This window comes from Helianthus annuus, chromosome 7, assembly GCF_002127325.2.
Source record: "Helianthus annuus cultivar XRQ/B chromosome 7, HanXRQr2.0-SUNRISE, whole genome shotgun sequence".
NCBI classification, from domain to species: Eukaryota; Viridiplantae; Streptophyta; class Magnoliopsida; order Asterales; family Asteraceae; genus Helianthus; species Helianthus annuus.
In genome coordinates, this window is record NC_035439.2 from 148201916 (window position 1) to 148346094 (window position 144179).

At 35.1% G+C, this 144179-nt stretch overlaps 7 protein-coding genes and 1 pseudogene across 10 annotated transcripts; 3 read left to right on the forward strand and 5 right to left on the reverse strand.

Annotated features, from left to right (window-relative positions):
- Positions 1–31440: 31440 nt before the first annotated feature.
- LOC110869266 (protein DETOXIFICATION 49) lies at positions 31441–33431 on the forward strand. Its single transcript, XM_022118557.2, has one exon. The coding sequence runs from the start codon at positions 31560–31562 to the stop codon at positions 33198–33200; it is 1641 nt and encodes a 546-aa protein (XP_021974249.1). The 5' UTR covers positions 31441–31559; the 3' UTR covers positions 33201–33431.
- Positions 33432–60074: 26643 nt separating this feature from the next.
- LOC110869267 (BAG family molecular chaperone regulator 2) lies at positions 60075–62147 on the reverse strand. Its single transcript, XM_022118558.2, has 3 exons — positions 61639–62147; positions 61273–61529; positions 60075–60662 (listed from the first exon to the last, which is right to left on the reverse strand). Exons 1-3 carry the CDS (start codon positions 61832–61834, stop codon positions 60198–60200), a joined length of 918 nt encoding a protein of 305 aa, XP_021974250.1. The 5' UTR covers positions 61835–62147; the 3' UTR covers positions 60075–60197.
- Positions 62148–67638: 5491 nt separating this feature from the next.
- On the reverse strand, positions 67639–69442 carry LOC110867511. Its single transcript, XM_035975097.1, has 4 exons — positions 68691–69442; positions 68510–68612; positions 67912–68308; positions 67639–67707 (listed from the first exon to the last, which is right to left on the reverse strand). Exons 1-4 carry the CDS (start codon positions 69139–69141, stop codon positions 67639–67641), a joined length of 1020 nt encoding a protein of 339 aa, XP_035830990.1. The 5' UTR covers positions 69142–69442.
- Positions 69443–69979: 537 nt separating this feature from the next.
- LOC110869268 (protein COFACTOR ASSEMBLY OF COMPLEX C SUBUNIT B CCB2, chloroplastic) lies at positions 69980–75038 on the reverse strand. Of its 4 annotated transcripts, none has more exons than XR_004863073.1 (7): positions 74697–75038; positions 74330–74401; positions 74109–74252; positions 73869–74028; positions 72440–72631; positions 71264–71324; positions 69980–70225 (listed from the first exon to the last, which is right to left on the reverse strand). XR_004863073.1 is itself a non-coding variant. In XM_022118559.2 (6 exons), exons 1-5 carry the CDS (start codon positions 75006–75008, stop codon positions 72441–72443), a joined length of 879 nt encoding a protein of 292 aa, XP_021974251.1. In that variant the 5' UTR covers positions 75009–75038; the 3' UTR covers positions 71114–71324; position 72440. The 4 variants fall into 4 exon arrangements, 2 of the variants coding, with proteins under 2 accessions (XP_021974251.1, XP_021974252.1); XR_004863072.1 differs by having other exon boundaries at positions 71192–71324; XM_022118559.2 differs by lacking the exon at positions 69980–70225 and having other exon boundaries at positions 71114–71324.
- Positions 75039–76388: 1350 nt separating this feature from the next.
- LOC110869269 (F-box protein PP2-A11) lies at positions 76389–79230 on the reverse strand. Its single transcript, XM_022118561.2, has 3 exons — positions 78903–79230; positions 78691–78806; positions 76389–76907 (listed from the first exon to the last, which is right to left on the reverse strand). The coding sequence occupies exons 1-3, from the start codon at positions 79209–79211 to the stop codon at positions 76505–76507; spliced, it is 828 nt and encodes a 275-aa protein (XP_021974253.1). The 5' UTR covers positions 79212–79230; the 3' UTR covers positions 76389–76504.
- An 11539-nt stretch (positions 79231–90769) lies between these two features.
- Positions 90770–94145, forward strand: LOC110869270 (probable methyltransferase PMT15). Its single transcript, XM_022118562.2, has 6 exons — positions 90770–91475; positions 92367–92577; positions 92662–92959; positions 93092–93484; positions 93579–93656; positions 93747–94145. Exons 1-6 carry the CDS (start codon positions 90774–90776, stop codon positions 93976–93978), a joined length of 1914 nt encoding a protein of 637 aa, XP_021974254.1. The 5' UTR covers positions 90770–90773; the 3' UTR covers positions 93979–94145.
- A 35284-nt stretch (positions 94146–129429) lies between these two features.
- On the reverse strand, positions 129430–130156 carry LOC110867253 (annotated as a pseudogene).
- Positions 130157–134409: 4253 nt separating this feature from the next.
- LOC110867254 (CEN-like protein 1) lies at positions 134410–135861 on the forward strand. Its single transcript, XM_022116378.2, has 4 exons — positions 134410–134628; positions 135082–135143; positions 135215–135255; positions 135368–135861. The coding sequence occupies exons 1-4, from the start codon at positions 134443–134445 to the stop codon at positions 135583–135585; spliced, it is 507 nt and encodes a 168-aa protein (XP_021972070.2). The 5' UTR covers positions 134410–134442; the 3' UTR covers positions 135586–135861.
- The last annotated feature ends 8318 nt before the right edge of the window (positions 135862–144179 follow it).

Genomic DNA, 144179 nt, shown 5'->3' on the forward strand with positions numbered 1-144179 from the left:
TAACGTATACTCACTCGTGAGATTATCTTCTTGTGAGATTATATTTGTGGTGTGTCGATTAATCTTGTCCGGCTTGTATTGTATAATCACCGGCCCTAAATGTTGGACAACCATGTAAATCGGATACAAGATTTTTATTAATAAAATTGTCCCAAGTATAAAGATTAATTTTGCCTCTGTGCATTTTAAATCAATGTGTCAAGATATTTTGTGCCGTTTGCACTCGAATCACTTTTCAAACTCTTTTTCCAAAATGAGTCAGTTAATTGTATTTACCAGTGTAAACTGACGTATTTTCCAAAAGGTTAAGTGACAGGTACTATGCGTAATTGGCTGGGAGCTCGGGGCGTCACTAGAGAATCTTGCAAGTCCTAGAGGCCTAAAGTCTATTGAACAGTTTTCTTTTATTGATCCGCCTGTGGATCCTTTACCTTCCGTTGTAATACTTTGACATTACTTATATTCGGAATGTAATATATTTATCCTTTGCTTCCGCTGTGCATTTATATATATTGTGTTGTTTGTCTATGATGATGCCAACTACGTCACTATACTCCCCACCGGGCCCACCGGTGACACGTGGAAAATTGGGGTGTGACATTTTGGTCCGAAAAAAAGACGGTTCTTGGCGGTTTTGTGTCGACTATCAAGCCTTAAACGCCATCACTATTCGCGACCGGTTTCCCATCCCGACTGTGGATGAATTATTGGATGAATTACACGGGTCTATCGTATTCTCCAAAATTGATTTGCGTGCCGGATATCACCAAATTCGGGTGGCACCTCACGACATTCCTAAGACGGCGTTTCGAACCATCGATGGTCACTATGAGTTTTTGGTGATGCCGTTCGGCTTGACCAATGCACCGTCGACATTCCAAGCGGCAATGAACGGATTATTTCGTTCTGTTTTGCGACGCTTCGTCTTAGTTTTTTTTTGACGACATTCTAGTCTACAGTAAGTCGTGGGATTTACACTACCAACATTTGAGGTTTGTTTTCCAAACACTTCTTGACAATCAGTACCGAGCCAAGGCTACCAAATGTATTTTTGGTACACATGAAATACCATTCTTGGGTCATCGCATTTCACCAAACGGCGTGTCGCCGGACCCGAAAAAAATCACAAGTATTCAGTCATGGCCGACACCCGAATCAATCACAGCCCTACGCGCTTTTTTGGGTCTCACCGGCTATTATCGCCGGTTTGTTAAAAACTATGCCCATTTAGCCGCTCCTCTGACGGACCTTTTGAAACAACACAAGTTCGAATGGTCTCCGTCTGCTACCACTGCCTTCGAAAATCTCAAACAACAAATGGCCTCATTAATCACTTTATCCCTACCCGATTTTTCTGCGCCATTTGATATCACCACAGATGCATCCGGCGTGGCGATTGGCGCCGTCCTCTCACAACGAGACCGGCCAATCTCATTTTTTAGCAAGAAACTGTGTACACGACTACAAGCCCAATCAACCTACCTCCGAGAATTATACGCCATCACCGAAGCAATAAAAAAATGGCGTCAGTACTTATTGGGCCGCAAATTTCGTGTATTCACCGATCATCACAGTTTGAAGCATATTCTCACGCAAACGATTCAAACCCCAGAACAACAGAAGTGGGTTACTAAACTGATGGGGTACGATTTCGAGCTTCACTTTAAACCCGGAAAAGAGAATCGAGTGGCCGACGCCCTTAGTCGGGTTGACCCGGCGGTATCATTGGCTATTACAGGTCCTACGACTACATGGCTCACTGAATTAAAGGCCTATTACACTTCGGATCCACAAGGCAGTCGCCTATTTAATCGCATTCTCAAGGAACCGGGTTCATTACCTCACCACACTATCCAACATGGTTTGGTTTTCCTTAAAGGTAAACTACTTATTCCTGAGGTCACTTCTATCCGCACCATGCTTTTACAGGAGTTTCATGCATCGACACTTGGGGGTCACTCCGGAATAGCGGCCACCATCAAACGTTTGTCCCCTAATTTTGCTTGGTCAAAACTAAAACAAGAGGTCACCAATTTTATTCGCCTATGCTCACAGTGTCAGGCCACCAAGTACCCTACCCATAAGCCATATGGATTGCTTCAACCATTGCCAATTCCATCTCACACTTGGGAAGACATTTCTATGGATTTTATTACTCACCTTCCATCTTCCAATGGCAAAACGGCAATTTGGGTCATCGTCGACCGATTAAGTAAGTTTGCACATTTTATTCCGCTATCTACGAATTTTTCTGCAGCTTCACTTGCTACTATTTTTCTCCGGGATATTTACCGTCTTCATGGTTTGCCAAAAACCATCTTATCCGACCGGGACCCCATCTTTTTGAGCCGTTTTTGGAAGCAACTTTTCCAACAATTGGGCACCAAACTAGTTCATTCAAGTGCATACCACCCACAAACGGATGGTCAAACCGAAGTGGTGAACCGATGTTTAGAGGCGTATTTACGGGCATTTGTTCATAATGAACCAAAGTCATGGCACCGGTACGTTTATCTTGCTGAATTCCGGTATAACACTTCCTTCCATTCAGCCATTAAGATGACTCCGTACAAGGCACTATATGGGCGAGATGTCAATGTAATTCATGAGTATACTTTGGGCTCCTCAACAACAGCTTCCATCGAGGCAACTTTACTGGAACATCAGCGACTCTTCTCATCACTCAAAGATTCCTTGGAACAGGCACAAAGAAAAATGTCAGCTCATGCCAACAAGCACCGCTGCGACAAAGTCTTTGAAGAAGGAGAAATGGTTTATCTCAAACTACAGAAGTATAGGCAATCATCGGTTCAAAGTCGTCCGAATCACAAACTTTGCAAGCGTTTCTACGGGCCGTATCGGGTGTTGGAACGAATAGGAAAGGTGGCTTATCGTTTAGACCTTCCGGCGCATTCAAAGGTTCATCCGGTTTTCCACGTCTCTCTGCTCAAAAAAAGTTACGCTCAGGAACCCTCCAACGAACTACCGTATGAACAACATGATGCAACTACCGAACCGATTTTGTTTCCGGAAGCAATTTTGAACACTCGTTTAAATCAACAAGGCGAGGAGGAATTCCTAATCCAATGGCAAGGAACGGATATTACTGAAGCGACATGGGAATCACAGAAAACTTTCTGCAGCAAATATCCAACTTTCAGCATGGACCTCGAGGACGAGGTCGTTTTCCAGGGGGAGAGTATTGATACAGGCCCAAGGCCAGACAAACTTGCAAGTCCACAAGAAGAGACTGGCCCACTGCCAGGTAGTCCACGGCCCAAAAGAATGATACGCAAGCCCAGCAAATTTGAGGAGTAACAAATTGTTTTCTTGTTCCTGAATTAATGCATGCATACTAGGTCAAATAAAAGTGGTCCCACTAAACCACTACTGCATATTTCCATGTTTCCCATTTCCCTGCATTTTAGTAGCTGCACGTTTCCATTTTGCAAGTGTTTGTTTTCATTGTTCATGTATTTAAGTTTGGAAGTTGAATGAAAAAATCGTCAGAAAATTGTTCCAAAGTTTGTTCTTTCCTTATCTTAATTTTCTTGGAGATTTACCCACTCTAAGGGTTAACAGTAGCTATCAAGATTTTTAGATGTTTTTTAATCCATTAAACACTATTCATTAATAATTATTATCATAAACTAGAAGTTTGACTTACGCGTGTTGCGGCGCAAGCTAGGAAGGAAGAAACATTGCAGACATGCATTCGATCAGATTCTTCTAAGGTTTGTAATTCAATACCCCCATTGAAAACTTCAAGTTATCCCTAATAAGTAGTATTTGAATCGATAATTAAGACAATGGTTAAGACGTTTTACTTCTTGTCAATGATGGATTCTGAGCATCTCCAAGCAATATTTTTGTAGCATCATCTAGCGAAAGCTTATCAGACTATAATAGAATTAATCTATTAAGCATACCTTCTTGAAAAAAAAAAACACTTTATTACATAAAGTTTCAGAAATATACAAGTAACGGAAAATTCACCCACTAAATCGGTTAAAAGCCGTTTAAAAAGTCGGTTCCGTCTTAAAAATCCTTAACCGGCACCTATGGTTAAAAAAAACCATATGTGTACCGGTTATTTTGTGCACCTCTAGCTATATGTGTGTGTATATATTAAGCTTATGTATATTTGTGTGTGGTCACATTCAAGTTGAAAAACATGTTCTGAGTCCACTTCATGCATGTATGTTATTATTGTACTAGGTCCTTTGTGTCAATTTAATTTTGCATGTCCAATCTGTCTTTCATATAGAATTTATATAGCGAGTGTCGTATGTAACAAAACGAACCGAAACCGACCAAATCCGCACTGGAAATCGTGGAGAAATCCCACTGGTTAAACATACATAACCAAACCATGGTTTCGGTTTCGATCATGTGAAACAAACTACTCATCATAGTCCCTTTTCATTATTATACACAAGTGAAGTATATGTATATTTGTGTGAGCAGCCCAATTTAACCGGCCCACTATTCTTAATCTTCTTCTCGGTCCATGCAATTCAACCCAAGTCCACATGTTAAAGCCTACAAGTTAAACAAAAAATGATTATGTGAATACCACTAAATAATACATGAATAAGACTTTAATTGAAGGTCATAAACTAATTAGATCACATAAAAGTAGTTAATTGCCATGTTCCACTAGCTTTTGTTTTGTCTAATTTTCAAGAGAAATTAATTTGAGAACTCCAACTTTAGTTCCTTCATTTGATATTATATTCACCAACTTAGAATTATTTTGTTCATTCTATCAATTGGTTTCTCACTTATTCATTGACCATTAATCTTAAAGTGACCTTTTTTTTATTAATTTCTTTTTAGTAACTATTTTGATCATTCTACCAATTGATTTCTCACTTGCTCATTGGCCATTAATCTTAAAGTGACCATAAACACAATAAACTTATGGCTTTATGCCATTTTATTTATAACCCCTAAAATATAAAAACAAATACAAGTAATACACGTTTAAAAAAATATAATAAACAAACAAAAAACAAAACAAAACATGTCTTGAAGCACGTCTAGGCCATAATCTAGTGCGTTCACACCAAGTTTAAAAAATGTATATTGACTTGTTTTTGGCCGATTTTTACCAATTCCAACAACATGCATGTCATAATCTTTTTAGGTTTTATAATTAAACTTAATTATCAGGTTTTTATTGTTTTAAACATCATTTGAATTTTTATCTAATTTTTTGAAAAAATAGACATTGGAAGTGATTAGACCAAATTACCCTCACATTACACCATGCTTGCTATGAGCCCATCTCTACCAATATCATTAGTGGACACAGGGCGGCCATCTGCCATTAAAAAGCTAGTGAAATTTTTAGGCAAAAATCCCGATAGTCTCCCTTAAAAGTTTGATTAAGCCTCCCCTATTAATAAAATTTGGGTCCACCACTGACCGAAATGTCTTAAAAGAAGACTTAGAATGATGTTTTTGATACTATCCAATACTTAAATCAGTTCCTAAAAGTTTTAAACAACTCAAATACATCCAATATATATTTGCCGGGTGAAAGCTCATTTATCTGAAAAAAAAAAACCAATACGGTTAGAATTCGAACACTCATGATTAATTACCTGCCAGCGGCGATCGTGTATGAGATATACAACTTTAAGTTACATATTTGGCACATATAGGCTCCTCAAGACCTCAACTTGTTTCTTTCCAACTGTTACACTCAACTTCTCAAAATTCATTTTTTGTTAAGTTATCAAATACCACATGCAAGGTTTGAATGAGTTTAGATTCTTATTTTGTTAAGTTATCAGAATTCATTTCCATGGGTTTTTTCTTTGCAATATATGTTTCATATATCATTTTCATTCAGGTTTGAATGAGTTTAGATTCTTATTTGGGTTTGAATAGATTTAGTCAACTATGAGGATGGGTGATGGTAGCCTAGGGTGGCCTATATATAGATATTAGAAAACAGTTTCAAATTACCAAATATACATATCAATACATGGAAATAAGAAAAATGTAAAAAAATATACAAAACGGTTATAAACATATTAATATCTAGGGAAAAGATTAAATAGAAAGTTAATTTTCGCTAGGAAGGATAGGAAGCTATAGGATTATGACATGTGGCAAATTTTAAAATAAAAAGAAAGGGTATTTTAGTCAATCCAACTCCTTCTTCTTCCTTTTTCAAAACCCAGTAAATTCAAAAACCCACCATTTTCAAAACCCACCATCTTCAACTATTTCTTCACTTTCTATCTCAATAATCACTACATTATAGTGCGATTTTCATCACCAATCAATGATTCAGAACCCGATCAACGTGTTCTTCAGCTTTTTTTCAAGAAAACCCAGTTTAATTTCATAAAAAATCTCGTTTTTTCCGGTGATTTTGGAGATAATCACTCGATTCATTTGATTCGAGCGTTGATAAGTGTTTCTATCATTCAATTTTTGTCAATTGATAAAGAAATCGGCTTCGATCCATGTAAGAAATTCTTTAATTTCATTTTCATGATCTGGGTTTTTGATTTAGTCATTGCGTTTTACGATCTTTGCGGGGGTCCGGGGGCGGCAGCCCCCGGTAGTGGGGTCCCAGGGGCGGCAGCCCCTGGCGGGGTCCAAGGGGCAGAGCCCCTGGCTGGGGTTGAGCTGGGGTCCATGAGTCATTTTTAAGTGTTTTCTGGCCATTGCGTTTTACATATAAGACATTTCTTTGTGTTTTTTGTGCATTGCGTTTTAGGTAAAACACTTTTTTATGTGTTTTCAGTCCATTGCGTTTTAGAAAACAGACATTTTAAGTGTATTCTGGCCATTGCGTTTTACAAATAAGCCATTTCTTTGTGTTTTTGGTGCATTGCGTTTTAGGTAAAACACATTTTTATGTGTTTTCTGGCCATTGCGTTTTACAAATAAGACATTTCTGTGTGTTTTCTGGCCATTGCATTTTACAAATAAGTCATTTCTTTGTGTTTTTTGTGCATTGCGTTTTAGAAAAATGTCATTTTTTAGGTTTTTTTTTTCATTGCGTTTTACGTAACTGGTGGTTTTTCTTTTGCGTTTTACGCAACTGGGTTTTAAAATTTTTTTTTAAAATATAGCAACAGTATACTCGTTTTAAAGATAAAAAAACGCTCGTTTTTTTGGTGCAATTTTTATAAAAAAATAATGTCGTATGAAAGAGTTATTAACGTTTAAAAAATGTCATGTTTAAAGATTGACTAGAATGCCCTTGAACAAACTCACACGCCTCTTTTCTTCCTTTCAATTTCCCTGATTTAATCTTAGCCCTTGATTAACTTAATGGATGGTCAAGATCACTTCCTATCCTTCCTAGCCAAATAAACTTTCTATTGTATCCCCACCCTTAATATCTATTAATAGCTCAAATGTTTATAAAAAAAAGGGAAAATTCACCCAATAGCAACCAAGTTTTTCTAATCTTTTACCAAAGACCTTCAAAGTTCTTTTTTTTTTCCCTTTGAAGTCACTCAACTTTTATTTACCATTAGGTATTCCAATGCTATGTAATTTCTTTTTCAAATGTTAACATTTTTTTAAAATTAAGTAAGACAAAAGAAACATGTATGAAGCTTGATTGTTCTCTAGCGATAATTTTTTTTTTTTTTTCAATTAACTTGAGGTAGGAGATAATAGTGAAGAAAAAAAATAACAAAATAATAACCAAGTTTCATAATTATTAAACATAAGTCAAACAAAAAAAATAATAATCACTGTAGGTTTTATTTGCCTCACTACATTATAATCATATTTTATCTTAAAAATCATTTTATAATGCTTAAATTTTCATTACTAATTATCTAATATTTCTTTTATTAAAACCGTGTAATATACTGTTTTCTTATACATATATAAAACAATAAGAAATAAGGAAAATGTGTAGATGCATAATAACAAATTATATAAACTATTGTAAAACATATTTTAAGAAAAACAAACAAATACAAAATAGTAAAAAAATATGATTATGGACTCTCTCCATTTGGTTGAAATGAAAAGAATCCAAAGATGTAGGGGTCATTTTTAGAGTGTGAATTAGATCAATCGGACCATGACACGAAACCCGAATCACATTTGCATGTATATGATGGGACCAAAGATCTTGTAGGTGATTGTACAAACTGCTTTCGTCACTTTAGAGACACGTTTCGAGCTCAAAGTGGAAAAGATGAATCCTTAACTTGTTTGTTTGTGTAGAGGCACATCCATCGTTCATGTTACTTTCATTTTAACTCTAACAATTACCGGACCGAATGAGTATTTAGGGGCTGTTTGACAAATTCTGAATGGTTAAGTGTTGAATCAATAAGAGGTCTGAACCGTTAATTGCTGAATCAGTAAGCGGTCTGAACCATTAAGAGCCAGTATAATGATTAGCCGTTTAGAGGCAAATGTCTGACCAATTCAGATTAGGGGTTTTAACCATTCAGACTTAGTATAATGCTTAACCATTCAGAGGCAAATGTCTGAACCATTCAGACATCTGCTCGTGAAACAAACAGTTTGAACCATTAAGTGCTAAACCAGTAAGATGTCTAAACCATTAAGAGCCTCATTAAGAGGTAAACAAACATCCCCTTAGTATAAGGGTATACATGGTCATAAAGTGAACCTTGTATGTATATTGTTGTAATTCTATGAGCTATGGCTGGCTATAGTATAGAACGTGTACGTGGTGCATGTGATCACCATGTGGGTCAAACATAATCTAATTTTGTTCAGTAATGGCGGTAGTTTGAGTGATGTTAGGCGTTGTTTATGGCATGGTTAACGGTGAAAGTTTGGATTTTTGTTTGGAATAGTGTTGATGATATTTAGTAAATCTTAAACAATTAAGAGGTCTTGGTTTTTAAGCTCTAAGATCATACAGTGTAGGCGTTGAAACCATCCAGCGCCCCACGTTGTGAATGGCGTTGTGTGTGGGGTGAGTGATTTTCCATTGATGTGGAGGGCAAACGGCTAGACGACGTGGACAGTTGGCATTTGGTGGATTTAAACTTACCGTTGAACGACTAGTTTGAGCAAAAAAAAACCTTTTTTAAAAGAACCCTATATATAATCACATATTTCCCCCTAAAACCATATACTAAATCATCCATTTATCTATTCGAACGGATATGGTTGAACACATTTGGAGGATTCCACAAAACGACATTGATGAAGACGAAGACAATGATTAATGTTTATGTAATTTTTATATATTTAAGTGATTATATTTTAATTTTATATAATTTTTTAACTTCTTTAAATAGATTTTTAAAAATTTTAAATTTGAAATAATAACAAAAAGTATGTGCCACGTGTCGAATAACGCCACTCTTCCACGCTCCGTCCCACACTCCCCGTTTTTGCACCACCATTTCCGACGTGTGCTTACGTGTCGTCCACATATCTCATAACGCCTTATTTTCAAGCCCCTCCACACCATATAATCTAAGGCCAAGTGTTATATTTACGGGGTTCCCTGCTCTTCAAATCATGTCGTAGTAGCAGTGCCGTGGCGTTCCTCGTCACTGGTCCTGCCAATAAACGACCGCTTCAAATGAGGAACGGTCATTATCATCATCATCATCATACTCAGTAAATCTCACCAATAGCAAGGCTAAGGTAGGGTCTGAGGAGGGTAAGATGTAGACAACCTTACCTCTACTCCGTAGGAATTGAGAGGCTGCTTCCAGTGAGACCCCCGACTCGATAGTAGTTTTGCATCAAGCCTTGGACATAAGGCACATAACACTCAGCAATTGGGACAAACGCTGATTAGTGCCTGTACCCCCTAGTCTTTCGGCTATCAACACCACCACATGATGCATGATTAACTGTCCCCTTTTTTTCGTTATTTTCACGAAATTAGTAAAATAACGTTAAAATTAGTGCATTTTCACCCCCCGGAGGACCCACACACATATATATTATATGCGTATACCGCAAACGGCACGTACAAATAAGGAACGGTCAAATTTGCTTAACCAGACCGGTTTCATTCTCGGTTCCTTGTTGAACCGAATGGTCTGGACATGAAAATACTGACATTAATCTTTCATGAAAAAAATTAACATGTATCAAGATGTTAAAATTTATGAGAAAGAAGTAGATCTTAGGGAAGGTAAATGCTAGGTCTAGAAAGTAGAATAGTACTGTAATTGCTAAACTAATTGATTAACCATGATAATAATGTTTATCTTTAATTTAATTGCCAACCCTTCATACAAACTAATTGATTAACCTTGATAATAATGTTTATCTTTAGTTTAATTGCCAACCCTTCATACACACATATATGTGTGTCTTTTGAAATAGAAACAAAATCCATGATTATTTGTGTGACAAATGGAGTAGTTTTGGTATTGAGCGTTATATGCTATAAACATGACAATCGACGTTTAATGTTATATATGTCCAAAGAGGGGGGTTAATTTATATACTTAGACTATCTACCAAGATTCGAATAGGGATTATAGGATTGGTGGTGTGTAAACAAGACAAATTAATGAAATTGGCTTTGTTGAAATGGACAATTCAGATGCTAAAATGTCAAAGGTCATTATTATAAGCACATACATTAATCAAAACCAACAAAATTAATTGTCTTTGAAAACATTTTGGACCATATAACTATATGAAATATATATTATGCTAATGCTAGTATTACATTTTATTACTCATCTATGCTATAAGTAATTAACTAATTTTGACTGGATAACGAAGATGAATTAGTTAATATGCTTTATTGAATAATGCTTTTAAAAACCACTTTATGCTCGAAAGTCGAAACACATAAGAACAATTAATAATCTAATATAGATTTCTATGTCATATGGTGTATTTGCTTGGGTGTACACGTAGATGCATATGTAATATTTGTATGTGTATGCATGTGTGTGTTTTATACGTATGTCATGTGTGTTTAGTTTTGTTTATATGATAGTGTTTATGTGTATGGAACATATTCATATTTATACATGTTCATATGTTAATACATACTTATGCATATGCTTATATGTAACTCGTGTAAATGTAAATGTGAATACAAGTTAAATGTACCTATGTTGTATATATATAGGTACGGGATCAGGAGAAAACACCCTAAAGTGTGAGAACGTATCCTGGCCCAACACGTGGCGCGCGATATAATTAGGGCGTATGAGCTTTTTTGTCATTTTATCTTTCGCTTTTCCAATTCCGCTTTTCACAATATTGCTTCATTTTTTGCGTTTAAGATTTTTTAATTGTTTTGGCGTTAACCAAATTCAATAATTTCATGGCGTTTTAATTGTTTCATTGTATTAATATTTTGGCGTTTATGGCGTTTCCAAATCGTAGGCCATTGGAACCCCAAGGGTCAGAATATCTCTCTGAATGGCTTCATCCATACTAAGTATGGCCAGGACTTTTTTGGATGATACCCCATTGTTTGTTCTTAGATTCAAAGGCGTTTTAGACAAGATAGCCCATTGTTCTATTATTTTTGTTATATACATTTTGGCGTTTGTGGTATCTTGGCGTTTAACAATCGGAAAATTATATTACAACCACAGGTGAAAAATAGAAGCGAAAAAAAAATAAATTAAAAATCTTCACTGTCATCAGTCTCTCTCTTCTTTGATACTACAAGAACTGTCACCAAATATATGGCGTTTTATGTAAAACTTAACAAACCCATCGGTCTGATTATTTTGTTTGTTCGTTTGTTTGAAGTGGCTTTTGTGGATGTTTGTGGACATAGATTGATGACGTGCGGGTGGGTTTTTCACTTTGCTTTTCAACTTGATCTTCATCCTTATAATCATCTCACTCTTCAGTGTCATTGATCTCTTCTCCTCATTCAAACCTTATTCAAGAACAAAGAACACAAAATGACATATGACTGTCATCTGTATCTTTTTCTTGAAGATTTGTTGTTTTTTGGAGGTTGTTTTAGGCGTGATTTTATTATAATAAATGCTAGTAATTAAGTCCCGTCGTTTCAGTCACTGTTTGTTCAGCTTTATCGTTTAAAACATGTTTGGCGTTTTATATCTAATGGCGTTTTAGATTATGATGAAGTGTGCTATGTTAGGTTAAGGCGGTAATATAATGATGTTTTATTCATGAGACGGCGTTTTGTGTAGAGAAGTTAAAAGACTTTTTTACCCTTAATGAAGCGAGCCACACTAATAAAAGTGATGTTATTTTCGAAAACGCCACCGCGTCATCTAGTCCATCGATTGTTTTGATCTGACGATCCATAACCTTCTCTCCGTTCTCACACTTTTTACCGTTTTCTCTAAATCCTGACCCTGTATATATATATATATATATATGTATATAGGGTTAGGATCATGTGAGAAGCACTAAGCTAATTGAGAAACTTGAGAAGCATTCTGGACCACACATTTTCCCTAAGCTTTTCGTAATATACACATATGTATAGTTTAAAACTGACTATATACATATATGTATATTGGATTATACACATATGTATATAGTCAGTTTTAAACTATACATATGTGTATATTACGAAAAGCTTAGGGAAAATGTGTGGTCCAGATTACTTCTCAAGTTTCTCAAATAGGGTGCACTTCTCTTAGGATCCCTACCCTATGTATATATATATATATGTATATATATATATATATATATACACATATGAATTCATGTTTATTTGTATATGTGTGAATATTTTATATGCATAATGGTGTGTGTTTATGTATGTATATGTATATATCTGCATGTACATTCGTATATGTCTATCTTCGTGTGTGTATGCATGCATGCATGCATGCATGTATGTATATGACTTGTTCACATACAATTTTTAACAAACGGAAAAAAATAATATTCAGTAAAAAAATTGTTAACTTTTAAGGTAGCATGCGAATCTCGCAAGCTAAACATGAGTTAAAAAGAAGCTTCGATATTGTTTAAACAATAGTTTTTGTTTGAACTCAATATGAAGAAATTTTCACTCGACCGTTAACAAAATGGGTTTAAAGTGAAACAACTTATGAATAACTCAAATTGTCAACATCCTATGTATGACAAATGGAAAAAAATATTAATTTGATAAAAATGTTGTTAACTTTTTCGGTAGCATGCGAATCTCGCAAGCTGATCATGATTTGAAAAGAAGCTTAGGTGTTTTTCAACAAATCTCTTTTCAGTTGGAATTAGTGAATCAATCTTGTGATTAGTCAAGTATGAAAAAACCTTAACAATAATTAACAAAATGATGCTAACTAATACACATTTTCACATTAGTTGTCAACTTGAATCTTCACTCTGTTCACATACTTTGTTAAATCCACTATCACAGGGTTATTGTTTATGGTTTTACAATCCGTTGATTTGGTCTTAAAGGTTTAAATCTTGAAAAAGACTTAAAGGAAACTTAGAAAACACTTTTAAAGATTTATGTGAAACTTTTTTCATAACTAATTAGCTCATGCTTATTTGCATGTTTTTTAACTATGAGAAACTTTAAATCCGCTTAATCTGCATATTGTTCGTTAAATCAATCCTAATTATTTAAATATTACATCTCTTAGGGTTTGACCTAATGATCAAGCAGAATTACCTTTTATGGGGAGATCAAAGTTCAATCCTTCAAAAGGTGTAATTTAGTATAAAATTTATGGAGAGAAAACTTAGTTTTCTAAAAAACCTTCAGATTACACAAACATTGGTCAACTAACTTTTAAAACATACTTATTTACAAAGGTCAACTAACTTTTAAAACATACTTATTTACAAAGGAACCGGTGTATCTTGTGTAAATAAGTATGTTTTAAAAGTTAATTTACAAAGAAATTTTTCAAAGGAAATGAAGAATAATGTATGAAAGCACTAATTATTAAATTTAAAGAATAAACTTTTAAATAATAAAAAAACAACTTTTAAAAGATTAAATATGAGATGGGGCTCACCATAATCTGCGTTTAGATTTCTCATATGCTCATTGAGGTGGCTTCTTTAAAAAGTTTAGCTCTGCCAGGCTAAGTTATACATTGCCACCTACAACCATTTGGCAATTAAAAATAGATGTGATATAATTACATCATATTTCAATAAATTTGATAATTTTGATGATATTTGGCAATTAAAAAAACATGTGATATAATTACATCATATTTCAACAAATTTGATAATTTTGATGATATTTAAAGATATAAATAATAACAAAGACCTAAGGTTAGATGTTTTGATTTAACGCGCACATCCATACTGATACCTTTTAGGTAGGCGCCAAACACCGCCCCAGATACATTTAGGAGGGCCGCCAACAGAGGGTTATGAGTGGGTTAACGGGCGTTTAAGAGAGAGGGAACATGTGCTTTGTAGGCCAACCAATCAAAATCCTCCACTTGGAGGAGCGGGAGAGCACAACGTGTAGCCTAATAAGCCCATTAGGCTATAGGGTGTGGTTATGACCACCATGACCCTCCACGTCAGTGCCATGTCACCCACCTCTAATCCACCATCCAAAACCAATATATTAAGGGTGTGGTCATGACCCAAACCACTATCCCTTATTTATTTTAATTTATCTTTGTCTAAAGAAAAAGGAAATGATTTCTTGAAAAATGAAAAGGAGGACCATGGTTGCCATGATTTAATCCATGCAAACCATGGTAGATCGTGCAAGGGGGTGCTGTAGTCTTCCATGCATGTTCCTATGTGGTGAATCATGTCCCGACTATGACCCTTACACCCTTTAGCCTTATAGGTGTAATTTCCTTTTTGACCCATTTACAGTGTTAAAGGTATGATAGAAGAAAAACACTATTTTTTGTTTCTAGTACCAATGAGATTATACCAAACAAGATCTTTGTCTTCCAGAGGGTTGAACATATTAAAAGTCTTTTGAGCACCAAAACCTTTGCTTCATATAGACCAAAGAGTCTTTGAATTCACACCCTAACAATAAAGAGACAGATGAAACATTCGTGTAACATATGTAAGCATCAATAAGTGTTTGATGTAGCACGCTTATCTAGACATTATGTGCAAGTATTCATACTTATATGCAACTAGTTTTTCAAATCTAATCTAATCTAATTATAATAAAAGAGTCATATTAATGCCATATGGCATTTTCTCATTCAAAAATCCAATTAAAGCCACATGGCATTTTCTCATTCAATTCACTAATAATATATATTTATATTTCATATGCATAAATAAATATTTTAATGCATAATAATAACAATAATTACTTTGCATGTGTCATAAGGTTTGTTTAGCTATTTAATATTTAGTAATTTAAAAGTTTAATATTTCTTTAAGGACAATAGAGTTGTTTTAATTGGAAAAATAATAATTAAAAAAACAAAAATAATAAATTATAATGATATAAAGTATAGTAATCACTAAGGATAAATAAAACTATCAAAATAATAATAATTTTTACATTTTATAAGAATATATAATACTGAATTAGTTTACCCAATTAATAAAAATATTAATTAAGAATATATATATATATATATATATACATAAATAAGGGAGGGCGGGGCACCAAGCGGCTTCGACAAACATTCCATAAAATGTCACCTGGCAATTCCTAATGTAATTGACCTTTTAAAATACATGTTAATTCGATCTTTAAGATTTTTAAATTTAATATGAATTCTAGGGCTGTTCAAAAAGCTCGCGGCTCGGAGCTCGCTCGGATTTAGCTCGGAAAAAGCTCGCTCGATATGGCTCGGTTTAAAAGTGAGCCGAGCCGGCTCGGCTCGGTTAGAAAGTGAGTCTAGCTCGGCTCGGCTCGTAACGAGCCGAGTTGGCTCGGTTTGGCTCGCTTTGTAGCTCGGCTCGTTTTAGCTCGGATTATTTTACTTATAATAAATTTTAATTTTATATACATTATAATATATTACAAAAAAAACTGATTACTATTTACATGTATATAGGTTTGTAATTTGATATCTATGGCATATTTGAAGGTTGATTACCATACTAATGAACTAATATTGTATTTCATTGAAATTAAAACTTATTTTGCGTTGTTGGACTTGATTTTGATTTGTAATGTATTTGGTTGAACTTATTTTGAATATATTTTTTTAAAGTATTGAATAATATTTTAGGCTACTGAATTTTAAGATGTTTATATTAGTATTTCTTTATAAAATCGAGCCAAACCAAGCCGAGCCGAGCCAGCTCGGTTTAAAACCAAGCCGAGCCCGAGCTTAGATTTTCAACTCGGTTTCAAAAACGAGCCGAGCCGAGCCAGCTCGGTTTATAATCGAGCCGAGCCCGAGCTTGGCCTGGCTCGGCTCGGCTCGGCTCATGAACAGCCCTAATGAATTCTAATTCTAATAAAAGAGTCATATTAATACCACGTGACATTTTCTTATTCAATTCACTAATAATATATATTTATATTTCATGTGCATAAATATTATAGTGCATAATAATTATATCTTTAGCTATTTCATATTTATTAATTTAAAAGTTTAATAATTCTTTAAGGAACAGTTGCTATGTAAGGTTGATTTGTTTCTAAAAAACAGTTTTCACGCATGACCAATAATATGTGGCATTGTCCAGAGTAAAAAGTAGAGATGACCTTAAGATATTGATACTTGCAAAGGATAGTTAAATTACAAACAAAACTACAAATATCGTGTATAAAGAAGTGTTTAGAAATTTATAAATGTAATGTGTATCTTGATTTTACATTGTTTGATTTAATAAGAATAATTCATTTATGTAAATTGGATTACACATTATAACATTGCATTATTTTTATCTTCAAATCCGTGTAGTACGCGGGTTTATAAACTAGTAATAATATCTTTAACATGGAAATACGTACACACACATATATACATATATATATATATGTGTGTGTGAAAGAACCGTGAGAACAAATGAAAATACCGCGAGAACTTGGTTAAAAACAATTCAAAATCATCTTTACACTTATCATTGTTATTCAAATACAATGTTAGAAATCTAATTTACACGTTTAAATTTACGTGAATTCGTAAATAAATAAAATTTACACACGTATAAGTTTGTCATTTACACATGCGTAAATTTGTTATATTTATAAATGTGTAAAAATCTCATAAGAGTGATTTTGAGAGGAGAAATTAATTATTTGATGTTGTAAATTCTTTTTTTGATGTTGTATCTTAATTACAATGAGGTTTGTATTAAAAAAATTTGGTTTTGATTGGTATTTTCATTCGTTCTTACGTTTCTCACAATATTTAGCGTTCTCAAGATAACCTTCCCCTATATATGACAGTGTGTGTATATATAGGCCAACTATAGAAAGAAATCCATATTAATTAAGAAAACTATGAAATTCAAATGAATAGACCTCATTTTGCCACGTGTTACATTTTTTGCAGACGTGTTACGTGTAACCCCTAGAGAGTGTTACGTGTTACTTGTAACAGCTTTTGCAGACTTTCAGCTTTTTTTTTTTTGTAAAAAAAAAGTGTAACAGAACCAATTTTATCCCTTTATTTTTTTTTAAATGAATGATGAAAATGAAATTTTAAGAGTTTTTATAACTCATATGAGTTTTCTTTCCATCTATCTCCTATATATAGTGATATAATGATATGATTTTGTCTAGAACAGGAAAGAAGGAAGATATTATACATTTTTATGGTATGGAAAAGTGGAATAAAAACATAAAGGATATCAATCTATCATTAAAGAATTTAAATGGTTAGGATTTCTATGCATCTTTCCAGGTATGGAAAGGGTAAGCATATATTCTACTTATGGAATGTGCACTGACCCAACCATTTAATTGCAAGGGTGTGGTGTAGGTCCATGGGTTATGTGACGTGGGCTCATTGCAACAATTCCCAATTAATCCATGTTTAAATTAAATATATGCCGCCCCACTCCCATGCTTTGAGCCTTTGAGACTTTATAAGCTAGTCTTTGAAATTTTGGTAATCTATCATCTATGTGTTTTTTTTTTAATATCATTTTGATAATTCAAGTTTTTATGTACACGATATACTTATATGAGGTTCAATTTAATGACCAATTAATTCAAGTTTTTATGTACATAATATATTTATATAAAGTTCAATTAAGTGACCAATTAACGTGAGAAGAAGAGAAATGATTATTTTTTTCATTTGTAAATAATTATTGAATTGCAATGTTTATTAATCAAACTTGAAATTCAAAATACACACATATATATAAACAAATTTTGTTTATTTATACAACCTACACATGTGCACCTTTTGTGTAGGAATATTACCTACACACATCATAACACGTGTGTAGAAAAAAGTTTAAACCTTAAAAATCCATAAGAACACATTAATTTAATTTGGTTTTTTTATGTATATAACATAAACATTTGTATGTAAAAGGTAAAAACTATAAAAATATTTGAAATGATCATGTGAGAATAATATATATATATATATATATATATATATATATAGAGAGAGAGAGAGAGAGAGAGCGAAAGAGGGGAAGAGAGAGAAAGGATCATGTGAGAATATTAAAATAAAGAAAAGTATAACGTCTCACACGTTACGGTGTAAAGTGGTAAAAGTAATTTAAACAAAAAAATTGAAAGATTGGAGAAGGTGAGGTGTAAAGATATTAAGTAGAAAAAATGAGGGTCAAAGTTGACAATTACCAAAACTTAAGGGTCTATATGTCACTTACCAAAAATGGAGGTTGAATGTATAAAATCTATAAAGTTGGGGTCATGTGAAAAAGGCATGGCCGGAACCATCGACCATGTCGTTTAAGATATATAGTAATATTTGAGAACCTAGACGTTAATTTAGTATTTTGTGCTTACACTATGTAGGGAAGATGAGTATTTCACAGTTAAAATATTAGTAATAAAGATAATCTCTTTCTTTATATGAGAAATATAATACAAAACCATGTACAAACGCGTTACAAGAAATATAAAATAAACGTTGAATATGTTGTGAAACAACAACCTACTAGCAACTAACATACAAACTCTATAAACACATGAGCAAGGAACATATGATTATTGAGAGAAACATAGAATGTAGAATTCTTATTCATTGATTTCAACATCATATACAAGTGTCATTATATATAGGCTCTTACATTAGTACAATAGTAACTAAAGAGATAGGAGTTATAGATGTGGATAGTCACTACATAGATGCATTCATAACACTTCCCCTTGACTATCCACGTGATGATATACTATTTTTTAATACGCTTGGTGATGTTGCCTCGTTAAAAATCTTGCTAGGAAAACCCAGTGGGACAAAACCTCAACTAAGGGAAAAAGAGTGCAGCGCGTATTGTCTCCCCCTAATACTTCTGGATCAGGCACATTGCCTCATTAAAAATCTTACTAAGAAAATGTGACAACCCTCACCAAATCAGGTATCCGTACGACTTAATTAATATTTAATTACTGCTTAATTACTGTTCTTGCTTGAAATTATGGATAAACTGCTACCTGAATGCTGATACATGAACATACTTGCATCATACTTTATTTGCTGTCACTCCATTATTTACATACAGAACTTTAGTGACAACCTTGATGCACAAAAGCACAGTAGCACAATGAACGGATAACCCATTTAACATGCTGATATAGCCAGCACCAGGCAGGCACCGCCTCTAAGGCCTGTATGAGCCAGGAATAGATCACTACACTAGTAGAGAGTGTAGGTAAATGAGGGTTGTAGAACTGCGTCACTAGGTGTTAGTTATAGTGACCGGATGTGCCTAAAACGTACTTTGAGTACAAAATTCTGCACAATTCAGCATTTAGCCAACTAATAAAGTGCCAAAACATGATAAAAACATTACTAGACACTTTCCAAAGTGCCGGGAATAAATCGTGTCACTAAAAATAGTATTTACGACACTTTAAAGCTTTGTTAAGCACTTTAACGGATCACTACCCAACCAAACAACCGGACTATACCCGGAACATAAAAATATTGCCATCAACACTGTTTTTCTTTTTCTAAGCCAGTTAGGGTCCCCGAGCACCCTAACACCCGTTACAACTTACTACATGATAGTAACTAAGTTAACCTCCTAACTATCTAACTAATGTCTAACTATCTAGTTGAAATGGAACCATAGAACCCCCCCCCCCCACAACGAAATCGGTCACCATATGGTGACACCCCTTGTCCTTGCAAGATTAAAATAATCTTGGTTGTCTAATATCAAGTGGACATAAAACCGTTTGGTTAAAATGGAAAGATTTATCTATAAGTAACAAGCATAGTCCATCATATTCACTAAACCACTTAACAAAATTCACACTACTCTCTCCTCTCCTTTGCTCCATTCGGCCAAACACCAAGCCCCACCATCCATCATTTTTCGATTTCATTCAAGACATCCCAAGCACATACAAGGGTTAAGGATCGCGTATAAGGAACCTCGGTGCACTCGGATTGCGAAGGACCTCACTACATTGCTTTTATCCACTTGATTTCCGACTAGTTTCTTCCCTAGCCTCGAGCTAGTAGTAAGTGACTCTAAACGCCTTCTTGATCTATTATATAGTGGTTAAAATGAACTTTGTCGGTTAAAAATCATGAACATACAAGATTACATGCTAAAAGTTTACAAAAATGATAAACATGTTGGATAAAAACAATAGAGTTGTGTAAAACTTGTAAGACTTGTTTTATGGTGATTATTTAGTGTTGATCTATGCTAGTAGTAGCTCGGATCGTCATCTAACCCGGCTAAGTCATGTCTATGAAACATGACCTAGAATATGTTAAAGTGTGAAAGAGGTTAAATGATGAACAGTACTACATATCAAGCATGAACTTGTGTAAAGACAATCTTTCTTATGAAATAGACTTGTAAACTAGTAGATCTACGGATCTACAAGTGGTATTTTCAAAGGACCAAGTGTCAAAAGAAATCATATTTTTAAAAACCGGATCTTTCCTAAACAAGAGTGATTTTTGTGAACACACAAGTGTGTAGACACTTGTGTAACACAAAGTTTTGACAAAGGAACTATTTTTGTAGTATTTGACAAGAAGTTGTAAAGATGTAACTTCTTTAAAAACGAGACTCTCAAGAAACCGAGTTGATTTATACAAAGATCCACTAAAAGTAATGGAAAGTTACTACATATTTTAGATAAACCACAAGTTCATGTATTTTTGCGATTTATATCTATTTTGACTAGTTTGATGGTTTGAATATTGTTTATTGTTGATTGAGAAAATTGTTGTTTGAAATTATAAAAGAAAATGATACGCTTGAAAGCGTGGCCACCTCCAGTTACAGGGGAAACTCTGGCGAAATTTTTCCAAAAACCTAACACTTGGAAATATTTTTATCACAAGTGTTATAAATATATTTCTAACTTGTTTCAAAAATGTAAATTTCGCCACGATTTTATTTACAACATTTCTAAGTGTCGGAGGTGGGATTTTCACAAAATAAAGCTTGATATATATATATATATATATATATATATATATATATATATATATATATTTTTCATAACAACACTTGTGAGATTTTTATGATTATTTTGTGAACTATACAAATATTATTTTTAGGGTAAAAATAATATTACCAAATAGTAACGATTCCAAAATAATACTAACGCCTTCACAATAAATATTAAGTTACAACGGTATTATTAATACCACCCGATCTTTAAACGTAACTTTCGCATTTTCGGAAAAATACTAGTGAACACGTATTTTGACAAAGGTATTATTTTGGGAAAAATATTTATATTTTTGAGAAAGGATTAAAATATATTTTATTAAGTGGGACTTAATAATATATTACGAAAATTCACAAACGCACATGTATTAAAGCCCCCATCCTTGGGAAGGAAAATATTTACCAAATAATTACGAAGTGTAAACACGAAATAGTTGTCTAACTATTTCCCAAAGACATTAAACCTTAAGCTAAGGCACGGCCGTCCCTCTAATAGAAGTTAGTACGTGTAGGTCGTCGCACAGCAGATTGATTAGGAGATTTTCTTGATAGAGACGCACCACTGTGAGTTCATGTCCCCCTTTTCTCTTAACTGTTTTCAGTTTTCTAAACTGCGGGGGTGAAATACATGTTACTATATTTACGAGTACTTTATACATGGTATGGTTAGCGTAAGGAGGGTTACTACTTAGATCATGTGAGTGGTTATGCGCAACTTGAGGCCATTAATCCTCATTGTAGGACCGAGGGACAGTAGCGGTAGATCTATCTGGGTGTAGCGAGCCCAGCCCCAGGCCCAACATAACGGACCTCAGGGTGACTTTGTGCCCAACGCAAAATCCGCTAGGTTTGAGTCTTCCTACTGTACATCACACATATCAATGGCCTTGCAAACCATTGGTGATCTCTATTTCCTTATTTGCTACATACCAGGATTTTTATACTTACAAAGGTTTTACATACTCACTACACATGAACCCGCTCAATAATTTTTGTTGATTTTTCCAACTTACATGTATTTCAGGGAACTAAAGATCTGGTGCGGTATGCTACGTTTTCCCGCTGCATAAAAGTTAGGAGGTCATCCAAGTTTAGGGGATGTGACTTTTACCTAGACGAGTCACAGTCCTTAAACTGCATTTATTTCATGTTGGTGTTTGTGTCTACTGAACAATGTTTCTATGTTATTAGGTTATAATTTCCGTTGCCTGTGTCAACGCATTAAGACATTGTTGTGGTATTTTACTTTTCAAACTTAAATCAATGGATGATCTGCATGGTTTTATTTTCATATAGCTTTGTTATGATTAAGCTATGGGATTAAGAAGTCACACCAAATAAACCCACGCTTCCGCAAAGCCAGGGTGTGATAGAAACTCAATTGGATAAAACTTAGTGAAGGGAAAAAGAGTGCAACTTGTGTAAAACTCCCCCTCAATATAATATGTATCATTTCAAGTAACAAGTGTCAGTATTTTATGAAAGTTGTTGAAAAACTTTTGTAGTGAGCTATTTGTCGCTTGATCCCTTGTTGTGCAATGCTTTAATGAACATTGATGTATGATCTTCATGTGAAACTTTAATTGTCTCCTCTTATAAGTAGATATTATAAGACCCACGAATGTGTTTTGTTACATTCCCTGCATTACAAAACTAACCAAACTTGTTGATGGGTAGTATAATATGAACTCAGATATTTCGTACCATAAGGTATAGAAAATATATGTTGTACCCATTACATTATCTTTTAACTATACACGAGTTATATATTGTCAATGAATTTCATGATATATGTTCGTGTATAACTAGCAAGATATATTGATACAATTTGTTTGTAAATATGGTACTTTTGGGCCAAGGATTTTTTTTTAATAGGAGATGATAAGAGTCATTTTCTATATCATCTATTTGGACATCGTCTAATGTACTTAGACCTTTGTCGTACGAAAATGTCCATCGTCTTGTAGATGTATTGTGATATTGATGGATGATTATACAAATTCATGTTCTAGATATCGAACCATAAATTCGCAATACCATCTTTAATTTGCAAATTCTTGTTTTAATATTTGAGTTCATTTTGATCTCTTTGGGAGATTCAATGACATCATCAACGTATATTATATTTATAATACTTGAAAACCCCATATTGGTCTTTTAATGAAAACAAATAGACCAACTACACCATATATATTTTTTGAGCTCATTAGTAAGTCGATTATACCATATTCGACTCAATTATTATGGTCCATACAAATCTTGTAAACTTTGTAGAACATTTATATCAATGTTTGGGCATTTATAATCCACCGCTAACGTCTTTCCATCTTTAATTATATATGTATATGTGTGCACTCTGCAGAAGTGTCACATTAACTTTCTCATTTAACATATTGATTTCTATATCATATGTGTAAAATGCATATTATACCAACTCTTTATTTATAGAGATATCACAATCAGGGGTACACGTTTTTCACATATGTTTATTTGTGCACAAAAAATACGTCGTTAAGATGTTTGAATTCACCTTTTGGGCACTCACATGCCTTAGGAAACTCATCAGGAGTTATAGTTGTATTTAAATATGAATCTATATATAACGATCATATTGTTCTCGAGAACTTACTTAACATGATTTTGATAATTCAAATTTTCCAGAGACTTTTACGTAAACTTTCAGCATCAAGTGATACATAATATTCGTAAGACGCATACCAATTCTCTCTTTATATATTACTAGACTAATAAAATATTAGAAAATCAATTCATCCACCACTGGAGAATTCGTCTCCTCATAATAGATCATAGGTCTATTCGAAAATTCTTGTGCCCTCAGCTTTGCCTTATATCACTTAATTTGATTTTCATGAGATAAAAGACACGTTTGTATCCAACATATTTTACAACTTCGTTGTATGGATTGTTGGTACGAAAACTGTTTTGATTGTTTTGAAATAGTATGAAAGGTTTGATATGTTTGATATGCAACAGCTTTGGTATGGTCTGCACAGTTTTGATATGGTCTGCACAGTTTTGGTATGGTTTGATATGCACAGTTTTGGTGTGGCATAAGTCGCATAGGTTTTGATATTCACGGTTTTGGTATGGTATTAGTGTGCACAGTTTTGATTTTGGTATGGTGTAATTCGTTTGGTATTAGCTGGATTGATATGGTATAAGACTGTTTGTTTTGCACATCTTTGAATGTGCACAAGTTTGGTTTGTCAAGGAAAGAGACGTTACATGGTTTTGGTATGTAATAGTTTGAGATTTGGACAAATCAACTAAAATTGCATCCATTACATTTACACATCTTTAAATCTGCACACGAATTGCATCCATTACATTTCAATACCACACAAACATTACAGACTAATTTTCATTTTCATTACACTACAATACAATACATATTCAAGTCAAAATAAGGTAAAAAACCAATATTCATTCAACCATTACAAGAGTCACTAACATTAGGTTTCAATACTTCAATGTCACTACAAAACCTACATCTAATTAACAAAATATATACCCAACATCACTACCCTCTACAAAGTATTACTTTTTTTTTCTTTCAACTTTATTGTGCAAATCCCTAACATTTTCTTCCATGTCATTTCTTGATCTCAGTAGCCCAGGTATAATTTCAACACCTCCATGACACATTGGGGGGGGGGGGGGGGTCTAGCCAAGCAAAGAATTCGTACCTGTGTCGTTGCTGCAAAAGAAATAAAAAAAAATTAGGACAACCAATTAGTTTTATTGGCAAGGTTAAGAATCGTACCGTTTGGGGACAATAATAAAATCGCCGTCTTGGGTTATTGTGCGTCCATGATGTTCGTATTGTAGCCACTCCCCCACAAGATCACAACACCATTGTCGATTTCTTAGATTTGGTAGATTAGGGGATGAATGGAAGAATGTTTGAACATAGACGATGGTAATGAGCAGGGTCTGAGGTTTTAAACGCATAATTAACAAATAGGCTAAAAGGATAAAAATACCCTCATGTGAGGGTGTATTCTGTTATGTTTTAACAATCGTTAGGCTTAATACCTTAGTGTGTTACAAAATCTAAACCACATAACCTTTACATGTTACAAAAAAAAGTTAGTACTCAAAGGAGAAACTTTCAATAAACCCCGTGGAGTGGACTATCTGTGTAATTAACTCCTAAAATAAAATAATGTTGTATTGAAAAATTATATGTTGTTAAAAAATGAGGAATTTAAAAAAAAGTCAATAATGGTAGCTTATTCTAATTTTACCCTTGCAAGCTATTTTCATGCAAACAATTTTACTAACGTAACACCTTGTATCATTTCAACCATATATTTTTTAATCAGTGGCTCAAAATCTTTCTTTGCCTTCTTAAATTGATCATTTTTTATTTAGTCTATGCAATATATTATTGTATAAAGTTTCAAGTGTAACATTAAATATATATTTGAAACATTAGTGGAATATCACATCAATGTAATTAGTATTCAAATTAGTTCCCGTAGTATCGACATTCCCTTCTTGATATGACATTGACCAATAATTTGTAAATTAAAGCCCCCAAGTGTTTATGATTTGACTCTTCAACCCCTTTGACTATAAAGTCAAAAACCCACTAAGGCTACGCGTCTAAAACAATTAGCAAGGAAATGGGGCAAATCAAAGTCTGCATCATTTTCCTTGCCTATTGACTTCGATAGCGATTTGTTTTGGTTTTTCATGTGGAATATAGACTTTCAATTTCCTAAAAGCTAATATAGGAGTATAAAATACGCGGTCAGTATCATCTATAATTATAGCTGTCTCATTTAATATCATCTAGAAATGTTTGTGATGCAAGTTGATTTATTCACTCGGTTTCACTTCGGTTAATGATTGTATTAACGTGACCAAGTTTATGCATCAATTTACCCGCGCTAAAGTTATAATAATAGACATCTTATTTTGTACATAATAGAGCTATTATGAGTATTTCATGAGGACCATGACGGACACATATACAAATTCCAAAGATCTAAAACCATGCCACAAGAAATATAAAAAAGAATAAAAAGATCGAGAACGGGAACTACATTATCTTGGTATTTTATGTTTTATCATTTATGTTATCTTGAATATGATATTTTTTATATTTGAATCTTGAAACTTAAATACATGATTCTCCTCATATTATCACTTATGTTGTCTTGAATATGATATTTTTTTATATTTGAATCTTGAAACTTAAATACATGATTCTCCTCATATAAATTAGCTCATTAAAAATAGATATATGTATTTTGACGGTTAATGTAAGGTATGCTTCCTAACGTCCAACTGAGCAATAAAATATATTTTTGTTATTTTGTGTTAAATAAAAAATAGTTAAAAAAAATACTTATTCTATTTCTATACATGGTTGATTATTAGAAGGTAATATGTGATAGAAATTTATTTTTTTAACGGCTAATATAATTATTCCATTTGTCCAAGTTTGAATTTGGGATCTTTCCTTTAAGAGACACGTTCATGCCTAATTATTTCACTTGTCCAAGTTTAAATCTGGAACCTTCCCTTTAAGAGACACGTGCATCTACCAAGTGAGCTACCTTTTGTGATGAAGTTTATTTCATATATTATTAGAGTATTAAAGTTCTTTTTCATCCTTTTATCCATCACACATTCATCTTTGGCATGCGTTGTCACTTAACTTTGGTTGGTTGTCGACCATCCTCTTCCATCGTCCCTCTTCTTTGATGATATATTTCTCTTCATCTCCGTTTTGTCCTACCATAGGGACGCATTATGTTTTATGCATTTTCTTGTTCGACAATAGCTGTAGCTTCTGTTGCCATAATCATAGTTTTTGTCACCATAGCTCTTTTGTCCTGTCTTTTGACAACTCGACTATGACCGTACATGTGTCGTCGTTGATTGCTACCATGAGGTCTTTCTTATTGTTTACGTTTTTGTGGGTTTTTTCAACTTTGATAAAAACTATATATATATAGTTATGTTTATTTTTTTGGCAACATTCCAATATTAATTTTACTGAAAATGAAGTTGTATTCAAAATAAAGTATATGTTTGGTTCCAACCGAATCACTACCAACCACACAATATCAGTACTAGTACATGTACTCATTTCCATAGTTGGTACAAATCTCAACCGTATCATAAACAACTTTTGCATATGTTTGCATTGGTAATTTCTACGGACTATAATTACATAATTCGACTATCCTTTGACAATGGAGATTACATATTAAGTTTTTTCTTTTGTATATCACGTCTATGTTTAGTAAATAATTTTTCTTAATAGGCAATCGCTTTAAAACTGTCAGTGTTATTTGTTTTCACAAAATTAAAAAAGAACTTGTTATTAAAACGAAATTGTATCCAAAAATTTACTTAGGTACTAATAGTTTAAAATCATCTTCTAGGGTATTAACTTTTCATTTTATAACGTTTGGAGGTATTAACTTCTAGGGTATTAACATAGTTAGTACCTATGGTTTGCACAAAATAACATATTTAGGTACTAATAGAATTTGATCTTAAACCTACAAATAATGTTAATACCTCCAAACGTTACAAAATGAAAAGTTAATACCTTAGAATGTGACTTTAAACTATTCGTACCTAAATATATTACTTTATACAAACCACAGGGACTAACTATGTAATTAACTTTAAATTTTATATGTATAACAAGAATATGATTATGCACTTCAACTACACAACGACGATGAAAGTTTTCTTATAAATATATTAGAAACATATATGGAAGTGTTTAGATTTTTTTGTTTTTTTTTTTTTACTTTGAAGTTTGAAGTATTCTTTTCCTAATCTTTTTTCTCAATGTAATAATTATTTTTAGAATAAACCGAAAGCAGAATAAAAAAATAATTAGAAGTCGGCTGTGGCCGAGTAAACAAGAAAAAGGGCGGTGGTGGTTTTTCGACACTAAGCGGCGGTTGTTTTTGAGTGGCCGTCCGTCCGGTCAAAACGTGATCAAAAACTTTAACATGTCGGCCAAAAGAACACGATCTTCATTTTTGTTATCTAATGGAGAAACATACAATTGGGCCTTTAAGCATTTAAGTTATCCAAACAATTCCATATATTAAGTTAACAAATACGTGTCTTCACACGGTTTTTAACCTTATTCTAACCTAATTTTTGCACTAATCTTTGTCTTTCTTTTATGTATTTTTTAATTAATTAAGTAGGCCAAAGTGTTTTTTTAACTCTCTCAATATGTTTTATGTATAGGATAATTTAGAAAAGTATACTTAATTATATAGTTATGTATTGGATAATTTAGAAAAGTATACTTAATTTATTTTATTAAAAAAGTATACTGTAAAGTTATGTATAGGATAATTTAGAAAAGTATACTTAATTATATAGTTTATTTCAAAAATGCCTTTTATCATTTTTTTTTACTTATAATTATTGCATTCTTGTCTTTCATCATTAAGTTGTAGAAGTTAAGTTACCAAGGGTTAATTACTCGGTTTCTTTACAGGTTCTTTATGGGATTATTCAGTCACAACTACATGTGGACCTACTATAAGGGTTTAGGGGTGGCCGCACTCCGTAATAAAAGGATATTGGATTTAAATAACCTAACTTTTCATCAATTAACAGGTAACACTTTCAACTTTCGAGTTGTACTACACCACATCCAAACTTTCAACTTATTAGCCGATAGCACTCTCAAACTAACACAACACTAACCCAATTTGCTGACATCAACTGCCACATCACCAAACTAGTGTCATGTCATAAAAAAAGTCAAGTCAAATGCCACTTCAGCTGCCACATAATAAAAAAAACCAAGTTAGACGCCACACCAGCTTCCACATCATCAAAAAACTCCACATCAGGTGCCATGTCACCACACAAGCACCACATCAACAAAAAACTAATTGTGTTAGGGTTCAGTTAGTTTTGGAGTGGAATAAGTTGAAAGTTGGGAGTGGTGTGGTAAAAATCGAAAGTTAGGAGTGCTATTGGAAATTAATGAAAGTTGAGGTTATTTAAATCCAATATTCTGTAATAAAATTAAATTAGTTTTTCTTTATGCAAAAATTTCGCTCGCCCCCTTAAAAGTTTAGTTAAGCCATCCATTTGACCACCTAGAATAGTAATTATGTGCCCACCACTGGTCACGACATATTATTGTTACTTTTGTTAATTTTTTATTTATTTTAATTATTTAATCTATCTTAATTTTTTAATCTTCGAGATTTTATTTTTATAACTATTTTAAATTTTAAATGTTTGGTATTTTAATATTCTTTTTCTGCCGTCTTTTAGGTTGAATTTGAGTGTTTAACCCTCAAAAAATGATATATGACGTGCCATTGATAAATTGGAATGTTGTAATTGTATTTACATAACTTGATGAAGTTGAAACTTGATGTCACGTGAATTGATTGTACAAAAGCTATGAAGATGGTGTATGTAAAATTGGATATACTCGTGTTTTATTAATTGTACTATCATTTATATAAGTGAATTATGTGTTAGATTTTTTTTAAGTGCACTTCATTAAAAAGCCTTTGATCCAAATAGGTAAAAGACCAATTACGTGTTGATATTTAATCAAAATTTATTTAAAAAGTTCGATATCATGGGCTATTTCTTACTTAGTCAACAAGTTTAGGAGATTAGTATACTATAATTATGTATGGACCAAACTGTTTATATTTATATCGTAGGTATATTGCATTTAATACGTTCATATATAGCATTATTGGCTATATCAAAGGTAAACTGTATTTCTTACGTGCATATATAGTATTATTGGTGATATTAACTACTAACTTGGATACGACATACTAACTGTATACCGTTAAAAAAAAAAGAAGTAATAATTGAGACAACTTGAACTGTCCACTCTAAATTTCCCTTCATTAAAGAATATGATTCGCTACATGTTTATGAAGCATGAACTTGTAGACCCGCACCATTATGATTCTAGTTGGATTATTCGCTTCGCCGTAGATTAATAATTCGTCTCATTTATGTTCAAACATGTCAAATTAAACATTTTCTTTAAAACGCTTACCGTATTTTTAAGGAATATTGGATTTTAATAATCCTACCTATTCGCCGTTGGCCGCCAAGAATCTCAACTTCAAAAATAATCACTGACAGTACCAATTATTAACATATTGGCCTCTAATGGACCCTGACTAACAGAACTCTAACGTTGTTAGTATTCATTCGCCGGAAAACTCCCTTTTCGTCGAAAAACTTCTTTCTTACCGGAAAACTCAACTTCTTGGCTGGAAAAATCAACATTTTCGTCACAAACCTATTTGTAACCTTAGATTGGACCTTTAGTAACCTTTTTCTAGGCAAGGTCCACTGGAGGCCTATATATTTATAGTTGTGATTGTCAGTGATTATTTTTAAAGTTGGGCCTATTGGCGGTTAACGACGAATAGTTTGGATTATTAAAATCCAATATTTTTATTTTTAAATAGGTCAAACCGTACTATGAACACCATTTTGTGTATTTAGTATTATATTGCTAGTGTATATATTTAAATATATTAGAATCTTGATTTAAAACCATCCAAGACCCTCCTCGTTCGTTTAATAATTAAAAAATAATAATAATAAAAATCGAAACATAAGACATAAGACGGCTTAGATGTGGTAGTAACATGCATTCAGTTTCTCATGACTATGCTTGCTAAGAGTAACTGAGTAAAAACTAAAATCTTTAATATTCCATTATTCTCATGACAATATTTTTCCTTAAAAAAACATGGCATTTTTATGTAAAATCGAATAATACGTTAAAGAAAAAACCGGTGCTAGTAGCACAGTGGTCTTAAAAGCCGGTCAAAAAACGACACATTGTTGAAGAATAAATATGCAATGTCAAGTGCCTAATTACAACTATACAACTATACAAACAAAGTCATTTTGAATATTTATTTTTATTTTATTTATTTCAAAAAAAAAATGTAATTTCACTAGTATAAAAGGCCAAAGCCGTCCTCAAAATCTTTAAATACCCACCACGAAATCTCTACTCTTAAACCTCACGACACTTCTCTCTCTCTATTTACACCTTCTCTCTCTAAAAACTCACTTAAAAAAAAAAAAAGAAATAAATTTCAAAAATGTGCCAGCAACCTTCATCTCCTTGTTGTTGCAATTGCAAATCACCCAAACAAGTTGTTAAAGATATTCTAGACCCTTTTTTGATCCCTCAAGAAAACCTCAAACAACCACCAAAAGTAATCACACAAACTAACAACAACAAAAGTCATCTTACTTTAGCTATCAATGAGGCCATTTCGATAGCGAAAATCGCCATCCCCATGATCCTCACGGGCCTCTTGTTGTACTCTCGCTCAATGATCTCCATGCTTTTCTTGGGCCACCTAGGCGAGCTGGCACTCGCCGGTGGCTCATTGGCTATCGGGTTCGCTAACATTACCGGATACTCAGTTTTATCCGGGTTAGCGATGGGAATGGAGCCCATTTGCGGGCAAGCTTTCGGGGCGAAAAGACATACTCTTCTTGGTCTTTGTTTACAAAGGACCATTCTGTTGTTAATACTGGTATCGGTACCGATTTCCATTCTGTGGTTCAACATGGAAAGTGTTTTGTTACTTTGTGGGCAGGATGCGGAAATTGCAACTCAAGCCCAAACTTATCTTACGTATTCGATTCCGGATCTTTTGGCTCAATGTTTTTTGCACCCATTGCGGATTTACCTCCGTTCGCAGTCGATTACTCTGCCGCTCACATTTTGTGCGTCGGTTTCGATCATTCTTCACATTCCCATCAACTATTATCTCGTAAATATCCTTAACTTAGGACTTAAAGGTGTTGCAATTAGTAGTGTGTTGACAAATTTCAACTTGGTAGCTTCATTGGTCATTTACATACTCATTTCCGGTGTTTACAAGAAAACATGGGGGGGTGTCTCGAGGGAATGTCTAAAAGGGTGGAACTCGCTACTGAGTTTAGCGATTCCGAGTTGTATATCGGTTTGTCTCGAATGGTGGTGGTACGAGATCATGATTTTGCTATGCGGGTTGTTGGTGAACCCGCGAGCCACGGTAGCTTCAATGGGGATTTTGATTCAAACCACGGCATTGATATACATATTCCCGTCTTCGCTGAGTTTCAGCGTGTCGACTCGGGTGGGTAACGAGTTGGGTGCGGGTCGACCCGAACGGGCGAAACGGGCCGCGGATGTTGGACTCACGTGTAGCTTTATGTTGGGGTTTTCGGCTTTGCTTTTCGCAACAAGTGTGAGAAACTTGTGGGCGACTATGTTTACTCAAGATAAGGAAATCATCGCGTTGACCGCGATGGTTCTTCCTATCATCGGTCTCTGCGAGCTGGGAAACTGCCCGCAGACGACCGGGTGCGGTGTCGTAAGAGGCACCGCACGGCCGAAAATCGGGGCAAATATAAACCTTGGATGTTTTTATCTAGTGGGTATGCCGGTTGCGGTAGTACTAGGATTCTTTATGGGATTTGACTTCAAAGGTTTGTGGTTGGGGATGTTGGCGGCGCAGATGTCGTGCGTGGTTACTATGTTGGTGGTTATGAGGCGTACGGATTGGGAGTTTGAAGCAGATAGGGCGAAGATGTTAACGTTAAGCGGTGACGGCGGGGACGGCGGTAACAACGTTGCTGTTAAATATGTTAATGACAACGAAGAAATTAAGGAAAAAGAGTACAAGTTAATAAAACCTGAAATCAAGGAGGAAGAATCTCTGGGTTTTGGGGCTGATTTAGTTTAATGACTTCAAGGATTCAGATTTTTCTTTATATAATTTTTATTTTATTTTATTTTTTAATATTTGTAATTTGTGTAATGTGTTGTAAAGTATATAGTGGGGGAGAGGGGGTGGTGGGACCATTTTTTGATAGTTTAAGGCTTAACCAAGAGAAACAATACTTAGATATTTTTTTCTCTTATCTTTTTATTATCATTTTTTTCTCATCTTATGAACACATGATATTTTTTTTCCCAAGTGTTGGTAGTTTTTGTGCATACTAGTTGCTACCACATAATACATTTGTTCTTTTTAACTAACAAACACTAAAAAAACTTTTAATTAGATGAAATTAAATAGATGCCAGATGACCATTTTACTTGGATTAAACACTAACAAAAAAAATGTTTATATGTGCTTTCCTTGTTATTTCTCTTCTTTGTCTTCTCCGTCACCTCATACAATAATTTCTAACTATGAGGTAAACGCATTGACAAAAAGATTCAACAAATATGTTACTTTCAGCAATGATTCTATTTAAGTGCTTTTGCGTTTGCAGAGTCCAACAAATACTATTGCAATTTTATCAGGGTTTAGATTACCAAAAATTCATTCAATCATAAAGTTGATTCACCGATTCGGCAAATCTTATCTCCAAACACATACAAATAAAAAGATATAGTCCTTTAATTGACCAAACATATACAAATGTAGATTTATCAGATTTATTGTAGTAGACAAAATTTGATAAAATGTATTTACCTAGTGAAAAGAATGGATGGTAGAGGGAGTCAAGGAGAGAAGGCCGGTTCTCTACTATCATTATCAGAATTAACATTAACAAATTAGAGTTAATTTTTCAGCAGAACTTACAACGGTTAAACAAGGATAAGGATGACCAAGGTCTTCAATGTGTCTTTTAAAAACAATTTTGTTGTCCTCTTTGTTTTATACACCCTCGTCCTTTTGCTATTTTATCCATTAATCAATAACAAACTTTAAAACAAATCCGCACGAAAATGAGCTTTAGTTCAAATATTCATTAAGAAAAAGGATATTTGAATATCGATAGAAGTCAAAAGGTTAGTCAAAACTAAAGTTAAAAATCAATTCCTGGCTACATTTACCAGTAAGGGTAAGTAAGGTCATCTTCTTAAAAATTTCTAGAAAGTGTTCAATTAATTATCTAATTTAACTAATTTAACTAAGTACGAAAGCAAATTTGATTTTCGAATAGGCTTTGAGAAAACTTGATTGCAAAGCAACAAACTGGATTAGAAAAGTCATCCGTTTTAAGAAAAGGAACCACCCTTCCCCTGGGATTTCAAGTTCCTGGTTTCACAAAAAAAAACTCATTTGATTAATTGGATACCACATAGACATAGTCTTGCGATTAGTTAGTTGAAGTGATAATCAAAGACAAGTTTTTAGTACTAACTCGTACAATCCAATTACACAATTATAGATGTCAAATACCCCCTAGTTATCAAACCACTTACGATTAAAGAAAAACAATTGCGAATGATAAAAGACAGATAATTGAAACAAAAACAATTTGTTTAAGTCATCCAAACACATGTTGTTCCACAATACTTAATAGAAAACAATCCAAAGCATAAATCAAACAAATTTTAATGTTATCCTAAACGACCCATTCACTCGGAGGAAGTTACAACGAGATTAGCTACTCATCGACATGAATGAATCTTCAATGGTTGTTGGGAATCTTGGAAACATGATTTGGTGAGTTTGGAAGATGTTGGAACGCCTCAAAATTACCCTTGGGAAGCCAAAAACTAATGGGAGGTGAATGATTTTCATTTGAGGTAGGTTAGGTTTATAATATTTTTTTTGAATGGGAAATTTCTATAATTCTCTGTCATCTGTGGGACTTGAACCCAAGACCTCCTCCATCTCATAAAATCCTCTGATGTTAATGTGCGACCTAACAAGTTTTATTCCATTTCTTCATGTTTAGCTCATCGAAACTGGCAAGATTCATATATTGTGGCAAGATTCATATATTGTGGATCACGTAACTTATTTTCTAGCCCGAGATATACCAATTTGAAGTTTTAACTCTATTATTATGTCGACCATTCTTGGTCAGTTTTTGCTTCCAACTCCGGATGTCCGTCCAAATTCTTCACAAACACTCTCCAAACATATATTCACCTGAGTATCTTCCATAATCTTTCCTTTCATATCTTTCTAACTTTCGTATAACTCTCGAAAAGAATCCTTTAAGCTCCAGTACCTGCAATTCATATCAAGCTCAAAGTAAACTAATTTCACACGATTAAATGCTTAATACCACATTATTAAACACATTAAAACCGAGACAAATACCCTCATATCAAATATACACAAAGGGTGATTGAAGAGTAAGGGGGTGGGTTTTGTCGAAGAAGAAGACGGAAAAGGAGTTAAGAGTACTTCTTTCTTAACTTTTTTAATAAAAGACAAAAAACGTGTCCTTTTAAAAACTCAACATATATTTGAAGTCTATTAGTAAAAATTACCAAACTCAACACACAGATTGAACTTGACGAGTTCGACTCTTTTTATTAATGTAAAACGAAATTATAATTGCATGAAAAACAAATAACTCTCATTACCATATATATTGGTGAACAAGTTGGGGAATAAGAACCAAACTAAACTAGAAAACATAATCATATTAGACTTCTACCTTAAATTAAAAATTACAAAATAATAAAGTCTTTATCAACTCTTTAGTCTCTTGACTTTAGTTCTTCTCCATACCAACCTCAACCCCTGATATTAGACCTGTAAACGAACCGAACGTTCATGAACTGTTCGTGAACTTGTTCGGCGGGAAGTTCGTTTATTTAATAAACGAACGAACACGAACAAAAAATTGTGTTCGTTCAATTAAATGAACGAACGTGAACACATCTTGTGTTCGTTCATTTATGTTCATGAACGTTCGTTTATTTACGTTCATTTATGTTCGTTTAAATTTTAGTAAATACATAAATAGTTATATTTATATAAGGGTTATTGGATTTTATCACCCTCAACTATCGGCCTTTGGCCGTTGCCACCTCCAACTAACACTTTGACATCCGACACCCCTAACTTGACTTTTAGTTTGTGCTGGCACCACTCAGTTAAATCTTTACTAACTGAGTTTGTTTATGATCCTATGTGGCACAGACTTGATGAGATGGACAAGATTATGTGGCAAATACGTGGAAATGGCAAGATTCTTCATCTCCTTCCTTTATAACATAAGAGACTTTGACTTTAAGAACTCCACACAACCTCCTTCATAAAACCCCCAAATCTTACCTCGATTTCTCCATCTCAACAACAACGATCTGTAAACTGTAACAATGGCAGGACTCCTTACATACATCATCGGCGGCACCGGCTTATTCCTTATCGCCGCTCCCGAATCCTTAATCTCCAACACCCTAACCCAAACCCAAATATCATCAACATCTTTAAAAAAATCAACCATTTCCATCTTCTTCACAACCTCTTTACTCTCCTTCTTATTCATATAAAAAAAAGTCATTAACACATTTCATCAAACACATGGTGAGCAAGAAACCAAACCCACATGAAAGCACGAACAAACGATTTCCTTTTTCATCACCAGAAGCCACGATCCTCGTCCCATCAGCAAACCACTGAAGATCATCAGTCCGACAAGACAACACCTGAAACTCATTCTTCAACACAAACCCATTATGCGTCCCCCAGATCCTCATCATCCCTGACACATCAATGGAAGCGATCCACTCCCCATTAGGCGAAAACCTGGCCACAGGGTCTGATACGCGTGTTCAAAATACACCAGAACCTCCAATGGTCGATCAAGATAGAGAATAATCACGGATCGGCTATTACAGTAGAGAAATGCGTTGGTTTTTGGGTCGCCGGAGATGAGTATTCCTCTGCCGCGTTCGGTTGAGGGGGTGCGAGCGTATGTTTGCACGGGATTTGCCATTGTTTTGGAAGCTTTTTACAGGGGAAATGGGGGAAATTGTGCTTGCAAGTCTTTATATATACATATAGTGTCACGCAGGTTTTTATATATACATATAGTGCCACGTATTCGCCATGTTATCCTGTCCACATAAGCTTGGTTGTGCCACGTAGGATCATAAACAAACTCAGTTAGTAAAGATTTAACTGAGTGGTGCCAGCACAAACTAAAAGTCAAGTTGGGGGGTGTCGGGTGTCAAAGTGTTAGTTGGGGGTGGCAACGTCCAAAGGCCGATAGTTGGGAGTGATAAAATCCAATAACCTTTATATAAATATTAGGTTTTCTAACTACTTATATAAATATAACTAATTAGTAATTGAGTTTTCTAGTTATAAAAATGAAATTTTAAAATGTAACTGATCGTTTACTTAATATTAATATAAAAAAAGCTACTTAATTTAGTGTCTATGAACCCTAATTTTGATGTGTTTTAGGATGAATTGTAATATATTAAACTTGTTCGTTTGTGTTCACTAATGTTAAATTGTGTTTGTTTATATTTGTTCAATTACATTCATATATGTTTGTTCAATCATGTTAATTTATGTTTATTCAAATATGTTCAGTTAAGTTTTTTTTAATGTTCGTTTGTGTTCGTTTATGTTCGCTTAGGCTTTAAATGAACGAACATAAACGAACACGAACATGCCCGATTTCTTAATGAACGAAGACAAACAAAAAATTGTGTTCGATTATATGTTCGTGTTCATGTTCGTGTTCGGCTAAAGTTAAATGAACGAACACGAACATGCCTATGTTCGTGTTTGTTCGGTTCATTTACAGACCTACCTAAGATCGTCCGTACCTACATGATGAACCCTTCAACCTTACATGACTTCATTTGTGTTGGTGTTAACATGGTCGGACGAGTGTGTGAGAGAGAGAAGCGGGCTTTGAGTTCGTGACGAGGAAAGAGAGAATGAAAAAAGCCTTCACTACAGACTAGCTCGAACACGAACGACACCGATTAAAAATTGTACTTGGAAGAGACAGGAGAAACCGTCCGTCCACTCTTAGGCTTCGGGTGGGCTAAAAGGAGAATAATTTAAGTTGATATTTCTATCTACTCATTGAGTTATCTATTTTGATATAGTCAATAGACAAGGATGACGTATTGCTGAAATTCAGATTCTTAGCGTCCTTTTCTTTAATGTTTAAACCAAGAAGCAATCTTTGGGAATGATTTTCTAATGTTATTCTATTTGAAACTCTTCAATTATGATTATAATAATATTATATAACTCGTGCTGCAACAGTGCTACTTAACTGTTAAACACGACCCTTGCATTCATTTATATTAATAAAAAACGAATTTTGTATCTATCGTTGTTAAGCATAAATTCTCATAAAAAATTATAAATAAAATATTAATATCATAAAAAAGTCAAAAAATACGTATGCTCTTATTTAAAAAATGGCATGTTAGTTCTCTATATTATTTTCATAACCTGGTTAATTAGCGGTTAGTAGCAGAAAATCGTTCATTCAATCATAATTATAATACAATTATCATAATCAAGTAATCCAATAGTATTTGTTTATTAAATAATAATCTATTGTGTACTATGTTTTTTTTTAAACGGTCAACAGAATCAATCCCGAGCACTCTCGGGGCATCCACTGGACAAACAAAGTACTCTGAGAGTAACCCGAGTCCACCATCAATTCCAGGAAAAACCCGGTAACCCATCGCCCACAGGCACGACGGTGAAATTACCGGTAAAACCCGTTTAGCTCAAGGATCCAACCCAGGTTTCCCTAGATCTCCTATCATTGTCCACCAGTGCCTCACTCTGCACCAAGTGAGAGTTAAACCTACATCTCTCAAGGGAAGCCTTTTCAACTAAGAACATGTTAATTTCTAAATTTTCAACTTAGCACGTTCACTTAGACTCTTGACAACTACTGTACTACATAAATGAATGACAATATGAAATGAAATACCTTCATAACATAACATAATATTAGAAACTAAAGTCATTATTAGCCGTATTTTTTTCTTTATAAAAATAAAATAACATAAGGCAAATCCACTTAATAGTATATCTTGTTAAATAGCTTCAAAAGACAGTTCTAAGGGTTTTATTAATGATTTGAAAACTTTGATCTCAATTCGATCTGTCCTTATTTATCATTTGTTAGAAAATAATGAATATGGATTAATAGCTGTTTTGTTTTATTTTTTTTTTCTAATAAGTTACTTGTTTGTATTGTATTGTATTATTATAAACACTATATATGACTAGGGAACTTGATTTATACAGAAACCGAAGAACACTATATATGACGAGGGAGATTGATTTATACAAAACCGAAGAAAGCGCAACAAGTCAAAGTCAAAGTTTTGACTTTAACCTCATTCAAGCATTTTCCAATTTGTAAGAGGTTTGATGCATGCTTGCAAGTTTGTGTAATTTGCTGACTTTTCATTTTCGATTGCCAGTTATATTTGAAGATATATCCTTACCAAGTTAAAATCTCTTGTATTACGTGTTAAATAAATATAATATTATATAAATAGCAACAAGAATTTTACATATTTATAATACCCGTGTATTGTACTGCTCGTGTATTGTACGGATTAAATAAACACATGTATTACGCTGGTTGAATAATATGTCAACACATACAACCATTAAGATATCTTTAAAAATTGAAGTTTAACGTAACAATTATAAATTTTATTAAGTTAGCTTTTGATACATTTTCTTTTTCAACTGTGTATTAGTTTTCTTTATGTAAATGATAAATATTAATTCAATTAAAGTGTACTTCGTTCTTTAGATATTCTTTTAGTATAGTTAAATTCACTTAAATTGTAGTTAGAGTAAACTTTCATTTTGGTTCCTGAGGTTTGGCCAATTTTGTCACTTTAGTCCAAATTTTAAATATTTTGCCATTTTGTTCCTTGTGGTTTCATTTTTGTTGTCATTTTGGTCCAAATTTCAAATTTGGCCATATTTCCCAATTTAAACCCCCCTGTTTTATCCTTTTGCTCAGGGGTATTTTCGTCATTTTAAGCTTTATTTTAACTGATTATCAACTAAATTTAATAAAACTAAATTATTTCATCTTCCCCAGTCTGAAATTCAGTCTCTCTTTCCTCTCTCTCTCTCTCTAAACTCACCAGCCTTAACACCCAAAAATCAACTCCACCATTCTCTTCGGTGATCTTTCTCTCCACAAAACCCTAACAATCGCACAAAATATCCACCAAATCTCTACAATTACCCCTACAAATCCACTATAATCCTCTTCAATTCACTCAAATGGATCGGAACCGGACGGAGAGTCCGGTGTACACCAGGCAATGGAGCAGCACCTGTTCATCTTCTCCGGCGATGTCACCGGTGAACAGTTAGAGAGAGAAACAAAAGGTTTCGTTTCACCGGTGAATAGTTAGAGAGAGAAACGAAGGGTTTCGCTTGTACCGGAATCACCCACCACCACCGTCTCCCCTCCACCACGGTACACCCACCACCACCGTCTCCCCTCCACCACCGTACACCCTCCACCTCCATACACCTCTTTCCACTTTTCCCACCATGGATTCCGGCAACTTCACCTCCGGTAAAAGCATAAAACCACAACTGCCGGCGATGTACACTTCAACCACATCCCGATTCTCCAACCGACGCCGTCAGAGCATCGTCGTCATCATCGGAGTACTAAAATTCAAACACCTCCCCGACCAAATCTGGAGGTTTGATGGAAGGATTGGAGTTTGTCGATCAGATCTAAGGTGGTGGTGTAGTGGTGGTGTGGTGGTGTTAATGGAGGTGGTAGGGGGTTCTATAGAGAGAGAGATTGCAGGTGTGTGTGATAGAGAGAGAAGAGAGAGAGAGACAGAGGGTGTTTAGAGAGAGAGACAGTGTGCGCAGAGTGGAGAGAGAGAGAGAAAGAAAGAGAGAGAGGGTTTTTATTAAATTTAATTGATAATCAGTTAAAATAAAGCCTAAAATGACGAAAATACCCCTGAGCAAAAGGACAAAACAGGGGGGGTTAAATTGGGGAATCTGGCCAAATTTGAAATTTGGACCAAAATGGCAACAAAAACAAAATCACAGGAACCAAAATGGCAAAAGGATTGAAATTTGGACTAAAATAACAAAATTGACCAAACTCAGGGACCAAAATAACAGTTTATGCTTGTAATTATAAATATATTAATACATACAAAACAGTAAGAACCAAAAGTTGGTTGATGTATAGTAATAATTATTCATAATTAAAATTAAATTAAAATATTATTAGACATCAAAAATAAATAGTTTTTATAGTAATTATATATATATATATATATATATATATATATTTAACGAGGGATGATAAATAGTAACTTTCTTTTTATAATAATATATAGTTTTTTATTATTTATTATTTAATATATTATAATAGTTTATTATTAGATTTACTTTTAATTACTTATTTTTTATTTTTACCCATTTTAAAAACATATATTTCCTTTACCAATTTTTAACAATTGTTTTTTTTTTCTTTTTTAGAATATATATTAATTAAACGACTAATTTGATTTTTCTTTAATAATTTACGTTTCTAACTTTTTTCTAAAAACTTAAGTACGTAGTTGTGCTTAATTTTTTTCCCTGACATGATGAATAGTAACTTTCTTTTTATAATAATATATAGCTTTTTATTATTTATTATTTAATATATTATAATAGTTTATTATTAGATTTATTTTTAATTACTTATTTTTTATTTTTTACCCTTTTTAAAAACATATATTTCCTTTACCATTTTTAACAAATTTTTTTTTTCTTTTTTAGAACATATATTAATTAAACGACTAATTTGATTTTTCTTTAATAATTTACGTTTCTAATTTTTTTCTAAAAACTTAAGTACGTAGTTGTGCTTATTTTTTTCCCAGACATTCTGTTATAAGTTTTGTTAAAAACGAAGTTGTACTCAAAATAAAGTATTTATTTGTTATCATAAAACAGTACGATGATAAACTAAATCGTTCTAATGGTTCGGCTTTCTAAACAACACTATTTGTTTTCAAATGACGTTTGTTTTAGATTATCATTTACTCAGTTTCGCCGAAATGCGCGACGTCAAAAAAAACTAGTTATTATTAGGATAGATAGACAGGAGAACCAATCTTCTAAGGCCATGGTGCTTGGGTTGGGGCATGGCCCTTGGGGCTTGGGTTTCAAGCCGGGCGTGGGGCGGGGGAGCAAGGTGACATGGCGGGTTGTGAATGGCCCATTCAAACAGCCGTTGGGGGCTATTTAAAAAAAAAAATTCTTTTTTCCTTTATAAATACTTACTACATTTAACATTTTTCTCACACAATATCAAACACATAAAACACAATATTGCCATGAGTTCTTCAAGTTATAGTGAATCGTCATCATCATCTGACGATGGTGCGGAAATATTTCTACAAACGATCGCGGCGGTGGTGAAAGCTATCGTGGAAGACGAAGACGATGGGGAAGAGACTCAACAACCTAAACGGAGGAGAAGGTACATCGCTCGTGAACTGCACACCGCTAACGATTTGTTGGTAAGCGATTACTTCTCAGCGGAACCTAAGTATGATGAAAAAATGTTTAGGCGTCGTTTTCGTATGAGTAGAAACTTATTTTTAAGGATATCTAGAGATCTAGAGGAGAAATATGTTTATTTCCAACAAAAACCCGATGTAGCCGGGCAATTAGGATTTAGACGTGGCAAAAGGTTACGGCCGCACTTAGGCAGTTAGCGTACGGCAATAGTTCGGACATTATGGATGACTATTTAAAAATGTTTGCACGTGTAGCTAGAGAAACTCTTCACAACTTTTGTTCGTGTATTCTAGAACTTTATAGGAAAAGATATTTGAGAAAGCCCTCCTTCAGTGACATGCAACAAATATTGGAACATCACGCAGATTATCATGGGCTACCCGGGATGCTAGGTAGTTTAGATTGTATGAAATGGCCTTGGGAACTTTGTCCTACCCAATGGCAAGGCGCTCACCCTTTTGGATTTCACGAGGTGCCAGCCATCATGCTTGAAGCGGTTGCGTCCCAAGATCTTTGGATATGGCATGCGTTCTTCGGTATGCTAGGTTCACATAATGATATTACCATCATAAACCACTCGCCTCTTTTCAATGATCGGGTAAATGGTATAGGACCCAAAGGAACTTTCTTTGTAAACGGGGTTGAGTACGTGTACGGGTACTACTTAGTTGATGGGATTTACCCAGAGTGGGGGGTTTTTTCGTAAAATCGTTCACATGACACGGTACCGCAGATCCAAAGAGATTAAAGTTTAACAGGGTCCAGATGGCTGCACGTAAAGACGCCGAGCGAGCATTCGGTGTTTTGAAGAAAAGGTGGCGAATATTGGCAATGCCTTGTCGACTATGGGACAAGGATCAGATTGGAAACGTGATGTACACATGTATCATTCTTCACAACATGATTTTGGAGGATGAAGGTAGAGCGGTCGTAACCTACTATGATGATGATGACCCCCAACCAGGTAACGTAACAGACGAAGATAAAGCGGCAAATGAATTTTTTACAAAGTCAAGGGATATACATCACAACCTTCGATCTGATTTGGTGGAACATGTTTCAACGATTCCTGGGTTCGAAACCGACGAAGACGACGAAGAATGATAGGTTTTTATTTTGATAATTATTTTGTATGTTTATTTTAATAATTATGTTGTATGTTTATGTAGTTTTTGGTTATAAATATATATATATATATATATATATATATTAAAAAAAAAAGCTGATGTGGCTTGGCCACGCCAGCCAAGCCACGCCCACCATACCCCCTTCAAAAGTGGGTTGAAGACTTGGGTTTTGAAATTCCACGTGTCAACCAATGCCCAACCCAAGCCCCACCATACCCCACGGTCGAAGGCCCACGTACTCCCTTCGTTCAATCTTTATGCGGCTTCCCAACGACGCCTTTACCAACGACAAAAAAGACTTTAGTGTCGAACCTTTCGACACAAGCCCTTACCAACGACATGGCATCGGTTTCCGACCATCGTATCAGACGGGTTTTTCTTGTGGTGTTGAGAAGAGTGTGATGTTCCAAAACGAGACATAGATCATGTGGTTTCTTAGGTATAATAATAATAAATAACTAAATTAACCATTGTCATAATGTTGAGAAGAGTGTGATGTAAACTATATATATATTCCTTGAGTGCATCTTCTAAGTGGATCAGGCTAGTTAGATTAGTTAATATTACTGATTACGTGTTAATTATTTATATAATAGCATGCACATACATGAATAATATATTCAAATGATGAGGGTCTATGTTTAATTATATATTGTTTACTCCTTAACAGCCAACGCCCTTTGGAACACCCCAAATCTGTGCCCTTCACTGGCTACAAGGGGTCATACATCCTTTTAAGGTTGATCTAATCCCTGAACAATTATAATATAATAAAACATATGTTTAAACTTTAAATACATATCATTAAAGATTACAAGACATGTGCAGTTTTCTTTATAAATCATTCATAGTACGTCACACTTGTTCTATTTATCATTAATGCATGATTGATTCCATTGAAAACATGATATGTTGCAAATGTAATTGATTAGGACATCTGGCGTTAAATGTTAAGATTCCAGTAGATACACATATGCATACATACACGTTGCAAAGTATTATACTTGTTTTATTACTTGGTTTGATGTAATTATTTTGTTGTCTTCTGAGATTTTCACTTGATTTTACTTCCGTTAGATGGGGTGGTGTGGTATGGTATGGGAGACTACATATCAGGTGTGACATTCCGGACGGATTTGATGTCTTGGATGGTTGGATCGAGGCATTCAAAGGTTCGAGGGGCAAAAAGGGTGTGTTAGAAGCTATTATTTTCACTTCGTGGTGGCTAGTGTGGAGATTCAAAAATGATACTGTTTTCAAGGATCAAAACAAACCGGAGAAATTGATATTCGATCTAGTGTTAATTTTTGTTTTTTTGTGGTTTTCTAGTAGGAAACGCAATTGTCCTTTGAAGTGGGTCGAGAAATTGAAGAATCCACTTTTGTATTTGTAAACTTCTTTGCGCGGAGAAAGGTCATAAGGTTTTTAATGCATCCAATGTTTATCAAGCAATTGGCCTTTTGCAAACCGGTTCGCTTTTATATTATTTCTCTTGGCTGGCAAAAAAATAAATAAATAATAAATAATAAAATTGTTCTCTTCTAAAAATACGCAACGCCAAAATGGATATATCTAACGTATAGAACACTACCAAGAGTTGTTACAAAAGAAATGTCAACTAAGTACTGCCAATAGTATATGGCAGTTGTTCACTTTCATCATCAGTGTTGTCATTTAGCTCAGATAATGGAACTCCAATATTAATCATAACTGTAACCGCTCAAGATGACCATGTCAACTGTCAACATGTTGATGTATGGGCGATGTGCGTAAAGTAGTTTCTTTGTTTATTTATAGCCAACAAAATCTTGTGTTTTGAAGTGAACAAAGATAGATTAAAAGTAATTGTTACTATAAAGATATAATTTATTAAAGTGTGTTGAGTTTATTGGACTGAATATATTAGTTACGTTATAAGTACAATCCCTTAACTAATAAATATAACCATAACCACTAGCTTTAGTTATGAGATTTCCTTCATATCAGCCCATGATACACCACCATATTTTAGTGCTCACTTTCTCAACCCACCTGTCAATACGAATAAACTAAAGAATGCCATATCAATGAACACTAGTTGGACATCATAAGATTGGACATCATAAGATTGGACATCATAAGATTCTGAATCATCACTTGATTTCGATTTAGATTTAGAAATTATGATTAATGCGAACAAGAATTGAAGGAGAGACCTTCTTACATTTCTTAAATATGGTAACAACAATGTAGAAAATATGGTATCACAAAAGCTATCATATAAGTGACAACAACAATGTGTTAACATCTAATGTTATTGTCATGATGTAGTTGTTTAACATGATAATTTACTTCCACAGTTTTAAGGAGATCTTGTCACATTTCCGAGGAGTTAAATTAAAGGGCCTATTTCGGAAGGACTAGAACCTTTAACGTTTGTCGAATCATCTTGATATCAATTGAACAAAGACAAGTTGGTTAAAAATGTCCTGTTTTAGTTTAAACATGCAAATCATCCAAAAAGATTGGAGGGTTGAGGGATGTTAGACTTAGAACATTGTTGAATAATGTAGGATCTGCTTAGGCCTTGAATCTTGATGTTCATAAGTGTGGGTAAAATGATATTTTATATATTCTAATATTTTTACTATTAGAATTGTCATGCTTGGTATCATATGGAAAATCGGATGGCTATCCAATAACAAATTATGAAGATGATTGTATTTTATGGTAGAGGATCCTGTAAAAAGTGCTCAAAGTGTGAGAAGTGTATTATAACACTATATATAATACTATATAACACCATATAAACATCGTATAACAATATGTAACACCATATAATACCATATAACACTTTGTAACACTATATATCATTATATAACAAATATAACACTATAGGTTGTCTGATAGCATGTCTATGATAGATGTATAGTGTTATATTTGTTATATAATGATATATAGTGTTACATAGTGTTATATGGTATTATATGGTGTTACATATTGTTATACGGTGTTTATATGGTGTTATATAGTATTATATATAGTGTTATAATACACTTCTCACACTTTAGGCCCTTTTTACACTATCCTTACCCTGTATTTTATATATAATTGTTTTAATATTATAAAATTAAACACCTTAATGACAAAAACATACATCATCAATATTGTTTTAATATCTCTTATGTGTATTTTAAGGTGACACGACAAGTTATTATATTCTTTTAGGAGTTTAGTTGTCATGACCATTTGAGGCAAGAAACTATGATTGTTATGATATAGATGTGCTTATATTTTATTGCAAAAGTTATTGCTAATTTTCATTGATATGTTAAAAAAATCAAGTGAATATAGACACATAGCAAAAACAAATATAAAGGTTAAAAATGGAAAATTTATAAATTATGTGTCAAATATTAACCCCTATATTAATTATAAAAAAATACTATTCTTTTTATACAAATTTTAATCTTAAACTTTCATTTCTTTACATATCATACCATTAAAAAATATCTTAAAAAATTACAAGTTGACTCCCTTAACTTCCATTTTTTACACATCTTGATCTCTCAGATTTTTTGTGGCTCAACGTTTTTACGTCTATTATTTGTGTGGTTTAAAAATTCAGTTGAAATGCGCGGGTTCCAATTCAACTTAGTTATTCTCTTCTATATTCTATGTTTTGGTCTAATTTTTGCAAGTTAACACATCCGAATACGCGTGCGTGGTTTAGCATTGTAACTTCTACTTTTTGTTGGGTTTAACAGTCCCGCCACAAAACGTGAGACCTAAATACTAGTTATCTTAATTAAGCATGTTTTCCGGCATATGTTTTAATCAAACATATCATTACTTTATAACTAAATACTCAAACGTATACAATGCACACAAAGTAAAAAAAAAAAAAAAGCTATGTATAAAATTGTTGAGTTATTTGAGCGCAATACATTGTATACTAAAATATAATATGTTTATGAAATAATGGTAAAACAATTTAACACATCTTAAAATATTATACACAAAAAAAAGGAAAATTTCCAACTTAAATATCACAACTATATTCAATACTTTTAACTATGGAGTTTAATCAATGATGGTTTGCGATACTTTTTGAGTTTGGATGAGGTGGCTATTGGCTTCGACAATGACATGTGGTACACGTGATCTTCAAAATCAATCAAAAAGTAAAAAAAATGAAAGGCAAAAGATATGATTTTTTATTGGTTTACCCGTACCTGTTTTGCTTTGATTATAATCAAACTGTCCGGTTTCGACTGGGATAATATCCTGCAATTCAACTGATTTAACACATTTGTCTACGTTGTATCCAAGAATCCCGATTGAATAGGCCAATTTGATCTAGCTTCCAATTCCAAACCCGAGAGACCTTACAGTTGGATTCAAGCATCAAATTACAGTTCTTAAATTAACAAAGGGCATTCACACGCAATGGAAAAAACATCAAGTATTCATTACATCAAGTCACATAAGTTTAAACATAACAATCAAAACAAAACGGGTCATCTAAGGTTGATAGTATAGCAAGACTTCAAGATATGGTAAATTGGTAACCTTCACTCCATGCTCAGTGACTTCTTATTAAGCATCAATTAGTATCTATTTAGCTTGACATACAAGCTAAAAATAGTTAGCTACGCTGATTGAATTCTAGTTTAGGTTAAAAACATTGAGTTATATTTTTAAGTAAAAACGTTAGAAAACAGGTTTAACAAACATATACATTTGTGAAACGAATATCACCATCAACTACTTGACCCAAGGCCAAACAGGCTTATAACGTTCACTGAACCCATAAATGTGTTTCCATCCGTTCATACTATGCTGTCACGTTCACTGAACCCATAAATGTGTTTCCATCCGTTCATTTCACATTAAGCATATATCATCAATCACGTAACATCAGTTATTTAACATCATTCCTAGTACATCAACTGAAATCTCATAGCAGCTAAACAAGAACATCAATTAAGTTCAAATACAGACAAATTTGGAAAGCATGCATATCGGACCGAAATATTAAAAGGGGCATCTAGAACTCACATGGGAACAGTTCGTCAATCTGATTAGGATTTCATATGTAACCATGTTAGTATTTCGTATCCATCGTAACCTTATGCCTTTTACGAAAAAAGATTTTTCGTAAAGAACATCTCATACAAAGAATGTCATTATTAATATAACCCATAATTCTAAGGCTCATTTCGTATGAGTTGATTCTTTGTATAGATTCTTTTTTCTAATTCAGAAACTTTCATACAAAGAATACATTTTCATATAAAGTTTACAATCCAAATTATACACATTTCTTATGAGAAATACCATTCGAAATATGGTATTTCGTATTGTTTATGCCATCTGAATCTTAAGTTTACAAAGTCTTTACCTTCTGAAAAAAACCTTAATAATGGCCGGTTTTAAGATCTGAACTTATTTCACGTCAAGATCCCTACTTTTTACATCAAATGCATCAAAACCTTCGTACAACATCATTTCATGCGTAGGTTATCATCAATAGGCGGTATATTTCTTTTTCTCTCTAGCTTCTCTCTCTAAAATGTATGGATGGGTTTGTAAAAAAGGGGTATGGCATGATGTAGTTCTTTCTATAATAAGGTTTTGCATGTTTAATTACCATTCTATCTTCATGGCCTTGGATTGCCATTTAATCTTACATGGGTTACACTATATACCTAACTTTCAAGTCAATGACACATTTACCATTCATAAAAATAGGGTCTTACAACCGTGTCTATAACCATCGACTATATGTTCATAATTTTTAAATGAAGATCTTTTATATACTTTTTTTTTTATTTTTTTATGTACTTTTTTCGTTTCAAGCGTTTGGTGTCAAATATTTATAATTATGTATATGTATTGTGTGAGATGTTTTATTTTTTATTTTTAAAGTATTTTGTTTTCCTATAAGTGTGAATTGAAATGTAAGCAACAAAAAAATAATTCAATTGAGATTAAAAAGAGAGGAAATTGCAATTTGCGCACGTGACAAATCTTTTGGATTTTTTGGGTGTTGATTGACCAAGCAACCTTTCCACTTTTGGCAATTTTAGAGGTGTTCACTTTATGCCCCAACACAACTTTAATAATCACTTTGATACTCGGTTCCAACCGTAAGGTTTGAATTTAAGCCACCTTTTAGATCTCAAGCCCCCACCACTACTGTAGCATGTAGCCTTTCCAAATATACACATCCATAAGGTGACACGATACGGAAAGGGGGCGGGGCGGGATGATGAGTCTTGGCGGAAACACTGCACGGTCCTCCTCATCCTAAAATCTTTCCCTAGCGGCGGTTTCTTCCCGACGGCATCCTTATGTAACACAAAATGTATCTATCTAAAATTAGAAATATAATGAAGCTTTCATTGTAGGTTGCATTATGATTTGAAAGATGAAGATGTGACGATATGTCTTGAATATGTAACTGTCCTTCAACCGAACAAAAATTAAATGGTAATATTGTTAAAGAGTCGTGTTCCCAAGAAACCCAAAACGCCTTTTGACCGGATCACGAAGCATAGTGCAAATATCCACATACCCAATCTAAACGACTAGTTGCATTCTTTTTTTATGTTTTTTATCGAGTTGATCTTGTAACTTTATTTTAGTTAATGGAATTATTTTTATTTGGAATTTTACAATAAACTGTTTCTTATAATTTTATATTATTTTTTATATTTTTTTAATTAGTTTTTACTTATTTTAGTTAATTAAATAAAATATGGTTTTAAGATAGAAAAGATGGATCCTATAGGTGATAGGTTTAGGATAACAAACCCTAAGCTTAGTTAGATTTTTTTTTTTTTTTTTTTTTTGAAAGGAGCTTAGTTAGATTTTTAAATTGGGCTATGGCTTACCTTGCTTTAATTATTATTATTATTATTATTATTATTATTATTATTATTATTATTATTATTATTATTATTATTATTATTTTATTATTATTAAACTTTCTCACAGATTGCTCAATCAATTTGACGTATTTTATTCTTTAAAACAATATAAACGGAAACTAGTGGAATTCCTTGCGTGAGGTGAAGAACATTCGATATCATTTTTGCATATTGCTCAATCAATCATGCACATTTTTATATGTCTACAAACTTAGTTAGTTATTAAAGCATTCAAAAATATAATATTTTATTTTCAAAACATATTTCTTCATCAAGTGGATACAGGTTAAACAATATTACTCTACGCTTATTATACTTTTCAAATCACATAACAATCAGAGTAACTTTTTAAAAAGTTAATGTAATAAAAAACTGCTAGAGTAACTTTTTAAAAAGTTAATGTAATAAAAACTGCTATATTAATCCATTTTTCCCTAAAGCTTACAAAGAATTCCCGTCAAAATTGGAGGCCAATGACCCGTCAAAATTTTGATCGTATATTCGTATTAGAATGTTCGGCATTAGTCTTATTTGTTTGGGAATTTGTAGTGGTACACATGAATAATGTCCCTACTCATGGGCGTTGTGTGCTATGTGATAGTCCAGTCAGTAGTGTGACGTTTTTCTAAAATGGATGTAGTGAGGATGTGGGCATTGTGGGACATTATGTTAAAAAGTGGTGTAATAGAATAAAATAAAATAAAATAAAATAAAAACCATCAAAAAAATCTTATTGGCCAAACAAAAACCATCAGGAAAGTTATTGTCCAAAAAAATGAATAAGGGCGTTGAAAAGAAACGCTAAACCATTTTTTTTTTTGAAAAAAAAAACGCTCAGGGGGCGGTTCCAAGGTGTGGAGGGGCGTTTTTTTGGGAAAACGCCCCAAAACCCCCACTACAGGTGGTCTTATAATATTCTAAGAATTGTGTACGTTGTACTGAATGATTGAGATGGTGATTTAGATTATAGATGTAAATAGATCGTAACAGTATATTTTGATAGGAACTCATATAAATAGGAGGTCTCTATGATCAGTGGCGGATCCATGAGAGGTTTTTCATGGGGGCGGATGTTTTGGAGGCTTAGTTGTCTATCGTTATATATCAACTTTCTTTTGCTTGGGTCAGATCAGATCACATAGTAAAAAGATAACCAAATTATGTTTTCAAACACATAGCAAAAGTACCTCAATTTAATAGTTTATGCACAAAATAAAATACATATAAGTATATTTTTATAATAAATAACCATGTTAAATAAATAAATAAGTGTAATTATAAGTCTTATTAAATCTTAATTTTTGATCAAATCTACCGTTCTAAATCAGTTTCTAGTATAACATCCATCAGTTTGATTCATCTTTTTTTTTCATCTTCATTCCACTGATAAATCATTCCATATGTATTTGAGTTGAATTTCTAAATAACTAGAACTGTAAAGTGTTGGGGAATTATGAATACCACGGATAATTAGCGAGGCGTGTAATCACTCTTAAATCAAATTATTTCGGTGGTTCCATCGAATAAATCAATCGGATACAACTCTGATTGAGAAATCGAACAAACAGTATGTGTATTGATGAATCCGTAATTGAACCAGAGAGAGCGACCAAGAACTGTGTATTCGAATTTGGGGATTGAATGTAATTCAAAATTAAAAAAAAAAGCCTTAAACTGCCATATTTTATTTTTTTTTCTAAAAAAAATAGAAAAAAAAATGACGAAATTTTTAGAAAAATAATTTTCTAAGGCATTTTCCATAAATCAATTTAATTAAAATAAAAATTTTCCAAGCTTGACTCCAGCCAGGGGCTCTGCCCCATGGACCTCGCTAGGGGTTGCCGTTCCTTGGACCCTGCTCTTAGGGGCGCTGCCCTCGTACCCCCCACCCCCTCGGCGAAGTGGGCGTTGCCCCCTTGGAACCTTTATTCGAGGCTCTGCCCGAATACTTGAAATTATAACAATTAGAACAAGCGTGCACTTCCGCACCTCCTAACTCGTTTGATGTATATTATAATTTTCTATGGTCATCAAGTTAATCTCGATTACACTAAAATATCTAATATTATCAAGAATACACCTATGATTTAAATCATGCACCTTTTAGATAGAGGAACGGCAACTTACTACCACACATGTCTCTTTGGGACGGCATCTAACCACATTATGTATTACAATTAATACTATAGATATGTGTTTTTAAATGGTTCTTTTAGTTTTCTACCTGATTTTAGTTATTTATAAATGTATACAAGATTCTAAATTTAAAAAAAAAATATAAAGTTATAGATAAGCTATCAAAACTCAAAAGCATGTAACCTGGTAAAGTTTTATTCACTTATGTATGTCAATCTTTATGTAGAATTAATTAATTTCTTCTTGTAACAAGATTGTTTCAAGCACAAAACTTTATCTTATAGGCAAGTGCATGCCAAACTTTAATCAATGAAATTGGTGCCATGTTCAAAAGGCATGCATGTGACAAAAGCACATGATCAACCACAAATGTGGAAGATTTTGCATTCAAGAATCAGTCAAATATAACAGAAAGCATGGATAAGGGTATGCAGGATTGGCTTCCTGAAATTATGGCCTTTTAGCAAAGCCTACCCGCAAACTTTATGCATTATAGATAAGATACATGTAAAAAGGCCCCCCCTCATGAGGACCTATCAATTAGAACAAATGAGTGACAGACCACTTATAGGCACCATGTAAAAAAGATAAGGACCATATCCCTTTGGTCATCCTGCCTTATAGTGTTGTTGTCAAGTGCAAATTTGGTTCAAAATGTCAACACTACAACAGTGTTGCAATAGGAAAGATTCCGATGGATGCATGCTCCCTGACAAGCAGTTTTCATGCAATCGATACCTTTGATACTGGCCGCTCATTGTGATTCATATATGATCAATGCAATCTTTGAATGTGGAGATGATATTTGTTAGATATATTATCATATCAAATAACAAATTAGCAATGTTTTAAAACCGGTTCAAATCAGCCGGTTGAACCGTCCAAGAAAACTGGCTAAACCGCCCGGTACACCCGGTTGAAATTTTTTTCTTTTTTACACTACCGCTGGAACGTCAAAGGGGTAGCAGGAGCTACCCGTGATATAAGGTAGAGGCGTTAGAGATGGTCTTAAAGCTTTTAGACTATAAATCCGACATTAAATCTTAACCATTGTACGCACATAAATATACAATATCTTAACTATATGTATTTGTTTTATATAAAAAGAAACAATAGTTATATTATACATAAAATAAAAAAATGTTTTTAAGTCTTGAAAAAATAAATTTTAAACCTCGACAAAAACAACTTGACATTCAATTCAAAGATATAAATATTAAACTTCGACAAAAAACAACTTGACATTCAATTCAAAGATACGACATATGAAGAAGTTTCTTCCTCGAATCAAACATCATCTCACATTTAAATTGAAATTGAAACTTCAACTAAACACTCCAGATGCATGCATGTAAGAAAAAATTAGTTTTTGTAAAAGTTCAAAACAGCCAAATTATTGTTAGTTCATGCATGTTAATTGCTAATCCACGAAAAAATAAAAATTGTACAAGTTTTAATGCATGAGTGACTATTAGAATTGGTTGTGAAAATTAAAAAAAAAAATATATTTGGGACAAATAATGATGTTGTCTTTGTCCTAGGGTGATATTTAATTTCTTATTTCTATATGTGAATATAATAAAAAAGGTGAGATGATGAATGAATGGAGGAGATTTATTTGCGGGAAAAATGGGCAACAAGAACCCTTTGCGGAAGCACAGATTGATGTGCTCATTTAGTCACCACGTATACAGTATACTTATTGACTTTATCAAGTATAAAACTAGATTTAAATACCATGTAACCTTGTAGTTATAAAAATTTAAATAAATACTACTTTAACGATAGACAAACATCATTACTAGATCATTGGGTCATGGGTAGGGTGCAAACGAGCCGAGCTGAGCCCGAGCTCGGCCAGGCTCGAGCTCGAGCTCGGCTCGATTCGAGCTTTGTTTTCAAAGCTCGAGCTCGGCTCGTTTGTATTTTATCAAGCTCGAGCTCGGCTTGGGCTCGGCTCGTTTATTATCTATTAATTAGTATATTAAATAAAATAATATAAATAATAGACTTTTTAGGCTTGCGAGCTCGATAAGTAAAGCTCGGGCTCGTTTACTATATAAGCTTATTTTTAGGTTCGAGGTCGGCTTGTAAATAAGTTTAAATAAGCTCGGCTCGACTCGGCTCGTTTACACTAAGACTCGATAAGGCTCGACGAGCCTAACGAGCTTCACATGTGAGGCTCGAGCTTGGGCTCGATAAACGAACGAGCTTTGTTTTGAAGCTCAAGCTCGGCTCGGGCTCGATAAGGCTCGGCTCGTTTTGAGCTTTTTCTCGAGCTGATCTCGAGTAGCTCGCGAGCCGCTCGGCTCGTTTGCACCCCTAGTCATGGGTTTCAACTTCCATCTAAATTCTATCATGCATTCATTGGCGCAGCTTCTAGGGGGCGGGAGGGGCGGCCGACCCCCGAACTTTTCGCTCATTAGTGGAGAGTATATAGTTTTCGTATAGAAATTTTTGGGCATGTACGTTTTCGACCCCCCGATTTTATAGAAATTTTTGGATATATATGTTTTAGACCACCCGGCCAGAAATCTCAAGCTTTGCCACTGCATGCATTCATGCCTGACATTTTTAATAATTATTATTATTATATATATTTAACAATTAAATGTAACTGTTGTTTGGACATATAAAAACTACGACTGGTTCTTAAATGTGAATCTTGTTTTGTTATATATGAAAACCATTCAAGACTTTTTATTATTGTTATTATTATTTTAAATTATCTTCTTTTTTTGTTATTTATTTAAACAATTAAATGTGAATCTTGTTTGGACATTTAAAAAAACACGACTTGTTATTAAATGTGATTCTTGTTTTGTTATATATGAAAACCATTCATGACTTTTTATTATTGTTATTATTATTTTAAATTATCTTCTTTTTTTGTTATTTAAACAATTAAATGTGAATCTTGTTTGGACATTTAAAAAACACGACTTATTATTAAAAGTGATTCTTGTTTTGTGATATCTGAAAACCATTACATCATTTAAAAAAACACGACTTGTTATTAAATGTGATTCTTGCTTTGTTATATATGAAAACCATTACATATTTCTTATAGCGTGTGAATAAAGGATAAGGATCCAAAATTTTGTTGTAGTGTGACTATGATGTAAAGTGTAAAAGGAATAAACAAATAAAAATGGAATTATTTAGGTTTGAGATTATATAGATAAAATGATAAACAATTATAACGTTGATATCTCTTTTCCTTTAGATATGTTCTTATATTGTGTGACAAGTGTCAAACTCCGACTCAAAATTCCATCTAATCTCTATCATGCCTTCATGACTTTTTATAATTTATTATTTTAAAATTATCTAGCATTTTTCTTTTTGTTCTTTAAACAATTAAATGTGAATCTAGTTTGGACATTTAAAAAAACATGATTTGTTATTATGATTTATTGAATAGAAGATCAGAAAAGTATAAAGGAATACGAAAACGTGTTATTTCTAACTTTTCGTGAATATCATAAAGTATCAAAAAAGCAAGATAAACATGGGTATAAGCGTCGTCATCAAGCGATCATGTCACACGACGTAATTTCTATGCTAATTAACCTTTGTTTTGAGAAGTCGACATAAGTTTTGATTGACTAATTAACTAAAAGTCTTGTTTTCAAAATAATAATAATAATAATAATAATAATAATAATAATAATAATAATAATAATAACTAAAAGTCTAGTCTATGATTAATTAAATAAACGTGTCTCCGATTAATAAAATAGAATATTGGATTTTAATAATCTCAACTATTCGTCATTTGCCGCAAATAGTTCCAACTTTAAAAATAATCACTAGCAGTCCCAAATATTGACATATTGGCCACCAATGGACCATGACTAACAGAACACTAACGCCGTTAGTCTACGGTCGCCGGAAAATCGTTTTTGGCCAAAAAAAGGTTTCTAAAGGTCCGATCTAAGGTTACAAAGAGGTTTGGGACGAAATTGTTGAGTTTTCCGGCCTCAAAGAAGTTTTCCGGCGACTTCAATAATTGGGGCTTTTACTAGAAAAAGGTTCCTAAAGGTCCGTAATAAGGTTACAAAGAGGTTTGTGACGAAAAGGTTTAGTTTTCCGGCCAAAAACGTTTTCTCGGCGACCGGAGACAAAACGGCGTTAAAGTTCTGTTAGTTAGGGTCCATTGGTGGCCAATATGTCAATAGTTAGGACTGCCAGTGGTTATTTTTGAAGTTTGGACTGTTGGCAGCAATTGACGAATAGTTGGAATTATTAAAATCTAATATTCCATTTTATTAATCGAAGACACGTTTATTTAATTAATAGAGACTGGACTTTTAGTTAATTAGTCAATCAAAACTTATGCCGACTTCTCAAAACAAAGGTTAATTAGCATAGAAATTACGTCGTGTGACATGATTCCTTGATGAAGACGCTCATACCCATGTTTATCTTTACTTTTTTGGGTCAAGGAATTTAGTTGAGTAGTTGGGCTTAGTTGAAAATTGGGTCTTATTGTCTAACAGGCCTAAACTAAATTAAAAGGGTAATGTGTTTAAAATAATGTTAGGCTTTTTTTTTAATATTATATATAAAATATTAAAAAAATAGCCGCTGCGAAAGTGAGCCCTGGAATGTCGACCACTTTACCCCTCCTATAGGCTGGCCCGGGCGTAACTTGTTTGACACGAAACGTCTATTATTACTTTTTATTTGTTTATGGGTAAGGATCATTTCAGAACCATAAATATTTACAGAACTCGCAAACTCCTAATAAACACAATTTTTTATTTATATATTTTTATGTTTAGGATAATTTTATCATTTATTATGTGTATTTTTATGATTACATATATGTTAAGAGTAATTTTATCAACTTTTATATGTAATTTTATAATTACACATATGTAAACTAGTTTTTTTTTACATATATGTAATTAGTTATGACACATATAAATAATTTGGCTATTACACATATGCAAACTACTTTTAACATGTATGTAATCAAAGAAATACATATAATAGATGATAAAAACTTCTTAAATACAAAAAAATATATATAAAATGATTGTTTATTAGGAGTTATGAAAGTTGTGTAATTATTTAGATTTGTGAAATGAACCCAACTCATTGCTTTATAGTTATAAATTTAGACCCGAAAAATAAATGTTATAAAAACAGTTAAATAAAATTTCTGTTGTTTATTTCTCCTTTAACTTTTAACTTTTGAAAAAAAATACACCTTAAAATTTATAAAAACAAAGGCAGTTGCTTTAGCAGAATATGTCTTCCATACCAGGCATCCCATGGATTTGAAGTCAATTGAGGGTCACATTTGATTTGCATACAATTTCTTTTAAACTAATCATGCTTTAGCTGTTTATTATGTACTCCATAATTGACCCTTGACTTAAAATTTAAGGTCTTTTTAATTTTAATTAGCTAATCTTTTAAATATGATTATAAAAATAATTTCATAAAAATATATTTGCTTTTTTCATGAAAAAGTATGAGATTTAAGAGGTGGAAGCATCTAACTAGTTTGCCATTAACTAATTTATTTATAACTTAAACATTTAAATTATATCAACTTGACCCAGTTGAATAAAAAAATTAATGATACTTAATTTAGGTATGTGCTTCAAAATTTCCATCATTATTCCATTAACTATGTTGACAAAATAATCTAATTTGAAAAATGGTTATGTAACAAAGAAAAAAGTGCGAAAAACATTTTCTGATTGGGCCCAGATCCACTTACAAACTAAGATGAGTGTTTCCAGTAACAAAGCCCACAAAGTCAATCATTAGTTGGGCTGGATATATCAAGTATATGTGGATTGTTGTCACATGGATATGAAATATATTATCAAGAAAATAAATATCAAACTTTTGTACTTTGTTTGGGCTAGAATGTGACCTGAAATTGTCATAAATTATTCTCTTGATTTGTAGTGAACAAATTCTGTAACATTAAATCATTAATATAGTTTTCATGTGACAAACTGATGAAAGCAGGGCCAACCTTTCACTGTCATTTTGGCACTAGGTCTCTGATATTCATGTCATGTTTATGAGAAGCAATTTAATGTGAATGATACTTGTACCAATCCTACAATATGAGGTAAGTTCATGTTATCAGGTATACCGGGGCGGGTAGTTACAAGTGTAAATGAGCCGACATACTCGCTATCTACTTGAGATCGACTCATTAAAAGGATGAATTGAGTCAAGATTTACCGAACTCTAAGCTTATAGTGAAACAAGTTTAATAAATAAGCTTGAGCCTAAACTTCATATTATAGAAATTTAGTTTTTTTATATATTAAAAATGTATACATAAAGAGAGATTATTTTATATAAAATTATGTTATGGTCAGAGAACTAAATATTATGAGCAAAGAACTAAATTGTGTCATGTTGTATATAAAAAAATAGTTATAAATAATAACAATAACAATAACGATACCCAGTAACATTTCACCCAAAACAAAACTGTTGGTGATGTAGATAAAAATAATCTAATAAATAATAAAAATAACGATACTCTGTAAGATCTCACCCATATTAAAACTATTGGTGATGTAGATAAAAATAGTCTAATAAATAATAATAACAATAACGATGCCTGTAAAATCTCACCATAGCAAAACTATTGGTGATGTAGATAAAATAAGCATGTGTGTATAAATATAATATAATAATAAGCAAGTTGAACCAAGTAGAGTTCGAGCCTGAAAAATTACTCATGACCAAGCTCTACCTTTAGAGCTCAAAACGAGCAGAGCTCAAGCTCGGCTTAAGTCGCTTATGTCCCTACCAATCACATTGTGAACCATAATAATTAAATATGGGTTATTTAGAGTCTTTAATATCGTTTTTTTTTTTAATCAGTATGGTCATAAAAATTTTCTCAAGAGTCATATTCCTGTAGAAAGAAAAAACAAGTATGGAAACGACTTTTTTTACTAGCTAACTCATAAATCCTCTAGTCATACTCCTAAATCTACACATTTGTCCAATATGAAACTTGATCCCTCAACGGCTCAACCTCATAGGAAGGAAGACCATTTCTATACATTTTTAAGCAACTGTTTCTTTATCTTTAAGTGCACTTAGACCTTGTTTATTTGAGTTTGTAAAGTATGATATGGGCATCAAATAATAACAGAAGTGATATTTTATTAGTATATCAATAACTGATCCTGTTTATTAGTATAACAAATGACCCTACACAAAAGAATAGAACATAGACTATAGAGACCAATTTTCACACACTAGACCATATTATTATCTATCTATCAATATATTTATTAAAGTAAATCCCAGCTAAATTTAGGGTGTATTGTATTTGATGGTGGTGCTGGCAAAGGTGTGGGCATGGAATCAAAGGTCTCCCATTTTGTAGTCACCACAACTTCCCCTGATGTGGATGGCTGTCGCGGTTTTGGCACCGCTGGAATCGACGAAAAATTCCCAACTGACCGTCTCGAATTAGGAAATGACCGCGGCCAGTCAGTGTTTGAACTTCCATGTTCTTGGTTTCGCGAAGCCGGCTGTTCCTGGACTTGACTCGAGTTTTTAATCTTTAAAACGTCTAGAGTTTCCACGTACTTTTGAACCCTTTTCACCTGCATTTTTCTCTGTAGTTTTACATCTCCTTCCGCGATTATTTCGTCCAGTTTCAGTAGTTGGTTCATCAATAACTCGATCAGAACTAACAACGTCTTCTCCGCCACTTTCCCCCCTTTCGAGATAACTGATTCGTGCGCCGACACCTGCCCCACGTACAAAATCGCAACCATTAGGATTTTACATCATCAAAATTTTCATTTTTCTAACCCGAGTGTTAGCGGGTTTATTGTAATTATCATCTGTATATCAGATAAAATATATTGAGTTAGATGTCATTTTAGTCCCTGTGCTTTGGGTCATTTTGCCAGTTTAGTCCAAAGGTTTTATTTTGTGGGTCCAAAAAGGTTTCATCGTTGCTATTTTAGTCCACTGGGTTAACTTCGTCCATTTTTTCTCTTCATGAGAAAGGCAATTCAGTCATTTTATATGTAATTCTGTTAACTAGAAGGGCAATGCAGCCATATAAAATGACCGAATTGACCTTCTCGTTAACAGAAAAAATGGATAAAGTTAACCCAGTGGACGAAAATGGCAACGGTAAAACCTTTTTGGACCTACAGGTGAAAAATGAAACCTTTGGACTAAACTGACAAAATGGCGTAAACCATAGGGAATAAAATGTCATTTAACTCAAATATATTAGGTATTAGTTATGTTACCTTTTTAATTGATCACTATTCTGTTCCTTTTATATATAGTTGATTAATAATACATAATAACTGGTCGGGTTTTCATTATTTTTACACGGTGTACCTGGCCAGCGAGTCTATCGACCTCCAAACTAATCTCCGAAATCGCTTTAGCAGCCTTCTCCATCATTGCATTCTTCCTCATCTCGACGTACCGCCTTTCTTGGCTAATCGGGTCTTCCACCAACACCATTTTCGACCGATCCTTCACACCGACAACATCCAAAAATGTTTTCGAGCTCCTCTCTTTATTCTTGTACATAAGTTTTTGATCTTCATGGTGTAATCCTGTCGGGCCCGATAACATCTTCTTCAATTCCCCTGAAAAAAAAAAAAAAAACAAACAAACAAACAAACGTACCTAGTAAAATCTCAGAAAACACTCGAATTTTAAACAAAACGTATTTAACTTTTATAACAACTTTTTTACCGAATGTAGCTTGAGAACTAATATTGATTTCGTGGTATATAGACCCGTATTTCACACGAACTCTAATAGTTAGCGGGTTGTGTTCGTCATTCGGATCTCGTTTCTGGACCAGCATTCCTCCGGGCCGGACCTCCCATTCACCGGTGGCCCGGGAACTCAAATCGGGGTCGGTTGCGGTGGTCCTCATGGGCATCATCTTTGATCTAACCAAAGTATACAAGGCTCAGATCAAAGTATTGACCTGACAAGTGACAACAATTGGTGTCACCAAAATCATAAATAGTGGCAATAACATTAACAGTTTTTTGTTAATGTTTTTGAGAGAGTGTGTGGAGATCTGTTGGGGAAATTAAGAAAATCTAAGGCTGAGATCTTGGAAGTAGGAAAGTGGGTAAACTAAAACTAAAATGAATAATAATATATTTGAGGGAGGTATACTCGGTCTTGAAGGAAAGTATGAGAGAGATGATATGAAAACTTAGATTAAATGAATGGGCGGCGAAATTATATGTACAATTATATGGAAAAAAAGTGATACGCGTTATATGCAAATTTTAGATTTCATACCTAATTATTAAAATTTATACCTACTAATTTAAAACTTTATTATAACTTTGTACTTTTTATATGGAGAGTCATTTATATTAAGGGTTAGATCTTGTAGAACATTATGGTGTAATTATTTTAATATTAAATAAAAACTCATGTATTATATGAGATCTGTCCATAAGGTTTTTAGACCAATAGATACTGAGTTCGATTCTCACAATGGAGTTTTCCCAATGGCTTTTCCACTAAATTGATGTATATGCATTATGCCTAGTGGAGACGGATATGATCGGGTGGTTCCACTGGTGGCACGATGATTCTCCAGTTGACCGTCAGTAATCCAAATTTGTCGTTCAAAAAAAAATTAACAAAATATTACATTAAATAGTTATTAATAAGTGGAAAAAAGGAAATTGTTGAGAGAAGAAATATTAAATAAATAAGAAAGAAGCAGAAAAATTATAATTTATTATTACTATTTAATAGAAATAGAAATGTCAATGATCTCTAGATCAAGTGATGCAAGGCTTGCATTTCTTTTAAGAGATACAGGTTTAACTTCCACTTAATGTAGAGTGAGGCACCGGTGGCCAATAATATATAGGAGACCTAGGGAAATCTGGGTTCGATCCTTGAGCCAAACGTGTTTTACCGGTAACTTCACCGTCGTGCCTATGGGCGGGTGGGTTACCGAGTTTTCCCTGGAATTGGTGGTGGACTCGGGTTACTCTTAGAATACTCCGTTTGATCCGGTGGGCGCACCGAAAGTGCTCGGTATTGATTCTGTTGGCCGTTAAAAAAATAGGAAATAGATACGGGAAAACATTGATTTATACTATTATTTAATAGGATATAGATGCGAGAAAATTAGGGTGAGGAGACATCAGAAAGTGACACGCATGGGCGCAGCTTAACTAGGGCGGGAGGGGGCAGCCGACCCCCCCTCCCCCGAACTTTTCGCTCAATAGTGGAAAATATTTAGTTTTCGTGTACAAATTTTTTGGTATATACGTTTTCGACCCCGCGATTTTATAGAATTTTTTAGGTCCGATGACTTCTGCTCCCCGGATGTAAATCTCAAGCTTCGCCACTGGTGACACGTGTCGTCAAAAAAGATTTTATTTATTATATTGTATAAATAAATATAAATATAGATTCAAAGTTTTTATAGGTAACAAGATTTTTTATAAACGAAACTTTTATATAAAAATGAAGTAAAAAATTTCCTAGAGAATTCTTTTAATGGTATATATTTTCTGAAGAAAGCATGTCAAATGGGGTTGTAGCGGACAAATTAGAATGAAAAAAAATAATCCTTTTTTTTCTTGTAAGAACATATGTGGTAACTAATGGAAAAAGATACGTATCTCACCCGATTTAGATATTGAGTTAATTACATAGTTAGTCTTTGTGGTTTGCACAAAATAACATACTTAGGTACTAATAGTTTAAAATCACATTTTAGGGTATTAACTTTTCATTTTGTAACGTTTGTAGGTATTAACGTTATTTGTAGGTTTAAAATCACATTCTATTAGTACCTAAATATGTTATTTTGTGCAAACCACAGGGACTAACTATGTTAATACCCTAGAAGTTAATACCTCCAAATGTTACAAAATGAAAAGTTATTACCCTAGAAGGTGATTTTAAACTATTAGTACCTAAGTATGTTATTTTGTGTAAACCACAGGGACTAACTATGTAATTAACTCTTTAGATATTAGTTGATAGTGAAAAATACTCTCGGTCGAGAATCAAGAGTAGGCGTAAGGTGGATATGTTAAAACTTACTTGAGCTCATATAAAGTTGTATTTGTGTAAGTGATATTTTCTTATGCCTTAAAAACCTTTCACCCAATTATCTCCACACACATCTTACTCTTTTTTATAACTTTTATTATTTATTTAATTTAAACATTATTTAGTTAGTAAAATCATTTCATCCTTTAATGAATATGGTTTGTGAAAGCACGTCTGTGTTTACGGTGTAATTACTCAAGAACCCGTTTTTCACTTTTTAGTAAAACCATAACAGATGAAGGATGACCTAAGAATAAATGAGTATTCATTATTTTTTAATAACAAAGTACCTTTTGTAGGACAGGGGAGAGAATTGGTTAGTTAATAATTGGATTTTAAAAGGGTGTTTTAGGGAGTTAAAGTGAAAACCGCGTAGGTGTCAATTTGGTTAAATGGAGGGTGTGGTAGTTGACAATGCCTGCCCTACATTACTACTCCTAATCGTTTATGTTTTTTTTTAGTTATTTTTCAAACAACAAAATTTTGAATTACAATTCTTTCGTGTTAAACTCAAATTCACGTCTCTATTAATGAAAGCACCTACATTCTTTTTCAACTTCTTTTTACCGGCTAACTTGCATTCTTTTAATTCTATTTCCAAATTAACATCTTTTGTTGACTATAAAACTTGAACCCACAACCTTATGAAGAGGGACACCTTTTCATATATTTTAGTACGGCTAGGCCATAAACTCTTTTGGTAGACAAATCTGCATAGTTATTTAGACACCATGTGATTATGGGCCTCCAAATAAGTGTCATACATGCCACATCAGTAGACCAAGGAGCACGAAAGGTTCAACGTGTTGGGGAGGGGGGGGGGGGGGGTTGAATGTGTTAGGAAGATAAGAAGGTCGGTTGCATGGGAAGCGATTATGATGGTGGGTCCTTCTGCCATACTCAGAAGATGTAATTGGTTCTTGAGAAGAGGTAGACAAAGGGGTGGTCATGATGTGGCAGTGCGGCAATTGTGCAATAAACATCGACATGAGAATTGCAATTACAAAAAGGTGAAAGCCGAGTGTAAACTCTCAAATGAGGCACCAATACTTTCATGACTATAGTTATCCTCGAGTTAGAAGTGGTAAGTGTTAAGAAAAATATATGACTATTTAGTGGTAGAATCAAGAGTTATGGAGAACTTTACCATCGAGAATTGTTCATTAACTTGTAACAATCATAAATCACTACGAATAGCATAAAAAACATTTTGGAAGATATAACAAAATTTTCACTTATATGTCTATGTTATAATGAATAAATAAATGGTTTGGATGCAGAAACAATAACATATGAGCATAGAGAAGAAATAATTATCATAAACACAAATAATATGAAGAGTATTGCAAGAAATAAAAATTGAATTTATGTTTTATGATAGTAGACTATGGCGCTGTTTGTTTACCTCTTAATATGGATCTTAATGGTTCAGACCTCTTACTGGTTCAGCACTTAATGGTTCAGACAGTGTTTCGCGAGCAAATGTGGTTCAGACATTTGCCTCTGAATGGTTAAGAATTATACAGAGTCTGAATGGTTAAACCCTCTAATCTGAATTGGTCAGATATTTGTCTCTGAACGGTTAAGCATTATACTGGCTTTTAATTGTTCAGATCTCTTGCTGGTTCAACACTTAATGATTCAGAAGCACTTAACCATTCAAAAGTTTCCAAACAACCCCTATATTATTTTGAAGTAGATTGGTTGTCTAGGTCAAAATAGGTGAGAGAGTTCGTGTCGTGTGACTAAGAAATACAAAACAACTATCGACCATCGAATCCAACTCCGATCCGAGCCCATTGAAATGAATTTGTCTAGAAGTCCAACACTCGAAGCGATTAGAATCTAGACGTATCAGTTTAAACTGCCCCTTCTGGAACCTCTTTCTAGTTTCTACTTGCCACCCAACAACTTTTATTATATGCCTAAGTTTTTATTTGGAGTAAATAAACAAATAAATATTAAATACTAGAAAATCTACGAGTTAGATTATATCAAATACAAAGTCTTCGAAAAATAAGAAGGCGTAGGAAGGGTATAAAACAAACTCCGACTGGCCTCATTCATGCAGCATTGGAACCGTCTCATCGAACTCTATTATGTGAGATTTTAGGTTTTTGTTTTTAGATGTTTATCGTGTAGATTTTACACTTTTTTGTTTACATCATTGTGTTTTTTTTATTTATCATTCTGTTTTTTTTTTTCTATATCAGCATCATTGTGTCTTTTTGTGACTCATTGTGTCTTTTTTCTTCGACATTGTGTTATATTTTGCGATCCATTGTGTCTTTGTGCACTTCTTATTTTTAGGAGCCTTTGTAGAATAACTTTATCCGGAGATCTACAATAAGAACTATTTATTAAATCTTCTATTTTTTATTCATTAAGGTTATGTATGTAAAGTACTATTAATATTTACAATAGGCTTTATAATGATGCACAATTATTTGGGTTAGGATTAAGATTTTAGTTCATGTGTGCAAATCACAATTACATAATTCATAGACAGTTAGGTATATTTATTAGAACTTAGGTTAGATACGAAGTCGTTTTATATAGGTAATTGTGTAAAAAAAAACATAAAGACATTTTTCTAAATCATGTAAATTCTGATATTCATTAACGATAAAAAAAATTCATAAGAATAACGAGTAAACGGGCAACAAGTTGCGCCACAACCCCTAATAAACATACCTTGAAACAAATACATCAAATGATCAATTATCATCCTCTAAAGTAGGAAGAAACATTATTTCTAAACATGACCTACGTAAAGCTAAACCGACAATTGCACCATAATATGAATAATACGTTCTAATATCATTCATGTCTTCTGCATAATTCACCATTAATAAGACTGCGGGGTATGGTGAGGCGGGGGTTGGGTTTGGGTTGGGGCATTTGTTGACACGTGGCTTGGGTGGCAGACATGGGGCGACCCACATTGAAACAGGGTATGGTGGGGCGGGGGTTGGGGGCGTGGGTTTGGTGGGCTTCGCTGGGCTGACCCGGCTGGACTCTTTGGGCTCTTTGTAATTAAAGAAAATTACATAAAAATTAAAGAAAACTAGTTATAAAAATCATGCCGCGTTGCGGCGAACTTATTTTGTTATTTAGTCTGTGTTTACATGTGTTTGAAATCACTACGAACGCGTTGCACACGGAATCGCTGACAAGAATAAAAAGAAAATGTAGAAAAAACACACTAAAAAATAACCGAAAGAAAATCAACTAAAAAAGTTGTATGGTAATGATGTTGTTCGGTAGAAATCCGTAGTCAGAGATGAGCAAATAGTAATGGGTACCGGTATCGAATTTCCTGAACCGAAAGATCCTAAGTACCAATTCGGTACTAACGTTTGGCGTTCCTAGTACCGGTTCGCTACCAGTTTTTACCTTCATATACCGATACCGTAACCGGTATTTTCGGCACCAATACCGATTCGGTATCAGTTGGCACTGAGCTCATCCCTACCCCTGAAACTAAAAAAAAAATGTACGATACCGTTGGTGTTCGTACGGTACCCGTGATCAGGGATGAGCAAATAGTACCGGGTAACAGTACCAAATTTCTCGAACTAAAAGATTATATTAAACTCAATCCGGTACCGACTTTTGGCGTTTTATGTTCCAGTCTGGTGCTGGTTTTTACCTTAATGTACCGATAACGAACCAGTATTTTCGATACAAGTACCTGTTAATACCAAGCTTATCAGACTTAAAAAGTAAAGGAGATAACAGTTATTATAATATTAAGATAATAAAACTATAAAAAAACTATATATAATATTTTATTATATTATAATTTACTGTTCATTTCATTCCTTTATTAATATATAGGAGAATTACATAAAAAAAATTACATAAAAAAATTTCCTAACGTTTATATATTTTTTTTATCTCTTCTCTCATCTGCAAGACTATTTCCAACTCGTCACCCTTTAGGTGATCAATCGGCTGGGATAGAATTTTCAAATCCTCCCGTCTTTGTCTCTCGGCTTCTCTAGCGGCATCTCTAGCTTCTTTGCTCTTCCGAATTTCGATCCTTTGTTGTTGGAAGACGTTGAATGTATCCATCTTGGATGAAATGGCATCCAACTGGTCGCTGTATATTCCTCTATGCAAGAGCGAACTCCCAGCTGAAGGTGATGCCGTAGCAGATCTTGATTTTTGAGCACGCCTTTTTGTGGCATCTCTTCCATACTCAGGCCGGTTTGGGCTTGGCGAATCATCAAAAAGGTCCTTAATCTCTTGATCTCGTGCATCAGATTGGGACGAGACCCTCGACCTTTTGGAAGACGTGTTGCTTTCGCTACCACTGGGGATATTCGCTCACTTTGGATGAAACTTACAAATCTCCCAACAATGCATGAAACGGAAGTCGGTCCCCACATTTGTCTTGAATTGAAGCAATGCATTCGTCACAATGTCGGCTTCGGTTTCACCACTTTTTGGGTTTTGTTTTGCTTTATTTAAAAAACCACTATATTTTGTAAGTTGGCCGCTTATCTCGGTCCACTTCGAGGATAAGCTATCGTTTTCACGATAAACCTCTTTTCCCAATTCTTCATGGAATATTTTACTAACCCCTTGCCACAAATAGGTTCGATGTTGAGAATTTCCTGTTTTTATAAAAACAAAATTTAATATATTACAAAGTTATATAAAAAAACATCAATAAAAACAAAGTTTAAGAATACCTAAAGTTGAATGTTGAGATTGTTGAAACCAACCCCTCGCCAATGCAAGTTCTTCAGGAACGGTCCATTTTAGTTGTTTTCGCTTGATGGTTTCAAGTGCTTTATCCGCCTCGGTTTTTTTCTTATGGCTTCTCTTTTTTATGGGTTGGGGTGCGGAAGGACCATCGTTGGGTGGTTGAGTTTCGGGGACGGTTTCGTTTTGTGAAAGGTCGATGGAGGTTGGTGAAAGGTCGATGGGCGATTGTGTAAACGGGGTAGGTATCGAATCGTCGGTGTGTGGAAAGTTAGTAAATAAACGATTCCCGAGATACGATGCATAACCCGCCATGTCGGGCATAGGAGAGTGTATGAAAAATGGACGAGCCATTGGACGAGTGGGTGGTGGGCTAGGATTATTTTCTTGGAATGCATACGGGTTGTTCGGGTCAAAAGGACGGTTATGAGGATGCATTTTTTCGTTTTGTAGATGGAGAATTGAAGATGAATGTGGTAAAAAAATGGAAGAAATTGTGAGGTTTTATAGTGGAAAAATTAAATTTTATTAGTTTTTTTTTTTATATAGCCGTTGGCCAACGGCTAGCCCAACGGCTTCTTTTGGTTTGTCCAATTAAAGCCCGCCATGTCAGCTTGGCCAGACCGCCCCACGCCCAGCTTGAAACCCATGCCCCAAGGGCCACGCCCAAACCCATGCCCACCCGGGGTGGTGGCTTGGGCGTTTTCAGCCCACCCACGCCCAAACTCCCGCCCCATACCCCGCAGTCTAATATCAGGGGCGGAACCAGAGGGGGTCAAGAGGGTCCGCTGACCCCCCGGATATAGAAATTTGTAAGATTTTTAAATGTACAATCTGAGATTTTTCTAGGAAAAAACATGTTTTAGACTCTCTAGTTGTAGTCGGTAGAAATGAGAGTCTTATGATGACCCTCTAACATAAAAGTTTTGGTTCCGCCAGTGAATATATAGTTTACAAGAAGTTAAATGGTTTACATATATTGCATCATTAATTCTTGTAAGCTAGTCTTATCACTTTTAAAACAAGGTCTTTGATTTCACTTTTAATGTCAATTCTCTCTTTTGAGATGTTATTCTTATTCTTAATTCTTAATTCTTAAACAAAAAAACTTATCATAGGTTGTTTTCTGAACACTTTATAATTGATTCGTACTTAAACAAGTTAAGTGTAATTGGTTGCACATCTCTTTATTAGTTATTACTATGTCTTTATTTTGCTTTCAAGGGGGCCATAATTCCATTAACACCTCTTCATTGACACATGGCTAACATTAACATCACATTAACATCTCTTAGCTTTATTTAATCAACTTTAAATAATAAATGTATTATTATTATTATTATTTACAACAAAGACAAACCTAACATCACAAAGACATAAAACCAAAAAACATGAGCCCTGCAAAAGATTTTAGAACAAAAGCAACAGGCATGTGCCATGTTCCCACACCCTGCTAAAACAGCCTGTATACTTCACTAACCAATGATTCTATGGTCTTCCACCAAGCCCCAATTACATGTCCCTACCAATAAAAGGTGAACTCATTTGCAAACTAATATGTACATGTAATTATAAATTACATAATACTAACTAGTGGTGCACAAATCGGGTTTTCTGACTACCCGGTTCCGGGTATGGAACCGGGTTCGGGTACGATCGGGTTCTACAAAATCGGGTATTGACAATACCCGGGTCGGGTCCGGGTCCGGGTTTTATATAAAAAATGTATACCCTATATACCCGGGTTCGGGTCGGGTTTTCTAATACCCGGGTATTATAATACCCTATTTTCGGGTTTGGGTAGGGTCGGGTATGGATCGGGTTGGGTTCGGGTTTGGTTCGGGTATGCCTCGAGTATTCATTTTTTTTGGATAAATCATAGAAATATAAAATGCAAAACCTTTTTATTTCATAAAACATAGAAATACATGACACCTAAATAATCATTGAACCTGATCAAATAAGATGATGAACATAGATAGCTTCGAATAACTTGATCGTCTTCGTTTATTGTTCGTCATCAAAGACCCATAGGGTATAGAGATACAATGTAAACCAAACAAATGATCATAATACACTTTCTAACGGCTATATAGCCGTTACCAAGGTACAAAACTCGAAAAAACACAAAAAAACGAAAAAACCTGAACAGGGTATTGGGAAACCCGGACCGGGTATTGAAAAAACCCGATTCCAGGTTCGGGTTGAAACCGGGTACTCGTAAAACCCGGGTTGAAAACGGGTATAAAAAAACCCGGTTCCGGGTTCGGGTTTTATAATAGAAATGCATACCCAACCCCTACCCTATGGGTAGGGTCGGGTTCGGGTATAAAAAACCCGGGTTTTATAATACCCGGTTCCGGGTTTTATTTTCGGGTCTGGGTTCGGGTTTTTTGTGCACCACTAATACTAACATATTACATTGGGCTTGAAGCCCCAAAAAGCTCTTATAAAAAAGATCTTAGCTTGTCATATGTTTCAAACTCACTTTAGGCCCAACATCAACACACTAAGCATATTCATATGCAGAATGATGTTCATTTTGTTCGTTGTGTCTTACATGTCTCGTCTCGCTATCCTTTTGCTGATATCTTTACGAAAGGCCTTCTTCTGATTCTAATCTGTTAGAACACATGTAAACATAGCAAGATTAGCTAGAATCTTTTAGTACTAATCTTTGTATCTATTATTTGATAGTTGCCACCATAATCATAGTCTAGGATTATGGTAATGTTATGTATATGAACGGCTGTAAACGAACCAAACGTTCAGCAAACAGTTCGTGAACCGTTTGGCGGGAAGTTCGTGTGTGTTCGTTCGTTTAGTTAGATAAGCGAACTTGAACAGAGGCTGCGTTCGTTCATTTATGTTCGTGAAAGTTCGGTAACATGTTCGTTTGTGTTCGATAGTTCATTAGTGTTTTTAGTTTTTGTATTTTATTTAAATTAAATACTTCAAAATTCCAACAGATAAAGTATTTAATAAATGTTAAGTGTATTGTTTGTGTCCGTTTGTTTCCATTTGTGTTCATGAACATTAGGTTGTGCTCATTTGTGTTTATCAACGCTCGTTTTCGTTCGTTGCCTAAAATTAACAAACAAACACAAACGAACACGAACAAGTTTATTTCCTTAACAAACGAACACGAACATAAATCTCGTTCGGTAAGTGTTCATGAGCAGTTCGTTTATATTTCTTAACAAACGAACACGAACAAGGTCTTGTCCGTGTTCGTTCGGTTCGTTTGCGACCCTACAGTATTGTGATCATTCAAGCTCAAACTTGATAAGAGCGTGTGACCGTGTGTTGCGTTTCAACTCGTATAACACAAGAAAAGCTGGATCCATTTGCAGCTCTGGATATCCATTTAAGAAAACTGTTACGACCCCAAGTAGCAATGTGTGTCTGGCTTAACCGATATCAATAAATAACTAACTTCTGCTTATTGTGATCATTCAAGCTCAAACTTCTGCTCGAGCTTTCATATGTTAAACGAGCTCGAGCTCGAGCCTGGTCGAGCTCGGGCTCGGCTCGGCTCGTTTGCACCCCTACTTATCTAACTATTTAGGGGCCAAATAATCAACTTATTAATACCGCAAGGTAGATGAATATTACCAAATATACCCTTACTTTATCTATTACTTTCTTATATAACGTAGTCAAAGTGTCAAACAACGGGCAAATTAAAAGCGTATATTAAGCGACAAAGACTATCTCCAACAACATGTTTTATTACCTCAAAACTTTTTAGCAATAGCTGCTATCCAGGCTCTGTCTTTGTTACTATATGCGTAATTAATGCTAGACGCCAACAAGACAAACCCCGCACTCTTGTCCTTAGAGTTTCCATCTTCGTCTCGGTTTTTAGTCACAGGCAAAACCAAAACTGAACGTGTACCCTCGGGAAGCATCTCCCAGAGCTCAGAATCTGAAACATTGACCAAATTTGACTATTTTATATAAATCAAACACTAAACAGTAGCTATTCACTGAACATGGTTTTAAAAAGCATGTGGCACTCTGATGCATTTTGATCCCAAAATTCGATGCGCGCGCATCTAGGGATGTGAATTTCTGACACAACCCGAAACACGACATGAACAAAACAAGAAATTTGCGGGTTTGGGTTTACTCTAAACAGATTCGGGTCGGTTTCAGGTTAAACCCGTGACCCCATTTAGCTAAACGGGTCGGGTTGACCCGTTTATATTATATTTTTTTACAATATGTTTGATGTCATAAATGAAATTGGGTGTATTTTATGCCATAATTATAACTTAAAAAAAGAAATTAACATAAGATTTTATAATTTAATTGGCCTGTAATAATACCAACTAGACGTCATTGGTCATTGCCAGTCCCACCTTTGAATATTCCCTGTGCCAGTCCCACCTTTCACTTATTTTTCCTCTACCGGTCCTCGGTTAAAAAAACTTAACGGAGTTAAGTTTTTTTCTGAATTACAAGCTGACGTTTTAGGGCTTTTGATCAGAACGAGGATACGAGTTGAATGATATAAACTTACCTTGAAATTGTGCTCCAAACGATGAAAACGGTGTTTCAATTCGGGTGTTTAAACTTCAAATTAACAAAAATCAAGTCGTTCGGGGCACTGTTTCGAGGTAAGTTTCACATCAATAGACTCGTATCCTCGTTCTGATCAAAAGCCCTAATACGTCAGTTTGTAATTCAGAAAAAAAAAAAAACTTAACTCCGTTAAGTTTATTTAATTGAGGACCGGTGGAGGAAAAATAGGTGAAAGGTGGGACTGGCATGGGGAATATTCAAAGGTGTGACTTACAATGGCCAATGACGTCTAGTTGGGATTATTACAGGCCAATTCCCCTTGTATTATATACGTTTGTGTTTTTTTATTAAATTTTAATTATAATATAAGTGTTTGGGAAAAAAAAAATCGGGTTGAACGGATCGTGTTCGGGCTCATATGTATGACACGATTTTCGGGTTCGGGTCATGTTCGGTTTTGTCTAAAATTTTCGGGTTCAACTCGGGTTGAACCCGCCAACCCGCAAACACGACCCGTTTAGCATCCCCTACGCGCATCACGTGCGTGAGGTGTTCGTTATTAAAAAATACCAAAAATACTAATGGTTATTTATTTTCTTTTTTTGAGTTCATATCTACTCAACAATATGATCATATACCTGATCTCTGAGGAAAATACAGGGTATCCGTCAATTTAACGAGGCCGACCCGTTGCACCTGTTCTTTAAACCATTCAACCGCTCGGTCTTTCGATAAATCCATGCCTTTGGGTGTGTTCCAGTAGCCACGTACGCACAGTACATCATGTACAGATATAAGCTAGATTAACAATAAGAGAATTAGCAAGTCCAAAATCACACTTGTCGGTTTGTGGTTACGGGTTATTAGTTCCAAAATACCACAGAAATGCTGTTTGTGTTACGCAGTAAAGTATACGATCCCCACGCTAAATCCTCTTTACTTGTATCGGATATGTCGGGTGACATCGCGAATATTTGCTCCGCGCCTTCGGGAATGCTTGCTTTAACCACTGGACTAGCCCCCTGTGCATTATGTTAACTCGTTTTAGCCATTCAAAATTACGTAAAAATATTATGTTTTGAATAAATTATTCTTTTACCTTAAGAAACTGCCCAATGTAAGGAAGTATGACAGAGAATGCTGCCAAAGAAAGACCAAGAACCTCTGTTCTCTGAAAACCCATCATCAAATTAAACAAAACCAACAAAAATACTAAGAAAAAAAGTATAATTCAAAGGGTATATAATTATTTAAAAACTGCACACCAACTGTTCGTGAAAATGCCTGATTCACAAAATTGCAATAAACAACTTACAAACTGCACACCAACTGTTTATACAAACGTCTGCTTACGTATTATAGAGCATAAGCCATACAATTGAAAGAGTACATAATCATTTATAAACTGCACACCAACTGTTTGTGAAAATGTCTGAGTGGTCACATAACAAAATAAAACAACTTACAAGCTGCGCTGGGGTTGAATTTGAACTCGCTAAGTGATTCAAAACCAGAAGAGATCCAAAAGCATATCCAATCCATCTGGGTAAATATGATTCATCCAGTCCAGGAATCCCTAAAGTGAAGCGAAGAACAGAGAGATTGAGCTGTTGGTTTTGGTTTTGGGAGTTGTCAGTACCAGTGCAGGTTATTTTTGATGATTTTGTTGGGTTTTTGGGATTCTTGTAGTGGAAATGAGTAGTCTTGTGGCGAAATTTGGGTGTGAAAATGGAAGAAAGAGTGATGGGGGTGTGGAAGAGGGTGCAGGTGTGGCTCATTTTGACCCAAACTTAAATGGTTACAATGGGCCTTTTTATAGATGGCAAATTGGAAAATAATAATTCCACCATTGTGAAATTGGCCAATAATAATCCCAAGTCACGAATTAGCCAATAATAATCCCACCTCATCCATTTTTGGAAAATAATACTCCAAATGCTGACGTGGCACTTTTGTCGTTTAGTGACTGTGGATTATTATTTTCCAAAAATGGACGAGGTGGGATTATTATTGGCTAATTCCTGACTTGGGATTATTATTGGCCAATTTCACAATGATGGGATTATTATTTTCCAATTTGCCTTTATAGATTTTGTAGGGTATTTTGTGCCCATTCAAATCTTTACAGTGGTTATAAATTTATGGGTAAATTACATTTTTCGTCCTTTATGAGTTTATATGTTTGTAATGGGTTGTAATAGATAGTCTTTAACTTCAATAATTACATAATTACAGTCATAATCTTTTATTTGGAAAACACATTACACATTTCGTCTTTTAGCACTAATCAAGTTAAAATTTTCAGTTATGTCTATCCACTTAAGGGTATTCTGGTCATTCATGTCTTTATTTAAAATATTCATCAATAAATAATACAAAAAAAAAAAAAAACAAGGTTACATACCATTCTAATCGGGTTTGGGATTGCCTAAACCCGTCCCAAACCCGACCCATTGCCATCCCTAAGCGACATGACATATTAACTGGCGTTACATACCATTCTCTCCTTGTGTTAAGGGATGTTAAAGAGGCTACTTAACCGGATGGTAAGAGATTGAATTAATTTTTTTCTTTTTTAAACCAAAATCACTAAAAAACAAGGTTAAGTTTTTAACGGGATTAGACCATTTCTTTGGGGGTGATTGCATTCACAATGGATTCTCCTTATCCATCGCTGTAATTATATTAAAAATCACTATATTTTCTCTCTCGTTTCCAATTACATAATACTTTTATCATTACATTTTATCTCTTCTCCACTCATAACCACTTTAAAAAAAAATATAGCGGGTGAACAGTGTTTTTTTTTAAATTTATTGATGAACAGTAAGATTTTCTCTCCCCTCTACTCATAACCACCTACAACAACTCTATATAATATAGAGACCTCTCTCACATTAATATACAACAAATCTATATAATATAGAGACCTCTCTCACATTAACATAAAGAATTCAATGTAAATGCTCGGAGGTGAAGTAAAATGAGGAAAAGTGGGTGATACGGCAACTAGGTAGAGTTTAGGAACATTCTAAGTGTTAAACCATCTTTAACGGACCTTTCTAATTGGTGGACCTATAACATGACACAATTCTATAACACTAACATTGTTTGTTATCGCTTATTTATATTTTCTCAATCCGTTATCCGATAACATATGACCAAAAACTTACATGTCTTAGGAAAATATTACATCAATTTTCTCAATCCATTATCCGATAACATATGAAAAAATTAAAATTACATGTCTTAAGAAAACAATACATCTTGCATGTCACCGTACTAGGTCAAGTTTTTTGGGGCATATGAACACAGAATCTAAAGCCAAACCACCTTTCTGGTGAGTACAATCAATTTGTGTCATGGAGAAGTTGATTTTTGTAGGTTTATACGAACTCTGGATGACAAAATCCCCAACATGACACCGTTGCCATTTCCCTGACTCGTTTAGAAAATGTTGAGATGTAGCATGCTCGCCGTTGGATACAGAAAACTGGAACCGAACGGGCTTGATGTTCCAACCATGAACATGTTGAGTGGTCTTGTATTGCCCCTTGGGTGGTCTTCCGAGTTGAAGACGAAAGAAAAGGCTATAACTACCGGCTGGAAATTCAAACTCCAAGTCTCCTTCTACTTCCAACCACCATATTTGATGAAGATACGCAATTGTGTGAAATCTACAATTTAATAATCATGATCAAATACTTTAGTAATGTGCGCTTAACAACATTAATTATATAAAATAATTGACTTTCAATATCTTGGACGAAAGGTAAAGGGTGGAGTGTGGGTATCAATTTGTTATAAATCAAGAATGAGATATATCTTCGGACAAATCCTTTATAAAACGTTAGATGCAAAGCCAGAATATGTTTGAGAAAGTCAACTTTTGAATGTACATAAAGATCATAATAGTATTTTACACATTACTAATTTTTTATAAGTTTAAAAAATCTAAACAAACTTTAAGGTCCCAATAATGATATGACTAAAACAATAAGCAACAAAGTAACAGTTGACTATTAATATGTTCATTGGGTTTTGAATTTAAGAGGATTCATTTCGATGGCTATCCATATGAAGCAAGCTGTCAGATATTATTGGGTATGTTCAATTCACAAACTAACACAAAATATTTTTTTCATTAATTAAATAAGACCAAAATTCAAAAAAGGAAAAATGTAATTTAGAAAGGGCAAATTGGAAAATAATAATCCCACCATTGTGAAATTGGCCAATAATAATCCCAAGTCAGGAATTAGCCAATAATAATCCCACCTCGTCCATTTTTGGAAAATAATAATCCACAGTCACTAAACGACAAAAGTGCCACGTCAGCATTTGGAGTATTATTTTCCAAAAATGGACGAGGTGGGATTATTATTGGCTAATTCGTGACTTGGGATTATTATTGGCCAATTTCACAATGGTGGGATTATTATTTTCCAATTTGCCATTTATTAATATAAACTTAATAATTTATGCGTATTTTGTTCAATGCATGTCAAGAATGTAGGAGTGTATGGACATAATAATATAATAACATATGGCCTGATTGTTCGATCAAATACTAATCCATGCAACAACGTTAATTATTTCCAGCAAGTTATCTTTTGACTAATGCACAATAACCTAAACATAGTCAAGAAGTTTACAAGTATAATTAATCTCTAAAATAAGTTTTAAACATTGATTAAAAGTAAATAAGCAAGCTTTGGGTTCCATTTTAATTCTTTTAGTATTTGAAAACAACTCTATGAGGCGCAGCGAGCCTGAGCTTACTCGAGCCAACCTCATGTATCAACCTTTATTGTACTACATTCACAAGTCGGCTAGAGCTTACAACTACGTATTATAAACATGAAGATTCAACGCACACGTAATATGAACAATAACAACAATAATAATGGCAACAACAAGCAGCAATAGTTATAGAAATTAAGATAAACTAAAACTATTTGATAATTCTTTTAAGTTTTCGTTGTAGTTTGGCTTGATCCGCTTAGAGTAGAACTCTAACATCGCGCCAAACTTAGTTCTAAGAATGATTTAATCTGACTATAATTATTGCACTATTATATCACTTCTAATGACTCATTTTTTTAGAAATCCAATAATCTCGTGAAGCTGATGTGGATGAGAAAGGAGAAGAAAGTTATGTTCATGGCGCTTTCCAAATAATCATACCAATGATAATTAATCATCGATTGGAAAATCCTCACAATTATTTTTTGAACGCCAAACACACACCCTCTGAAATCTACTCCTAATTAAAATCCACTATTGCCTATTTTTTGAAACTTGATCCTGCATCACTTCCACGAGGATAAACACCTGGCGCCACTAGACCAAGAGGCAATTGACCGAAATCGTTATAAAATACTAGGTTTTTCCATGAAAGTAAATTTGTTAATCATTGAAATATTTTATAATTAAAATAAAATGGAAGAAAAATGAAACCTTGATTGCAGAGAAGGGACATGGCTCCAATATCTCCTATCATCAATGCCTGTTATCTTCATCCCCTTCCAAGAAGCCAACATGCAAATCCCCCCTCCTTTCTCCATCCACACTTCCTGCATCACCACACCTCCATTAATACCCTCTCTAATTTGTCTTAACAATATGTGTGTGAAAGTATTAATAATTAGAGACAAAAAGATCATACATACCTTTGTACCACTAGAAAATCTAACAGGACTACACAATCCAGCATAGATATCTTTCTTTCCCAAACACTCGGAACTCCCTCCATAAAACATAAGTTTTTCCGAAAGAATCCTATAATTTTCGGGTAACTTCGGTTCCCATATAAAATCAGCTGATGATGCGCGGTGAAAAGCTCGATTGACTCTTGCCAAGTTACAAATATCCGTTGGGTCTAAATAGCCGAGAACCATCGCTAGACAGTTCTCCGGTAAGTCTCCTAGACCGACCGCCCCAGATCCTTCATTGTTAGATGTAGAAAATCCAGACCCCATTGAAAAGAAAAAAAGAACAGTGAAGGATGTTAATTCTTTGATATGTTGATTTTATAAGAAAGAGTGTATATATATGTGAGAAAGGTTAGAGATGTTATTGACCAACGTGGATCACGATATCTTATTATATTAACTTGCATACAGTATCCCTATTGTTTTTTTTAATAAGCTTTTAGATATCATAATCAACAAAAATGTTATTTAATTATGAGAGTTGATGTTTTTCATTTATATTTTGTTATATAAAAACATTAGGATTACTATTTGGGTAACATGTCAAGTTTATATTTAAAACACACTTGCTTGCGTCGTTTTATTCAAATAATTGAAATGTTCTTACAAGTTTGAATTCAGGTTTTGGAGTAAATCAAATACAAACCACCTATACAAATTACAAGAACAATTTAAAGTCATGTATCATCCAACTAATAATATGTAAAGAAATGATAAAATAATAATTTAAATAATATCAATTATATTAAATTCTCTATAACTATATTAAGAAGCAATTAATTTTTTATATAGATCTTTCTTTTGTTTTTAATGTGCTGCTGATATAATTTTTCATAAAAAAAGTTGTTGATATCATTCATATATGTGGTAAAATCAATTATGTTGATTGATTTTCATGTGCTAATATAATTCAAAAATATTACTTTTATGTATGTATGTATGTATTGTTTTAATATGTGCTAATTTTACAATTTTTAAGTGTTAGGATCTGTCCAACCCCTTCAAGTTTTAGTCATATATTTGAGTAAAATGCCAAAATTATCTCTAAGGTTTAGTAAATTTTGCTTGTTCTATCTAAAGTTATTTATTTGTGCATTTGAGTCTTTTTAGGTTTGCATTTTATTCTCATTTTCATACTTGAGTTCGATAAATTTTTGCGACTTTCGTCCCTCGAAATTTGGTTCACATAGATGAAAATAACAAGATTTCAGACTTTTTGGATGGAAATAGCACATCAAGGACGAAAGTCTCCAAAGTGGTCAAACCTCAGGGACGAGAATGACATTCTACTCCATTTATTTATATCAAAAGGGTTTGTGAGTCAGGCCGCCTCAGGCTTGTTAGGAGTCCAAAGCAGATAACGAATACGTGGTATTTTCGTCACAAAATTTGCTTCGGTCCTATAATTTGTGTGTGATCTTTATACATACATGTAAACTTTTTTTCTAGAACTTCAGGCCGTAGAGAAGCAGGGTCCAAAAACCCTTATTTTATATTACTCATCTTGAATAAACCCTGAGTCCGGTGATACCAAGAAGTGTTGGAAGGCGTTGTCTCTTAAGTGGTTCGGATATTAGGCCCGTGGTCGTGGTGAACAACAATGTAAACTTACGGTTAGATTTTAGTAGCTGAGTGAGTTTGTCGTTAAAAAAAAGTTAAATATTTATAAAAACTAACCAATGGGATTGGATATGATATGAATGCATGCAAATTATGGGAGAGAAACCGACAACGACTCGTACATTGTTCGTATATACAAGTCAATCCTCCATATGTGTGAATATAACCATGTTTATTGAACATGCTTTCACTGACACCGCAGAGTCACCGAATGATTGGAACCATAACATCAATCCCCCATATGTTCTTTGTTTTTATTCATGATATATATTTAGGGTATCCGGGGTGTATGCGGGAAGGGGAATCGGGGAGTGGGTTGCCGAGCGGGAAGGGTGATGCCAACAAAGAGGGGAGCCATTTCGGGGACCAATTCCGGTGGGGAGACACCGAAGAGGGTAGAGAGAGAAGGTGGGGCCATCATCATTTTCAACCAATGAAAACTTTTTTTTTTTTTTAAATAAAAAACCAAATCACCTAAGAGGGGAGTGCCGCCATCAAAAAGGGGTATTAGGGGAGTATTAGAGGGGAGTTGACGTGGCACTAGTTGGTTGGTTGGGCGTAAGAGAGGGGACTCACCTCTTAGGTGAGCACCCCTTACACCCTTAGTACACTAATTATTTTACATAAACTTCCCGATCACATTTAAATATTTTATTCTTTTAATTAAATTTTATTAAGTGAGAACTTGGTGAAGTAGGGACCATTTGATAGATATGGAAAGGTCGTGAAAGTTGTCTTACCTGTTAACACCATCATTAATGAAATATTAGATGTATAAAGATAAAGATTTGCTAAATTATTGCGATAAGAAGGGCCAATGGCATTTTTAAGCAAACATATATTTATAGTTTCATGGATTTTGGGGGAAGAACAATATTTGAGATGATAGTTGGCGTATCACACCTAATTCAAACACAATGGCCACTAATCCATTTAATTAGCATTCACATCTTTCAGAAATTCTTATTTTTTATGATAATTAATCGTCGTTAAATCGAAGACTTTAAACCGTTGTGTATAAATCAGTTTTGAAGTGTATTAGAACTGTTTCTAGCCAATGGAATGAGAGAAAAAAATATAGTGTATAACTAATGGAATGACAGAAAAAATATTTAATGTTTTACTTTTATACTCTTTGTTTTTTTTTCACTTTAATTTTTTTCTTAAATGCAAGGTTTTGACAACCGGATCGGCCAGTCCGGCCGGTTCAACCGGAGGCCGGTGGTGCCAGGGTCCAGTCATCCCCTTCGAGCCGTTTGTGAAGTAACCGGCGGCCGATGGTTGAACCGGGAAACCGGGGTTGGAAGATGACGGTTCAATATTCCGGCAGTGAGATGAGCTCTATCTCCGGTGATATGTTGTCACGCTGATACGAATAGTGTACACACACCTCTAGATCTGCGTCAATTGAACATCATTGCTTTGCTAGGTTGATACCAGTGTTAGAAGATGACGACAAAAAAGAGAAACAAAGATGGTTGCCCTATTTGTTTTTGTACTAGCTGGGCTTTTGAAATTTTAATATGGCGCCTAGTTAAAAAACCTAATAGAAGCTAGTATTTATTAAAACGTTAGTCGGGCTTTGAAGACTATTTGTCTACGTAATACATATAATATATTATTTAATATAAAATCAAATAATTTTGTGTTACTCAGTCTTAGACCATCAAGCTATAACATCATGGGTATTCTTCTTATAATATATATATATATATAGATAGATAGATAGTCCGGTTCTTAAATCCGGTTCGACCGGTCCAACCAGTACGGACCAGTAAGCACACTGGTTTGACGTCCGGTCTGGTCATGAAAATAGTGCTCAAATGATCCTCCCCTAACGTACAAAGTGTAAAAAGTAATTACGCATGAAAAAACTCAAAATTACATATAAAGGAAATCAAAATAACGCATAAAAATTATGCATGAAGGAAATAAAAATTCAAAACAACGCAACTTTAAAAAAAAAATTCACTTTATATGTACTTTTTTTTTCACTTAGTACATACGTTAACAACCTTTGTATTTAAACATTTTTCTATAGTTTTATTCAGTCTCTAGTCTCTTGCTCATTATTTGCTTTTACAAATTAAAATGGTCTTTAATTAAGCTTGAACCAGTATTTTCCAATTAACAAAGGACTTCAATTCCGATCTCAAGCAACTAAAGTTATGGGTAATTCCTAGTTTAGTGTTTTTTTTGTCATGTGAAATAGAAAAAAAAAAGAAAAAAAAAATCAAATTTCAAGACGTGTATTAATGACTTGAACAATATCGCCATGTTTTGCTATATTTTAGGCTTAAAAAACAACCACATGAATCATGTGAAACCCATATGGTATGTCTTTTCAACGGCTGTCCCTACCAAATTCACTCTCTAACAACAAGGTCAAAACCTAAATGGGAATTCAACTTGGGTTGATTTCAGTTTATAATCGATTAGGTGAGTAGCCATATGCCCATATATGTTATGTTTTAGCATGATGTTTAACTTGTAAATATTGTTTTCATAAACGAGATAGATCTTTTAGCATACTATGAAATAACACATATTGTATTGGAATATTGGATTTTCATAATCTCAACAATTCGCCGTTGGCCGCCAATAGTTCCAACCTAAAAATAACCACTGCCAGTCCCAACTATTAACATATTGGTCTCCAATGGACACTGACTAATAGAACCCTAACGCCGTTAATCTTCAATCGCCGGAAAAAACGTTTTTGGCCAGAAAAAGGTTCCTAAAGGTCCGATCTAAGGTTACAAAGAGGTTTGGATGAAAATGTTGAGTTTTCCGGCCAAAAAGTTGAGTTTTTTGGCCAAAATGACGTTTTCCGACGAAAAAGAACTTTTCCGGCAACCTCAATAATTGTGGCTTTTACTAAAAAAAGGTTCCTAAAGGTCCGTAATAAGGTTACAAAGAGGTTTGTGACGAAAAGGTTGAGTTTTCCGGCCAAAAACATTTTTCCGGCAACCAGAGACTAATGGCGTTAGGGTTCTGTTAGTAAGGGTCCATTGGAGGCCAATATGTTAATAGTTGAGACTGCCAGTGGTTATTTTTGAAATTAAGACTGTTGACAGCCAACAAAAAATAGTGTGATTATTAAAATTCAATATTCCTATTATATTTTACTAAACCTTTTTAGGTTTTAGCAACCATATACTTCTATTTAAATATCTTTAGGTGTTTCTATATTTATGTATGTAATTTATCAAACATTACTAAAGAAAGGCAAGATGACGACATTATTTTGTAACGGTAAATGGAAACTAGTAAGTCGCTAGTTGCCACATTATTATTATTTTTTGAACAACGAATGTTAGAAAAACCTTACTCCTAAATTACAACAGTTAATCCTAATCTTCTACGCCAAGAACTAAACCATAGCCTTCTCCCTAAAAGGCAAGAGTCTCTACCACCCAGTCAAAACTGGAATGCCTAGTTGCGATGGTATAGAATAGCGACTTGACTTTGCGATTGCTATTCATTAAATAATTAAAACAAGCCGTTGCCAGTTCTATCGGTAAATATTTTTAAATAAAAATAATTAATTACGTTACTAAACTAATAAAAGTATCCATCAACAGTCGTTGTAAACTTGTTATGTGATCCTTGAACCTATCGCTAAGCGGGCTTGGAATCCGACGCAAAAACCTTCGCTAAATGGTGGCGGATACACCTTGTATGGAGGGTAGGCCTGTGCCCACCGTTTGGCAAACAAGTAGTGTTTGTAATTTTCTTATTTTAGCCGAAGCCCGAAGTGCCCAAGTGTAATGGCCCAAATTGAAACTTAAAAGGCCCAACTCTAAAGCTTTGAAGCCTTATTCTTAAATTCTTAAATTGTTTAGATTTCAACAAGAAGCATACCTTTCTAAAAGCCTAAGGACATATGCAGCAAATCGATATCTTCTCGAACAATCCTCCTCAAATCAAGCTAAACTGCACAGAAAAGTAAAGATTTATTTCCTCTTGATGCCTTTTAAAATGAGTTGTTGATTACTCGATCTTGTTGATTTTTGTGTGAATTTGGGAACAGTTTTTGTGTTAAAAGATTCAGAAAAATAATATGGTGGGTTTTGGGGGTATTTATAGGCTTATAGCATGCTATACATATATCGATGATGATAATTTTCGAGTATTTTATTGATTTAATTATTGTCTAGATATATCTTCCGTATCAATGTTGATGACTCGGGTTTTATGATCTTTGCTAACCCTTTTCTATTAATCACAGATATCGCTGTTAAAAAAAAAAATAATAATGTTGATGACATGTATGCATTCGTGGCCGTTTATCACTTATTATGTTGACAAAGGCTCACGTTTATATTAAATTGCTCCTGTGGCTTGGGTTAATTACAGTGGTGCCATATGAGCCACTTTGCAAAAAAAAAAAAAAAAAAAAAAAAAAAATCGAGAAAAAAAATGAGGATGATGAATTAAGTTGTTACTATTTGTAAAGTATGAAGAGGTTATAGATTTTTTTTAATAATAAATCAATGTATTTGGGAGTTTAATTTAAGACTTTTGTATTACTAATAACATAAATTCGGTAGTAGCCCCTTGTCGAAGCGACAAACCCCCAAATCCCCAATCGAAGTATCAAACGACGAACAATGGCTAGGGTATGAACAATGGCTAGCGTCTTTTATTTAATAAATTGATGCACTCATTCTTCAAAAATGTGGTGATAAGATAAATATGTATGAAGCTTGTATACATTTATGTGCTGACTACATATCAATTATGTTGTGATTATGATCATATTGACATCAACACAAGCAACACAAACAGGACTACATATCAATTATGTTCTGATTATGATCATATTGACATCAGCACAAGCAACACAAACAGGTTTCTATTCCAAACTAGCACAAAACAAGTTCGAAGCTAGTACAAACATAATTAACATGTTCGAAACCGACCAACACAAACAAACTGTTTTGACATGTTCGAAACCGACCAACACAAGCTAGTACTTTAAAAAATGTCTTTTAAATAAACACATGGCAATGTTATACACATATTATAGATAGAAAAAAATGCTTGATTTTATGATGTACTTTAAAAAAAATAATAGTAAGATATGTAAAAGTTATTTTATTTAAAAAAAAAAAATTGGTGGAAGTTGTAGGAAAAGTCAACATAAGAAAAAAATTCAATATTAATCTTTTTATTTAATATAGATTGAACAATTGCTAAAATACATTTAAAATTACTAATTGACATAATAATGCTAAAAAGTGATGTGTAATCAATTCAATTCATTGATTAAAAATTTAGATGACACAGACTTATCCTTGCACTTTTTACAATTAGCATGGTTTGTACTGGATCACAACTTCATAAAACTGTTCTCACAGTTTTCACAATTAGTATGATATGTACCGGATCACAACTTCATCCCTGACCCCAAACCGGAAAAAAAATTGTGCAACTGGAAATGAAGCTAGAGCCCAAATAGTTATAGTCCTAAAAAAGTTCAAACAAAAACAAATGCAGCCCAAAAAGGTTACATACTTACATTCCATATTCATTAACTGGTCTGGCCCAATCTAATTTCTTAACTGACCCATCAATCCGACCACGCAGGGACCGACCGAATATGTACCGGTCCCGTTTGAAGCTCATGAACGAGTTTAGCTACGATTTTAAGATCATCTCTAATTCACCAAAAGTAAAACTAAATTTGGTATAGAAAAACGCTAACAATTCCCAAAGCAAAATCAATGTAGCGAGTGATTTGCTTTTCTTTTCTTTTCTTTTTTGTTTTTTTTTTCTTTTCTTTTTGTTGTTTTTTTTTCTTTTTAAGTATGTATCGGTATAGATCCAAATTGGTTTATGTTTTTACGTATATGGTCAACGTTTTGTCATAAAGTTTATTCCAAAACGAGTCGGATCAAATATAATACGTTTTCACTAGACGGTATGTAAGTTTGAGTTACTTTACGTTTCAACGCTGTCGTAACACACGATACCATTATTTAACTTAAAAAAAATACTATTTTCTGACGTGCTTTTTTTAAACATGTTTCGGTATAAATCTAAATTTGTTTCCGTTTTGACGTAATTTTTTCTCAGCAATGAATCAAGTCAAATATAATGCGTTTTCGTACTTATTTTATGTATATTTTAGTTGGTCTATGTTTTGACATAGGTTTTGTTTGGAAACGAGTAGAATCAGATATTTGACGGTACAAATTCGAGTTATTTTAAATTTGATCAATTCTTTTTCTGTCGTTAAGATGGATAATTGAACCAATCATTCTCTTTTTCCATCATCATTCGAATCATTGTTTGCAACCCAAATTTCTAAGTTACCATCAATCCAGTCCCCATCGCGCTCAATAAAACAAGGACAAGCTATAAAGTCATAAAAGAAGTATATAAAAATATATGCTATGCTTAGAGTGTTTATTATTTGGTTTCAAACCGAACCATGGGCACAGCTTAAGTAGGGCGGGAGGGGTTGCCAACCCCCTGAACTTTTCGCTCAGTAGTAGAGAGTATGTAGTTTTCGTATAGAATATTTTGGGTATATACTTTTTCGACCCTCTGGTTTTATAGAAATTTTTAGGTTGGGTGACTTCCACCCCCGGTCGGAAATCTCAAGATTCGCCACTGAACGGTGTCAAATTTGGTTTTCGGTCCGGTTGTAAACTTTCCGAATTCGGTTTTTGGTTTCGACCAGAAAAATTCAAATAAAACAAGAATCGAACTGATGAGACCCTTAACTCTTACTTTATTAGTGGACTTATCCTTTAAATGGAACTTCACTTATTCTTCATACCCTAACATAAACATTTGATATTAGTTTTAATATTAGACCCCTTGAACCATTACAAAAACAGACAACCAAAGGATATGTTAAGTTGATAGGATTAATAATTGCGTTTAATGGTAATTCCAAAAATGTAATGCTATTGTATTTTTTTTTCCTAAAGATGTTTTAAAAAACCAAGAGGGAAAATGTTGATAAAAAAAGACAAAAGAAATTGTTTATTGTTGGATGGTCGTAACCACCCATTCTTTATTGGATAATTAATAAATAAACAATTTTATAAAAAAAAATAATTAACAGGATTTTCTGTACGTCGTTGCAACGTTGTTGTATATTTGGGGTCATGCTATTGTTCTTTCATACACCCCACGTTATACTCACAATGCTGTACTAATATAATATATTAATAACATGTTTAGACCAATCCTTAAATTCATTCTAATATAAAATAAAAACAAAATTCCTCTTTCTCCAACAATATCCTTAGGTTATATTTAAGTATAATAATTTGGATGCAGTTTTGAGAGCTATACAAAAAATATTATATAAATTACGAAATTGCAGTGTTAATTTATTGAAAACTATAATTGTGCCTATGCGTGTTGCGACACGTTAAATCACAAAAGAAATTAACGCCTTCAAAAAGATATTAACAAAACAAAACAACTAACGTCGTTGAAAGCTATTAATAAAATAAAGCAACACTAAAACAAAACCCGTTGAAAAAAGTTATCGTCACAAAAAAATAAAAATATTTATTGAAATTGCTCTATTTGAGAATTGATGTCTCACCAATCTTAGTTGTATTTGATAAAATTCTTGGCCCATTCTTATAAAAGAAAACACAAATCTATTAATTGTGTCCAAATTTAATAAAAAAACCTCCATTTTTTTCATCAAACTTTTCTGTATAAAATGAATTAAAGTAAAAAAAATCCTTATATTTATATATATTAAAAGGTGTATATTGACGAATAGTGTTAATTTTTATCATTTAGTCACTTTTCGTTTTCACTCCCTGTAGTTTACTCAGTTTACTTTTTACATCCTAAACTTTAATAAAGCTATCAAACAACCCTTAAATGTGTATAAACTTTTCTTTCGAGTTTGTTTTTGAGTTCTCTTTCGTTTTCATAACCGGTCCTTTTTTGTCATTTAGTGATCTTTCACTTTCACCCCTTGTAGTTTACTGAGTTTACTTCTAACACCCTAAACTTCTACATAGTTATCAAACAGCCCCTGAACTGCAATAAATTTTCTTTCGACTTTATTTTTATTTTTTTCTCTTTCCGTAGTAATGAACGGAACTAATGTCAACCAAACTCTTGCCGCAAGGCGCGGGTAATTTTGCTGGTTGGAATAAAATAAGGAGTAAACTGCAATTTTACCCCTGAGGTTAGGGGTGATTGGCACCCTTACCCCCCTAAGGAAATAATTGCAATTTTACCCCCCACTGTTCACTGTTATGTCGCAACCTTAACCCCTGGTGTCAGTCAACGGTAGTTTGACCCTTATAAGTAAGGGTATTTTAGTAATCTTACCCTATATTTATTATTATTATTATTTTTATTATTATTATTTATAAAATTAAATTATCATCATCATCATCTTCAAATAACAGATCTAGATCTGAACCTCCATCATCATCATCTTCAAATTATCAATTATCATCATCATCTTCAAAGGAAAAATGCCCTTACCGTCGCCATCATCACCACCCCCGCCACAACCACCACTGCCGCCACAACCATCACCGTCGCCATCATCACCACCCCCGCCACAACCAGTCTTGTCTTTTTCGTTATTGATAAATCCAAAACCCTAATTTTAAAAATACAGCCGCCACCACAATCTTAAGAACGATGACGATGAAGACAAGAGATCGGAGAACGGTGAAGATGACCGGAGATCGATGTGGTTGTTCGGTGGTGGTGATGGAACGGTGACGGTGAACGGAGGTGATGACCAGAGATTTGATGATGATGTTTGCCGTGAAGATGATGTTTCAGAGATTCTTTGATAACCGCATCGTCACCGGTGGATCTTGATTGATCAGTTAAGATTTGGGTTTCCATTTTCTAAGACCGTGTGTGTGGATGTTTCACAATTCAGGTCCAGAGTGAATCAGGAAATCAGTAGTGCAAGGTAAATTAAGGTTTTGTTGGCTCGATTTTAGTATGCCCTTTCAAGTAACGTTTGCTGTTTGGGGTGATGGTTGTGCGTGATCGATTCCTTTCTAGTATGTCAATTTCCTTTGTCGTTTTGGTTTTGGGTCTGCAGAGGATTAAACCTTTAGGTGAGCAGCAGCTTTGTCCTTGTTGGTGAAGACTCCGGTTGACTCCACAACAAATTCTGCACCAGCTTCACCCCATGGGATGTCTTCTGGGTTCCTAAATAGAACAAAAAAACCAAACAGAACTGTAAATACAAATAGAAGGCAAAACATTTTGCTAAACAGTTCTAATACAAAAGACTCCAAACAGGCAACTAAAAAGAGTCTTCTAGATGTTACCTGATGCCAAAAACAGTGACTGGCTTCTCACCAAGAGAAGGGTCTTTTCGTCTTTCACCTTAAGCTTGGCGAGTGGAGCGAGCCAGTTGGTTGTGCAGCTAGCGTTTGAAACAATGTCGAGATCGGGCTTATATTCCTTCTCGTTGACACCCACAACAAACATGGGAGCATCCTTGCTAGGAGCAGAGATGATGACTTTCTTAGCACCACCCTGTTGAAGCAAAAGAAACCCAGATAAAGGCATGACAATAAAAGAAATTAAAACATAAGAACAGGGGTTATTAATTGCATCAATATGCATCATAAGTTATTAATTGGTTTCGATTAAGTTATTCAATATGCTGCAAATGAATTAAATCTGGGTGGTGGCGGGAAGGGATTTGGATGTCCTAGGGGGTAAAATTGCTTCTTAACAGAAAGTATAGGGGGAAGAAGAAAGGGCATTTTAGTAATTTACCTGTGGGGGGGTAATTATGCAACATAACAGGAATGTTGGGGGTAAAATAAAAGGGTAAAATAGTCATTTCACCACCAAGTCAACAGATCAGTCAACAAATTTGAGGCCGGGGGGTAAGGTTGCGACATAACAGTGAACAGTTGGGGGTAAAATTGCAATTATTTCCTTAGGGGAGTAAGGGTGCCAATCACCCCTAAACTCAAGGGGTAAAATTGCAGTTTACTCTAAAATAAGCTATAAATAGTTAATAAATTGGAAATCAAATATACTAATTACGACCCAGCCCAACCCCCAGCCTGGCCTTCCCAAGTCCACCTTCCATTTCTCTTACCCAAAAAAAGATAAAAAAAAATACACGTTCCAAAGTATCACTGAGTCAACTCACCACCCACGAGTTAACTCGCAGTCTCTATATATAACTTCAAACAACATGAAACCCATAATAAACCATTCAACAATATGGCGGGACAAACCCCACCGTACTACACCCCAACCACCAAACCCACCACCGCCGTCACGACCAATCTCCTCCGTAAAGACAACGTTGTACTAGCATGTCTTGTGATCTTCCTATGTTCTTTCTTCTACTTATTCGGCACATGGCAACCACATGCCACCACCACCCCCTCTTCCACCCTCACCACCACCATCAACTGCCCCTCCACCACCACCAACACCAACACCGCCACCGAAACCAACTCAAACAAACACCTAGACTTCACCACCCACCACTCCGCCACCGTCAACGACGTCGTCATCAAAACCTACCCACCATGTCCCAACAACTTCTCCGAATACACACCATGTCAAGATCAAAAAAGATCATTGAAATTCCCACGTGACCGGCTTATATACCGCGAACGGCATTGTCCCGAGAAGCACGAGCTTTTGAAGTGTCGGGTTCCGGCCCCTTACGGGTATAAGAACCCGTTTAAGTGGCCGGATAGCCGGGATCTTGTGTGGTACGCGAATGTACCACACAAGGATCTGACCGTGGAGAAAGCGGTTCAGAATTGGATCAGATTTGAAGGTGACCGGTTTAGGTTCCCTGGTGGTGGGACCATGTTTCCCAATGGCGCCGATGCGTATATCGACGATATTGGGAAACTCATCAATCTTAACGACGGATCTATTCGAACCGCTATTGATACGGGTTGTGGGGTAAGTTTATTAAACTAACTTAGAAAAACGCATATTACACGGGTTGAAGTTGAATGAACGGGAATTTGTTTTGGATTTATTTATTTATTTATTTAGTATAGATTTGGTAATTATAATAAAGAATATTTGGTTTTATTTAGGTAAACTGTCTTCAACACCTGTTTTTTCAATGTTCCAAAACTATGTGTTTTAGGGTGCACGGGGTGCCTTCGGCAACCCCATGTGGTGACCCAATTAACCGATTAGGGGGGGCTGCCATCCATTAGGTGAGTTAGAGAGAGGGAGTGAAATGGGTGAGGAGATGCCGAAGAGAGGGGGAGGAGAGAGAGAGGAGAGAGGGAGAGGGGACCAATCAATGCTTTTCTTTTTTTTTCTTTTTTTTTTAAAAAAAAACCAATTCACCTAAGAGGGGAGTGCCGCCATCAATTTAGGGTGTTAGAGGAGTTTAAGAGGGAAGTTGACGTGGCACACGAGGATTGGTTTGGCGTAAGAGAGGGGACTCACCTATTAGGTGAGCACCCCTTACACCCTTATCATATTTACTTGTTAGCCACTCCACATGAAATATGCCATTTTAGAATATTAGTCATTTGAAGATCAATCTTAGGTTTAAATTTAGGAAATACTTATTTATTGGATTACAGTTGGGGCATATTAATTAATGGTGAGTTTATATTTTTGTATACAATTAAGTTTTGAAATCTGCATGTAGGATTATATTAGGTACATAAACTGTTGTAAACTTGATTCAAAACAGTTGCATCACAAACATTTTGTGAAGATTTTTGTTACATTGTCCCCACATTTCTATTGAAGATTCATTTAGTATTTGGTTTATATTTTATTTAAGAAAGTGTAACTAATAATCTAATATCATGTAATGTTAATTAGGTAGCTAGTTGGGGAGCTTATCTTTTGTCACGTAACATCATGGCGATGTCGTTTGCGCCAAGGGATACACACGAAGCGCAAGTCCAGTTCGCGTTAGAGCGAGGTGTTCCCGCTTTAATTGGTGTCATCGCCTCCAAGCGGCTTCCATATCCGTCTAGGGCTTTCGACATGGCTCATTGCTCTCGTTGTCTCATCCAATGGGGTCAATATGGTAATTTCCATCTCACCACCTTTTTATTCTTATATGTACACTTGTTATTTGTTAACATACTAATATGGGATGGTTTACGTATAGATGGAGTATACTTGATCGAAGTGGATCGCGTTCTTCGGCCTGGTGGATACTGGATCCTATCCGGGCCTCCGATTAACTGGGAAAACCATTGGAGAGGATGGGAGAGAACACAAGAGGATTTGAATGAGGAACAAACACAAATTGAGAAAGTTGCCAAGAGTCTTTGTTGGAAAAAACTAGTCCAAAAGGGTGATCTTGCTATATGGCAAAAGCCAATCAACCATTTAGATTGTAAAACGGGTCCGAAATTCACTCAAACTCCGACTTTTTGCCCCGTCCAAAATCCTGATTCGGCTTGGTTCGTGTTTTTTTTTTTTACTTTTTTTCATTGACAAATCACTTTGGTGGGGATAAACACCTGGTGTCACTAGCCCAACAGCTCACTATATGATTTTTTAAAATTTAACTAAAAAATAATATCATTTTATAGGTATACGGACATAGAGACATGTTTAACTCGATTGCCCGAAGTATCAAACGAAGAAGAAGTTGCGGGTGGTGCAATAGCAAACTGGCCTAAGAGACTAGACATGGTGCCTCCTAGGGTTAGTAGTGGAAGCATTGATGGTGTAACACCCGAAATTTTCCAAAAAGACGTTATTTTATGGAAGAAGAGAATTTCATACTACAAAACTGTAAATAGTCAACTTGGTCAACCGGGAAGATACCGTAATCTTCTTGACATGAACGCGTTTTTAGGTGGTTTCGCGGCTTCACTTGTTGAAGATCCTTTATGGGTCATGAACATTGTCCCGGTTGAAGCCAAGGCCGACACGCTAGGTGCAATTTACGAGCGTGGACTCATTGGAACTTATCAAAGCTGGTATAACGCTTTATAATTACATATACGTTACTACACAAAACATATTCAAAACGCGTAAATTTTTTGTTAACATAACAATATTGTTTTTACATAGGTGCGAAGCAATGTCGACTTATCCTAGAACATATGACCTCATCCATGCGGATTCAGTTTTTACCTTATACAAAGACAGGTAACATAATTGTATAAGTTACGAGTCTGTGAGTTTTCTGGTAACAGGTTCTTACGGTGTAAATATATATTTTCTAAATGTGTGTTACAGATGTGAGATGGAAGATATCATGTTGGAAATGGACAGAATATTAAGACCAGAAGGAAGTGTGATAATAAGAGATGACGTGGATTTATTGGTGAAAATTAAAAAAATTGCAGAAGGGTTAAACTGGGAAAGTCAAATAGTTGACCATGAAGATGGGCCATTAGTGAGAGAGAAGCTTCTTTTTGCTGTTAAATTGTATTGGACTGCTCCAGCTGATTCTGACCAAGGTTCCTAAAAGTCAAAATAGCTCTTTTCGGTTTTTCATTTTGTATTTAATATATTTTTTCTTTGCAATATTAAATTAATTATTATAAATTCTGATAACGTGCCGTTTGGTTTTTTTGTATCTGAATACCATGAATCACTGAAAGAGATGTTGGTATGAATATTATTTTAATAGCATATTAAATAGATATAAAAGTCAATTTAGACTTTAGTGCTCGGCCGAATAATCTACGGATCAAATGTTATTATTTTATTTTGTATTAAAAATGTTGTATTTGTTTTCTATACAATTGTTTTATTTGATAATTTATCTTTTTGGCGTATTAGAAATGGAATTATTCTTTGAAAAATAAACAAGAATAGAAAACGAAGAAGGATGGGGTGTTTTATTCTCTGAAAAATAATTTAGGTTATATTAATCCCCCTAGTGGAATGAAAGTGAAAAATAATTTAGGTTATATTAAAGCACACTTTCAGTTCCTGAGATTAATATTTGTTCGCAAGTTCAGTCCCTGTTTCAAAAAATTCAACACTTTAGTCCCTGACGTTGTCAATTTGATTCAATTAAACCCTTGGGGCAAACTTCTGTCAGTCAACTGTTAGTTGACTTGGGCATTTCTGTCCTTTTACATAAAAAACGAAGGGCCTTATGATAATTTTGTATTTTAGAAACCCTTATAACAAATATGATCCCTCTAAAAGCCTCCATTTGCACATTTCAATCCTTCCTTCTTCTCCAAGAAGCCATAACCAACACATGTTCAGTAACGGTGAAGTAACGGCAGTTTGCCCAAGGGGTTTAATTGAATCAAATAGACAACGTCAGGAACTGAAGTGTTGAATTTTTTGAAATATGAACTGAACGTGCGAGCGAGTGTTAACCTCAAGGACTGAAACTGTACCTTACTCTTTGTTTTATTAAAGAAACTGAAAACACTTGATATATAAACAATTCAAAGCAACATTTTGTTATCATTACTGTTTAATAAATCTAAAACATGTTAGTACAATCTTGACATTCTCCGTCTACTTCTCTGATCATGTTTGCCGCCGATCATCTCTAACCAATGTTAGCCTAGCCGCATTTGTGTAGCACCAACATTAGCGTATCACATATATCACACTAGCACATCCATCATTGTCTTTGTACCAAAATTATCTAACATTTGCACCACACCATCATTCTCTCTCCTCCCTCACAATCATACCAATCCTATCAACGCAATACACAACACAATAGCCCTCCTCTAGCCCCATCTTAATTCTTTTTTCTTCTTCTGTGTGGAACTTTTTTTTTTCTTGTGATGGATAAGAACGTGTTAACGGAAATTTTATGGGACCTCATCATTACCCTACTTACCTACTAATCTGTGGTATTATCTAGTAGTGAGGGTTTGATTTGATGGCAAGATAATGGATCGATGTGGACATGTGGTAGTTGTTTATGATGGTAGTGATAAATGGTATACGATGGTTTATGATAGCTTGTAATAGGTTCCGCCTTCTTTTTTTTTTAACGGTAAATTTGGAACAATGACAAACCACTAGTGTATCATTGTGTTATCAACGGAATCACTCGATCATATCCATCTCCATTAGGCAATAATGTTTATACACCAATTTAGAATTAAACCCAATAAATCTAGAAAAACTCCCTTGTGGGAATCGAAATCAGGATCTAATGGTGTCACACCCTGATTTTCCGGTGGGCCCGGACTTGGGGTTTATGCATGACGGTTGATAACAAATATTTACATATAGCACAGGGGAAGTCTTGGGATTATAAATTATATATTACAAAGTACAAGTGTCCGAGAAGTTCAAAGTAAATGTACAGACTGAAGTGTATTAAAAAGATCTACAGGTGGATCGGAATAACAAAATGAGTATTAAGACTATTAGGCCTTGCGTGGAGTCGTAAATTCCAATATGCGGCCTATTCCTTATTTGTTATTAAACACGCGCTTAATCTTTTGAAAATAAGTCAATTTTCACTAGTAAATACAATTAACCGACACGTTTTGAAAATATTTTCAAAATCATTTTTATACCATATGGTATATCATTTTATAAATAACTTGGGACAAAGTGATATCTCTTGTTACCAGTTTTACATACTTGTCAATACATATGGGGCCCGAAACTAAACTCCGATACATGATTAATCAACACTCCACATTTTCAATAAAAATATAATATAGCATTAGCGTCTTTCAGGTGTATGCCTACACCCCGCGCTTAGGTCGTGGCTACTTGCAATTAAGTGAACCGAGGATTTCCAGGACACGGTCGCATTAACCCACAATGTTTAAGTTATCAAGCAAAACGGATTAAAACGGGTTATTTAAATTTTAAGCATCATTCACCCATGATTTAATACCCGACCAAGCGGCTAATGTCGTATCCCAAGCCTGTATAGGGAAAATAGACTAAGAGTATTTACCTGAGCTTATTTTTACAAATCAAAGATGTTTTAAGCTCGTATACTCTGGAATAGACGGAATTATGATCCGTTGGAACGTTACGGGTCTTATTCAAGTCATGGATACTAAACTGAGTATGACGAGTTAGGCATGTCGAAATAAGCTTTATAAGTTTATACAAATTGTTATGATGTCAAAATAATTTGTTTAGATAGTTAAAAGTTCAATTATCGCAAAACGCATATTTTTCTAGTTTTGACTTTTATACATAACATGCTTGACTCGCCATTTCGCCTACTTAACGTGATCATCGGAAGGTATGATCGCAGGGGATTCATACCTTCATTATTACGATCACGTTGCAAAGTTCAACTTGAACTTTGACTTGACCATAGTGGTTAGAACCGAAAGTCAAATTGTTTGACTTTTAGTTGATTACTAGCTAAATTAAATGAAACAGAACTAGGAGAAAACTTACTAGAGAAGAGGAACACTAAAGAACACTAGAGAGCAACTCCAAGCTTCAGAGATTGCTCCAAAAAGTGTTTTTGAGTGAGAGTGATGGTGTGAGTGAAATGATCACGATGATCACCTATTTATACTAATCCAGATGCTCCAAAATCATGACAAGTGTAACCCCAACTGATTAGTGGCTTCATAGGTGTCACAAGGATGAGGAAAGGTGGCAAAAATCATGGATTAGTGGCCCGTATAGCAGCAATGGCAGGCCAACTGCCAAACTGTTGTCACTTGGCACCTCTTACAGACCGTAAGAGGTAGGTTAGGGTCCGTAAGGGGTGTTTTTCACCGCCTTACCGATTTGAACCCCTTATGGTCCGTAAGAGATACCTTATGGTCTGCAAGGGACCTCTAGAGATGAAATTTAATTATTTTTAACATTCTTGTAAATTGTAAGGGGTTTAGGATATGGTTCGTAAGGGGTCTCGGACGCGTAGATTATTTTATATCACCGTGTGGACCACAAGGGTATAACCATACGGTCTGTAAGGATCCTCATGTAACAACCCGCACCTTCGTGCGTTGTTACTACTCGATACACTCGTTACGCCTAGCACCAGAGATTCGGATCATAATGTAACCATATCAGAAATATCGCTAAATCGAGGTATAATCAAATAATTACGCATATTCTATCGCTATTACAAACCTATTTTCATAAATTGTAACACTCACGATGATGTTGAGTGAGGACTTAATCTACCCTCCTCGATAACTGTGAGGTGTCAAAACGTAAACAAACAACGCTAACAAAGACTATCGGGTGAGTACCATGTCTCTAGCCATCGTGACGATGACGGCAACACGAGCAAGTAGTGCCCCGATAATCATTATGGCTCATCACATCGAAGAACGCACTCGAAGGCACGCGTAACTCGATCATCACACCGAATATTGGATATATAGATGCGTATATGCGACCTTTTGTGACTAATTATAATAAATAATTAAATAATTATATAAATATATGAAATCATGGCCCAAACAGTCGAAAACGCGCCGAAAACGAGGACTAAAGGCTTCCGTACGGGCGGGCCAGCCAAACGGCTGGGCCAGTCGATCGAACGGGCCAGCCGACCGGCTGGGCCGCCCGATCGAACGGGCCAGCCGATCGGCTGGGCCTGCGATCGGACAGAACAGCCAGTCGGCTGGACCGCCCAATCGAACGGACCAGCCGATCGGCTGGGCCGGCCGACCGAACGGGCCAACCGATCCGGCCCGCCTTTCCTCCTTTTCTCTCCTTCCTTGCCTATAAATACCCCCTCTTCACCCCCAAACACTTGTTGTTGCTGCTGCTACTCGACCAAGACATTCCAGCCCCTTAACCTTCCGATTTCTTGCGATTCTTGTAAGTTTTCCACTCAAATCTTGTACTTCCTTGATCTATGTGTAATCTTTCATCTTCCCACCTCTCAAATCTCAACTTTTAACCGTGAAATCATCGGATTTGGAGTGTTCTAGGGTGATGTCACCATGGAGTTCTTCAAGGGTGATGTCATCCCATGAAGAACAACTCAGATTCGAATGGTTTCCATACAACTTTACATAAATCTCGTCTAAATCAATGTTCTCTAATCAAGCAGCCATGGATTTGAGTTGTTCCAGAGTGATGTCACCACGGAATTCTTATAAACTTCAAGTGTTGGCCTCATTCCACCAAGAACAACTCAGAACCAAGGGATTTCCCAAGAAAAAAAAATCAAGGTTTTCACATCAGATCTATACATAAAAATGGTAGAAACAGAGCTTAGACCAACCTTCTACTCATTCTTAGTGTCGTGTTGGTCAAGGATCTGATTCCTACCGAAGAGACGACCAATTTCAGGTTAAACACGGAAAAACCGCCAAAACACGGCCAGTACTTATGAGACGGGGTGATTCCCGGCCGTTAGAACAGGTCGGAATTGATGGGGTTTCAGTTGTTTAACACGTCACAACAACGTCTCGACCAAAACCACCGAAGAACACGCGAAAATCACCGAAAACGGCTGGACAGGCTGGCCGATCGAGCGGCCCAGTTGATCGAGCGGCCCAGCCGATCGGCTGGACCAGCCGATCGAACGGCCCACTCGATCGAACGGCCCACTCGATCGAGCAGCCCGGCCGATCGAGCGGTCCATCCGAATGGGCCAGTTCCAATCCAATTTTCGTCCAAATTCATGTAATTCGATACCGTTTAACGCGAAACCCAATACTCATGTAATTAGTCTGAAATCAGGACATTCTCAGGCATCATCCCGTCAATCCAACTGTAACACCTCGGAAATTTACGTCCAATAATGCAATGACACGTGTCATAGGCTTTGGATATGTGAAAACATACTTTAGAGGGACTAAAGTTGACAAACAGTGAAACCATGGGAATATAAGGGTCCAAAGTGTCAACAATGGAAAGATAGACTCTACAATAACCCTACATGGTGTTTATAACCCTAAACGGATGAATCATGGATCATACGAAGCGGAAAATATAAGAAAGTGAGGAATTACAAACTACAGGGACTAAAAGTGTCAACATGTTGAATTTATACCTCTGAGTGACCTTTTGGCAAACCCGAAGCTTTGTAATGCAAAAATATACTCACTAGATTATGTGGTAAAAATTTCATGAAGTTTCGCTATCGTATGAGAAAGTTATGATCAAAACCGTACATGAAGGGCTAAATGCGTCAACGTCGAATTTCATGACTTTTCGGGTGAGCACAAAGTTAACCGAGGACTTTACCATGTTGGTAAATGTCCCAAGGTCCTTAAAAATCAAGTTTGAAGGTCTAATGAGCAAGATAGAAGGCCAAAACCTTGTAACCAAGGACCAGGAACCAAAACGCAAAGTTTAAAAGGATTTTTGGTGGATCAGAAGGTCCAGGCGACCCGCCTGGAGCCCCTTACGCGGGGCGCGTGGTCTGCCCAGCGACAGAAACATAAGGACAGCTGCCAGTTTGATCAAATTTCGAGTTGGTTACAGCTTTTATCACCTCCCAACCTCACCAATCGAATTTCATGCAGCTAGGGACACTTGTATGCATCTCATATCAGTCCTAGGCTCACATGGCAGTCTCTAATCAAGATCAAATCTGCATATAAGGGTCTTGAGTTAGAAACATATGAACACTTGAACTTTCAAAAATTCACAAGAACGATTCTGGAGCTTTCTGGTCGACAAGGCTGCTTCATAGTGATCTCTAAGCTTCATTAGGACTCTTGTAAGTATTCATACCCTTCTCTAATTCGTTCTAGCTTAGATTATTAGCCGAAAGTCAATCCGTCGTAACTCTAGTTTGACTTTTTGATTAAACAAAAATGGCCCAGTCATTTCTCAAATTGAAAGTACCTACAAGTTGGTATTTATGTGGGAAACAAACCCTCAAAAGGGTATTTTCTGATTCCCACTCTAAGCATGATTATTGTCGAGTCAAAGTTGTTCTTAAAAGTCCACAGAACGTATTTTTGCAAAATCTAGCATAAATAGTAATGTAGGTTACATGCAATCATTTTGATCATCAAAATAACTTTGTAATGAATGTAAGAACATGTTTTATCATGATCAACTCGACAATTTTTAGTATAAACCCGGATTGGAACCGAAAGTCTTACAAAATGACTTTTTCTTTGACTCTCGATTCGGATCCGTGCATGCATGTTTGAGATCTGCCTTAGAGCTTAATTTGGACCATTTTTATATATTACAACTCTCTGAGATTTTACAACTTGGTTCAACACTTATCCGATTCATATGCATGTTACCAGTTATGCTTAAATATGACTATTTTGCCCTTTTTGATATAAAACGCGATTTTTGAAAAAGTGAGAGAGAAGAAATGTTTGTTACTGATTTATAAACTTGCACCAAAAATTTGATATCAGTTTGAGGTCCAGATTTAGAGTTATGCCCAATATCGTAATTTAAAAGCCTTATGTTACTTAAACGGCGTAATTAGTATATAACCTATTTAAACCCACTTTTTGATACCAAACTTTTTACCAACTGATGTTATATAATATTTTGGGATTTTTAAAGGTTTTTATTTAATTTTTGGCTGATCGTATCATAGGTCTCTAAGTTTAATTCGGTAAATACCGAATTTACCCTTTTAAGCCATAAAATGAGTTTTATAAATCTTTTTGACCCCAAACCTTTTTCTACTGATTTTATTTGTTAAATAAATTATTTTGAGCATTCTGGAAATATAAAAATATCAGCTTTCTTTTGAAAACCCGGAAACGGCTCTAAATCGCCTATTTTAGCGTTTTTAACGCCTAGTATGCACTATAACCATATTATACATATAAGTTTGACACATACTGATATTCTTAGTATACTTTTATAAAATAACAGTAAGTATAAGTTTGTGAACTCAGGTTTCCAGTCTTGACATTTTTAGCCCTTGTGAAATTACCAAAATACCCCTAGGTGCATAGTTTGATTTTAAATGATAAGTTTCATATATGGGTCATACCCTACTGTTATAATATGTTAAATTAAGTATTTTTACTGCAAGAATCAGGCCTACAACTCAGATTACGAATTTAACTCTTTTATAATCTTTTAAATGACCAAAATGCCCTTATAAGGCATAAGTTGAGTTTAAATTCATTCGGGGCATAATAGAACATAACTTGCTGATATTAAGACATATTTAAGGCATATTATCTCAGGGAACTTGCATATGACTCTTATGGTTACCCGTAACGCTCTTTTAGCGTTCGGTTCGGTTTATGTAACTAGTTTGCATAAATTGACCGAAACGGGTCAAACATTATCATTTTTGTCTCAAAATCCAGAATGTATTTAGCATACCCATATTATACAAGTATTCAAACTTTTCAGGTCTAAATCACGTTCTATCCGGTCTTCGCTTAATCGTGCGTTTGAACCGTATCGTCCTTAAAACTAACCGGTCTAAGCTTAGGCTTAAATAAAGATCCGTTAGGAATCTAATAGGTTATTATAAACCTTTGTTCCAGAATAGAAGAACCAGTAAAAGCTACCTTCACTTGCTAGTTGTGATTTATACTTACCAAGGTAAATACTTTTAACTTATTTTCCCTATACGGGCTTGGGTTACGGTATATAGAATATCGCTTGATCGAGCATCAAATCTTACACCTTTGGGTGTTTAATTGAATAATTTGATCGGCTCGTTTAAACAGTCTTGTTTACTTAAAGCCTTTGGGGGGTTAATGACCATGTCCCGGATATCCTTGGCATCATCTTTCGAGATGGCCACGACCAGAGCACGAGGTGTAGGCGTACACCTGTCAGTGTATAACTCATTATTGTGGTGTGTCTATTGATCTTTAACCCGGACAAGATCCGGGCTACTGAACGCACAAGTAACATGTAATTCGTTCACAAGATTATAATAAATAATTATCCCAAGTTATAAAAATGTTTGTGCCTTGAGCATTTAAATCAATTTTCAAACTTTTCAAAATGAGTCAGTTAAATTGTATTTACCAGTGTAAACTGACGTATTTTCCCAAAAGGTTAAGTGCAGGTACTATACGAAATAGGCTGGCTGTCTTCTAGAGCGTCCACAAGAAAGGGAAACTGAGTCCCCGATATGTTGGACCATTTCCAGTGATTCAACGAATCGGACCAGTTGCTTATCGCTTACAACTACCAGAAGAACTAGCTGGAGTACATGATGTATTTCATGTATCCAATCTCAAGAAATGTTTATCAGACGAATCCCTGGTAGTACCTCTTCAAGATATAGAGGTGAACGAAAAATTAAAATTTATAGAGAAACCACTACAGATCGAAGATAGAAAAGTCAAGTTTCTCAAACACAAACGACTGGTATTGGTCAAAGTCAAATGGAATTCAAAAAGAGGACCAGAATACACTTGGGAGCTGGAATCAGAAATGAAGCGCAAGTATCCTCATCTATTCCAGTGAATCTTGAGGACGAGATTTTTCCTAAGGTGGGGAGGATGTAACAACTCTCATTAAAATTAATAATTAGAATGGTAATTAGCTATTAAGAAAACCCTAATTGAGACACCCAAGTAATTCTGCACTAACCCTAAAATTTCCAGAACAATCAGAATCAGGATCAGGGCCCCTAAAACTCAGGGGGGGGGGGGGCAAAACCCTAGTAACGATTATCCTCATAAGTAATTGTAAAATTCGAAAATTTAAAAACTGTTGACACAGCAAGCCTACATGCACGAAGGGCTACTCTATGAAAGTAGGGTGATCACTCGCGTAGCGCGACGCCTATAGGGGTACCCCCTCGCGCTACGCGACGGTGTCAAATTTCGGGTATAAATAGAGGGGGTTGGGACTTGAATTCTGCTGAAGATTCGACGTTAAAATTCGAATTATACACCGAGTTATAATAGAAATCGTTCACACACACACTAATATCGAATCGCTGCCGCAGAACAGGGTAATTACTCGATCGCTATTACGATTAAGTTTCCGGGATCAATATACCCAAAGAATGTCTAAGTGCTGCCCACATTGGGCTATGCTTTGTCGTTTGTCGGTAATCCGATAAATGAGTTGAAGCATTGTACTTTGTCGTTGTCGATAATTCGATAATGAGTTGAAGTACTATACTTTGTCGTTTGTCATTTTGATAAATGAGTTGAAGTATTGCACTTGGTCATTCATTGCGAATATTTGATCTCGGGAAATTATCGTAACTGCTGTATTGATCACTAACTCTGTTTTGTGTGCATTATTGTGAAATTAGGTTAACAGGGATAAAATCATATTCTGTCAATACTAAATCTGCAAAGTGAGTCATTCTCTTTTTATCAACTGTTTTACAGTACTCCAAATCATTTTCCAAAAGTTATAATTACAGTGATTAAGTTTATGTAATCACCAAATTACAGCCGGTATGTGGGGTATTGTGCACAGTATTGTTATCATTGTTTCCTTCACATTAGGTGGGCGAGCCTAATTGTGACATACGTCACTCATTGGGACAGCCAATGGTGATATGACCACATTCACAGAGCTGGTCTGTGACAAATACCTATTCTTGAAATGTTGGTTGATAATAAACATATGTAAAAACTCTTAATACTGTGAATTATAACAAATGTGTCATTTTCAGTAAAATGAATGATTCACTCAGTATTTCCCCGCTGACAAAATCTTTTTCAAACATGTTTCAGGTGATCTGCTGTAAATTAGGAAAAGTGCTGAGGAGCATTTCAAGCTTAAAATAGTGGCTCGATATAAAATAAATAAAGATGTTTTAAAATAAGAATTTATCACTAAACTTATGTATTGTAAATTATCGGGGTTTTATCCCGAATTGTGAAATAAAAATAATCGGGAAAAATTTAGCTTTACAACGATCCTGATGTTCAAAATTTTCCGCTGCTAAAACTCAATTAAATAATATCACGGGGTTTCTGTCCCGCGGCTCCGGAAACGGGTCAAACCGGGTCGGGGGCCGTGACAGAAACAAGGTGGTATCAGAGCCACTGAGTTAAGCTAATTAAGTATTTAACCGATACTTAATTTTCCTGATTACTATTATGTGATTATGTGCTTTTAACTTATTATTTGTTAGTTACAGTATGGGTAAACAAAAGTTGCAAGATATCTATCTTAAATTAGATAGATCAATTTACGAGAAAGGAAGTTCGTCTAAAACTAAAATTTCAAGGCTCCCTACGATTCCTGAGGAAGGAATATTTGTGCAAAAAGCGAACTATGAAAATCCGCTTTCTCCTAGAAAAAGGAATATGATTATTAAGAAAAGTAAGGAGCAAATCAGAGAAAAGAAAATTAAAAAGGAAATCCAGGATTTAATCAATAAATCACCTTGGGAAAATAAACTCGATGAAAAATGGGCAAATTTATATATGCTAGCCACTGTGGCAGAACATGCAAGTCTTTAAAGATGCCCTAAAATTTGCAAGCAGTACTTCCCAATAAGTAAATAAATAAAAGTGAAATGAATTTGAGTGTGTTTTCCTGTATTTTGTACAAATAGTGTGCAATAAAACTTCCATGTTATTTGTTAAACTTTGTTCCAAAGTTTTAACTTGATATTTTATGCATTTTGCATATATGCTACACAGCATGAACGAGATATCTGAAGCTTTTCAGAACCTCAATTTGTACCCAGTGAACATAGAAGTTTCTCATGAATTCACGGGATATCTTGCTGATGTAGACCAATCTGTAAAACTCCCTACTCCACCAGTGACCAAACCAAAAAGGAGGCCAAAGAAAAATTATGTATGGGGAAGCCGTATACGTAAGAGAAAGACAGTTACAAAAACCCCTAAAACTAGTAAACCTTTAGACAAAGGAAAAGCGATTGTAATCCAGGAAAACCCTAATCCGCAAGAACCAGAAACTGAAGCCAATGACGAATCCAGGCAAATGGAGAAGCAGTTCGATCAGTATTCTCAGGAAATAGAAATAGAAATAGGGCAAGGTTCTAACCCAACCCAGGTAGAAGTTGGAGAAAGTTCTAACCAAACCAAAAGAGTTACTTTTCAGGATCAGATAGATATTTTACTAGAAAAATGTGAGACTATGCAACCTGCCAGTCCGGGTATTTTTACTTATCCTATCGAAAACCCAATTCCTATGAATTTTGTACCAACCATCACCGAACCAATAGTCCATAACCAACCTGTAGAAATGGAAGAATGGTGGACCAACGATTGGCAATTTCAAAATATTGCCAATAACGCTTACTCATTTCTTCCACAGTTCGACCCAGAACCCCTACCCAATCCACCGATGAGCAATGAGAATTTGGCTGAACTTCGCCATTTCGGTGAAGAATTGATGGATGCAGGGAATAGAATTAGGGAAATAGGGGGACAGATTGCCTGGAAATATGATGAGAGGGAATTACGTTTCTAGAATAACAACTAGGAGGATGGGAAAGTTATCTTTGTATAATAGTAAAAGTAAATAGTGAAATCAGTTGTAACATAACAAATAAAACGTTGTAAAATATCGGTGTGTATTGATGCATACTATACTGATATGAAATGCAATCGAGAAATCGATAATTTTGGGCTTTATGTGTTATAACTTGTTTAATGATTTGTATAAGTTGTTAAATGCTAATTATTCATAATAACTTATCATCAGATGGCAAATAACGATAACGAACCAGTAAATGAAGTTAATCAATCGGAGCAACACCCAGAAGATCAATATATGACCAAACAAGATATTGAAAATATGGTTGCCCAAGGAATAGCCAACACAATTCCAATGTTCGTTGCTGCTATGAAAAATCCAAACGATCCGCAACATATCATACCTAGCAAACATACTATCGAAGATAATTTCAGTAATAGTATAAACGGGGGCAATGATCATATAAATCATGACAATGAATCTCAGCACACGCAGCGCCCTAAGAAACGAAAGGCTGCAACGCCTGGTTGCACTTTCAAAGAATTTCTTGCTTGTAAACCCGCTGAATTTGCAGGCAACGAAGGAGCAACTGCAACACTGCGATGGTTAGAGAAAACCGAAGCAGTAATTGCAATAAGTAAATGTGCTGACGAAGATCAAGTCATGTATGCCTCAAATCTGTTTAAGGAAGGAGCACTAGAATGGTGGAACACAGTGCTGCAAGCAAAAGGAAGACGAGTGGCATATGCTATGACTTGGGAAGAATTTAAAAATCTTGTCGAAAGAAAATTTTGTCCTGAGTATGAGAAGGAACAAATGGCAAATAAGTTCCTAAATCATCGAATGACCGGAGTAGATTGTCGTGGTTATACTTCTACATTCTTCGAATATGCGAGAGTGGTACCTAACCTGGCTTCGCCAGAACCAGTATTCATTTCTCGATATATTTAGGGATTAATTAGTGAAATTCGCAATATCGTTAAAGCTGCGAGACCTCGCACTATTGACGATGCCGTCCAATTAGCTAATACCTTAACTGACGAACTAATACGCACACGAGAGGAAGATAGGAAGAAGGAATTAGCTCAGAAAATTACCCAAGGATTCAGGATGGGTAATAGTAGTAATTTCAAGAAAAGGGGAACAGGGCAATCTTCAATTGTGCCAATCTGCAAAATTTGCAAAAAGAGACATTTTGGAAAGTGTAATAGAGTTTGCAATTTTTGCAAAACAACCGGACATCGGGAAGAAAACTGCAGAAAGAAATCCATAATTTGTTACAATTGTGGAGAAGCTGGACATATCAAACCAGAGTGTCCTAAGTTAATCAACCCAGCAGACAACAAACCCAAGGCAGCTGAAGGAACTACTAAGAAGAATGTTAGAGCATTTCAGCTGACTACTCAAGAAGCAGAACTCATTCCGGATGTGATCGCCGATACGTTTTTAGTCCACAACGTCTATGCAAAAGTATTATTTGACTCTGGTGCAAACCAAAGTTTTATAAATACTTCATTTTGTCAAGCTCTTAAGTTACCATTAACTACAGTTAGGCAGATCTTTACAGTCGAAATTGCAGATGGAAATTCCATAGAAATTAATCAGGTTTTGCAAAAAGTAGAAATAGAACTTTCAGGTCATAAGTTTGTTGCAAACCTATTGCCTATGAAATTAGCTGAGTTTGATGTTGTGTTAGGAATGGATTGGTTAATAGCCAACCATGCTCAAATCATATGTGATAGAAATTCTATAGAAATTCAAGCACCTAATGGAGAAGTAATTAAGATTGCAGGAGATAAACCTCGGAAACCATTGAAGTTCATATCAGTAATGAAAGTTGCTAATTATGAACGAAACCAAGGAATAGTATATATGATTTCCGTAATCATTTGTGCTAAAGGTAAAGAACTCAAAGAAATTCCTGTAGTCTCAGAATACCCAGATGTATTTCCAGAAGATTTACCTGGATTGCCACCAGAGAGAGAGGTAGAATTTAGGATTCATCTAATTCCAGGAACTACACCGATAGCCAAGGCACCTTATCGATTAGCTCCTACCGAAATGCTAGAATTGAAAAAGCAATTAGATGAATTACTAAGCAAAGGATTTATACAACCTAGTTCATCCCCTTGGGGTGCACCAGTGTTGTTTGTGAAAAAGAAAGATGGATCAATGAGAATGTGTATTGATTATAGAGAATTGAATAAGGTCACAATTAAGAATCGATACCCATTACCTAGGATTGATGATCTTTTTGATCAATTACAAGGAGCTAGGTATTTCTCTAAGATAGATTTAAGATCCGGATATCATCAGTTGAAAGTTCAAGAAGAAGACATACCTAAAACTGCTTTTAGAACTAGGTATGGTCATTATGAGTTTACAGTCATGCCCTTCGGATTAACCAATGCCCCAGCTGCATTCATGGACATGATGAACAGAATCTGTAAACCATATTTGGATAAATTTGTGATCGTGTTTATTGACGATATACTTATTTATTCCAAAAGTCAAGCCGAGCATTGTCAGCATTTACATGCACTCTTAACTTTGTTAAGAAAAGAAAAGCTGTACGCTAAATTCTCAAAGTGTGAATTTTGGTTACAAGAAGTACAATTCTTAGGCCACCTGGTGAATCACGAAGGTATTCACGTAGATCCTGCTAAGATCGAAGCCATTACTAACTGGAAGATTCCACAAACTGCAATGGAAATTAGAAGTTTTATAGGTTTAGCCGGTTATTATAGACGGTTTATTAAGGATTTTTCCAAGATAGCCGTACCATTAACTAAGCTAACCTGTAAAGCCACTAAGTTTGAATGGGGACCAAAGCAAGAAGAAGCCTTTAGAATTTTAAAACAGAAACTAACCAATGCGCCAATCTTAGCCTTACCAGAAGGAACAGAAGATTTTGAAGTATACTGTGATGCTTCAAAATTAGGATACGAATGTGTGTTGATGCAACGCAAGAAGGTAATTGGGTATGCCTCTAGACAATTGAAAAAGCACGAAGAAAACTATACGACTCATGATTTAGAACTAGGAGCCATAGTTTTTGCCCTTAAGATTTGGAGACATTATCTGTATGGAAGTAAGTTTACTGTTTATACAGACCACAAGAGTTTAAGGTATATATTCGGACAAAAAGAATTAAACATGAGGCAAAGAAGATGGATGGAAGTCCTAAGTGATTACGACTGTGATATTCAATATCACGAAGGAAAAGCCAACATAGTAGCAGATGCCTTAAGTCGTAAGTTCCATGAAAAGCAAAAGCGAGTTCGTGCTCTTAGAATAAACCTACAAGTAGATTTACGGGAACAAGTGAAAGAAATCCAGAAAACGGCAATCAAGGACGATGCCGAAGGAATGAAAGGTTACCTAAAAGAATTAGAACAAGGAAATGATGGAATTTGGAAATTTCACCAAAGCAGAATTTGGGTACCTAAACAAGGAAATTTAAGATCGAAAATCTTAGAAGAAGCTCATAAATCTAGGTATACTGTACACCCAGGAAACAATAAGATGTACCAAGATTTAAGGCAAAATTTCTGGTGGATAGGAATGAAAAAGGACATAGCTGAATATGTATCTAAGTGTTTAACTTGTTCACAAGTTAAAGCGGAACACCAGAAACCCTCAGGTCTATTGCAACAATTAGAAATGCCGGTATGGAAATGGGAACTCATAACAATGGACTTTGTTACTAAGTTGCCTAAAACCAGAAAAGGTAATGATGCAATTTGGGTAATCGTGGACCGATTAACCAAATCAGCTCATTTTCTACCAATAAAAGAAACCTTTAGCATGGAAAGATTAGCCAAGCTATATGTGGATGAAATAGTATCCTTACATGGAGTCCCGCTCTCCATTGTATCGGATAGAGATAGTCGTTTCACTTCCCGATTTTGGACAAGTTTCCAAGAATCAATGGGAACCCGACTCAATCTAAGTACCGCATATCATCCACATACAGACGGACAAAGTGAAAGGACAATCCAAACTCTGGAAGACATGCTTCGAGCATGTGTAATTGACTTTGGAGGTAATTGGGATAACCATTTACCATTAATTGAATTCTTCTATAACAATAGTTATCATTCAAGTATTGAAGCCGCTCCATTCGAGGCACTGTATGGACGCAAGTGCAGAACACCCGTATGTTGGGCAGAAATAGGAGAAAGTCAATTATCAGGTCCAGAAATCGTACAAGAAACCACAGACAAGATAACTCAGATCAAGGAAAGACTGAAAACCGCTAGAGATCGCCAGAAGAGTTATGCAGACAATCGTCGCAAACCGCTTGAATTCCAAATAGGAGACAAGGTACTTTTAAAAGTATCTCCTTGGAAAGGTGTTGTAAGATTCGGTAAGAAAGGGAAACTGAGTCCCCGATATGTTGGACCATTTCCAGTGATTCAACGAATCGGACCAGTTGCTTATCGCTTACAACTACCAGAAGAACTAGCTGGAGTACATGATGTATTTCATGTATCCAATCTAAAGAAATGTTTATCAGACGAATCCCTGGTAGTACCTCTTCAAGATATAGAGGTGAACGAAAAATTAAAATTTATAGAGAAACCACTACAGATCGAAGATAGAAAAGTCAAGTTTCTCAAACACAAACGACTGGTATTGGTCAAAGTCAAATGGAATTCAAAAAGAGGACCAGAATACACTTGGGAGCTGGAATCAGAAATGAAGCGCAAGTATCCTCATCTATTCCAGTGAATCTCGAGGACGAGATTTTTCCTAAGGTGGGGAGGATGTAACAACTCTCATTAAAATTAATAATTAGAATGGTAATTAGCTATTAAGAAAACCCTAATTGAGACACCCAAGTAATTCTGCACTAACCCTAAAATTTCCAGAACAATCAGAATCAGGATCAGGGCCCCTAAAACTCAGGGGGGGGGGGGGAAACCCTAGTAACGATTATCCTCATAACTAATTGTAAAATTCGAAAATTTAAAAACTGTTGACACAGCAAGCCTACATGCACGAAGGGCTACTCTATGAAAGTAGGGTGATCACTCGCGTAGCGCGACGCCTATAGGGGTACCCCCTCGCGCTACGCGACGGTGTCAAATTTCGGGTATAAATAGAGGGGGTTGGGACTTGAATTCTGCTGAAGATTCGACGTTAAAATTCGAATTATACACCGAGTTATAATAGAAATCGTTCACACACACACTAATATCGAATCGCTGCCGCAGAACAGGGTAATTACTCGATCGCTATTACGATTCAGTTTCCGGGATCAATATACCCAAAGAATGTCTAAGTGCTGCCCACATTGGGCTATGCTTTGTCGTTTGTCGGTAATCCGATAAATGAGTTGAAGCATTGTACTTTGTCGTTGTCGATAATTCGATAATGAGTTGAAGTACTATACTTTGTCGTTTGTCATTTTGATAAATGAGTTGAAGTATTGCACTTGGTCATTCATTGCGAATATTTGATCTCGGGAAATTATCGTAACTGCTGTATTGATCACTAACTCTGTTTTGTGTGCATTATTGTGAAATTAGGTTAACAGGGATAAAATCATATTCTGTCAATACTAAATCTGCAAAGTGAGTCATTCTCTTTTTATCAACTGTTTTACAGTACTCCAAATCATTTTCCAAAAGTTATAATTACAGTGATTAAGTTTATGTAATCACCAAATTACAGCCGGTATGTGGGGTATTGTGCACAGTATTGTTATCATTGTTTCCTTCACATTAGGTGGGCGAGCCTAATTGTGACATACGTCACTCATTGGGACAGCCAATGGTGATATGACCACAGTCACAGAGCTGGTCTGTGACAAATACCTATTCTTGAAATGTTGGTTGATAATAAACATATGTAAAAACTCTTAATACTGTGAATTATAACAAATGTGTCATTTTCAGTAAAATGAATGATTCACTCAGTATTTCCCCGCTGACAAAATCTTTTTCAAACATGTTTCAGGTGATCTGCTGTAAATCAGGAAAAGTGCTGAGGAGCATTTCAAGCTTAAAATAGTGGCTCGATATAAAATAAATAAAGATGTTTTAAAATAAGAATTTATCACTAAACTTATGTATTGTAAATTATCGGGGTTTTATCCCGAATTGTGAAATAAAAATAATCGGGAAAAATTTAGCTTTACAACGATCCTGATGTTCAAAATTTTCCGCTGCTAAAACTCAATTAAATAATATCACGGGGTTTCTGTCCCGCGGCTCCGGAAACGGGTCAAACCGGGTCGGGGGCCGTGACAAGCGTCCACAATAAGTTTCGCAAGCTTGGATGACAATAAATCTGTTGAACAATATCTTATTTTATTTTGATCCGCCTGTGGATCCGTTTCAACTATTTGTGATATTTGATATTACACTTTATTGAAGTTGAAATGAATCTATCTTTGCTTCCGCTGTGCATATATTTATATTGTGTTGTTTGTCTATGATGATGCCAACTACGTCACTATACTCCCCACCGGGCCCACCGGTGACACGTGGAAATTAGGGGTGTGACAGGTTGGTATCAGAGCCAACTCTGAGTGAATTAAACGCTAGCCTTTTTGTGTTTAATCTCAGTTACACAATTGCACATTCCTCGATTCTCGAGTCTAGACAAAGAACTTAGGAAATATCCAAAATTTGTTTTATTTTCTAACTTTGTCTTATATATATTTTGTTGTGTCACTTGTTTGATTTTTGACAGGTTCACAAAATGCTGCCACGTATGAGAGGATGAGGAAGGGGACAAGGAGCATACGCAACCTCACACGACCATGAAGCCGGACCTTCGCATAGGCGAACACCTTCAGGATCCCATAACGAAGATGCTCGAAACCTTTGGAGGTCTTTTGCTGAACCTGCCAGGCACTCAGCTTCACTGAGTACCTCACCTTCTATCCCACACTCCTTTGGGCCTCATTCAGAAAATGAGCCCCACAACTCCCATCAATCCTACATACCTCTCCAAAACCACCAATCACCTTTTGATTACCCAGCACCTGTCTTTCAGGGCCTGTTCAACCCTAATGATTATTTGGGAGAACCAATGGGTTATAACCCACTTGGACCTGAAGACCACTTTCCGGGTGGCAACGAGATGGATATCTATGAGGATACCGATCCTTCCATGCCACCGTCCGGAACACCGAACCACCCCATCGAGATTTCAGATGGGTCACCGTTTCTGGGATCACCTTACAATGGTCCCGACAGTTTTGAGGAGAGATTCAAGCAGCATGACTGGGTGTTTACCCCTAGTTACCATAACTCTCCCCTGCACCAGTCGCATCACAGCTCTCCCTTGCACTCCCAGCAGCAGCCACAGCAGCAGCAGAATCCCTCTGAGGATTCCTGGCGTAACGTGGTCACTCCGCCGCCGCCACCACCTCCGGTTTTGCCTCCTCCGCCTCCGAGGCGAAGAGGAAGGAACGCACGGATGTCTACACGAGGGGGAATACACATCGGCACCCCTCCACATTCAGGTAGCAGCCGATACTCGCCACTTCACGAAGAGCCAGTATCTTCGCATCCCGTCTCAGAGGTAACATCTGCGCCAATCGCGCCACCACCACCACAGGATTTTGGGAACCCAATCCCCGCTTATACTAGCGCGGCAGCATATAATCCATTCGAGCCGACTTTTCCCCCAGGTTATGACTATACAGGGGATCCCTACTGGGTAGCTGCGAACTACAACTCTCTCCCTCCAGAAGGTCCTTTTGGAGGTACCTGGGCTACGGGGCAATCGACTTATGGATACCCCTCGCATGGATACCAGCAGCCGCAGCCTCCTCAACCACCGCAGTATCCACTACCACCGCCGGCACCGATGATGTCGCCGCCACAAGTTCAAGAAATCCTTCAAGGGATAAATGATGTGCGACGCGAGATGCGGCATGAGTTGCGGGAAGAGCGTCGGCATAATCGTGGGATGTTTAAGAAGATGGTGGATTTGATCAAGGGAAAAAGCAAGAAGGACTACTAAATCCTTTGTTTGCTAGTTATTTAATCATGTCCCTGCGAGGACATTTATTTCCGTACTCTGCCCCTACGTGGGTATGTTTTTCCTTTCTGTTCTACCCCTGCGTGGGTATGTTGTTTCTGTTTGACCCCTGCGTGGGTTTGTTTGTTAGTTTAGCCCCTGCGTGGGTATGTTATTTGAGTAAAAGTCCCGTTTAGGGCAAACTTTTGTTAGTTAATTCTATATTTTTCATTTTTAAATTATATGCATGAATATAATATATACGAATAAATGGAAAATAGCAATTATTATTTTAATTTACCATTTTAATAACAAGAATCTTAAAAAAGGTAAAACCTAGCTTGAATGTCATATTAAAGACCTGGCCAATATGGTAGAATCTGTTTAAAAAGATTCAAATCTCTGTTAACATCTGTAAACATGTTAGCATTCTTGGCTAGTGTGATCTGTAAAATCACACATGTCACCCTTTTAATAAATTATCCAAAATCCATATTCTATATATATATTTGATTGTGACGTAATGCCTACGGGTTATAATTAATGTCATATAAAACAAAAAGACAGCCGTGGTTTATAGACCCCCTGCCAAGAAAAGGATTGATTGTTTTAATTATTAAAATTTTAATCCTATAGAATCTAAAATCAAATTTAGAAATTTGTCCAAGAGACTAGGCCTATTGTGCCAATATATATTTCAATCTCAGGTGAAATAGCTAATAAAAGTCCTGAATGAAATTAATTAACAAATTAACTAATATGGCTCTTATTTACCATGGTTAATAAATCGTCAAGAACGATAACACTGTTTAGGCTTCTAAATAGACCTTGTCCTTACTTTTATGTAGCACCTAAAGCCAGATGGCTAAGTCTGAAGAAGTAAACAGTCATTCGGGGGAAGGCCCAGATAACACTAGAATACATATAACTGGTGCGGAGCTACAAGCATTAGTAGAAAATGCTGTTGCCAAAGCCATTGAAAGGCAATACAGTGAACCAAGTAGGACCCGAAGTAGGGCCCGGTCCGCGCCACATTCCAAGACCAAGGATCATTCGGAGGCTCATACCAAACCACTCTCTAAGAAGGATGCATCTAAGAAAGATGAGCTCAAGAAGGATGATGAGCGACATTCATCCAACCAAAACAGTATCCCGTCAAAGAAGGTCGAGCATAAGTCAGAACCACGTGATAAGTCATGTACATACAAATACTTCGTCTCATGTAAACCCCGGGACTTTACTGGGGAGAAGGGAGCAGTAGACTGCATGACCTGGTTGGACGAAATGGATACGGGGGTAGATATCAGCGGGTGTGCTGATCGGGATGTAGTGAAGTACGTATCCCAATCGTTCAAAGGGGACGCGCTAGCGTGGTGGAAATCTCTCTTACAAGCTGCCGGAAAGGCCACACTTTACAGTATGTCATGGGATCAGTTCGTAGCCCTTATTAAAGAGAACTTTTGCCCACAACATGAAATTGAAAGGATTGAGTCAGACTTCGTATCTTTGGTGATGAAAAATCTAGACTGCCAGGCATACCTCACCACTTTCAATACTCTATCTCGATTGGTTCCATACTTGGTAACCCCAGAACCGAGGAGGATCGCCCGTTTCATTGGGGGTTTGGCCCCTGAGATTAAAGCAAGTGTTAAGGCATCGAGGCCTACAACGTTCAGATCAGTAGCTGATCTATCTCTCTCCCTCACCCAGGACGTAGTCAGGTTGAGAGCACTTAGGAACTCGGAAGAGAATAAGAGAAAGCGTGAGGACGATACCTCACGGAGATCGGAGAAGAGACACCGAGGAAATAACGACCACAAGAAAGGGTCGGGATTTAGGAAGGATGGGCAACAATCAGGGGATAAGCCCAAATGTAAAACTTGCAAGAAGAATCACTTTGGGAAATGTCGATTGGAGTCGAAATCCCAGTCTCGCACAATATCGTGTGGAATCTGCAAATCCACAGATCATAAGACCTTGGAATGTAAGAAGCTGAAGGATGCAACATGTTATGGTTGCAATGAGAAGGGGCACATTAAGTCTAATTGCCCAAAGAACACCAAGAAAACCGAAGAAGGGAAAAAGACCAACGCAAGGGTCTTCAGGATGGACGCTAAGGAAGCTGTTCAAGATGTTCAAGATGACAACGTGATTACAGGTACTTTTCTTGTAAATGATGTTTTTGCTAGAGTATCGTTTGACTCTGGAGCAGATAAGTCTTTCGTAGATAATAAATTCTGTGAGTTGTTAAAATTACCTGTAAAAGCCTTAAATGTGAAGTATGAGGTGGAATTAGCTGACGGAACCATAGAAACCGCCTCAACTGTTTTAGATGGATGTGTTATATCCATTAGGAATCACTCTTTTCCATTATCCTTACTTCCCTTTAAGCTAGCCGGTTTTGACGTAGTGATAGGTATGGATTGGTTGTCACATAACCAAGCCCAGATTGTGTGCAACAGAAAGCAAGTGGTAGTTAAAACTCCGTCTGGTGAGTCACTCACTATCCAAGGAGATACCCAGCACGGATTGCCTGAGCAAGTGTCCATGCTCAAGGCATCCAAATGTCTGCAGAAGGGCTGTATCATTTATATGGCGCAAGTTACTGTCGATGAGCCAAAGCCAAAGATTGAAGATATCCCTGTCATTTCGGAATACCCTGAAGTGTTTCCGGAAGAACTACCTGGTTTACCACTAGATAGGCAAGTGGAGTTTCGAATTGACATCATTCCGGGTGCGGCGCCAGTAGCGAGAGCTCCATATAGGTTGGCACCAACGGAGATGAAGGAGTTAAGGACGCAGCTAGATGATCTGTTAGCTAAGGGTTTTATTAGACCTAGCTCGTCTCCTTGGGGAGCGCCGATTTTGTTTGTCAAAAAGAAGGATGGATCGATGCGTCTGTGCATCGATTACCGCGAGCTTAATAAAGTCACCATCAAGAATAGATATCCATTGCCTAGGATCGACGATCTGTTCGATCAGTTACAAGGGGCAAGCTACTTTTCAAAGATCGACTTGAGGTCGGGCTATCACCAGTTGAAGGTCAAGGATGAAGATGTTCACAAGACAGCGTTTAGGACTCGTTATGGGCATTACGAGTTCCTAGTGATGCCTTTTGGGCTCACTAACGCACCAGCCGCATTCATGGATCTCATGAATCGCGTTTGCAAGCCTTATCTGGATAAATTCGTCATCGTCTTTATTGACGACATCCTTATCTACTCAAAGAACCAGGCTGACCACGAGAAACACCTTCGTTGTATTCTCAAACTTCTACATCATGAGAAACTCTATGCCAAATTTTCAAAGTGCGAATTTTGGCTTCGAGAGGTCCAATTCCTTGGACATGTGGTAAGTGAGCGTGGTATCCAAGTAGATCCCGCTAAGGTAGAAGCAGTTATGAATTGGCAAGAGCCAAAGACACCTACCGAGATTCGTAGTTTTCTAGGATTAGCAGGATACTATAGACGATTCATCGAAAACTTTTCAAGGATTGCTGCGCCCCTAACTTCGTTGACACGTAAGAAGATCAAGTTTGATTGGGGCCCTAAGCAGCAGGAATCCTTTGACATTCTGAAGAAGAAGTTGAGCAATGCACCAGTGTTGACATTGCCCGATGGTATAGAAGAATTCGTGGTGTATTGCGATGCGTCACACACTGGCATGGGCTGTGTACTCATGCAAAGAGGCAAGGTCATTGCCTACGCTTCACGACAACTAAAGGTGCACGAGAAAAACTACACCACCCACGATTTGGAACTGGGTGTCGTTGTATTTGCATTGAAACTTTGGAGACACTACTTGTATGGGACAAAGTGTGTGATCTATTCGGATCACAAGAGCCTTCAACATTTGTTCAATCAGAAGGAATTGAACATGCGGCAAAGACGATGGATGGAAACTTTAAATGACTACGACTGTGAGATAAGATACCATCCAGGCAAGGCAAATGTAGTTGCTGACGCCTTAAGCAGAAAAGAAAGAGTGAAGCCGATAAGAATCAATGCTAAGCGCATAGAAATAAGGAATAGTTTGAACGAAAGGGTGTTAGCTGCACAGAAGGAAGCTGTGTTGGAAGCTAACTATCCTGAAGAAAAACTAGGAGTAACTGAGGAGCAGTTATCCTATGACAAGGATGGAATGCTAAGACTGAATGGGCGAATATGGGTTCCTGTCTATGGAGGACTTCGAGATATTATCCTCCAGGAAGCCCACAGCTCCAAATATTCCGTTCATCCTGGTGCTGATAAGATGTACCAGGATCTAAAGGCAAACTACTGGTGGATTGGTTTGAAGAAGTCCGTAGCTGAGTATGTAGCTAAATGTCTGACTTGTGCGCAAGTCAAAGCTGAGCACCAGAAGCCGTCAGGTTTGCTTCAACAACCTGAAATTCCCACGTGGAAGTGGGAAATGGTGACAATGGATTTTATCACCAAATTGCCCAAGACAAGGAAGGGAAACGATACTATATGGGTTATAGTAGACAGGCTAACCAAGTCAGCACATTTTCTTCCCATTAAGGAAACTTACAGCTCTGACATGTTAGCTCAGTTATATGTGGATAAGATTGTAGCGCTGCATGGTATACCTGTATCTATTATCTCTGATAGAGATACTAGATATACGTCACATTTTTGGAAGAGTTTCCAACAATCTTTGGGTACGCGCTTAAACTTCAGTACGGCTTACCATCCGCAGACTGATGGTCAAAGCGAGCGTACTATTCAAACTTTGGAAGACATGCTACGTGCATGTGCGATCGACTTGGGTGGTAGTTGGGATAAGAACCTACCACTGATCGAATTCTCCTACAACAATAGCTACCATACCAGCATAAAGGTTGCGCCTTTTGAGGCCTTATACGGTAGAAAGTGTAGATCGCCTATTTGTTGGGCGGAAGTTGGAGATGTCCAACTAACAGGACCAGAGATTATTTTTGAGACGACAGACAAGATTGTCCAAATTCGCGATCGTTTGAAAGCTGCCAGGGATAGGCAGAAAAGTTATGCGGATCCAAAACGTAAGCCTTTTCACTTCGAAGTAGGTGACAAAGTACTGCTTAAGGTATCACCCTGGAAAGGAGTGATGCGATTTGGTAAGAAAGGTAAGCTGAGCCCGAGATACATAGGACCTTTTGAGGTTATCGAACGTGTCGGATCAGTTGCCTATAAGCTAAACCTACCTGAGGAACTTAGTAGTATACATAATGTGTTCCACATCTGTAATCTAAAGAAGTGTTTCGCTGACGAATCACTGGTCATACCGCATACAGATATACACATAGATGAAAGCTTGAAGTTTGTGGAAAAACCATTGTCGATTGAGGATCGACAGGTTAAGAAGCTCCGAAGAAAGTACATACCTATTGTTAAGGTCAAATGGGATGCCCGTAGAGGTCCCGAATACACATGGGAGGTAGAATCCACGATGAAAGAAAAATACCCTCATTTGTTCCAGTAAATCTCGAGGTCGAGATTTCTTTTAAGGGGGTGAGGATGTAACACCTCGGAAATTTACGTCCAATAATGCAATGACACGTGTCATAGGCTTTGGATATGTGAAAACATACTTTAGAGGGACTAAAGTTGACAAACAGTGAAACCATGGGAATATAAGGGTCCAAAGTGTCAACCTACAATAACCCTACATGGTGTTTATAACCCTAAACGGATGAATCATGGATCATACGAAGCGGAAAATATAAGAAAGTGAGGAATTACAAACTACAGGGACTAAAAGTGTCAACATGTTGAATTTATACTTCTGAGTGACCTTTTGGCAAACCCGAAGCTTTGTAATGCAAAAATATACTCACTAGATTATGTGGTAAAAATTTCATGAAGTTTCGCTATCGTATGAGAAAGTTATGATCAAAACCGTACATGAAGGGCTAAATGCGTCAACGTCGAATTTCATGACTTTTCGGGTGAGCGCAAAGTTAACCGAGGACTTTACCATGTTGGTAAATGTCCCAAGGTCCTTAAAAATCAAGTTTGAAGGTCTAATGAGCAAGATAGAAGGCCAAAACCTCGTAACCAAGGACCAGGAACCAAAACGCAAAGTTTAAAAGGATTTTTGGTGGATCAGAAGGTCCAGGCGACCCGCCTGGAGCCCCTTACGCGGGGCGCGTGGTCTGCCCAGCGACAGAAACATAAGGACAGCTGCCAGTTTGATCAAATTTCGAGTTGGTTACAGCTTTTATCACCTCCCAACCTCACCAATCGAATTTCATGCAGCTAGGGACACTTGTATGCATCTCATATCAGTCCTAGGCTCACATGGCAGTCTCTAATCAAGATCAAATCTGCATATAAGGGTCTTGAGTTAGAAACATATGAACACTTGAACTTTCAAAAATTCACAAGAACGATTCTGGAGCTTTCTGGTCGACAAGGCTGCTTCATAGTGATCTCTAAGCTTCATTAGGACTCTTGTAAGTATTCATACCCTTCTCTAATTCGTTCTAGCTTAGATTATTAGCCGAAAGTCAATCCGTCGTAACTCTAGTTTGACTTTTTGATTAAACAAAAATGGCCCAGTCATTTCTCAAATTGAAAGTACCTACAAGTTGGTATTTATGTGGGAAACAAACCCTCAAAAGGGTATTTTCTGATTCCCACTCTAAGCATGATTATTGTCGAGTCAAAGTTGTTCTTAAAAGTCAACAGAACGTATTTTTGCAAAATCTAGCATAAATAGTAATGTAGGTTACATGCAGTCAGTTTGATCATCAAAATAACTTTGTAATGAATGTAAGAACATGTTTTATCATGATCAACTCGACAATTTTTAGTATAAACCCGGATTGGAACCGAAAGTCTTACAAAATGACTTTTTCTTTGACTCTCGATTCGGATCCGTGCATGCATGTTTGAGATCTGCCTTAGAGCTTAATTTGGACCATTTTTATATATTACAACTCGCTGAGATTTTACAACTTGGTTCAACACTTATCCGATTCATATGCATGTTACCGGTTATGCTTAAATATGACTATTTTGCCCTTTTTGATATAAAACGCGATTTTTGAAAAAGTGAGAGAGAAGAAATGTTTGTTACTGATTTATAAACTTGCACCAAAAATTTGATATCAGTTTGAGGTCCAGATTTAGAGTTATGCCCAATATCGTAATTTAAAAGCCTTATGTTACTTAAACGGCGTAATTAGTATATAACCTATTTAAACCCACTTTTTGATACCAAACTTTTTACCAACTGATGTTATATAATATTTTGGGATTTTTAAAGGTTTTTATTTAATTTTTGGCTGATCGTATCATAGGTCTCTAAGTTTAATTCGGTAAATACCGAATTTACCCTTTTAAGCCATAAAATGAGTTTTATAAATCTTTTTGACCCCAAACCTTTTTCTACTGATTTTATTTGTTAAATAAATTATTTTGAGCATTCTGGAAATATAAAAATATCAGCTTTCTTTTGAAAACCCGGAAACGGCTCTAAATCGCCTATTTTAGCGTTTTTAACGCCTAGTATGCACTATAACCATATTATACATATAAGTTTGACACCTACTGATATTCTTAGTATACTTTTATAAAATAACAGTAAGTATAAGTTTGTGAACTCAGGTTTCCAGTCTTGACATTTTTAGCCCTTGTGAAATTACCAAAATACCCCTAAGGTGCATAGTTTGATTTTAAATGATAAGTTTCATATATGGGTCATACCCTACTGTTATAATATGTTAAATTAAGTATTTTTACTGCAAGAATCAGACCTACAACTCAGATTACGAATTTAACTCTTTTATAATCTTTTAAATGACCAAAATGCCCTTATAAGGCATAAGTTGAGTTTAAATTCATTCGGGGCATAATAGAACATAACTTGCTGATATTAAGACATATTTAAGGCATATTATCTCAGGGAACTTGCATATGACTCTTATGGTTACCCATAACGCTCTTTTAGCGTTCGGTTCGGTTTATGTAACTAGTTTGCATAAATTGACCGAAACGGGTCAAACATTATCATTTTTGTCTCAAAATCCAGAATGTATTTAGCATACCCATATTATACAAGTATTCAAACTTGTCGGGTCTAAATCACGTTCTATCCGGTCTTCGCTTAATCGTGCGTTTGAACCGTATCGTCCTTAAAACTAACCGGTCTAAGCTTAGGCTTAAATAAAGATCCGTTAGGAATCTAATAGGTTATTATAAACCTTTGTTCCAGAATAGAAGAACCAGTAAAAGCTACCTTCACTTGCTAGTTGTGATTTATACTTACCAAGGTAAATACTTTTAACTTATTTTCCCTATACGGGCTTGGGTTACGGTATATAGAATACCGCTTGATCGAGCATCAAATCTTACACCTTTGGGTGTTTAATTGAATAATTTGATCGGATCGTTTAAACAGTCTTGTTTACTTAAAGCCTTTGGGGGGTTAATGACCATGTCCCGGATATCCTTGGCATCATCTTTCGAGATGGCCACGACCAGAGCACGAGGTGTAGGCGTACACCTGTCAGTGTATAACTCATTATTGTGGTGTGTCTATTGATCTTTAACCCGGACAAGATCCGGGCTACTGAACGCACAAGTAACATGTAATTCGTTCACAAGATTATAATAAATAATTATCCCAAGTTATAAAAATGTTTGTGCCTTGAGCATTTAAATCAATTTTCAAACTTTTCAAAATGAGTCAGTTAAATTGTATTTACCAGTGTAAACTGACGTATTTTCCCAAAAGGTTAAGTGCAGGTACTACACGAAATAGGCTGGCTGTCTTCTAGAGCGTCCACAATAAGTTTCGCAAGCTTGGATGACAATAAATCTGTTGAACAATATCTTATTTTATTTTGATCCGCCTGTGGATCCGTTTCAACTATTTGTGATATTTGATATTACACTTTATTAAAGTTGAAATGAATCTATCTTTGCTTCCGCTGTGCATATATTTATATTGTGTTGTTTGTCTATGATGATGCCAACTACGTCACTATACTCCCCACCGGGCCCACCGGTGACATGTGGAAATTAGGGGTGTGACACCAACCGAATACGCACTGTGAGTATACTTGACCCCTTTTATCGAATTTTGGGTATAACATACGTTCCTTATAAATCAAACTTATCAAACGAATGATTCAAGTTATTAATCTATCACTTGCGAATAACTGTTTGCATAGATATACGTGATGCTAGTTGCATGTATGCTAGGACTTATACTCGTGACGTCCCACCCAAACTAGTATAGTACTATTGCGCCCGACGGGGTCTAGTTATGCCATCGAAGAGTCGAGCATCGAGGACTTAGCTGGTAGTATCAGTTTTATGAGTATATATGTCGTGTATTACGTTTATGCATATGGAAATTCGCAGCACTTTTAATCTATTATACTATTACATATCAAACCTGTATACTCGCCAATACTTTTGTATTGACAATATTTTAACGTATGTTGCAGGATTAGTCGAAGTCTACATCAAATCAAGCTAGGAAGTCTAGAAACTCACCTAAATTCTAGGTTGACGGATTTGAATTGTTCGAGAGGACAAGAAATCTGTGATAACTTATGTGATTGTATTGTTTGTTAGTATGGGATGACAAATGTAATGAATATTATCGCAATATAGTTGTTATGGATTCTCTTGAGCAATCTGATTTGCCTAGTGCCGCGCCCCAATGATTCCGCCATCGGTTGGGGTGTGACACCTCAGCATACCATGGATTTTTCCTTAATGGCAGATTTAGCCTCTCAATTTATACTCAACTTTTAATATATAAATTATTCGTCCCTCTCCTTCCGCATAGTCGGGATTAGTTGGAGATTCGGGACACGTGTCGTCACATAGTTGGACGAAAAAATTTTGGGTGCTACATTAAGTGAGAGGGTAACATTGGGAAATGATAAAACCTTATATTTGTCTTCCTTTTCATTTCCTTTCATTTTGAAAGGAAAGTTAAAGGGATGATTTTTCTTTCACTTCCTTCCATTAATGAAACCCTGGTACACATATATTTTCGCTTTCTTTCCACTTCCTTTCACACCTTTCATTAGTAAACCCAATAATATAATGTTAGCGAAAAACCAAATCAAAGAAAGATAAAGGCATAAGTACTTCTTCGACATTGATTGCTCTGACTGCTCTTAAGAGATAGTGGTGCACAGTTTTTGAATATGAACTCGTTGTGAATGCGTCGTCTGATTGCGTCAGTAGAAACTCTTAATCAAGCATATTCTAATAGAGGGTACATGCATATTTCTTCAATGGAGGCTCCTCTAGTGTGTCTACAACACACGGTAACTCAAAGTCGCATTTGCATATGATAAATACCAATGTGACTTCATTTTGATGTGTATATGACGCAAGCTACGACGATTAGGAAGAATTTTTGGGATGATTAGGATCTAGTACAGAAGGCCACTCACTACTATATATGCTCAATATCACAGTTGCAAACAGTTCATTCATATGTGGTACCTAGTACGAAATAAAGGAATCAACAAGAAAATGATCCAACATAAAAGAGAATAAAGATGCCTATCGCATGGGAACATCGGATCATCTAAAGCAAACATGTCTTTTAGTGTGAACGATGATACCCTTTCTGATATTACCTTTTTTACTTAAATTATATATATATATATATATATATAGTGGAGGGTTCAAATGAGAAGAAATTATTTGTAAGAAGAAAAAAGAAGAAATTTCAACCAATAGAAATGCTTCATTAGACTTCATTTAATATTTGTACTTAATGTAACTATAAGGGTATATTAGTAAACTTACATACATCATTAATTGGTAGTTTCATCTTTAATAACTAACTATATTAAATTTGTAACTTATTTTTAAGATATATATTTTTCACAAAATATAAAAATAAAAATTCATTTATAGTGTAGGATAAATACGAGGCGTGTAGGATAAATTACGAGTTGTGTAGGATAAATTTCAATATGTGTATGATAAATTTCGAAATGTGTAGGATAACTTTTGATGTGTGTAGGCAAAAATATTTAGTGTGGAGGATTATAGTCTTAATGACTAATTAATTAGTCAAACATAATAATAAATGAGATGAAAAAAAAATATTTAATGTTTTACAATTATACCCTTTTATTCTTTTTCTTCTCAATAAAATTGTCTTCTCAAATGAACCTTCCCCTATATATATATATATATATATATAGGGTGGTAGAGGATCTTGTAAAAAGTGCTCAAAGTGTGAGAAGTGTATTATAACACTATATATAATACTATATAACACCATATAAACACCGTATAACAATATGTAACACCATATAACACTATGTAACGCTATATATCATTATATAACAAATATAACACTATAGGTTGCCTGATAGCATGTCTATGATAGATGTATAGTGTTATATTTGTTATATAATGATATATAGTGTTACATAGTGTTATATGGTATTATATGATGTTACATATTGTTATACGGTGTTTATATGGTGTTATATAGTATTATATATAGTGTTATAATACACTTCTCACACTTTGAGCACTTTTTACACTATCCTTACCCTATATAGGGTTATCTTTAGAACGTTAAATATTGCGAGAACCGTGAGAACAATTGAAAAACCAATTAAAACCTACTTTTTTAATACAAAGCTCGTTGTCATTAAAATACAATATCAAAAAAAGAATTTGCAACATCAAATAATTCATTTCTCTTCTAAAAATCACTCTTATTAGCTTTTTTAAACATGTGTAAATATAACAAATTTACACATGTGTAAATGACAAACTTACATATGTGTAAAGTTTCTTGATTTACGAATTCACGTAAATTTAAATGTGTAAATTTAATTTCTAATATTGTATTCGAATAATAATGATAAGTGTAAAAATAAATTTTGAATTTGAATTGTTTTTTACCAAGTTCTCGTGGTTTTTTCATTCGTTCTCACGGTTCTCGCAATATTTAGCGTTCTCATTTAAACATTCCCCATATATATAGGGTACGGATCCTAAGAGAAGTCCACTCTATTTAAGAAACTTGAGTAGCATTCCGGACCACACATTTTCCAAAGCTTTTCGTAATATACACATATGTATAGTTTAAAATTCACTATATGCATATATGTATATTGTCAAATTTTGAAGTTTACACATATGTATATAGTCAATTTAAAATATACATATGTGTATATTCCGAAAAGCTTGAGAAAATGTGTGGTCTAGAATGCTTCTCAAGTTTCTCAATTGGACTAGTGCTTTTCACATGATCCTAACTCTCTCTCTCTCACTATATATATATATATATATATATATATGGGTTGAGTTCATTTCAGAACTCTAAATAACTACAGAACTTTCAGAACTCCTAATAAACAATCATTTTATATATAAGTTTTTGTATTTAGGATCTTTTTATTTCTTTGATTACATACATGTTAAAAGTAGTTCACATATGTTTAATTGCCAAAATTATATATATTTGTCATAACTAATTACATATATGTAAAAAAACTAGTTTACATATGTGTAATTATAAAATTACATAAATCGTAAAAATACACATAATAAATGATAAAATTATTCTAAACATAAAAATATATAAAAAAAGATTGTTTATTAGGAGTTCTGCGAGTTCTGTAAATATTTATGGTTCTGAAATGATCCTGACCCTATCTAAATGAGGTTCTAGCGTGAACACCAATGTAGTTGTGAACTGAGTGAAAAAATCATGGCCATTGATTTACATCATAAAATCATAAAATATACTAGTGTATTTTCATTATCAAATCCTGACCATTGATTTACACTTGTGTATTGATAATCAAGGGCTATGATTAGTTCACTATCAAGGGGTTTTTCACAAATGAACCTGACCATATATATATATATATATATATATAGGTAGAGGATCCTGTAAAAAAGGCCTAAAGTGTGAGAAAGATAAGAAAGAATCTACACCATTAGATCTTTGATCTAATGGTTGAGATTAATAGGGACCAAATTGTAAAATTTGATTTATTTTTTGGACTGAATTGAAAATTCTAGGGGTAATAAAGTCTTTATATCCATTCAAAAAATGGAAACTGTAAATCAAAATCCCTACAATATCTCTCTCTCTCTCCAGATGATCTTCATCTACGATTTTGATCTCTCTCATAATCAATCTGAAGAAGAAACACGACAGCGGCCAATCGGAAGATCAAACACGACAGCGGCAGCGGCGACGGTGGTGGTGGTGGTGCGAGCGGCAGTGGCGGAGGTGGTGGTGCGAGCGACAGCGGCGGTGGTGCTGGTGCGAGTGGCAGCGGCAGTGGCTCGGTGTTCATGATCGTCATCATCGTGTTGAAAACAACGGTTTTCGACGGATTTGTTGTGTTTTTTTCGTGAAGTTTGGGTGCAAACTGTGGATTGTTCGTCGATTGAGCGGTAAATATCGTCGAGCAAAGTGGAGGAGAAGGTAAGATTGTTTTTGAATCTTGTGGAAGCTGAAGCAGAAGCATCCATGGTGGTTTTGAATTGTGTGGAGACGAACAGAAATGAAATCACATTTTGAATCAGAAGGTATATGAATGAATGGTGTTTTTTTTTCTTTTCTGAATAGTGTTATTTTGTTTCTGAATGGTGTTATTTTGTTTCTGAATGATGTTATTTTCTTTTTCTGAATGGTGTTATATTTATTTACTGAATGGTGTTATATTCTTGTACTGAATGGTGTTATTTTGTTTACTGAATGATGTTATTTTTTGTTTGCTGGATGGTTTTTTTTTTGTTTCTGAATGGTGTTATTTTGTTTCTAAATGGTGTTATTTTTGTTTCTGAATGGTGTTATTTTGTTTCTGAATGGTGTTATTTTTTGTTTACTGAATGGTGTTATATCTTGTACTGAATGGTGTTCTTTTGTGTACTGAATGGTGTTATATTTTTGTTTACTGAATGGTGTTATATTATTTTCATAAAAACACCATGAATTGAACTATGAATTTTTTAAAACATCATGTCATGAACATGGCTCTGATTCTGTGAATGATGCAAAAAAAATTAAAATGAATGATGTTATGGACGGTTATATTCCTTAAATCAAGGATTTTCTCTCTCCAAATCCTTAAATCAAGGATTACTATATTTGAATTTGTTAATGCATTTACAATCTTACCCTTTTCAATTAATTTAGATCTAATGGTTGAGATTTTTTCTTACCTTTCTCACACTTTTGGTCTTTTTTACAATAACTCCACCCTATATATATATATATATATAGGATGAGGAGGGTTATCTTGAGAACAATAAATATTGCGAGAACCGTGAGAACGGATGAAAAAACCAATCAAAACAAAAAAAAATTAATACAAACATCATTGTAATTAAAATACAACATCAAAAAAAGAATTTACAATATCAAATAGTTCATTTCTCCTCTCAAAATCACTTTTATTAATTTTTTTACACATTCGTAAATATAACAAGTTTACACATGTGTAAATGACAAACTTAAACAAGTGTAAATTTTCTTTATTTATGAATTCACGTAAATTTTAATGTGTGAATTTAATTTCTAAAATTGTATTCGAATAACAATGATAAGCAAAAAAAAAAAATCGATTTTGAATTGTTTTTACCAAGTTCTCGTGTTTTATTTCATTCGTTTTACGGTTCTTATAATATTTATCGTTTTCACTTAAAACTTCTCTTATGTAGGATTAGATTCACTTGTGAACCTCCCCCTTATTTTTTAATTAAATGAACAAATCTAGACCACTTATCCTGTTGATCTTTTCATTTTACTTTTTTATACAAAATGGTATTATATGAAGTAAAAAAATATTATTTCCTGTTTTTTGAATTTTAAATAAACTACCCCATAATTTTTAAATGGCCATAACTTTTCCATACATTTATAACTTTTTAAAACAATTACATCATAAAAATGAGCATTTTATTCTCTTTAATTGAGTATGGGCTTGCTATAGTTTTTTTTTTTTTTTAATTTAAAAAATTAAAGGTGTCAATGGTGTATAATGACTGTTTGTATTTTATACACATGTGTATAATTGTTATTCATTGAGCAATTTGTGTTTTATACACGTGCATAATGATTGTTTGTTGTTCGCTGAACAATTTGGGTTTTATACACATGTTTATAGTGATTGTTTGTTTTTTATAAACATGTAATTGTTGTTAGTTAAGTAATTGGTGTTTATACACATGTGTATAGTGATTGTTCGCTGAACATTCAGTTCGTTACAACCCTATTCCCAACCCCTTCCCTATTACTCGTCGGCCAACCCTCCATCACCTGGATATTCTGGTCAACAACCTAATTTCATCACCAGTTTTGGGGTCAAAATACAACAATGAGTGATGAAATTAGGGTTGTTTTCATTTTAACAATTGATTCAGAAAGGGTAAGACTTGATGAACTCGAAGAGAAATTGCGAGGCTGTAGATTATCGAAGTCCAGGCGAAATGTGGTCTATGGACAGAGTGTTTAATTTTTCACACGATGCTCAGATATTGCTTCAGAGTTGTGGTGGGTATGAACGGTCGGTGTGCCATAAAGAATACATGCTTGCAGTATCAAAACTATCACAAGCATCGAAAATCAAAAACAAAACTGTATGCATAAATTGGTTGATATATAAAACTGTGAATGGAAACAAAACATCTTGGCAGACAAAAACCATATAGAACATTCATTAGCTTTTCTAGAATACGACACTTCAACGTTTCCCACCGCCACCTCCAAGCTTAGGTCCCTTACCTGTTTTCTCAACATTTCCAGCCTTTCCTTGCGTCTTTTGTTTAGATGCTACCTCGGTTTTCTTTGCCTTCGTCTCATCCTTAGTTTTCTTGATTCTCTCCTTGATTTCACTGCAATTGAGACGTTAAGCAATCTTTAATCATGATAAATGAAAAGATTTAACAACTGACCGTTGACGTAATTTTAAAAATTTTAAAACTATCATACCAAAGAGCTGCCTCCCTAGAAGCATCATGGATTTCAGGTTTCTCGCTTCGTTTCTTCTGAATTACTTCCAAAGTAGCTCCGACGATAGCCCTAGAGTAAGGCTTCTTAGTGGCACGACACCTCGTCTTCACTGCTTCTTAAGCAAGGTCCTGTTACGTTTCAAACAAAAACAGTGATATTGTAAAAATGTGGTTATGCAGATATACTAAATGTAACAAAAAGACTGTCGAAATGAGTTTTCCGCACCTTCTTGTGTTGTTTTCTGTACATGGCAATCCATGTAAGCTTTGAAGGCTTTAATATATTATTAGAGTATCTCTTGCATTTGGAGTTTGCAAATAAGAAGACCTAAATTACAACACGCACGTTTTATGCAATATTGAATGCTTTTGTGCATTTCATAACTTATAAATATTTCTTTGAGTAAATTACGTTTTTGGCCCCTGTGGTTATATCACTTTTACTATATGTGCCTCCATGGTCTCCATAACTAACTATTTTGGCCCCTAAGTCTAACCAAACCCCAAACTCTGGTTAATTAATTCTCACATGACAGGCACATGATGTCTAAAATGGTAATTTCCTCTCCCCCATCATCTTCTCCAAGAAAACCCCCAAATCTGCCATTCAGAAGATTATATCTCACAACAGGGGATCATGCTTGCACTTTGTCACAACCGGATCAACAAAACGGTTGTCTGAATGGTAAAACAAACGTAATTTACTCTTAATATTATGGCTCTGTTTTTTAAATCAAACCTAAAAATTGCAAAAAAGTGTTCATCTGGTTGCTATAAGGATTAGATGATTGATTTATAGAATTCTTGTTCTTGATTCTTTCTGATTTACAACAAGTTAATAATTTCCTCCGTATATTCAGTTTCTAGTTTCAAATGGATCCCTTTCATTTTGATGTTTCAAACTCATTCAACGATGAAGTTTGATGAATTTAATTTCAGAATTAATATTTCAAGTAAGTGATCCGATTCTAAGCATTATAAAAAGCAGCCTAAACTGATGACGAGTAACTCCAAAACACACAGCAGAAAGAAATTTCTATTTTCTAGAGAGAGAAACACACACATACAAACATATACATATAAACACCGATTTATAGATATAGAGCTCCGTTTCAAACTTCAATGGCGGCATCAAACTACCGTTACCTCTTCAACAACCGACAACAAACTATTACCACAGACTCAATCTTCGAGCTCGAAGAATCCGACATCTGGAACGTGACGTCATCGTCGGAGTTTCATAAACTGGTGCCGGTTTCACGGATCTCGAAGAAATTGGCATCTCCGGTGGTCGGAGGAACGGCGTCGTCGTTGCCGGTGAACGTGCCGGACTGGTCAAAGTACTGAAGGAAGATTTGAGTCAACATCGGCGGCGAGAAGCCGATTTTGACGAGTTTAAGTACGACGGTGTCGGAAAAAGGACCATCTTTGTCTGCTCTGAAGTTAGGGTTTTGAATGAAAGCTGAAGAAGATGAATTAAGGAAGAAGAAGATGAATTAAGGAGAAGATGAAGTGAAAAAAAAATGATCTAGGGTTTTAGTTATACAGACATATTAAGGGGTGGTGAAATGACCTTTTTAGACATCATGTGCAACCCATGTGATCAATAGGGTGTGGTTAGACTTACGGGCCAAAATGGTTAGTTATAGAGACCATGAGGGCATATCTGTTAAAAATTCTTATTTTAGGCTAATATAGTAAAAGTGATATAACCATAGGGGCCAAAAACGTAATTTACTCTATTTCTTTATATATTGGTATAGTACAACACATGATAACAGTCAAGATCTAACAAACTAATAAGTCAAAAACAATATATTGGATAGAGATTACTCAGTTCCTCTAGTTATTTATAAATTGTGATAAAGCACTCTAAGACACACACATATGATACTATTGTGTTGCTATACTATATCATATCACATTTACGCAATTAAATGAATTGTTATGGATAATAATTACTACATAAAAAAGAGAGATACTTATGGAGAATATCTTGTTTTAACATTTTATGTAATCTCTTCCCTTTCTAAATCACGGGGGTAGGAGCAGGATGAGGTGGAAACTGGAAAAAGGTTGAAGACAAAGAATCTTTGTCAATTGTTTGTATATATTATTCCACCACACTCTCCATTTTGATTTGACATATAAATTCTTACACAAGTTCGCTATAAAGAGGATTTAAACCATGTTTGTTATCCTTTTATTTTTTTCTATATGCTATTAATAACTTACCCTTCATATGTAAACTCTATTTTTTTTATTGCACATACATATCTAAATAAAATTATTTGTAACTACAGTTATCTATAAATAGATTGAAAGCCATCTCTCTGGTTTGAATTAGGTTTTAGAGTGAAAAAAATGTCGTTTGTTTAATATAAAAATTACCAATCTTAAATTAAAAATAAATATTGCTCGATTTTATAATGTATTTTTTAAATGATATCGTATAAAAAGGTTAAGTGTGTTAAAAAAAAATAATGAAACTTGAAAAAAGTCGATAGTTGTGATTTTTCCAAAATTGCATCTCTAATCCCTTTAATTTTGGATCTCAACCAATAATTTTCTTTAGCCAAAGGTCCATAATTCTTTCTACACTTTTTTAGTCAAAACGCACTTTAATCTAGAGATTGATTCTAATATAGTAATACAATCTTTAAAAAAACATGCATTACAAACAAGCACAGTAGGCTACAGTTATTGCATATTATAATTGGCGAAGCTTGAGGGTTGATTTTTCCTAATTCTGGGGGAGCGAAAACGTATATACCTAAAAATTTCTATACGAAGGTATTGTTCATATTGTTCATAACACTACGCGTCGAAAAGTTCGAGAGGGCGGGCGTCCCCTCCCGCCCCAAGGAAGCTGCGCCCCTGAGAAGCTGCGCCCCTGCATAGTATTGTTATTCCATTTTATTTACATCACATATATCATATGTACCAAAAAAGCAAAACCAAGAATAACCGTAAAAGTCTCTAATGGGACATTATGGTGGTAATTGGTGTACTTATAACTAGATGGTTGAGAGTTCGAATGTTGCAAAGTGCAAGCCTGATGTATTTATCCTAGAAAATCTATGAATTGTTGTTTAAAAATTATAAAGAATTGATAAACCATAAAAATGAGACATTTTTGGTAAGAATTATAAAAATTTTCATTCATACCTTATCAGTGTACTTTAATAATAGGGAAAATTACAAAAATAGCAGTTGATCAAGTGCATTTTTAAAAATCTTTAACTCACTTGGAGCGGCACCAAGCACGAGATGCTTCTTTGAAAAGCTTTTCTATGATGCGTTTGGAAGGGCATAGGATACGTCTGGGAGGGCATGAGATGCGTCTGCGAGGGCTGGGATGTGTCTAGGAGGGCATGTGATGCGTCTGAGAGAGCATGTGATGCGTCTGGGCAGGCCCGGCCCGTAGGGTGTGCAGAGTGGGCCACCGAACAGGGCCCAAAAGTTTTAGGGGCCTAAAATAAATTTGTTTCTTTCGTAACATGTATATAAATTATATACAAACCGATATGATTAATATATTGAATGTAGCTTAGATGGTTGAGCTATTGTTTAGCAAAGTTTAGGTGTGCAGATCGAAACCCAGGATCTCCAAAGCTTTTTGTTATTTTTGTAAAACATGCATTTGGACCTTTTTTTCCTTCATACCCATGGGCTTTTTAGCTTTCATGTTAAAAACAACCCAAGATAAGATTTACTAACAAAGTTTTATAATAATAGGCATTTGTTTTTTTATTTTTTATTATAGCATTTCATTTAACATTTAACCAATTTCATTAGGTTTTTGTTTATTTTTTTTTCAATTGAACTGTTTTTTTTTTCTCTCAAAAAATAATTTTCACAATATTATCAATAAAAAGGTTTAATTAATATCCTTATGTTTTCACCCATTTATCGTCTTATTACAAAAATATTTATATCTAAGTTTATATTTAGGGCCCCTATTTTTTACTCGCACAAGGCCCTAATTGGCCCCCGACTTCTCGGGGACGGCCCTGCGTCTGGGAGGGTATGAGATGCATCTAGAAGGGCATGAGATGCGTCTGGGAGGGCATGTGATGCGTCTGGGCCCAGCTGCAACATTTAAAGGACATGTGTCCATTTTTTATTGGGTGTCTACATATGGACGCATCAAGTGCTTGATGCGCCGCTCCAAAGACACGTGAGCCAGACATTTTTGAAAATGCACTTGGTCAATTGCTATTTTTGTAATTTTCCCCTAAGAATCATCCCTTTAATTAAAATGGCCATCGACAATGGTGGAATTAGGAGGTCAAGAGAGTCCACTGACCTCTGACCATAAAATTTTTTATTTTCATATATAAAATATGAGGTTTTTCACATACTCACTAGTGATACACGATAAAGAAAAAAACCTTATGATGAACTCATACCGTACCATCAAGTTCTAAACAAGTTAAACTTAAATACTATACTAAAAAGGCAAATTATAGTTTGCTTAGAACATAAGGCCGAAGTATACTTTGATGGTGGAAAAGTGTAGTGGGGAAAGAAAGGCACTACCTTTATTCTTGCAATGTATTCTTTTTCATCCGAAAAGCCGTCGACATGGTAACTTCCAGATCTAGTAAGAAAAGGTATGATCAATATAGCCCACCCCCAACGCTTTCATTTTCATGCATCTTCACTCCCATACTTTAAGTGTCTATAAATGGGACTTTAATTACACATTGTTATTCATCCACAAAATATTAGAGTATATCGGCATGTCCCTTGTCGTAGGGCGGGTGATAGGGGATGTCGTCGATCAATTTACACCAAGCGTGACGATGGATGTAGTGTATAATCCCCAGTGCCCGGTCTTAAACGGCCATGAGATCAGGCCTAATCTCATTGCCACTAAGCCTCGTGTTAATATCGGCGGTGTTGACATGAGATCATCTTATACTCTTGTAATACATTCTCTATATCTTAATTATGTTCATACTCACATATTTACATACATGTATCAACTTTTAGTTTTGGGAAAATTACCAAAATGTCACTTGACCAACTCAACTTATCAAAATGTCACCCTCCTGCGTCCATGGGCGGACTCATCCGGTATGGGAAGCATCTGACAGTAAAGGTGAAGAGTCCATGAATGAGGTGGTTACATGTGTCCAACAAAGGTGAAGAGTCCACCGACGCTTCGGAAGAGTCCACCACTGACGCTTTGGAAGAGTCCACTGACGCATCACCTTTGTTGGACACATGTAACCACGTCATTCATGGACTCTTCAACTTTACTGCTAGACGCTTCCCATACCGGATGAGTCTGTCCATGGATGCATGAGGGTGACATTTTAGTAAGTTGAGTTAGTCAAGTGACATTTTGGTAATTTTCCCTTTAATTTTACTTGTAGATCATGACTGACCCGGATGCTCCAAGTCCAAGTGACCCATACTTGAGAGAACATCTTCATTGGTAAGAATTGTCATTAATATATAAAACATCTTCATATATAACTAACTAACTAGACTCTATATATGTTACAGGATTGTCACAGACATTCCTGGCACAACTGATGCAACTTTTGGTTAGTCAATATGTCATGCATAGGACTATATATATGATCAAACTGTACGTACTTTAGAAATTAGATTGAAAATATATTGAGTTATGACACACACACATATATGCTGCTACAGGAAGGGAGATTGTGAGCTATGAAAAACCAAAGCCAGTGATAGGAATCCATCGCTATGTGTTCTTATTGTTCAAGCAAAGAGCTAGGCAGTCGGTGAGGCGACCAGTTGCGCGAGATCGATTCAACACTCGTGCCTTCTCTCAAGAAAACGACTTGGGGCTACCTGTTGCTGCTAGCTACTTCCTTGCTCAACGAGAAAATGCCCCCCGCCGAAGATAATTCAATTTCATTCGTATAAGATGAAATCTTATAAGGCTAAATAAAACATGTAAGCTGTGGCTTCCATCATGCATTTTACAATCTTTCTAAGATATGTATTTTGCTTCCTTGTTTTAAGTGTGTTTGTAATGACTTGAAGCAAATAAATTTATTGTTTAATGAATGTTTTAAACTTGTAAAAATATTTATTGTTTGATATTTGTACTAACCATATTTTTAAATGAATAACAATAACGAGTTGTTATATTTTAAGATGGCTATACTAATAGAAATACAGTTAAAATGATGTTGAATACATTTGAATTAACTTATAAAAGTGTTTTGAGTTGGACAAATAATAAACACATATATTTATTAAAAAAACTTATAGCATTTATAAATAAATATAATGTTCTACTAGAGCATCTCCGATAAAGAACCTCAAAAATGCCTTAGTATCCTTCTCTCTCTCTCTGTGTAATTTACAAAATAGAGGCCCCACCACCATTAGGTTATTGGAGTTTTTGTGTAGATCGGGTGCGTAAGACTGGCTAAAACTATGTGGCATGGAGGAATTAAGAGGCGAGGACAAGTCCCTTCACGCCACCCGCGTCACCTCGCCACAAACGCCATAAGGGCGTTTAGTAGCGAAGCTTGACCCGAATGATAGGGGGTCGAAAACATATATACCAAAAAAATTCTATAGAACCGGGGGTAGAAAATGCATATATACCGAAAAATTTCTATACGAAAACTCCAAATATAACAGTACTGAGCGAAAAGTTTGGGGGTTCGGGCGTCCCTCCCAGCCCCTTCTATCCTTCGTCACTGAGGGTGTTGCCCCTTCCATGGTGATCTACACGGGCGTTTGGGCCTTTGAACCCTCTTCCATCCTTAACTTTTAGCCCATTATCTATTTATCTTTGCCCCTTTGCTTTTTACCACTTCTTCCATTTTGTGTTTTGGAGGGTAAAACCATCACGGCCTAGATGAAGCACATGTGATGGGATTTGCATCATTACCCATATCACCATGAAGCCTAAACCAATCACCTCTCCCTTCTCCAATAGGTAAAAACGGCTAAGAAGACCATCCCTCATAAACAAGTGATCGGGGATAGTCTTAAAATACCGAATGACTAATATAATATTTTGTTTATAATAAAAAAGAGAAAATTGAAAATCTATATATAATAAAAAAGATGTTGAATGAACAGTGATTTAATACTATTAAATTAGAATTAGAATTAGATTATCTATATATAATAAAAAAGATGTTGAATGAATTAGAATTAGTTATAATAGATTTAGAAGAAAAAAGTGAGAATAAAATAAAAGATAAAAAAATGAATAGTTAACGCGAAAATGAATATATTCATGTTTTATTTTCCATGTAAGTCATCAAAAAAAAAAAAGTAGATAAATAAATAAATGAATATTATAACAAACTAAATATAAAAATACTATTTTTAATTACATTTTATTTAATTTAACAAATTACATAATTAATAGTTTATAAATTTTATGTAGTTTTAACTTTTCTTTATTAAAATTTTACAAATTCTTAGAGAAACACGCTATATAATTTATTATGGATATATAAAATAGTTTTACATATTGTTAATCTTTTTAACTTATATCATAAATTATTTTAAAAGAACAATATGAAAATGAAGTAGACAAAAAGAAAATGGAAAATGCGGTGTTATCCCCACTTCTCTCGCTCGTCCCCGCTTGTGAATACGGACGTTTTACCACAGATGCCTCATGTATGGCCCTTGCGCGACGTGGGCGTCTTCCACAAATGCACTTGGTTCGTTTTGTAAAGAAAACGTCACCACCCAATATGCATTATATATCTAATAATGAAGTTATAAACATCACTAATAACAATGTGTAAACAAACGCATCATAGTCACAGGTCATGTTTGCTATGGTGCAATTTGGTTTTAAAACAATTAAGCTCAACCAAAACCAAACCGTATTTTTCGGTTAAAAGAAAATAAAATCGAACCGTCATTACTTAGTTTGGGTTAATTATTCGGTTTATCATTCTTTGTCTTTATCATTAGCTTTATCATTATTTTATCAGGTTGAATTCTAATAAGTATCTTTCAAAACATTGCATTAATCAATTAATAAGCATTTCCCGATAACATTGCAGCTAGAAGACAAGTATATGTTTTTTTAACGACCAACAGAATCAATTCCGAGCACTCTCGGGACACCCACTGAATAAACAGAGTACTCCGAGAGTAACCCGAGTCCACCACCAATTCCGGGGAAAACCCGGTAATCCACCCGCCAGTAGGCACGACAGTGAAATTACCGGTAAAACCCGTTTGGCTCAAGGATCCAACCCAGGTTTCCCTAGGTCTCCTATCATCGCCCACCAGTGCCTCACTTTGCACCATTAATATTAGTAATTTTAGTCAATGTTAACACAATATAAAGCCTTAGTATTATAACACGGTAAGATTCGATTACTTACTACGATACACGAAAGCAAGTGCAACCACAATTGACGTAGTTTGGCGAAGGTAAGATACCGAGATTGTCCAAAAATACAAATGCATTTAGTACTGGGATGCGGTCAACGTTTAGTCAAATATATAAGTGAAGGTTGTTTTTAGTTATTTTTATATTTAAAAGCACAAATAAACAAAAGTATTATATAGTTGGTTGATAATATCAGAAGATGAATCACTTGGGTTCAATTCTCCCTTAATGGCATGCCATATTTCTTTAATATGGACTTCGAAAAGTTCAATATACAAACGTAGAAATAGCTCTGGTTAAGTTTACCAAATCATATGTCTCTTCGGAAAGTTTCTATGAGCAATTTACGTGGCAACCACATAAAGTCTAGTGAAGCGAGCGAATACATGTGTATTAATACAAAAGGTGAAATGACCACAGTTACAGGCATCACGATCCTCAACAATATTGGGAAGTTGCGATCCCAGCTTCGTAATCGATTGATTTGACCAGAAATAAAAGTGGTTTTCAAATTCTAAATCATTATTCTTGTTTGAGGACTTCTAGAGGGCTATTTTGGGTGATTCTAAGGCTTCCAGTCTGTCCAATTTCGCATTCCATCATATATTTAAAGACTCAATCAACATTTTTGAAGATCAATCATCCATCACGAGTGGATAATCTCTTCAAGATCATCGCGGGTGTAGGGTTGTAAGTTATAAGGTTCTTTCTTGCACAATTGGTTTAAAATGGTAATTATTTTAATTTTTTGATTGAAATTGTATGTGTGGATTGTTATTGTTGTTATGAACTCATGATTGTTGAGATTTTCTTGCATCATTAATATCATGTGATGATAATTGCTACAATTTTTTATTCATGTTAGGGTTTATTAATTGTTCTTGATTCATATAACATATACTTGTCCATGATTCGTATTGGGAAGTTTTCTTGCACCATTTATATTTATAATATCATAAACGAGTGTTGATGTCTCCAATTAGGTTTTCATATTAAAATATTCAAGAAATCAGTTGTGCTTCATTAAAAATCAAACCTTTTGTATAAGTTTCCCAAATTACTTGTTAATCTGAAACCCTCAACTATTGTTATAAATTTGTTTTTTAAATTACCATTTTGATAATTTGTGATCAAACTAATTTGATTGTCGTGTTTCTATAAACCATTTGGAATCATATTGTGGTTCCCCCTTTCAAACAACCTTTCAAGATAAATAACAACCTTCTTAAACATTTATAATCAACAAATTTTAAATCACTGACCAGAAACTCTTAGTGGTTCGACACCCTTCTTACTCTAGCTAGTCTAAGGTGATTCAGACACACATTTACTTATCTTTGGTCAGCCACTTCGACGCCGGTCATTTCATCCCATTAATACAAAAACCAAAATGTCAGATGGTTTGAGTGTTGATCTTCCTTCCAATTGGTATGTCAAGAAGTTAACCGATGCCTCTTTCTTAACAGGAATCCTAGCATGCCTGAATATGTCAAAAAGAACGTCTATAACCTAATTGTGTTGGTACTGAAACCCTGAGAGCTCTCTACAACGTATCACATGCTCCCTAAAGGAGTCCAAATACGCCTTGAGATAAATAAGGGATAACTCATCAACCGGGAATAAGAGAAATGAGAGGATACTTAAGTATAGTATGATACTCCACCAACGACATATGCTCCCCTAGCCTATCTATAATGTTAACAAGAAGAAAATTTTGAGCATGTGGTGCTCGTAACGACTCAAAAAATACTTTTTTCGTATAGTTCATGTCAATCTGTACTTCCATGTCATGGACAATTTTACTAAAAAGGGCATTCGTCACTGCATGTTAGGCTTGGGGGGGGGGTCCTTTTTAATGAAACCGATTAAGTCGGAGCTTGGAATCGTATAACGAAGATAAGTCAAAGCACAACCAGAATCAGTTTCCATATTGTATATATGCCACTGTCTCATAAGATGTGGTCCTGTAGCACCCAAGATTGGGCGCTCGATGCCACAAATACCTAAGATGAAGCCTCTGTAACCAAATACAACCCCAAACTCCTAAACCTAAGGGGTAAGGAAACAAGTCTGCATTGGAAGTCTTTAAAGAAAGGACCTCCACAAACCACAATGTCTTCAATCGCCTCATGAAATCATGCGTCAAAGAACAACACTGCCTCCTTTTTGTGTATGGGTTGGCACGTTCTCAAGCCAAAGAAAAGTTTAGTACTACCCATACATGATTGAAGGAAGAGTAGCTCACTCAAGACAAACAAAAATTTGGCAGTACCCATACGCATCAATTCAACATCATTAACATCTCTCGTCTTTGCCAACCCACTAATGAACCTGCGTCTTTGCTAGCGCCCTCCATAAGCTTCACCCCCAATAACGACTTCTATCAACATGGTATAAACCCTCACAAAACTTTATAATTTCACAAAAAGGCCAAAATATCTTAGTACTTAATATCAGTTCAAGACCCAATGCTTGACCCGCCACCTTAATAATGTCTAGCACTTTAGCCACCTCAGATGAATCTACAATGACAGTCCCATCATCAAGATACCAAGCATTGAGAAGAAGCTTGCAATTATCTCTAATCTACTACGCAAAAGGGTGAAAACATGTAACGCCCCAAAGTTTTAATATCGCACATCTTTATGTTATTATAATACATTCAAGTAAGTTATAACACACATAATAACATATGTGTGTTCATTTAAAAAAAATATAAGACTAAGTATGGAAATGATAATTACTAATTATGAACTCGGTTAAGTATGTGGATGAAACTTAATCAAGTTAAGAAAGAAACTTGCAACAAAGTGTGAACACTAAACTTAAGGGGGCTAATGATGACATATTAAGAAAGTTTGGATGATAAAATGAAAACAAAAATAAAACACACACACATCAGGCGTGTGTGTGTGTGTGTTCGACGCCAGAGCCAAAGAAGGAAGGGAAACCCTTCTAATCACACAAATTCAGCTAATTGAAGCCCTAATCGTGGCTGTTACTCATGCATGTCAATGATTTCTTGATCATCTAGGCCTACTAAAGCTTAAGGTAAGAAGAATTTGATAGTTTAATGATCTTGAATGTATTGGGTTTCAAGAAAATCCATGAGTTTATATGAAATTAATATGATATTGAACTAAGATTACAATCTAGAACATTATGAATGCTTAAAATTGATTAAATCAATGTTGGAAGTGAAAACCCACTTAGAGTAGAATGGGTATGAGTTGTAATGTGTGAAATTGTATGAGAGTATGTATGATGATTGTTTATATTGATAAATTATTAGCTAGAACTGAATTAGAAGAAAAGTTATGTGAAATTCTATTGAATTTGATGTTCTTGATGATATTGACATGAATTGGCCATGTTATGCAAATGATACTTGTACACTATGCTTAATTAATGGTACACACACCAAGTGTATGATAAAATGCCTAAGTGAAGTTAGGATGCAGAATTGTATGAAACGGCTTGGTGTATATAGGAATGAAATATGAAAATGATGTCATGATCATGTTAAATTACTAGTTTGAATGAGGTTGTAAGCACATTTGCATCGTGAGTAGGAGATGTATATAGCCTATTTTGATGTTACGAGTAGATGAGAATAAGTCGAAAGTTCATATATGGTGAATTGTGGATTTCTGAAAGTCAACTACACATGAGAAGCGTGAATTGGTTTATTGTCATGAAGGTAGGTGATGTGGAAAAAGTAGTTCAACTAATTAAACTAAAATTACCCTAAATTAAGACTCAAGTAATAAAAATCTAGACTCTTTAACTTGACTAAACTACTCACCGGCAAGTGTACCGGTCGACTCTAGCACAGAAAAGTAAGTCCGGATGTCGAACCCACAAGGACTCTAATGAATTACGTTAACGACTAAACTTAGACACTGACACGACTAAACAAATACTGTGTTTGGGGGGGGGGGTTTACTAAAATCCTAAAATTGTGATTAAATTGAAATTAAATTAAAATACGAACGAAAGCTAAGGTTTTGTTTCAGATGAGATTAAGGGCTACCTAGACTTGAATCCAGTTTAACTACGAATGGACTTCTAACGGTTTTATTGTTGTATGGAGCCGGGATCGTAAAGTACTAAACCTTAAGGTATTTCAATGCTAAGACTTCCCGATCCTTCTCAGGAAGAAACCTAGGAAACCCTACAAGGCTGTTATAATTACCGACTGTTAGATTTCCTCTCAGTCCTCTAACGACTCTAAAAGTGCCCTAATACGACTATCTACCTCTCAGCGCGACAATCTAAGGCAATTCTAGGTTCTGACTTGGTTTACTAGACACAACTGCAATTAGGGAACTAATGTCGACTTCTCTCAAAATCTAAATTAGCTATATACTGCACCGCGACCTAATAACTAACCCGAGCCTCTAAGCGACAAGTTAAGCAGAATATTTACTTCTAATTGTATTTTAATTACTGTTTCTAAGGCTATCGGCCGATTTACCCAAAAATTACCCGAACCCGCAAGGATGCAAATAATCAACACAGATCTATTATGTGATAAAGACCGTCACTAGAATCTATGTGAAACAGCAAACAATCCACAATCAAAAGTAAATACGCACACGCACCAAATCAGAAAATCTAGAATACTTTACTTTCAAAGTAAATCCATAATCAATTCAATAAAAACCGTTAAAAGATCCAAACATAAATTAAACCTTCATCAAATCTAGGTAGTATCTAAGTTTAGCCAAGAAACATGTTGTTCAAATCAAACAAAACAAGTTCAAAACAAGAATTCATCATAAAGTATTGACAACGCGAAAATAAGGAACACCGGGAGATAAAACCCGAAAGATCTTCACTCTCACGATCCAAGCTTCAACCAGATGATTCCCGTTAGCCAAAATACTCCGAAAAGCTCAAAATCTCCTCTGAAATTCGTCCTCGGGTTTCTTGGTTCGTCACTAGGGTTTTCAGTTAAGTTTCTTGGTAATATGAAGTCCAACCCTAAAATCAGAAGTCAAAATCGGTCAAATAGGGACCCTCGCGTGACGCGAGGGTGGCAAGGCGTCACGCGGCGCCTCCAAACTCAATTTCTTGATTTTTTTATTATTTTCCGAATTCCAGCTTCTCCGACGCGCGTACGAATCCCGTTTTTCTTCCGAACTGCTCGTTTTTACTCGTTTTTCAACACTTTAAGCTACGGGACCTGAAATCAAAGCTTAACGTCAGCAGTATCATAGTTCTAACCTAAAACAGACTCAAAATGACTGAAAACTGACCAAAATATACACTATAAACATATGTACTTTGCAGTACATCAAACATCCCCACACTTACTCTTTTTTCGTCCCCGAAAAAGAATTATGCAACGGAATCAGAGATAAATATTCACTTGGGTCGAAAATTATAGGTATAATTAATTAAAACCAAAGCTTGCGTTAGCTGCGATTGCGAATATACTTTATCCACTCTAAACCCGAATCCAATCCCAAACCCTTATCATGTGAATTTAATTTAAGTGCGGTCAATCCACCTAGGGTCTCACACTAGAATCAACAGTCCACCTACTCCCAACTCAAGCTTATAGGACTAAAAGAACGATCATTTGACCAATTCCTAACCGTTTTATACCAAGATAAAGAGAGTTTGAAATCAAATCTATATTTTTTTCCATTTTTTTTCTTTTTCAGCTTGCTTTTTTTTTTTCAAGTTTATATTCGTGAGACTAGACGATGCTTTCCCTAACCCAGCGGTATTCCGACTGTAGAGTCGCTATCCCCAATCACAGATTACATAGGTTTCGGTACTTTTATTCGGCAAGTCGATTTCACACATCCCAGAGGCATTCCGGCTGTAGAGTCGCTATCCCCAACTCGGATTACATAGCCCTGTGTTATTTTCATTTAGTTTCTAGCTCACTTTTATTCTATTTTTTTTCTTTTTTCAGCGAGATAAGATAAAAAACTCTAACTATCTTAGCTTATAACGGTATCCCTTATACTATTTTTGCCAGTTTTAGTTTCCCATATTTCCCAGGCGAGAACCCACTAGCAGACCGACAATTAAGGTATATTAACTCAAAGGGACTTAGAACCAAAACCCGGGCCTATCCACATATCCCAAACTAGACGCAAA

What these genes read in the sequence shown, in the direction of transcription:
- LOC110869266 (XM_022118557.2), top strand. Translation starts at nt 31,560, where the DNA reads ATGTGCCAGCAACCTTCATCTCCTTGTTGTTGCAATTGCAAATCACCC.
- LOC110869267 (XM_022118558.2), bottom strand. Translation starts at nt 61,834, where the DNA reads ATGATGCCCATGAGGACCACCGCAACCGACCCCGATTTGAGTTCCCGG. An exon ending in TAGTTCTCAAGCTACATTCG is followed by an intron (nt 61,530 to 61,638) that starts GTAAAAAAGTTG and finishes TTTTTTTTTCAG; the next exon opens with GGGAATTGAAGAAGATGTTA. An exon ending in TCGATAGACTCGCTGGCCAG is followed by an intron (nt 60,663 to 61,272) that starts GTACACCGTGTA and finishes TACGTGGGGCAG; the next exon opens with GTGTCGGCGCACGAATCAGT.
- LOC110867511 (XM_035975097.1), bottom strand. Translation starts at nt 69,141, where the DNA reads ATGCATCCTCATAACCGTCCTTTTGACCCGAACAACCCGTATGCATTC. An exon ending in AACGATAGCTTATCCTCGAA is followed by an intron (nt 68,309 to 68,509) that starts GTGGACCGAGAT and finishes GAATATCCCCAG; the next exon opens with TGGTAGCGAAAGCAACACGT. An exon ending in AGGGTGACGAGTTGGAAATA is followed by an intron (nt 67,708 to 67,911) that starts GTCTTGCAGATG and finishes TTACTTTTTAAG; the next exon opens with TCTGATAAGCTTGGTATTAA.
- LOC110869268 (XM_022118559.2), bottom strand. Translation starts at nt 75,008, where the DNA reads ATGAGCCACACCTGCACCCTCTTCCACACCCCCATCACTCTTTCTTCC. An exon ending in ATTCAACCCCAGCGCAGCTT is followed by an intron (nt 74,402 to 74,696) that starts GTAAGTTGTTTT and finishes ATGGGTTTTCAG; the next exon opens with AGAACAGAGGTTCTTGGTCT. An exon ending in GTATTTTCCTCAGAGATCAG is followed by an intron (nt 72,632 to 73,868) that starts GTATATGATCAT and finishes TCAATGTTTCAG; the next exon opens with ATTCTGAGCTCTGGGAGATG.
- LOC110869269 (XM_022118561.2), bottom strand. Translation starts at nt 79,211, where the DNA reads ATGGGGTCTGGATTTTCTACATCTAACAATGAAGGATCTGGGGCGGTC. An exon ending in GATTTTCTAGTGGTACAAAG is followed by an intron (nt 78,807 to 78,902) that starts GTATGTATGATC and finishes GTGGTGATGCAG; the next exon opens with GAAGTGTGGATGGAGAAAGG. An exon ending in GTCCCTTCTCTGCAATCAAG is followed by an intron (nt 76,908 to 78,690) that starts GTTTCATTTTTC and finishes ATTAAATTGTAG; the next exon opens with ATTTCACACAATTGCGTATC.
- LOC110869270 (XM_022118562.2), top strand. Translation starts at nt 90,774, where the DNA reads ATGGCGGGACAAACCCCACCGTACTACACCCCAACCACCAAACCCACC. An exon ending in CTATTGATACGGGTTGTGGG is followed by an intron (nt 91,476 to 92,366) that starts GTAAGTTTATTA and finishes AATGTTAATTAG; the next exon opens with GTAGCTAGTTGGGGAGCTTA. An exon ending in CAAAATCCTGATTCGGCTTG is followed by an intron (nt 92,960 to 93,091) that starts GTTCGTGTTTTT and finishes ATCATTTTATAG; the next exon opens with GTATACGGACATAGAGACAT.
- LOC110867254 (XM_022116378.2), top strand. Translation starts at nt 134,443, where the DNA reads ATGTCCCTTGTCGTAGGGCGGGTGATAGGGGATGTCGTCGATCAATTT. An exon ending in TGAGATCATCTTATACTCTT is followed by an intron (nt 134,629 to 135,081) that starts GTAATACATTCT and finishes TTTTACTTGTAG; the next exon opens with ATCATGACTGACCCGGATGC. An exon ending in TTGAGAGAACATCTTCATTG is followed by an intron (nt 135,144 to 135,214) that starts GTAAGAATTGTC and finishes TATATGTTACAG; the next exon opens with GATTGTCACAGACATTCCTG.